Source organism: Rhinopithecus roxellana, chromosome 7 (genome assembly GCF_007565055.1).
Source record: "Rhinopithecus roxellana isolate Shanxi Qingling chromosome 7, ASM756505v1, whole genome shotgun sequence".
Lineage (NCBI taxonomy): Eukaryota > Metazoa > Chordata > Mammalia > Primates > Cercopithecidae > Rhinopithecus > Rhinopithecus roxellana.
The window spans coordinates 62,720,230-62,864,408 of NC_044555.1; the positions used below are offsets into that span (position 1 = coordinate 62,720,230).

The 144,179-nt window shown below is 39.4% G+C and overlaps 1 protein-coding gene and 1 pseudogene across 1 annotated transcript; both read left to right on the forward strand.

Annotated features, from left to right (window-relative positions):
• The first annotated feature begins 9,012 nt into the window (after nt 1–9,012).
• On the forward strand, nt 9,013–117,263 carry PRRG1 (proline rich and Gla domain 1). The gene is made up of 4 exons (XM_030933527.1): nt 9,013–9,133; nt 69,405–69,455; nt 90,366–90,526; nt 116,163–117,263. The coding sequence occupies exons 2-4, from the start codon at nt 69,446–69,448 to the stop codon at nt 116,646–116,648; spliced, it is 657 nt and encodes a 218-aa protein (XP_030789387.1). The 5' UTR covers nt 9,013–9,133; nt 69,405–69,445; the 3' UTR covers nt 116,649–117,263.
• Nucleotides 101,780–105,266, forward strand: LOC104662960 (annotated as a pseudogene).
• Nucleotides 117,264–144,179: the final 26,916 nt, after the last annotated feature.

Genomic DNA, 144,179 nt, shown 5'->3' on the forward strand with positions numbered 1-144,179 from the left:
TTGTGTGTGTATGGTGGTGTGGTGGTGGTTTGTTTGTTTGTTTGTTTTGACAAGGTCCCACTTCGTCACCCAGGCTGGAGTGCAGTGGTGCTATCTGGCTCATTGTAACCTCTGCCCCGCCCCCAGAGTCAAGTGATCCTCCCGCCTAGGCTTCCTGAGTAGCTGGGACTACAGGTGTGCACCACCATGCCTGGTTCATTTTTGTGTTGCTTGTAGAGACAGGGTTTCACCATGCTGCCCAGGCTGTTCTCAAACTCCTGGCCTCAAGCTATCTGCCCACTTCGTATTTGTGTGTGTGTGTTTCATTTGAGATAAAATTTTCACACAAAATAATGCATAATGCTTTGACTGTATCATTCAATGAATTTCTACAAATGAACAAACCTGTATAACCAAAATATAGAATATTGATAATACCCCAGAAAGTTATCTCAAGCCTTTGTACTACTTTCCAGCCAATCTCCCAACACTCCACAGGAAAATATCCCTCTTTTTTTCCCCCTATAGATGATTTTTGCTTGCTCTAGAAATTCCTAGTAATAGAACAACACATACTCTCTCATGTAAGGCTTTATTCACTCAATAGTTATTTTCAGATTCATCCACATTATTACTTATTTCAGCAGTTCATTCCTTTTTATTTCTGAGTAGTATCCCTTTGTGTAAAGATATTTGTTTTTTTAATCCATTGTTCTCCAGATTATGGCCCAATATAAATAAAGCTGCCATGAACCTTCTTGTACTAGTAATTTTTTGTATGCATTTTTCTTGAGTAAATACTGATAAGGGGAATTGATGGATTATAAAGTAAGTATATGTGTTGCTTTAGAAAAAAATTTCAGATCTTTCTTCAAAGTAATTGTATGTTTCACTTCCACCACCAACATATAAATGTTCCAGTGACTCCATATCTTCCCCAACATTTGGTCGTGTTAGTCTTTTCAAGTTTAGCCAAACTGGTGAGTGTGCTATGTTAGTTAATTGTGGTTTTATTTTGGATTTCCCTTATGACTGATGTTGTTGGACACATTTTCATATATTCATTGGCTGTATCTTTTCCCTTTTGAATTTTCTATCAATGTTTTTGTTTTTTTTGTTTTGTTTTTTTTGTTTTTTTTTTTTTTTGAGACGGAGTCTCGCTCTGTCTCCCGGGCTGGAATGCAGTGGCCGGATCTCAGCTCACTGCAAGCTCCGCCTCCCAGGTTCACGCCATTCTCCTGCCTCAGCCTCCCAAGTAGCTGGGACTACAGGCGCCCGCGACCTCGCCCGGCTAGTTTTTTGTATTTTTTTTTTAGTAGAGATGGGGTTTCACCGTGTTAGCCAGGATGGTCTCGATCTCCTGACCTCGTGATCCACCCGTCTCGGCCTCCCAAAGTGCTGGGATTACAGGCTTGAGCCACCGCGCCCGGCCTCTATCAATGTTTTTGTTAATTTTTAATTTATTTATGGTTGAGTTGCAAAAATTTTGTATGTATTTTGATACCAGTATTTTTTTTTTTTTTTGAGACGGAGTCTCACTCTGTCGCCCAGGCTGGAGTGCAGTGGCCAGATCTCAGCTCACTGCAAGCTCCGCCTCCCGGGTTTACGCCATTCTCCTGCCTCAGCCTCCCGAGTAGCTGGGACTACAAGTGCCCGCCACCTCGCCCGGCTAGTTTTTTATATTTTTTAGTAGAGACGGGGTTTCACCGTGTTAGCCAGGATGGTCTCGATCTCCTGACCTTGTGATCCGCCCATCTCGGCCTCCCAAAGTGCTGGGATTACAGGCTTGAGCCACCGCGCCCGGCCTGATACCAGTATTTTATCAAATATATGTTTTGCAAATTTTTCTCCCACCCCGAGGCTTGTTTATTAATTTTCTTAATGGTATTTTTTGATGAGTAAATATATTAAATTTTTAAGGTTTAATTTTTCATTATTTTTCGTTTACAATTATTGTTTTCTTTGTTCTAAAAGACCTTTGTCTATCTCCAAATCACAAAGATAGTCTATGTTTTCATATAAAAGATTCATAGTTTCACTTTTTACATTTAAGTCTATTGTTCTATCTCAAATTAATTTTTGTTTATTGCATGAGGCAGGAATTGAGTTTCATTTCCTTGCATATGGATACCCAGTTGTTTCAGCACTATTCATGGAAAAGGTTTTTCTGTCCCCAATGGATTGCCTTGGCTATTTTGTCAAAAAATCAAATGAACACATAAGTGGAGAGACATTTCTAGTTTCTCTATTCAACTCTATTGATATATTTGTTCATTTTTACACTACACTGTCTTGATTGCCATTATGTTATAGTAGATCTTAAAAGGTAATTATTGTAAATCCTCTAAGTTTGTTCTTTTTCGAAATTACTTTGCATGATCTAGGTTCTTCCTTTGTATGTCTATATGCCTTTATTTTCCTATATGCCTTATATCGTTGGTCTATTTCCTTAAAAGTCCACTTGGATTATAATTGGGAATGTGTTGACACTAAAACTAATGTTGGGATTAATGATATATTCATAATATTGAGGCTTTTCATCCATGAACATGATATATTTTTTTCATTTAGTTAGGTCTTGATAAATTTCTCTCAGTGTTTTGTATTTTATAATAAAGAAGTCTTGCATTTTTTTTTTTTTTTTTTTTTTTTTTTTTTTTTTTTTTTTTTGAGGCAGAGTCTCGCTCTGTCGCCCGGACTGGAGTGCAGTGGCCAGATCTCAGCTCACTGCAAGCTCCGCCTCCCGAGTTTACGCCATTCTCCTGCCTCAGGCTCCCGAGTAGCTGGGACTACAGGCGCCCGCCACTTCGCCCGGCTAGTTTTTTGTATTTTTAGTAGAGACGGGGTTTCACCGTGTTAGCCAGGATGGTCTCGATCTCCTGACCTCGTGATCCGCCCGTCTCGGCCTCCCAAAGTGCTGGGATTACAGGCTTGAGCCACCGCGCCCGGCCTTGCATATTTTTATTAAATTTCTTTGTAGCCATATTATAGTTTCTGATGTTATTATAAATCAAATTGTTCTGACATTGTTTTGAAATTATTTTCTAATTGTGTGCTAGTATATAAAACATAAGTTTTTTTTTACATTATTTAGTTTCCAAATATGGGAAACTTTTCTAGATATGATAGTGTTACACATTTCTAATTTAATTTCATTGTAGTTAGAGTACATGCTTTTTATTTCAATCTTTTTAAATTTATTACCCTGGTTTTATCATATAGTATGTCTTACTACATGAATGTTTACTAAGAATTTTTGAGAAGATACAAAAGAAATACAAAAATTAAACCCTGCTTTCCTGCAGGTAACCAACCACGTGGGAGTTAAAAATGTAAAAGTGCCAAACAATATGACATTCAGGAAGGGCTAAAATTACATCATTAGTATGAATTGAATACATAAGTGATTAAAAGTCTGAAAAGAAAAGGTTTATCAAAGTAGGGGATCATTCAGGGTATACACCCCTCTAATATTTTTAGATATGAGTCTTCAAATGGGTGTTTGGCATAAACTATTGAATTGGAAGTTGGTGAAATCATTAGTAACACAAGGGATTTTAAAAAGCATTGGCAATTCATGAGCACAAGACAGCATGGAGTCTTCTTCTTCCTTCCTTTTGTTCTTTTTTCATAAGATTTTTTTCCAACCCAGTATACGTCATACTTTGTGATTAACGCTAGAGCTACACTGTCTGTCTCTCCACGCAGAGATCTCTCAGTGAAGAGGAAGATGTAGGCATAAATATATTAAGGCATAAGCCTTAAGAAGGGGGATGCAAGTACAGAGATAGCGAGCAGAGTGTCAATAGCTGATTTACTTTGCCTTGAATGGCACCAGGAAGAATTTATATAGTGGTTGTCTTTGAGCTGGATCTGTAAGAACATGTCTGCCAGAGAGAGAAAACAGGAAAGTCCTCACAGCACGAAAGTATAAGGCAAATATAGCTAGCAGCTTAGGGTGCATATGATGGGTAGGGGAATGAGTTTGCAAAGGTGCCATGCAGCCAGATAACACGATTTGATTGTGCTGAAAAAGTTTGTATTTTATGGTAAAGTGGACAGGAGTCATGAAATGTCTTTAAGTAGTACAGTGGCTTGATCACATTTGTGTGTATAAAGCTATCTGGCAGAACTGGTAAGGATGGACTGGATCTGGGAGAAACTAAAGACAGGGAAACCAGCTGGGAGACCATGTGGTAGCTCAGGTGATTGGTGATATATCTGAAGTGAGGCAGGAAAGATGAATTAATATGTGAACATGTAGGAGGTAGAATGAATAGAAAACTGAGGATAGAGAAAAAGTGGTCATGAGTGATTTACCACTTCTTTCTTTCTTTTTTTTTTTGAGACGGAGTCTCGCTCTGTCACCCAGGCTGGAGTGCAGTGGCCAGATCTCAGCTCACTGCAAGCTCCGCCTCCCGGGTTCACGCCATTCTCCTGCCTCAGCCTCCCGAGTAGCTGGGACTACAGGCGCCGCCACGTCGCCTGGCTAGTTTTTTGTATTTTTAGTAGAGACGGGGTTTCACCGTGTTAGCCAGGATGGTCTCGATCTCCTGACCTCGTGATCCGCCCGTCTCGGCCTCCCAAAGTGCTGGGATTACAGGCTTGAGCCACCGCGCCCGGCCTGATTTACCACTTCTAATGTGTTTGATGGGGTGCATAGTATTTTCATTATGAAGAAAATAAAATGCAAGAAGGAAGGCAGATTTTGGAAGAGAAATTGAGTTTCATTTCTTATACCTTGAGGAGGAATAATCCATTAGCCAGGAAACCAGAGATCTGAAAATCAGGAGAAGGATTAGGGCTAGAGAATTGATTTGCAAGTCATTAATACTGACTTGACATAAGTCAAGAAGAGAACCGGATTTACACCTAACTGGTGTGTCTAAGGGAGACTTGGACTATTGGATGAAGATGAGGCTGAGATAATTTATGAGGCCTCTTCTGGGCTTTTGAGTAACTATAAAGTGAAAGGAGGAGTGGAATAATATGGGGTAACTGGGAGATGGATGCTGGTGAAGTAGACAGAAGATCTGGAATACCAACTCTAAAGTCTGGTTCTTAAGCCTGCCTTATTTATTTAACAAAAAACATATCAGAAACAGGTAATTGGAGGAAAGTTAAGCTCTCATCCTATATTAATTAGAATATTTTACGGTGTATACAAGAGAAGCTAACTTGAGCTAGCTTCAGCAAAATAAGATACCTTCTTATGAGGATTCAGTGGTTCCTCATAGAAGCCAATGATAAGAATGCCATTGTAACTATGAGGCAGACAACCATTGAGGATCCAGGCTCAGCTCCACTGTGTCTACCTCTTTCTGTCTCTCTCCTCTTCCATCCAATCCAGATTCGTTTTCCTAAGATTCTCCTTATGTTATAGTTCCTAAATTGACACATTATAGCTTCAGACACCCAGTGTTACCAATTCCCTGCCGCTATTCTAAATCCCCAGGGAAGTTCTCTGGCCCAGAATGGGTCAGAGATGCTCCACCCTGATCCAATTCATTCTGTGTGTGTTTAGAGGGGCCAAGGGACTCCAGGTCAATTAAATAATAATATCTGGGGGTAGGATCCAGATATCAGTATTTTTTTTTACAAGTGTTTCAGTTTGAAAACCAGTGGCTTAGGCTTTGTTACTTTTATGAAAAGAAAGACTGTAGTAGGGATATTAATGTGCCCCAAAAGATATCCCCGTGCCAATACCCAAAACCTGTGAAAATATGTTACATGGCAAAAGGGAATTAAAGTTACAGATATAATTAAGGCTGCTAATCATTTGACCTTCAGATAGGGAGACTGTTTCAGATTATCTTAATGTGCCCAATATAATCAGAAAGGTCCTTACATGTGGAAGAGGTAGGCAGAAGTGTCAGTGTGTCAGAGTAATATTATTGTTGGCTTTGAAAATGGAATAGAGCCGGGAATGAAGGAATGTGGGAAGTCTCTAGAATGTGGAAAAGGCAAGAAAAAAGATTCTCCCAAAAAGTTTTCATAAAGGAACTCAACTCTGCTAACACCTTGATTTTAGTCCAGTGTGACTCTTGTCAGACTTCCTCCAGGGCCATATGATAAATTTGTGTTGTTTTAAGCCATGAAGTTTGTGGTAATTTTTGTAGAGCAGCCACAGAAAACTAATACATAGACACCGTTAACCAGCTTTGTTAATACTTGAATATTTGGGGAGGCAGGGAGAGGGAGAGAAAGAGGGGTCAAAGATAATTCCAAGGCTGCATTCCTTAAATACAGATGTTCTATTGTGGACTTTTTTTTTTTTTTTTTTTTTTTTTGTCTGTCCAATGCCTGTCTCTTCTGAAAATGGCATCTCCCTCTTACTGTTTGTTTTCATTTAGGAATTTTTCTCTTTATTTTTTTTTTCTTTAACCATGTGGTTATACTTGGGTCCCATTCTTGTGTCACATATGCATTTTCTTTTCAGGAGTGGTTATGGTACTCAATCCTACCCAATCAGATGCTTTAACTGTTGCTTTAAAAACTGGAAGTGAGAGAAGAGAGACACTTTCTGTCTGGTAGCAACTTGGTAGGTGTGAGCAACTTGTAAGAGGCTACGGTGCCAAACCAGCAGAAAATGACTTTGAGATGTTCTGTTAGAATGACCCTGTCTGGATTGAGAGCCTGAGCTGGAATTTGAAGCATTCCTGTTGCTGGTTCCATTTAATCCTATGGCCAATCATAGAACTACCCTTTCACAACTTGGGTTACACAATAACTTCCTCTTTTTGCCCAATCTACTTCAATCTAGTTCTTGTCATTTCAACCAAAATATCCTGAAAAATTTAGACAAAAAAGAAAAAAATAATCAAGTGAAAAGTTAAAAAAAAAAAAAAAAACAACACATATACACATCTATTAAGGATGCAAATCTTACTTTTATTAACCCAGCATTTTTTTTTTTTTTTTTTTTTTTGAGACGGAGTCTCGCTCTGTCACCCAGGCTGGAGTGCAGTGGCCAGAACTCAGCTCACTGCAAGCTCCGCCTCCTGGGTTCACGCCATTCTCCTGTCTCAGCCTCCCGGGTAGCTGGGACTACAGGCGCCGCCACCTCGCCCGGCTAGTTTTTTGTATTTTGTATTTTTATTTTTTTTTTTGAGACGGAGTCTCGCTCTGTCACCCAGGCTGGAGTGCTGTGGCCGGATCTCAGCTCACTGCAAGCTCCGCCTCCCGGGTTCACGCCATTCTCCTGTCTCAGCCTCCCGGGTAGCTGGGACTACAGGCGCCGCCACGTCGCCCGGCTAGTTTTTTGTATTTTTTATTTTTATTTTTTTATTTTTTATTTTTTTTTTTGAGACGGAGTCTCGCTCTGTCACCCAGGCTGGAGTGCTGTGGCCGGATCTCAGCTCACTGCAAGCTCCGCCTCCCGGGTTCACGCCATTCTCCTGTCTCAGCCTCCCGGGTAGCTGGGACTACAGGCGCCGCCACGTCGCCCGGCTAGTTTTTTGTAGTTTTTAGTAGAGACGGGGTTTCACCGTGTTAGCCAGGATGGTCTCGATCTCCTGACCTCGTGATCCGCCCGTCTCGGCCTCCCAAAGTGCTGGGATTACAGGCTTGAGCCACCGCGCCCGGCCCATTTTTTGTTTTTTTAAGAACCTGTATGTGAAATATTTTACTAGTGAAATGAATAGGACAAAGTCCTGCTTCCAGGCACTTACAGATCTATTAATCGTGCAAAATTTGTGTCTACATTACCAATCTCCTTTTGGCAACAGATCTCTCTACATCCTCCCTAGGCTTATTTGACAAGTGCAAGATAGAAATGAGTTCTAGAAAATCTGATTTGTAAAATATATGAATGGAAGACAAGAAAGGTTAAATGGAAGAATTTCAGGATATTCAGATCTTTAAGGGCAATTACCAAAGTCTCCCATAAAATGTCCCCATCACAGTTAAAATACTTGCTGGGAGAGACTATTGGTGTGGTCCTGTGGCAATTCGTTTATTCTTAATAAGCCAAATGTTTCTTAATTCCATCACAATTAAAGTAAAAAGAAGGGGAAGTTAGTTTGGAATAAATCACTTCAGGCCCACAGCCCAGTTCACTTTGGATTCACTCAGGTGTGTGTTTATTTTAATAGCTGATCTGAAGGCATGTGAGATGCCACAGCTGAGCAGACTGTAAACAGAAAAGCATACAACTTAAAACCAAGCACGCATGCAGCATGGAATAATAATCAAGCTAGGCTCCTTATGATGCAAAATGCCAGAAAACCTCCAAGCATTAGGTCAAAGTTTACACAATAGCAAAAGCCTTTTATTCTGTTTCTTAGAGGGGCCTGTAGAATTCTAAGGTTCAAGTTCTAAGATAGCTCTAGTTCTACCTAAAAAACGAGGTGAAAGATGGGTTTTCTTCCCAAGATATTTGGGTAAGTTTGTACAAGACTTTTTTTTTTTTTTTTTTTTTTTTTTTTTTTTTTTTTTTAAGAAAAAGCAGATAGTTGTCACCAAGAGTTGTCCGGAAACAGTGGCAAGGGAATTATTCCTCAAGGAAAGGGCAATTCTCTGAGCTTTAACAGTGGGCAATGGTCGAATAGTCACCAACCACGATCTGGGCTCACACATAGCAAAGAGGTATATTAACTAGGATGCCCTACACAGGCGGTCTGTGGATGAGAAATCCTTATGCCCCTCACTTCACCAGGGCTGAAGAGTACGCGATGAGGAGAAACTACTAGGAAAAGGAATAATGTGTGGTGAGGTATGTATGCGAAAGAGAAAAAGGCTGGCGGGGACTCGCGGTAGCTAGAAGGAGAGACGTGGCGGCCCGAGGGCTGACTACTTGGGCCCGCGCCGAGCCAGGCTTTCTCCATAGTGCGTGTGGGAGTGCACAGACGGGTCTCGACGGCTTTTCTGTATGTGTTATAAATAAACCCCAAGAGTGGAAAGCTCCAGCAGGATGCCCTGAGCGCTGGTTCTTCCCAGCAGAAGCGGTGGAGGATCCGCCCCTCGTTTCCCACCCTCCGCCCCAGCTCGTTCCCACCCCTTCTCTCCTAACCCCGCCCCAGCCCAGCCCCCGCCTCTTTCCACCTCCCTTCCAGTCCGCTCGCGGTTCCTGGCTCCGGCTAGGCTCCGCAGAAATAGGAGCGCGCAGGCGCGACGTGCGGATCGCAGAACGCCGAGTAGCGGAGCCGGACCCGCTGTGAGTGTGGTGGCCGCGCTGGGTTCCTAGCTGGGGAAACGTGATCGGGGCGAAGCGCCCCAGGAAGGATCGGGGCGTGTGGGGGTGACTTCGGTTCTGCGAGGAGAAACCCGTCAGATGTACGGTAGCGTTGGTAGCGACGCTGCCTGTGGGCGTCCGGCCAGGGCCGCGTGGGGAGCGGAGTGCGTGGTAGCGGGAGTGGGTGAGGGTGGGTATGACGAGAAAAATATTGAAGGAATGGGATTCAGAGGCTGGAAGTCCGCACACAGGCTGGGCAGGACCGCGAGGCTTGCCAACGGTGCTGGAGGGTGTCCCAGCTTCAAGTTCAGTCCCCTGCTTGGTGCCCCTGAGGGACGTCCCAGGCTCATCCCCTCCTCCAGCGCTGCTTTCTCTGGTGCGGAGTTGCTAGAAACATTCCCCGTCGGAGGGGAAAGGATTTGGAGGCGGTGGGCTGTCGGCCCGGGCTAGTCCCAAGGAGGGCGTGGCATTCGTGTGACTTTCCTTTACCCACCCCCGGGAATGTGTCCCTCTTCTGGTCCATTGTGCCCGTGGACATTTTAACAAAGGCTATGACTGTTTTGTAGGCAGTGACGGGTGACAGTGGGAGGGGGTGCGTGCGAGGTCGGTCGCGGTGCGGCCCTGGGGGACGGGAGAGCGCGGGGAGGGGGAGGCGGCGTGGGGGGAAGTGGAAGGAAGAGAAGAGTCTTCCTGCTTCAGCTTTTTCCTTCTTCCTGGTCCGCTGAATTTGATCATTGGTAGGAACAGCCCCAAGAGGGATATGACTGGAAATTAGTGTTTGCGCGTTTGGACTCTGGCTCCAGCCACTGGTTTTTGTGATTGTGCTGTGCATGTATTTTCTACGAGTCCCTTTAGGAGAAAAGCGAAGCTAATGGAATTTGAGAGGAAATAATTGAATGAAAGGATGAAGAGGTGGAGTGACAAAACTTAGAGCTTAATTATTTGTCTGTTGATGGTCATACTATAAAGCCAGACTTTGAAGGATGCGAAGGTGTCCAAGTCAGGGTAAGTGAAAAGTTGGTTAGGCTACTGTTGATTGTTTCAATCAAGAGTGGATTATTGGGCATGTGTGTGGATGTGCTGTCAAGGTCTTGGGCCGACTCACTTTAGAACCTTTGAAAATAATATTAAGGATACAAAACACTAGGGCAAATGTTATAATATTGGATAAAGTTCCATATGCTTTCATTTTCAAACTTAGGGACTTTTATGAAAGATAGTATATGTGTTCCCAAGCATAGATGTTGATATTTTTCCTCATTTGTTTTAAGTTAATACAACAAAATAAACTGAACTTCCTCCTCCTCCACCCCTTTCCCTTGATTGTAAATCCTGTTTTATAAATGTTTACTTTCTGAAGTATACTTAAAAACACAATTACCCCCCTAACCCCTACCCCTGCACCAACCCCAGGCATGAGGTGAACAGGATTTCTTCTGGTTTTGTTAGGTTATTCTTTCTTTTTCTATTTTCCCAAATTTGGGGCAGGTGGGGGGCGGGGAGTGTTAGGGATGCCTTTTCTCTTTTCTAGTGCCTGATGAACTCCTATTCATCCTTCTAGACTTAGCCTAATTCACTTCTCGAAAAATTTTGCCATCTACTCCAGAGTGAATTAATCACACCTTTTTCTGTTAAATTTATATCACTTGCCTTTTTTCTCCATTGCTACTAGACCCTCAGTCTTCTATGTTACCCTTATACCTAGAGCTGCCTGGCATGTGGTAAGCACCTAATAAACTCATTTACAGATATATATTAATAAATGCTGTTAGAAAGGTAGTAATTCATAGGCTGGGCGCAGTGGCTCACTCCTGTAATCCCAGCACTTTGGGAGGCCGAGGCGGGCAGATCACGAGGCCAGGAGATCGAGACCATCCTGGCTAACACGGTGAAACCGCGTCTCTACTAAGAATACAAAAAAATTAGCCGGGCGTGGTGGTGGGCGTCTGTAGTCCCAGCTACTCGGGTGGCTGAGGCAGGAGAATGGTGTGAACCCGGGAGGTGGAGCTTGCAGTGAGCCGAGATCGCGCCACTACACTCCAGCCTGGGCAACAGAACGAGACTCCGTCTCAGAAAAACAAAGAAAAGAAAAGAAAAGAAAGATAGTAATTCATATTGCGTAAAGTTCATGGGATAATACAAGAAATTCAGAATTCTGAAATTGTATTTAATATTTGAGCAGCATTATTTGGAATATGGATAAGCACTGAGTGTGGAAATATGTTCTCATGTATTAGTCATAGTTTATCCTTCTAAAAAGAGGTGCAAAAACTCTACAGATAAAGGGAAAATACGGATCAGAAAAAGGTGAAGTTTTTCAAAAGGCCAATTTCTGATACTAAAACTAGTGAAGTTAACTATTTGTAGAAAGACACAAATAGGTTGCTGCTGGAATTTAGGAAGTACTGCAAATGAATCAAGTTGCCAGATGGTATTCTCTGAAGGGTGATATAACTAAGAAAAGCTGTAACCTAACCAGTTGTATTATACTCCTTTTAAATCTTTTTTTTTTTTTTTTTTTTTTTTTTTTTTTTTTTTTGAGACGGAGTCTCGCTCTGTCGCCCAGGCTGGAGTGCAGTGGCCGGATCTCAGCTCACTGCAAGCTCCGCCTCCCGGGTTCACGCCATTCTCCTGCCTCAGCCTCCCGAGTAGCTGGGACTACAGGCGCCCGCCAGGTCGCCCGGCAAGTTTTTTGTATTTTTAGTAGAGACGGGGTTTCACCATGTTAGCCAGGATGGTCTTGATCTCCTGACCTCGTGATCCGCCCGTCTCGGCCTCCCAAAGTGCTGGGATTACAGGCTTGAGCCACCGCGCCCGGCATCTTTTAAAATCTTAAAGTATTTTCAGCCTTTGGCTAATGGGTCTCTTCATGTTACAGTTCCCTGATAGGCTTGGTCTAACCATTTCTGCCAACCTGCCTTTGATATCTCTCTTAACTCCACCAGGATCACTGGCCTTCCAGTTACCTCTGGCTCCTAACAGGAATTATCTTCCCCCTGCTCCTCACCTCCAGCCTTCTTCTCCTGAGTGGATTTATGTATTTGAGAAAATACCGTGAGCAAATAATCACTTATAGTTTAAAAATAAGTCAGGATTGGCTACCTGCTTAGTCTAGCCTTCTGTGCATGTAAAGCAGACAGAGAACTATGACCATTAGTAACCCTTATTTTTCTTCATTTTTCCCTTATTCATCTAAATGCAAAAGCACTTTTTAAAAATTTCACTTTTAAAAATAACATTAGTCATTGTTCCCAACACACTTCAAGTTAGTCCCTGTTTTATTTTTTATTTTTTATTTTTTTTGAGGCGGAGTCTCGCTCTGTCGCCCAGGCTGGAGTGCAGTGGTGCAATCTCAGCTCACTGCAAGCTCCACCTCCCGGGTTCACGCCATTCTCCTGCCTCAGCCTCCTGAGTAGCTGGGACTACAGGCGCCCGCCACCACACCCGGCTAATTTTTTGTATTTTTAGTAGAGACGGGGTTTCACCGTGTTAGCTAGCCAGGATGGTCCCGATCTCCTGACCTTGGGATCTGCCCGCCTCGGCCTCCCAAAGTGCTGGGATTACAGGCGTCCCTGTTTTTTTGACCAAAACTCAAAACTCGGGGAGGAAGAGTAGCATCCATAAAACTTTTTTTAAAGTTCTGCATCATCTGTGGACCTACTGAATGAAAAAATATTTGAAACCAACCATTGTGATTATGCCTTCCTTCTTAAAACATTCCTCACTTAGACTTCCTCCTCATATTTCTGATTTTTTTCCTCTAATTCTTTGACCAGTTAACCTCAGTCACCTCCACAGTCTTCTTAGGGTTCTGTTCAAAACTCTTTTTCTCAGTGTATGCACAATAGTCAAGGGCATGGAAATTGGAGGAATCGAAAATTGGAGGCAAGACAAGAATTTAAACTCTTCTTTCTAAGCATTAGTTTCCTCACTTGTGAAAATGATAATTATAATACTTACCTGATAATTAAGATCAGGTATATAGTGATGTGATGCATAATTGCATTTTGGTCAACTATGGACAACATGCATGATGATGGTTCCCATAAGATTATAATGGAGCTGAAAAACCTGGTGACTTTGTAGCCTTTGTAATGTCACAGTGCAGTGCATTACAGTATATAACACTTGATAATAATATTAAATAACTATGCTAATGGTTTATTTACTATACTATACTTTTTAATTATTATTTTAGAGTATACTCCTTCTACTTATATAAAGTTAACTGTAAAACAGCCTCAGACCGGTCCTTCAGGAAGGCAAGAAGAAGGCATTGTTATCATAGGGGATGATGTCTCCACACATGTTATTGCCCCTGAAAACCTTCCAGTGGAACAAGATGTGAAAGTGGAAGAGTGATATTGATGATCCTAGACTGTGTAGGTCTAGGCTAATGTGTATGTTTGTGTCTTAGTTTTTAATAAAAATGTTTAAAAAGTTAAAAAAATTAAATAGATAAAAACTTACAGAATAAGGATATAAAGAAAGAAAATGTTTGTGTACAACTGTCCAGTGTATGTTTTAAGTTCAGTATTATTACAAAAGAGTCAAAAAGTTTAAAATATTAACAAATTTATGTAGTAAAAAAGTTATAATAAGCTAAAGTTAATTTATTATTGAAGAAAGAATTACATTTTTTATATGTTTGGTGTAGCCTATGTGGAGAGTGTTTATAAAGACTACAGTAGTGTACAGTAAATGTCCTAGGCCTTCACATCCACTTACCACTCACGCACTGACTTACCCAGAGCAGCTTTCAGTCCTGCAGGCTCTATTCATGGTAAGTGCCCTATACAGGTGTACCATTTTTTATCTTTTATACCTATTTTTACTGTACATTTTCTGTGTTTAGATACACAGACATCATTGTGTCACAGTTGTCTCTTCAGTACAGTAACATGCTGTACAGGATTGTAGCCTAGGAATAATAATAGGGTATACCATATTGTCTAGGTATATAGTAAGCTATACCATCCAGGTATGTGTAAGTACACTCTGTGATGTTGATACAACGACGAAGTCACCTAAAGAGGCATTTCTCAGACCATATCCCAGTTGTTAAGTGATGCATGACTGTTAACAGCTTATAATGTGTAGCACATAGAAGTGCTCTAAACATGTTAGCTGTTGTTATTTATGTCTGCTGTTTCTTGTGTGCTCCCATTATTTCAGTAGCAGTTAACTTCAGAATGTGGATGTATTGATGTTTCCCACCCTGTCTGAGCTCCAGTTCTGTATTTGTAGATAACTCCCATGTATTTCCAACAGGTTGCTTAGCACAGTGGTTCTCAAACTTCAGCATGTACAATAATCACAAGATGCATAGATTTCTGGACCCCGTACCCAAAGTTTGTGATGTCTAGGATAGAATCTAAGAATTTCCATTTCTAATAAGTTCATAAATGATGGCAATTCTACTGTCCCTGGGAAAACATTGAGTGGCATTTATCTATATGGCATTCAGACAAGTTGGTGGAGAGGAAGGGAGAGGAGACCAAAAGACCAAAAATTTATAAAAATTAAGAACAGAGTGCACTTGAAGCTGGTAGTGCTTTTTGTTTGTTTGTTTGTTTAAATTGAGACAGAGTCTCGCTCTGTTGCCCAGGCTAGAGTGCAGTGGTGTGATCTCGGCTCACTGCAAACTCCGCCTCCCGGGTTCACGCCATTCTCCTGCCTCAGCCTCCTGAGTAGCTGGGACTACAGGTGCCCACCACCATGCCCGGCTAATTTTTTTTGTATTTTCAGTAGAGATGGGGTTTCACCATATTAGTCAGGATGGTCTCGGTCTCCTGACCTCTGCCCGTCTCAGCCTCCCAAAGTGCTGGGATTACAGGCGTGAGTTACCACGCCCGGCCGGTAGTGCTTTTAAGACTGGAGTTTAGAGTGTCCTCTAAAATGTGGAGAGGAGACGACTGAGGAAGATGCTTGGATTTCATGACCACAAGGTTTTCTTTTGTTTTTGGTGTGTTTCAGGTGCAGATTGTTGGTTTAATTATACTTCTCAGTTAGTATTATATTATCATTATTATGACCAGGAGAACATATCACAGGTGTTTGAGGTAATGGCTTTTCTTTGTTTGTTTGTTCTTTGAGACAGGGCCTTTCTCATGCCCAGACCAGAGTGTAGTGGCACAAACACGGCTCACTGAAGCCTCAACCTCCTGGGCTCAAGCAATCCTCCCACCTCAGCTTCCTGAGTAGCTGAGACAACAAGTGTGTGCCACTATGCCCAGCTAATTTTTAAATTAAAAATGTTTTTTTGAGATGAGGTCTTACTATATTGCCCAGGCTGGTCTCAAACCTGGGCTCAAGTGATCTTACCACCTCAGCCTCCCAAAGTGGTGCGGTTACAGGCGTGAGCCACCATGCTCAGACATAGAGGTAATGGTTCTTAATCTGGTGTGTGCATCAGACTGTCATAGGGAGCTGTTTCAAACAATACACTTAAGTTTAGTGCCCCTCCCCACAGTATTGACTCATAAATCTGGATTTCAGGGTTTGGGATCTAGGCATGAAAAAATTCCCTGGTTAAGAGTCATCTCTTCAGCAATGGTGGGCAGAATATGGAAGCACTGAAAATAAAAGTTTTATTGGTAAATTGTTGGTGAAAGGAGAATAGAAGAAAAAGACTGGAGTTTGAAGATTTTTAGAGTTCAAGAAAATGGGAATATGTAAAAGAGAGGTGAAAAGCCTGCTGGAGTCAAGGAGTGATTGAATGTGTAATGTTATGAACATATAATTGATGGAATACAGTACTGGAGCAGGAGAGCAGGAGAGAATGGAATTAGTGGGTACCATAAAAAGAGAGGAGAAGGCCGGGCGTGGTGGCTCAAGCCTGTAATCCCAGCACTTTGGGAGGCCGAGACGGGCGGATCACAAGGTCAGGAGATCGAGACCATCCTGGCTAACACAGTGAAACCCCGTCTCTACTAAAAAATACAAAACACTAGCCGGGCGAGGTGGCGGTGCCTGTAGTCCCAGCTACTCGGGAGGCTGAGGCAGGAGAAGGGCGTGAACCCGGGAGGTGGAGCTTGCAGTGAGCTGAGATCTGGCCACTGCACTCCAGCCTGGGTGACAGAGCGAGACTCCGTCTCAAAAAAAAAAAAAAAAAAAAAAAAAAAAAAAAAAAAAAAAAAAAAAAAAAGAAAAAGAAAAAGAGAGAGAGAGGAGAAAAGAGTGAAAAAAAGCAGATTTGAAGCTGGAAGTGGGAGAAGCTGAAAGACCTCTCTTTAAGGAAGGTTTGTTTGCACACTACTGTTCTTCAGTGGAACTTAAGTAGTCTTGAACTCTTAAGTAAAATGGATTTTTCAAGTTTAATAATGCTAGCAAATAAATCAATAATTTCAACTGTTCCAGCTACCACTAATGGCTACAAGTGTATTTTTCTTCAACTTAGCTCGAATAATTATTTTTTGAAATTAAGTCTAGACATGCTGTGTTGTAATGTTATTGCCCTAGCCCTTGCCGTAAGACTGCCATATCATACGTTTCATGTGATTTTCATTCAGTTATTCAACAAGTATTTGTATGATTGTCAATGGCCATGCATTCTTCTAAACACTGAGGATACAGCAGTATATAAAACAGTTGTATTTTATTAGAAATATCTGCCTTTGAGGCGCTTGCATCGTATTTGAGGGAGGCAGATAATAAAGTAAATGAGTAAAATATAAGAAATGTGAGATATTAGGCCGGGCGCAGTGGCTCAAGTCTGTAATCCCAGCACTTTGGGAGGCCGAGACGGGCGGATCACAAGGTCAGGAGATCGAGACCATCCTGGCTAACACGGTGAAACCCCGTCTCTACTAAAAACCATACAAAAAATTAGCCGGGCGTGGTGGTGGGCGCCTGTAGTCCCAGCTCCTCGGGAGGCTGAGGCAGGAGAATGGCATAAACCCGGGAGGAGGAGCTTGCAGTGAGCTGGGATCCGGTCACTGCACTCCAGCCTGGGCTACAGAGCGAGACTCCGTCTCAAAAAAAAAAAAAAAAGAAATGTGAGATATATATAATTTTGTATACATATATATGCATAAATATACATATATGTTAAGTGACATGGCGCTGCATTCTTTGGAGAAATACAAAGCAGGGAAGGTGAATGGGGGGACCCATAGGTATTCATCTATAGGTGAATAGAGCATGTTGGTTGGAGGGAGGTAATCAGGGAAGACTTCACTGTCAGCAAGGACTTGTAGAAGATAAGAAAACCATTTATTTGGAGGAAGAGCTTCCTAAGCACAGGGAACAGCAATTGTAAAAGTCTGGAGGTGGGTTCTTTTTGAGACCTTTTAGCTAAAAACAGCAAAATAGTTTTTGCGGCTGGAGTAGCATGAATGAGAAGGGGAGAATAATAAGGCATAGAGTCAGATAAGCAAGAAGGATTATGGGAATGGTGGGAAGATTGCAAGAGGAGAAATTTCTGAGTGGGAAGATCAAGAACTACGTACTGGCCGTGTTGAGTTTGAGATGATTATTTGATACTCCAGGTAGAATTCATGGGATAGGTATGGGTAAACAGGAAACTCTAGGAATGAATCACAACATTTTAAGGGAAGAGAAGGGGTCATTCCTTTGCTTTGTTTTTAAATTTAAAAGCTTTAGGCCGGGCGCGGTGGCTCAAGCCTGTAATCCCAGCACTTTGGGAGGCCGAGACGGGCGGATCACGAGGTCAGGAGATCGAGACCATCCTGGCTAACATGGTGAAACCCCGTCTCTACTAAAAAAATACAAAAATCTAGCCGGGCGAGGTGGTGGGCGCCTGTAGTCCCAGCTACTCGGGAGGCTGAGGCAGGAGAATGGCGTAAACCCGGGAGGCGGAGCTTGCAGTGAGCTGAGATCCGGCCACTGCACTCCAGCCCGGGCGACAGAGCGAGACTCCGTCTCAAAAAAAAAAAAAAAAAAAAAAATAAAAGCTTTAGTTTTGGCCGGGCGCGGTGGCTCAAGCCTATAATCCCAGCACTTTGGGAGGCCCAGACGGGCGGATCACGAGGTCAGGAGATCGAAACCATCCTGGCTAACCCGGTGAAACCCCGTCTCTACTAAAAAATACAAAAAATTAGCCGGGCGAGGTGGCGGGCGCTTGTAGTCCCAGCTACTCGGGAGGCTGAGGCAGGAGAATGGCGTAAACCCGGGAGGCGGAGCTTGCAGTGAGCTGAGATCCGGCCACTGCACTCCAGCCTGGGCGACAGAGTGAGACTCCGTCTCAAAAAAAAAAAAACTTTAGTTTTTAGAGCAGTGTTAGGTTCACGGAAAAATTACAAGGAAAGTACAGACAGTTCTCACATACCCCCTCCTCACATACACAACGTCCTACACTATCAGGACATCCTGTACCACAGTGGTACATTTGTTGCAGTTCATGAACCTCCATTGACATATCATTATCACCTAAAGCTAATTGTTTATATTATGGCTCACTCCTGGTATTGTACATTTTATGGATTTGGACAAATGTATAACATATCCACTATTGTATTAATATTATGGTATGATATAGTTTCACTACCCCCCAAATTCTCTGTGTTCTGCCTTTTCAACTACCCTTCCTTCCAGCCCCTGGAAGCCACTGATCCTTCTACTGTCTCCATAGTTTTTCCTTTTTCAAAATGTCATATAGCTGGAATTATAAAATATGCAGCTTTTTCATATTGGTTTATTTCACCTAGTAATGTTCTTGTAAGCTTCCTCCATGTTTTTTCATGGTTTAATAGCTTATTTCTTTTTAGTGCTTAGTAATACTCCATTGGATGTACCACAGTTTATTCATTCACCTACTAAGAAATATCTTGGTTGCTTCCAAGTTGTAGTAATTATAAATAAAGCTATTATAAATATCTGTGTGCAGTATTTTATGTGAACATAGATTTTCAATTCATTTGAATACAAAGGAGCTCAATTGCTGGATCATATGGTGAGAATATAGTAGTCCCCCTTCCCATCCATGGTTTCACTTTCTACATTTCCAGTTACCAAAGGTCAGCTATGGTCTGAAAATGTTAAATGGAAAATTCCAGAAATAAATGTCATAAGTTTTAAATTTTGTGCCATTTTACATGATGAAATCTCGCACCAGCCTACCACATTCTGCCTAAGACATGAATCATCCCTTTATCCAGTGTATCCATGCCGTATATGCCTTTCGCCCATTAGTCACTAAGTAGCCATCTAGGTTGTCAGATCAAAAAACAGCATATATAGGAGTTGGTACTATCCAAGATTTCAGGCATCCTATGGGGTCTTGGAATGTATTCCCCATGGTTAAAGGAGGACTACTTTATGTTTAGTTTTGCAAGAAATTGACAAAGTGTCTTCCAAAGTAACTTACCACTTTTAATCCCATCAGCAATGGATGAGTTTCTATTGCTGCACATCCTTGCCAGCATTTGGTGTTGTCAGTGTTCTGTATTCTGGCCATTTTAATAGATGTGTAGTGCCAGCTCATTGTTGTTTTAACTTGCAATTCCCTAATGACATACGATGTTGGGCTTTCCATATGTTTATTTGCCATCTGTATCCATCTGTATATCTTCTTTGGTGAGGTGTCCACATATTTAGTCCATTTTCAAATCAGGTTTTTTTTTTCTCTCATTGCTGAGTTTTAAGACTTGTTTGTATATTTTGGATAATAGTACTTTATATGTTATGTCTTCTGCAAATATTTTCTTACAGTCTGTGGCTTGACTTCTCCTATTCTTGACAGTGTATTTTACTGAGTAGAAGTTTATAATATTAAATCAAGCGTACCCATCCTTTCATGAATCATACTTTTGGTGTTATAACTAAAAACTCATTACCATATCAGAGGTCATGTAGATTTTTTCCTATGTTCTAGGAGTTTTATAGTTTTGTATTTTACATTTAGGCCTATGATCCATTTTGAGATTTTTGTGAAGGGTGTAAGGCCATATCTAGATTCATTTTTTTTTGTATGTGGATGTCCAGTTGTTCCAGCATCATTTGTTGAAAAGTCTGTCTTCATTGTTTTGCCTTCGCTCCTTTGTCAAAGATCAGTTGACGATGTGGATATATCTGTCTATTCTGTTACATTTATCTGTTTGTCCATTCTTTGGCACTGTCTTTATTACTGTAGTTTAATAGTAATTATTGAAATTGGGTAGTGTCGGTCCACCAACTTTGTTGTTCTACAATATTGTCTTGGCTATTCTGTATCTGCTGCCTCTCCATATAAACTTTACAATCAGTTGTTTTTTAAAAAAATTCACAAAATCACTTGCTGGGATTTTGACTGGGGTTGCATTGAATTTGTAGATCAAGTTGGAAAGAGCTGATATCTTGAGACTAATGAGTCTTCCTATCCATGAACATGGGATATCTTTCCATTTATTTAGTCTTGATTTTTTTTCACCAGAGTTTTGTGGTTTTCCCAATGGAGATCTTGCTCATCACTGATATATAGGAAAATAATTGACTTTTATTTATTAACCTTGTATCCTGTAACCTTACTATTATCACTTATTAGTTCCAGGAGATTTTCTTTTATTTATTTATTTATTTATTTATTTATTATTATACTTTAAGTTCTAGGGTACATGTGCACAACGTGCAGGTTTGTTACATATGTATACATGTGCCATGTTGGTGTGCTGCACCCATTAACTCATCATTTACATTAGGTATATCTCCTAATGCTATCCTTCCCTCCTCCACCCACCCCACAACAGGCCACGGTGTGTGATGTTCCCCTTCCTGTGTCCAGGTGTTCTCATTGTTCAATTCCCACCTATGAGTGAGAACATGTGGTGTTTGGTTTTCTGTTCTTGCGATAGTTTGCTGAGAAGGATGGTTTCCAGCTGCATCCATGTCCCTACAAAGGACATGAAATCATCCTTTTTTATGCCTGCATAGTATTCCATGGTGTATATGTGCCATATTTTCTTACTCCAGTCTGTCATTGATGGACATTTGGGTTGGCTCTAAGTCTTTGCTATTGTGAATAGTGCCGCAATAAACATATGTGTGCACGTGTTTTTATAGCAGCATGATTTACACATGAGAGTATATGTGTTCAGTAGACTCTGTATGTGTATGTATGGAGAGTGTATGTATACCCAGTAATGGGATGGCTGGGTCAAATGGTATTTCTAGTTCTAGATCCTTGAGGAATCGCCATGCTGTCTTCCACAACAGTTGAACTAGTTTACAGTCCCACCAACAGTGTAAAAGTATTCCTATTTCTCCACATCCTCTCCAGCACCTGTTGTTTCCTGACTTTTTAATGATTGCTATTCTAACTGCTGTGAGATGATATCTCATTGTGGTTTTGATTTGCATTTCTCTGATGGCGAGTGATGATGAGCATTTTTTCATGTGTCTGTTGGCTGCATAAATGTCTTCTTTTGAGAAGTGTCTGTTCATATCCTTTGCCCACTTTTTGATGGGGTTGTTTGATTTTTTTTCTTGTAAATTTCTTTGAGTTCTTTGTAGGTTCTGGATATTAGCCCTTTGTAGATGAGTAGATGGCAAAATTTTTCTCCCATTCTGTAGGTTGCCTGTTCATTCTGATGGTAGTTTCTTTTGCTGTGCAGAAGCTCTTTAGTTTAATTAGATCCCATTTGTCAATTTTTACTTTTGTTGCCATTGCTTGTGGTGTTTTAGACATGAAGTCCTTGCCCATGCCTGTGTCCTGAATATTGCCTAGGTTTTCTTCTAGGGTTTTTATGGTTTTAGGTCTAACTTTTAAGTCTCTAATCCATCTTGAATTAATTTTTGTTTAAGATGTAAGGAAGGGATCCAGTTTCAGCTTTCTATATATGGCTAGCCACTTTTCCCAACACCATTTATTAAATAGGGAATCCTTTCCCCATTTCTTGTTTTTGTCAGGTTTGTCAAAGATCAGATGGTTGTAGATGTGTGATATTATTTCTGAGGGTTCTGTTCTGTTCCATTGGTCTATATCTCTGTTTTGGTACCAGTATCATGCTGTTTTGGTTACTGTAGCCTTGTAGTATAGTTTGAAGTGAGGTAGCGTGATGCCTCCAGCTTTGTTCTTTTTGCTTAGGATTGTCTTGGCAATGCAGGCTCTTTTTTGGTTTCATATGAACTTTAAAGTAGTTTTTTCCAATTCTGTGAAGAAAGTCATTGGTAGCTTAATGAGGATGGCGTTGAATCTACAAATTACCTTGGGCAGTATGGCCATTTTCATGATATTGATTCTTCCTATCCATGAGCATGGTATGTTCTTCCATTTGTTTGTGTTCTCTTTTATTTCGTTGAGCAGTGGTTTGCAGTTCTCCTTGAAGAGGTCCTTCACATCCCTTGTAAAGTTGGATTCCTAGGTATTTTATTCTATTTGAAGCAATTGTGAATGGGAGTTCCCTCATGATTTGGCTCTCTGTTTGTCTGTTACTGGTGTATAAGAATGCTTGTGATTTCTGCACATTGATTTTATATCCTAAGACTTTGCTGAAGTTGCTTATCAGCTTAAGGAGATTTTGGGCTGAGATGATGGGGTTTTCTAAATATACAATCATGTCATCTGCAAACAGGGACAATTTGACTTCCTCTTTTCCTAATTGAATACCCTTTATTTCTTTCTCCTGCCTGATTGCATTGGCCAGAACTTCCAACACTATGTTGAATAGGAGTGGTGAGAGAGGTCATCCCTGTCTTGTGCCAGTTTTCAAAGGGAATGCTTCCAGCTTTTGCCCATTCAGTATGATATTGGCTGTGGCTTTGTCATAAATAGGTCTTATTATTTTGAGATAAGTTCCATCAATACCGAATTTATTGAGAGTTTTTAGCATGAAGGGCTGTTGAATTTTTTCAGAGGCCTTTTCTGCATCTATTGAGATAATCATGTGGTTTTTGTCTTTGGTTCTGTTTATATGCTGAATTCTGTTTATTGGTTTGCATATGTTGAACCAGCCTTGCATCCCAGGGATGAAGCCCATTTGATCATGGTGGATAAGCTTTTTGATGTGCTGCTGGATTCAGTTTGCCAGTATTTTATTGAGGATTTTTGCATCGATGTTCATAAGGGTATTGGTCTAAAATTCTCTTTTTTTGTTGTGTCTCTGCCAGGCTTTGGTATCAGGATGATGTTGGCCTCATAAAATGAGTTAGGGAGGATTCCCTCTTTTTCTATTGATTGGAATAGTTTCAGAAGGAATGGTGCCAGCTCCTCCTTGTACCTCTGGTAGAATTCGGCTGTGAATCCATCTGGTCCTGGTCTTTTTTTGGTTGGTAGACTATTAATTATTGCCTCAATTTCACAGCCTGTTATTGGTCTATTCAGGGATTCAACTTCTTCCTGGTTTAATCTTGGGAGAGTGTATGTGTCCAGGAAATTATCCATTTCTTCTAGGTTTTCTAGTTGATTTGTGTAGAGGCGTTTATAGTATTCTCTGATGGTAGTTTGTATTTCTCTGTGGTCGGTGGTGATATCCCCTTTATCATTTTTTATTGCGTCGATTTGATTCTTCTCTCTTTTCTTATTAGTCTTGCTAGTGGTCTATCAGTTTTGTTGATCTTTTCTAAAAACCAGCTCCTGGATTCATTGATTTTTTTAAAGGGCTTTTTGTGTCTCTATCTCCTTTAGTTCTCCTCTGATCTTAGTTATTTCTTGCCTTCTGCTAGCTTTTGAATGTGTTTGCTCTTGTTTCTCTAGTTCTTTTAATTGTGATGTTAGGGTGTCAATTTTAGATCTTTCCTGCTTTCTCTTGTGGGCATTTAGTACTATAAATTTCCCTCTATGCACTGCTTTAAATGTGTCCCAGAGATTCTGGTATGTTGTATCTTTGTTCTCATTGGTTTCAAAGAACATCTTTATTTCTGCCTTCATTTCATTATGTACCCAGTAGTCATTCAGGAGCAGGTTGTTCAGTTTCCATGTAGTTGAGCGGTTTTGATTGAATTTCTTAATTCTGAATTCTAGTTTGATTGCACTGTGATCTGAGAGACAGTTTGTTACAATTTCTGTTCTTTTACATTTGCTGAGGATTGCTTTACTTCCAACTATGTGGTCAATTTTGGAATAAGTGCGATGTGGTGCTGAGAAGAATGTATATTCTGTTGATTTGGGGTGGAGAGTTCTGTAGATATCTATTAGGTCCTCTTGGGGCAGACCTGAGTTCAATTCCTGGATATCGTTGTTAACTTTCTGTCTCATTAATCTGTCTAATGTTGACAGTGGGGTGTTAAAGTCTCCCATTATTACTGTGTGGGAGTCTAAGTCTGTTTGTAAGTCTCTAAGTATGATTTTGAAAAGGAGTGGTGAGGAGGGACATCCTTGCCTTTTTTCTGAGCTTAGAGGGAATGTTTCAAGTCTTACACCATTAAGTATGATGTCAACTGTAGTGTTTTTATAGATGCCCTTTTCCATTTGAGTGTGTTCCCATCTATTCCTAGTTTGCTGAGATTTTTTTTTTTTAATTCATGTATCAGTTTTGGATTTTGTTAAGTGCTTTTTCTGCATATATGGATATTATTGTGTATATTTTCCCTTTAGGCCTGTTGATGTTCTGGAGTACATTAATTGATTTTTGAATATTGAACCACCCTTGCATACTTGTCATGTATCTCACTTGATCATAGTGTATAGTTTTTTTGTATGTGGTTGGTGGATACAATTGATAATATTTTGCTGAGGATTTTTCAATCTGTGTTTATGGTGGATATTGGTCTGTAGTTTTCTTTTCTAGTAAGTCTTTGTCTGGTTTTGGTTTTAGGGTAATTCTTTTTTTTTTTTTTTTGAGACGGAGTCTCACTCTGTCGCCCAGGCTGGAGTGCAGTGGCCGGATCTCAGCTCACTGCAAGCTCCGCCTCCAGGGTTTATGCCATTCTCCTGCCTCAGCCTCCCGAGTAGCTGGGACTACAGGTGCCCGCCACCTCGCCCGGCTAGTTTTTTTGTATTTTTTAGTAGAGAGGGGGTTTCACCGTGTTAGCCAGGATGGTCTCGATCTCCTGACCTCGTGATCCGCCCGTCTCGGCCTCCCAAAGTGCTGGGATTACAAGCTTGAGCCACCGCGCCCGGCGGTTTTAGGGTAATTCTGACCTCATAGTATTGCCTTGGCTTCTAAATTCTGGAGAGATTGTAGAGAACTGGTATAGTTTGTTCCTTAAATGTTTGGTAGAATTCAGTGGTAAACCCATCTGGGTGTGGTGCTTTCTGTTTTGCAGGTTATTATTGTTTCAATTTCTTTAATAAATATGGTCCTTTTCACATTGTCTATTTCTTTTGTGAGTTTTGTCACATTGTATCTTTCAAGGAATTGGTCCATTTCAAGGAATTGGTCCATTTCATCTAGCTTATCAAATTTGTGGGGATAAAATTGTTAATAATATTCCTTTATTATCCTTTTAATGTCCATGGGGTCTGTAGTGATGTCCTTTCTTTTATTTCTGATAATAATTTGTATCCCCGCTCTTTTTTTTCTTAATTACCCTGGCAAGAAGTTTTTTGAATTCATTCATCTTTTCAAAAAACCAGCCTTTGGTTTCATTCATTTTTCCCTATTGATTTTCTGTTTTCAGTTTCATTGATTTCTGCTTTAATTGTATTATTTCTTTTCTCCTATTTACTTCAGGTTTAATTTGCTCTTCTTTTTCTAATTTCCTAGGATGGAAACTTAGATGATTGATTTCAGATCTTTCTTTTTTTTCTAATGTGTGCATTCAAGCTATAAATTTCCCTCTAAGCACTACTTTTGCTGCATCCCACAAATTGTGACAAGTTGTATTTTAATTTTCACTTAGTTCAACATATGTTTTTAATTCCTCTTGGGATTTCTTCTTCAATAATCCATGTGTTATTTAAAGGTATGTAGTTTAATCTCTACATATGTGGAGGAATTCCAGCTATCCTTCTGTTATTGTTTTCTAGTTTAATTCCACTATAGTCTGAGAGCTGACATTGCATGATTTCTATTCTTTTAAATTTGTTAAGATATGTCTTATGTCCCAGAATGTGATCTGTCTTCGTGAATATTCCATGTGAGCTTGAGAAAAATGTGCAATGTCTGTTGTTGGATGAAGTAGTTTATATATGTCAGTAATATCCACTTAATTGATGGTACTATCGAAGCTGTTGAGTTCAGCCGTTTCCTTACTGATTGTCTTCAAATAACACTATACCCCTTCATGGGTACAACCTGTTTGTATTGCAACACCTTTCCTACAATGGCAAAGTGATTTGGTTATCCTGAAAACCTGAGGGACCATAGAAATAATGTTATCATTGCAAGTTGCCTTTTGAATCTCCTAAGAAAATAACTGTATGTCAAACCTTAGTTCAGCATTTACCGAACACCTTTGGCATGTAAGGGGTGTGTGTGCTAGCTTTACCTTTTGTAAATTAGCGACATAATTACTTCTCAAGATGTCATTGGGAATAATGAAATGAGAATCGAAGTGCCACAGGGTTGGGGTAATCATAGCTCTTAAAAATGGTCAAAGCCAGGCGCAGTGGCTCACGCCTGTAATCCCAACACTTTGGGAGGCCAAGGTAGGCAGATCACGAGGTCAGGAGATTGAGACCATCCTGGCTAACACAGTGAAACCCTGTCTCTACTAAAAATACAAAACATTAGCTGGGCGTGGTGGTGGGCGCCTGTAGTCTCAGCTACTCGGGAGGCTGAGGCAGGATAATGGTGTGAACCCGTGAGACAGAGCTTGCAGTCAGCCAAGATTGCGCCACTGCACTCCAGCCTGGGCGACAGAGCGAGACTCCGTCTCAAAACAAAACAAAACAAAACAAAAAACTCAATAATTGCTTTGCTTTCTCCATTATTGTGTAGTAATAATTGGTATAGTTATTTTCAACCTCATTCAAATACCGATGATGAATTTTTGATAGCAGTTGTTATCTTCTTGAAAGGCTTGGCAATTAAATGCACTAGAATTGAAATAACAATTTCACAATTTGAACTTTTAGGTACATTTTTTCAGTGCCTCAGAATTCGTAACGTATGATGTCTTTGGGAGAATGTGTTATATTTTAATCTTTGAATTTGAGTAAGTTGTCTGTGGTCTATTTCTTCCCCTCTTTCAAAATTGTGTCTGAGATGTGTGTTGTTTTCTGGAGTCCTAGTTAACCAAACACCTCCTTTTTCAGTGACAAAGCCTTGTTATTGAAAGCACTTTATGTTCAGTGACTCTCATCCAATCTGTCTCCAGTGTGCTTGTTCTTTGTGGTTTGGTTTCTAATATTATGCATTCCAATTTTGTAAAAAAAATCTATATGAGTAACTTTCCACAGTAATCCTCTCTGACATGTTTGCTTCAGGGAAAAAGCAGGAAAAGTCAGACACATAAGCCTAGTTTTAAAATTTGCTGTCACTGCAAAAAAGTGAATAGAATATATTCCAAATTTCTTTTTCTGTATTAGTATTACCTGTGGGACCAGAATAATTATTTTGGCAAGGATATATTTAATTTCCTATATAATTTTGTCCTGCTTCAGTATCTTAGTCATTTTTCCTTTGATTTGTCAAAAAAATTATAGAAATAAAAAAAGAAATTTATTTAGGTTTGTAAACTGTCTAAAAATACAAATATTTTTGTTGCATTAAATATGACTATAGTATAAAATAAATACATGTGTTCTTTGAATTTTAAACTTCCTTTAACTTATAATGCAAATAGTATATATTAACATGTACTTTTTAATATATTTCATTCTCTAAACTATGAATGTTAACACGGTTTATATACTTGACCTTTGCAAAGTTTTGAATAGTCCACTCCTACTGCTGTTGTCCTAGCATTATTTCCTTCCTAATATGGTAGTCATTTTTTTTAACTTTTCTCCCCAGTCATTTCTTGCCTGTCCTTAACGCAAGTCTGCCCATCCACAGATATTGAAAGCTTCCAACCTTCAGGAACCACCCTTCACATTACTCCTAGAAAGCCCCATCTAACCCTACAGATCAAACTGTTCACTTTCAAAGTTTGTTTGTACCTAACCTTTCTTCTATTTTTTTCTGTTTGCATTCCTCATTTCCATTTCAGTTCTTCACCTTTTAACTGAGGCTAGTTCTCTACCAGAATCTCAGCCCCATTTAACCAGGGGTCAGAGCATCCATATTGTCTTTGTCTACTTGGTTTCTGGTTGGTTCCCACTATCAGGAATCAGGATGCTGAATATCCCTAGAATCCTTGCCATTGGAGTGGGTAGACTCTAGTCTACTTCGACTGGGACTGTCAAGAGGGAAAGGATGTTTGAGTCCTCAGCAGACTGGGAGGGGGCCTGGAGCAAATCCTGTGTTAAAATGGGATTTTGTTTTTTCCTCTGGGACCCAAACCCACTCTTGACAGTTCTGTTCTTCACATGAGAGTATAGTGATTGTTCATTATTCAGAAGATTGCCCAAATTATTTTTTCCTCTCATCTGTTGAGCAATTCCTGGCCATATATATTATCTTCCTTAGTAATAATTTGAATGATAACAATAATAATAACCATTCTGTGGTGCACCAGATATTTTATTTTTATTATTTTTATTACCCTGTAAGATATATGGCTTTTATCTCCACTTTCTAGTAAGTACATTGCAGTTCAAAGAGTTTAAGTGCCCAAGCTCACTTTGGAGGTATATAGTAGAACTGAAATATCAAATCAGGTTTCTCTGACATTAAAGCATGGAGCTTTTTTTTAGGAGACCCATTTCATGAAGCATAGTTTTGGGCTGTCTCTTCTCATTCTCAGTTTCACACAGTAAGACTTTGTGTTTATGAAGATAAAATATATATTGAGAATTTACTGTGCATGCATTTCATGCATCCAGCATTACGATCTAACATGGATTAGAATATTAACTTAATGAATATTAACTAAAGGAATGAGTGGAGACTCTGTAAATTTGTTAGAAAGGGTAATCTCCCTGTGCTTAACACAGTGGCAGGCATATGGTAGGTGCTAAAAAATATTTGTTGAATTCATGAGATCAGCTACTCAAATATTGTTGAATTAACGATATTATCCACTATACCTTTCCATTAAAAGAGATGACAGTGAATTTAAGTAGTTGAGCCATTGATCCAGTTGTCTGGTAAAGGAAAAGATCAGTTTAAATGGATGCTTTTTCCTTTGGATGCCTGAAAGTGTACTTAGTATCATACTTGCAAAAGAAGGCTGTCACTTACTTGCTTCATCTTACTTGACCTTTCACTCATTCACCCCAAAACTTCTTCCTTGACTTTTGCCCCTTCCCTGGATAATGCCATTAATTCCCACAACTTCAACCTCATTCTTCACACTGAAAATTCTCACATCTGTACCCAGTCAAAATTTTTCCCTGAAGATCCAGAGGCATATACTTGACTGCCTACCTTAAAGTAAACTGTCCAAAAACAGAACTTCTCCCCCTGCCTAACACCCCACCTATATGTCTGCTTTTTCTCCTTTTTTTTTCTCATTTTGTTAAATAGGAAGGAGGCCCTATATTCAGGATAAAGACTTCTGGATCCTGGGTATAAACAGGAATGTGACCACATGGGGTTCCCTTTGCCACTCCTTTGGAGAAATCACAGTCCTGGTGCTAGAGTTAAGGCCCCTATATTAAGGAGCTAATGGTAGTCTATATCACCCCTCCAAAAAAGTTTCTGCTTTTTATTGCTTTTCTGTTAACTGTCTAATCCTCCTTGCTGATACAAGCAGGGATGGTAAGAAACTGAGCCCTCTTTCTCATTACCTTCTTTTCTCAAGCATGTGTGAGAGAATGCAATCTGATTATCATTTATAGGCTCTCATCCCAAACTTATTTTAAATGCAAATCTTGAGATTAAAACCATTTTGTCTTTTATCTAACATTGGATTGACTGCAATAATCATGTGATTTTGTAGATCACTTTGAGAGTTTATACTGCACTATAGGTTTAGATATCCCAGTGTCTATCTGTAGCCCATAATTAGTGAAGACAATAATATTCTCTTGAATTTTTATTGTGGCTTCATGTCCACAGAACTCTCTCAGGGCTTGCGTGGATTTTTCCCCATTATCCATTTCTTTCTTAGCTGGATAATAGGCCACAAATTGTTTTATGAATTCCTTTTCCTGTTACTTCCCATCTTCACAAAGGTAGAGTTAACTGTCACCTCCCTCTCTGGGCCTGTCTATGGTTTAATCCTTCTTGTGCTGTAGTTACTGGACTTCAACTGATGGTATTAATGTTTTTTCTTGTTACATTGCTACAATGGCATGTGGTTTTGCTTCTCTTTTTTTCCATCATCACACACTTGGCAGGACCAGTTTGTCTAAAACAGTATGTGAATTGTCTCCAAACAGCCTTATTTAAGTCAGATGTTGTCTCTGTAAAACATTGGCAAAGAAATCTTAAGCATTCCCTTCCTACATATAGTCATATTAAATAGAACTTTATGAGGCATTGCATTCTTTTTATTCCAAAAATGTTTAATATAGCCCCATATGTAGTATTGATAGAAACTATGAATTCTATTAAGATGGCCAAAAGTTAATGAACTTCTACCATGGACCCTGGTGGACTGAGCAAAGGAGGATGAATGCAGGAATAAAGACAAAGACAAAAGAGTATGTTTGGAAGAAGGGGTCGGGGGCTCCTTGCTTCTAGTGAGCAAGAGCCTTGAGCTTCTAGAGCCCTTCACATTTATTGAGTAAAAGAAATAGGGAGAAGGGGGTGGTTGTTGGTCAGCTGCTTGATTTAGTGCAGGCCTGCATGACTGCTTTCTCTAGATGTTCCACTAGATAACCTCAAGGAGCATGGCACCAGGAAGTGACTGCCCTCAGCATACCTTCTGGCGGCAGGTGCAGATGTGAGTTTGCCCACATCCTGCATTCATGATAAACAGTTTGCTGTTTGATCATATTGCCTCCAGTGGAATGCTGGGTTGGTCACAACCCTCAGGCTTTTGGCTCCCAACAAATTTCTCACCTTTTTTGGTATAGGTAAATCTTAGTTGCTAATAATAATCTGTTATCTGTCCATATCTGCATTTAAAGAAATGTGATTAAAACTCATTTTGTTGGAGGTTCTCCAGCCAGCCAGGGTTAAAGCAGAGTATCTCAGAGAGCTCTGACTTGATCTTATTTTACAGCTTAGGTTCTAGCACTTTCTTGGGTAGATGTTTCTCATTGTAGTGCCTCTGTTGTTTTAGAACCATTGCCTTTGATTTGACCAGAAACAACAGCATTATTTTCAGGGAGTATTACCAGACCTTAAGGGTATCCTTCTGTGGGACCAAGAATGTGTGGTTAGGTAGTACAAGTGCTTCCTTCACTGTGCGTAGCAATATCCTCCCACAAATAGGTACCCTGCTTCAGGGGTGCCTGTATTTTGAGTGATTAATTGCATTAGACTTTATGGTAGGTGACAGGATATTCGGTTCAAAACTTTATGCTTATCCTACTCCACTACCACTTTCTTTTAACTAATTCAAGTCTCAGCCGAGACTTCAAAAATTTTGAAATTAAATGTTATTCTAGTACTTCTGGTTCACAGAAAATCAAATAAGTTCAGCATATTACAGAACAGCCTTGCTGTGCAGCCCTCTGACAACTTTGCACAACTTAGTATAGGATATGGGGGCAATGCTTGACTGTAGTCTGACCCAAGTCTTGGTGAAGTGCCCTGCAATTCTGGCTAGAGCAAGGAAGATAAGAAGCCTGGTGAGGAGCTGCCGTGAGACAGTTTCTCATCCCTATCATGTAGGAAACTGCCAAAATACCATTTCTCACCCATTTTCTAGTTTCAGTTGAATGCAGAACTTTTCACCTTATACCCTGTGTGGGATAAGCCTATGAATTTTCTTGGGTTTAGTTTAGAGATGGCTCTTCAACAGCACCATGATCCATTGCTTGGACCATTTGTCATCTGTATCTTCTAGTTTGGTGTCATGATGTGAGACTAGGGACTTGGGAAACTGATACCATGCTGATTTAGCTTTTGATGTCTATGTAAGTAATGTCTATGTAAGTTGTCTGAATTCATCTGGGCCCAATTTCTTTTACCAGCCAAATCAATGGAAGTGTGGCAAGCCAACCTAACAGCTGTGTTAGTAATACTTGTGGCCCTGTTAGCCACCACATTGCTGCTTTGGTAATGTTTAACTGTGTAACAAAGTGGGACTCTTACTGACCAAACACCCAGCTAGTATATGTACTATGGGATATTCCTTGAGCCTTGTACTTGTCACTGGGCATAATGGAGCCCCCAGTTTGGCAAGTGGACAGAGGCCAGGGCTGTATATCAGAATTACTCTGAATTGCTTTTCTCACATTGTCAGCCCGAGGAAGATACCAAGACCCGCTAGTTGAAAAGCCATATTTACACAACTAGAAGGGCCATACCAATTCTGAAGCTGCCCTCACACACACATCTACCTGAGTGTGGTAAGAAAGGAAGCATGATAACAGTGTTTGGGCCTACTCAGAATGGTGCACTTTGAATATGTGGTTGCCTCCTGCTCATCAATCCTGTGGTCTCCTCAGTCTATGGTGTTTTGCGTTTCAAAGAAACCAAATGTTTGACCATATAAGCATCTGTAAAACATTTCTAGTTTGGCATAATATCTGGAAAAAATAGAAGGCAACATGGAGAATAATCTCTAAAGTATACATTTTTGTAAAAAAATATGCAATACTTGTTGATTTTGCATTATATTCTTTTTTAATGTAGGCATTTAAGGCATTTTTGCCTTCTAAGCACTATTTTAACTGTGTTTGTAGATTTTGATATGTATTTTTATTACTATTTAGTTCAACATTTTGTCTGTTTTCTCTTGTAATTTATTCTTTAATTCAGTGATTAATTTACAATTGTGTTTTTACTGTCCAAATATATAGAGTTTTCCTGGTTTTCATGTAGGTAAATTTGAGAGGAAAATATTAACATAGCAGATCTGTGTTAACATTCAGTAGATCTCCTTCATATCTCCAAGGGAACTTGGAATCATGATTGACTCTTGATCAGCCACTGGGAATGTGGCCCTTTGGATGTCTTTTACATAAATGTTGAATTTTTGTTTTTCTACACCTGGAGCAGTGGACCATGTAGGTACCTGCTTGTCAAAATTGCTTTGTACAAACATCAAGATTGATAAGGTATGGCTGGTTTCTAAGTCTTGGTTATTGTGGCTGGTCCTATAGCTGGATATGCCTATATGACCAGCCCTCTATAAAAGCTATGAATGCTGAGACTTAAATGCTCTTGTGCTCTTCTTCAAACAGAGATATTCTGTATATGTTCCTATATTGCACTACTAGAGAGAGAGCACATATAAAAAGCCTGTGTCTGACCTCTCTGGGTTCTACCCAATGCATATCTTTTTCCTGCTGCTTTTACTCTGCTCCTTTTGCTGTAATACATATTTTAGCCTTGATTGTAACCTAATATTGAGTCCTTCTGATGAACCTCGAACTTGAGGGTGGTCCTGGGTTCCCCAAAACTGTATTCTAATTTAATTCTTTTTTTTTTTTTTTTTTTTTTTTTTTTGGGAGACGGAGTCTCGCTTTGTCGCCCAAGCTGGAGTGCAGTGGCGCGATCTCGGCTCACTGCAAGCTCCGCCTCCCGGGTTCACGCCATTCTCCTGCCTCAGCCTCCAAGTAGCTGGGACTACAGGCGCGCACCACCACGCCCGGCTAATTTTTTGTATTTTTAGTAGAGACGGGGTTTCACCATGTTAGCCAGGATGGTCTCGATCTCCTGACCTCGTGATCCGCCCGCCTCGGCCTCCCAAAGTGCTGGGATTACAGGCGTGAGCCACTGCGCCCGGCCTCTAATTTAAATTCTATTGTGGTCAGAGAATATACTCCATATGATTCCTTTTTTTTAATGTTGAGACTTGTTTCATGGCCTAGAATATGATCTTTTCTGGTAAGTACATCACATGCCCTGAAAAGAATGTGTATTTTGGCATTACCGGATGTATTGTTCTATAAATACCAATTATATAAAAGTAGCTAATAGAGTTCAGATCTTCTGTGTCTTGCTGATTTTGTTTTTCTAGTTCAGTTAATTGCTGAGACAAGATTGTTAAAATCTCTAGTTATGATTGTGGAATTATGGATTTCTGCATTCAATTCTGACAGTTCTTGTTTCATGTATTTTAAAATGCTGTTGTGGGATTCATATGCATTTGGTATGATCTTTTCTATTGAATTGACCCTTTTATCATTATGAATTGTTCCTCTTGATCTCTTATAATACATTTGGTTTTTATATTTGTCTTCTGATGGCCATTCTAGCTTTTTGCTTAACTCTTTGCAAGGTGTATCTTTTCCATCCAAGTTCTGTTGACACATCTGCATACTTACATTTAAAATGAATGTCTTATAAATGGTATATAGTTGCTTTGGTTTTTTTATTTTTACCTTCTGACAATCTCTGCTGTTTTAATTGAAATCTAGTTCAGTAATTTATAACTGCCAAATAGTTAGGTTTAGACCTAAGATCTGTTCTTTTTTTTTTCTACATGCCTCTTCTGTTTTTTCTTCCTCTTTTCCAGCTATTTTTATTTTTTAATCTGAAAATGGTTTCAGAATTCTGTTTTATTTTTCCTGTTGATACTCTAGCTATTCTTTTTTTTTTTTTTTTTGCACTATATTTTTGATAGTGGCTGCCCTAGGGATTATAAGATACAGCCATAACTTTCATAGTCCACTTACTTAGTTAATAATGTGCTACTTCAAGTAAAATATGAAAATCTTACAAATTTCTTTTTTTTTTTTTTTTTTTTGAGACGGAGTCTCGCTCTGTCACCCAGGCTGGAGTGCTGTGGCCGGATCTCAGCTCACTGCAAGCTCCGCCTCCCGGGTTCACGCCATTCTCCTGTCTCAGCCTCCCGAGTAGCTGGGACTACAGGCGCCGCCACGTCGCCCGGCTAGTTTTTTGTAGTTTTTAGTAGAGACGGGGTTTCACCGTGTTAGCCAGGATGGTCTCGATCTCCTGACCTCGTGATCCGCCCGTCTCGGCCTCCCAAAGTGCTGGGATTACAGGCTTGAGCCACCGCGCCCGGCCTAAAAATCTTACAAATTTCCAGGCCCACACCCCTATTTCGATTGTAGTTATTACATGTAAAACAAACTCCCCTCTACTCACACAGCCCACAAGGCACTATTATCATTTTACTTTTAAACAGTTATTGGTTTATACAGAGGGAAAAAAGGATAAAATAGTATTTTACGTTTTCTCTACTATTTACCCTTTCTGATTCTCTTCATTCATTTTTGAGTATCCCAATTCCATTTGGTATAATTTCTCTTCTATCTAAATAACTTCTAGCATTTCTTATAGTGCAGGTTGGCCAATGACAAATGCTTTTAGTTTTTTTTTTTTTTTTTTGAGACGGAGTCTCGCTCTGTCGCCCAGGCTGGAGTGCAGTGGCCGGATCTCAGCTCACTGCAAGCTCCGCCTCCCGGGTTTACGCCATTCTCCTGCCTCAGCCTCCGAGTAGCTGGGACTACAGGCGCCCGCCACCTCGCCCGGCTAGTTTTTTGTATTTTTTAGTAGAGACGGGATTTCACTGTATTAGCCAGGATGGTCTCGATCTCCTGACCTCGTGATCCGCCTATCTCGGCCTCCCAAAGTGCTGGGATTACAGGCTTGAGCCACCGCGCCCGGCAAATGCTTTTAGTTTTTTATGAAAATATCTTTATTTCACTTTCACACTTCAGTGATATTTTTGCTGAATATAAAATTCTGGGTTAACATTTTGTTTTTTTCACGCTTTAAAGATGTTTTAACAATTTTTCGGTCCTCCTTTTTTTTAATTTAAAATTTAATTGATGAAAATTACATAGATTTGTTTAAGATGATGTTTTAAAATATGTATATATTGTAAGATGGCTAAATTGAGCTCATTAACATATGCATTACCATACATATCATTTTTGTGGCAACATCACTTAAAATCTACTTTCTCAGCAATTTTCAAGTATACAATACATTGTTATTAACTATAGTCACCATGTTGTACGGTACACCTTTTGAATTTATTCCTCTTGTCTAACTGAAATTTTGTATCATGTGACCAACATCTCTTTGATCTTCCCCCACCCAGTTCCTGATAGCCACCTGATATGGTTTGGCTGTGTCCCCACCTAAATCTCATCTTGAATTGTAGCTCCCATAATCCCCACATGTCATGGGAGGGACCTGGTGGGAGGCAATTGAATCATGAGGGTGGGTCTTTCCCATGCTGTTCTCCTGGTAGTGAATAAGTCTCATGAGATCTGATGGTTTCATAAAGGGCAGTTTCTCTGCACACCCTCTCTTGCCTGCCATCATGTAAGACGTCCCCTTTGCTCCTACTTTGCCTTCTGCCGTGATTGTGAGGCCTCCCAACCATGTGGAACTGTGAGTCCATTAAACCTCTTTTTTTTTTTTTCCCAATAAATTTGGTCTCAGGTATGTTTTTATTAGCAGCATAAGAACAAACTAATACACCACCACTTACTCTCTGCTTCTATTAGTTCAACTTTTTTAGGTTTCATGTAAGTGAGATTATGTGATATATAACTTTCCGTGCTTGGCTTATTTCACTTAATGCCCTTCAGGTTTATCCATGTCATTGCAAATGACAGGAAATCCTTTCATTTTAAAGGCTGAACAGTATTCCATTGTGAGCATATACCACATTTTCTTTATCCATGTATCTGTTGAAGGATACTTAGGTTGATTCCATATCTTGGCTATTGTGAACACTGCTGCAATGAACATGTAAGTTAGGATATCTCTTTGACATACTGATTTATCTTTTTTTACATATATACCCCATAGTGGAATTGATGGCAGCAGTGGCCCACCTAGAGCAGTCGCTGCCATGACACTGGGCTGCAGTGGGGGGGTAGGGCCAGGGCTGCTCACTCCATGGAGCCAGCAGGGGCTGGGACTAGGCAGGGGCCCTGCCCTCCTGGGCACAGCTGTAGCCACCCAAGTCATGGCTGTGGACCCTGGCCTTCCTTTGCCCTTGGGGGCTGGGAGCAGGCCGGAGCTCTACCCTAGCTGCAACTGTCTAAGTTGTGGCTGCAGACCCGGGCCTCCCTGTGCTCCTTGGGGCCAGGAGCAGACAGGAGCCCCATCCTCCCAGGTGCAGCTGTAGCTGCCCAGCCATGGCTGTGGACCCAGTAATCTCTGTACTCTTGGTGGTCTGGGAAGGCCCCCCATGCCCCTGCAGGCTCAGAAGTACCTGCTCCTGCTTCCTGGTCTTTCCCCACTCCTGGTGTCCGCTCTGATCTCGGAGCAAAGTTGAGGCTGAGCCCAGGCACTATTGCAACTGACCAGGTGGGTGCCAACGAGCCTGGGAGGGAGGTCAAGGTGGAGCTGAGGGCAGTTTGGTGCTGGCGTGCAGGCACCCCTCAGCACAAACAGCCTGGATGCCATGAACAACGGCAGGAGGCAGACAGGCTCCTGAGTAGAAAGGGATAGTTCACCAGTGAAGCCCCACCTTCAAGCCAGGGAAGTCCTGAAGCCTGGGAGTCAGGCTGCCAGTCACACAGACTGGAGTGGGAACTTATGGTGCTTTTCCCAGCCCACCCATAGCCACTCATGGACCAGTCAGCATGCACTTCCCCCCCTCTGAAGCACATAAAAATCCCAGATTCAGCCAGACTCAAGGAAAGGATGAGATGTCCAGCTGCGGAGAGGAGCTACCCACTCCAGGGTGTCCTCTCTGCTGAGAGCTGAACACTCATCAAGACACCCTGCCTGTGGAGAGGAGCTACCCAATGTCTCCTCTGAGCTGTTCTGTCGCTCGATAAAGCTCCTTTTTGCCTTGCTCACCCTCCACTTGTCCATGTACCTCATTCTTCCTGGATGAAGGACAAGAACTTGGAACCCATCAATGGCAGGGCAAAAAGAGCTGAAACACACCCCTTGCTCACCACGTTGTAGGTAACAAGAAGGAGAGAAGAGAGAAGGAGAGAAGAGCTGCTTCCCTTCGGAGAGCCGAGACCTAGAAGTTCCCTGAGCCAAGGCTGTGACAACCTGTTTGGGGTGCTGTGGTTCCTGGCATTTCCAAGCTTCTGGACACCACTGTGTTCCCTGGTGTCAGCCGTGGAAGCTGATTGCAGTACGCCTGGTCCAGCCACAGCCTTGCAGGGAGCCAGCGCCCATGCCAGCATCTGGAGCTTCCTGCCCCACTGCAGTCAGCATGTCTGGCTGTGCACAGAGGCTGGACCCTATACTTGCTCACACACCCCTCACCGCTCTACGCCTGGCTTGCCCTTGGCAGGCATGGGAGCCAGGCTGGTAGTGTGAGCCGAGTGTAGCCTGCCAGGCTGAGTGGGAGGAATGAGCTCAGCAGGCCCAAGCAAAACTCAGGCAAAGATGCCACTGGCCACAGAGGTTTCTGGCTGGTGAAGCAACACCACAAGAATCCTGTGACAGAACTGCTGGATCATGTGGTAGTACTTTTTAAATTTTTTGAGGAACCTCCGTTCTGTTTTCCAAAATGGCTATACTAATTTACATTTCCACCAATGGTGTTGAAGGTTTCCTTTTTCTTCATATCTTTACCAACACTTGTTGTCTGTTACCATTTTGATAAGTGCTGTTCTAATAAGTGTGGGGTATATGTAGTTGTGGTTTCAACTTGCATTTCCCTTAGTGATGCTGAGCATTTTTTTTTATATACTTGTAGACCGTTTGTATGTCTTTGAGAAATGTCTGTCAGGTACTTTGCCCCTTTTAAATTTAAGTTATTTATTTTTGAGATAGAGTCTTGTTCTGTTGCCCAGGCTGGAGTGTGGTGGCACAATCTCAGCTCTCTGCAACCTTTGCCTCCCAGGTTCAAGTGATTCTCCTACTTCAGCCTCCCAAGTAGTTGGGATTACAAGGTGCCCACCACCACGCCCAGCTAATTTTTTTGTATTTTTAGTAGAGACAGGGTTTCACCATGTTAACCAGGCTGGTCTTGAACTCCTGACCTCAAATGATCCACCTGCCTTGGCCTCCCAAAGTGCTGGGATTACAGGCATGAGCCACTGTGCCCAGCTAACTTCACTCATTTTTAAATTGGACTATTTGTTTTTTTGCTATTGAGTTCTTTGAGTTCCTTATATATTCTGGCTATTAACTCCTTATCAGATGTATAGTTTGCAAATATTTTCTCCCATCCCGTGGGTTATCTCTTCATTCTGTTTATTGTTCCCTTGGCTGTCCAGAAGCTTTTTAGTTTGATGAAATCTAATTTGTCTATTTTTGTGCCTTTGTTGCCTGTTCTTTTGGTATCATATTCAAAAAACTATTGCCCAGACCAATGTCTTGTACCTTTTCCCTTATGTTTTCTACTAGTAGATTTATAGTTTCAGGTCTTACCTTTAGGTCTTTAATCCATTTTGAGTTGATTATTGTATATAGTGTGAGATAATGGTCCAATTTTACTCTTTTGCATGTGGATATCCAGTTTTCCTACCACCATTTATTGAAGAGACCCTCCTTTTCCCATTATGTGTTCTTGGCCCCTTTTTGAAAAATCAGTTGACCGTTAAATGTCTGGGTCTGTGTCTAGGCTCTCTATCCTGTTCTATTTGTCTATGTGTCTGTTTTTATGCCAGTACACTGGAGTTTTGATTACTTTAGCATTGTAGGATATTTTGAAGTCGAATACTGTGATGTGTCAAGCTTTTTTTCCCCTCAAGGCTGCTTTGGCTATTGGGGGTCTTTTGTAGTTCAACATGAATTTTTGGATCGTTTTCTCTACTTCTGTGAAAAATGTAATTGAAATTTTGATAGGGATTCCATTGAATCTATAGATTGCTTTGGGTGGCAAGGACATTTTAACAATATTAATTCTTCCACTCCATGAAAATAGTGTGTCTTTCCATTTATTCATGACTTTTCCAAATTTTTTCAATGTTTTATAGTTTGCAGTATACACATCTTTTACATCCTTGGTTACATTTACTCCTAAATGGGGTTTCTTTTTTGGTAGCAACTATAAATGGGATTGTTTTCCTGATTTATTTTGTAGGTAGTTCATTATTAGTGTATAGCAACACTACTAACTTTTTATGCTGATTTTGTATCCTGTACCTACTTTAACCAAATCTGTTTATTACTTCCAACAGTTTTTTGGTAGAGTCCTTCAGGTTTTCTCTATATGAGACCATTTTATCTGAAAATAGTTTACTTTTTACTTTTTATTTTCTAATTTCACACCTTTTTTTTTTTTCTCTTGCCTAATTGCTCTGGCTAGGACTTCCAGTTCTTTTTTTTTTTTTTGAGACGGAGTCTCGCTCTGTCGCCCAGGCTGGAGTGCAGTGGTGTGATCTCGGCTCACTGCAAGCTCCACCTCCCGGGTTCAAGCGATTCTCCTGCCTCAGCCTCCCGAGTAACTGGGACTACAGGCGCCCGCCACCACACCCGGCTAATTTTTTTGTATTTTCAGTAGAGACGGGGTTTCACCATGTTAGCCAGGATGGTCTCGATCTCCTGACCTCGTGATCCGCCCGCCTCAGCCTCCCAAAGTGCTGGGATTACAGGCGTGAGCCACTGCGCCCAGCAGGACTTCCAGTTCTATTTTGATAGTTTTGAGAATGGGCATCTTTGTTCCTGATCTTAGAGGAAAAGCTTTCAACTTTTCATCACTAAGCATGCTATTAGCTGTGGGCTTGTCGTATATGGCCTTTATTGTGTTAAGATACGTTCTTCTGTACCTAATTTGTTGAGAGTTTATCAGGAAACAATGTTGAATTTTATCAAATGCTTTTCTGTATATATTGAGATGATCATATAGTTTTTGTCTATCATTCTGTTAATGTAGTGTGTCATATTTATAGCTTTCCATATGTTGAATTATCCTTGTGTTCCAGGAATATATTCCATTTGATCTGGTGAGTGATCTTTTAAATATGCTATTGAATTCAGTTTGCTAGTATTTTGTTGAGTATTTCTGCATTTGTGTTCATCAGGGATATTTGTCTGTAATTTTATTTTCTTTAGTGTCCACGATCCATAGTTTCTGATGAGAAGTTAAGCATTAACTGAATTGTTGTTTTGACTGTGATATATCATTTTTCTCTTGCTGCTTTCAAGGCTCTTTCTCTTTGACTTACAGTGGTTTATTATTTACCTCAGAATGGACTTCTCTATTCTGCTTTGAAATAATTTCGTATCTTGTATATATTAATTGCTGTCTTTCATCAAGTTTGGGAAATTTTCATTTATTATTTCTTCAAATTCAGAAATTATATTTTGTATTTTAAAATTTCCTTTTTTATTGCCTTTATTTCTCTGCTGAGGCTTCCTATTTCTTTACTGAGGTTTTCATGAATTGATAAATCCAAGGTCTCTGTCATAATTGAGGTTGGTTCTGATGTTCTGCCTCATCAAACTGTGTGTTTTACTTTTTAGTATGCTTTGTGTTTTTTTTGTCAAAAGCTGGAGTATTGGGTAAAGGGAACCGAGGTGAATAGACCTTTAGTGTAAGGTTTTATGTGTATTTGGTTAGGGATTAGGCTGTGTTTAGTGTTTTCTGTAGCTGTAAGTGTCAGGAAATAAAATTTCCTCTGCTGTCTTTGTTTTTTTCTATTTTTATTTTTATTTTATTATTATTATTTTTTATTTTTATTTTTTATTATTATTATACTTTAAGTTCTAGGGTACATGTGTGTAACGTGCAGGTTTGTTACATATGTATACTTGTGCCATGTTGGTGTGCTGTACCCATCAACTCGTCAGCACCCATCAACTCGTCATTTACATCAGGTATAACTCCCAATGCAATCCCTCCCCTCTCCCCCCGTCTTTGTTTTTTACTTCTCTGTTATATTTGAGTTCCTCTAGCAACTTTTTCTTAAGATTTGAGATATGCAATTCTTTCTGTTGTATCCCCCTGTTATTATACAGGATCCCTATTGATGTAGTAAGGTGTAGGGAGATAAGTGTTCTATGGTCCTATGATTGGGTCTCAATCTTTTAGTGAGCCTGTGCCCTAGGCTGTGACCTTCGCAAATGCTTCTCAGTTTTGCTTTGTTTTTCCCACCTTAGGTGAACTAGGAAGGCTAAACGGGAACAGGAATTGGGCATTTCCTTTTTCCAGGTCAGTTAGGGTCTGCTAAATCCCCAGTTGGTTATGTTCTAGTAATACAGATGGCCCTCTGTATCCATGAGTTTCACATGCATGGATTCAACCAACCATAGATGGAAAATATTTGGGAAAAAAAGCAATAAAGAGTAACAAAATAACAATACAATACAAAATAACACAAATAAGAATTGCAGTATAGCAACTATTTACCTAGCGTTTATATTGTGTGAGGTATTATAAGCAATATAGAGATGATTTAAAGTATATGGGAGGATGTGCATAGGTTATGTGTAAATACGACACCATTGTGTATAAGGGAGTTGAGTATCTCTGGATTTAGGTATCCTTGGATACTCAGGAACCACTATTGTTTCACTTGAGGGTAGGCCTTGGTAAGAAGGAGAATGTTCTTGAGTGCTTCATAAAATGGCTGTTTTTTCACTTTCCCTGCCTGAAGCCCAAGATAATTTTTCTTTGATCTTGACCGTAAGAACCTGATAGGGCTCCTGGAGCTAAAACTCACAGAAGTGGGTATAGGTCTACGATTGGGCCTCCCTGGGGTTTCTAACTCTCAAACTACAGTTTATGTTTTCTTAGCCTGATACTGGTTCTGGAGTTTTCGCCTAGGCTTCTGCTTCAGAAAGTTGGATTTTCTATATCTGCCTGTCGGTCTCTACAGTTTTGGGGGCAGTGGTTTGCCCTGCAGTTGCAACCTCTAATGGATCTAGGAAGAGTTGTTGATTTTCACTTTGTTTAGCATTTTTCTTGTGAGGATAAGAGTGATAACTTCCAAGCTCCTTACATTCTGAACCAGAAAATGAAAGTCAGTTTTTCATGAATTAGAAACATGTCTATTTGTATTTCATTGATGATAACCAGTTTAAAATCTTATGTTACTTCCAACATCTGGTTCATCATGGAGTTGGACTCAATTGATTTTTTTTTTCCTGTTTATAATGTGTTCTGTTTTCTTGATTCTTTCTATGCTGGGTTATTTTGAGTTATATCTTAGATATTATGAGTGTTAAATTGAGGAGAGTCTGGATTATGTTATTTTCACCCAAAAAGTATTGGTTCCTTTGTTTTAGCATCTAGTTTTGTTGACTGGGCTTGAACAGCTAACTCTGTTTCTTTTGCAGCAGCTCTTATCTTCATTCAGATCTTTTGTTTTTGGGGCTGCTGAAAGTCTGGACTGTATAAGCATGGTTCAATGTTTAGTCAGAAATGTGAGTAGACAGAGCTTAAGAATCCACTTTTCAGCTCTTTGTCATCAGTGCTCATGGTTTTCTGGGATTTTGTTTTTGTATTTTAGGCCTGAGTGACTTTTTTTTTTTTCCCCACTTCTGGTGTGCATACTTTGTATCGAGTCCTAGACTAACACCATCTCCTCTCCTGCAAGTGAGTGCACCAACTCCACCAGTGTGTATCTTTTTCTCTCCACTCACCAGTACCTTCAGGGTGGCAGCTTTAGTCTCAGTTTAGAATTGTTCTTTTGCTTTGTATCTGTTACACAGGAACATGGTTCAAGGTTCAGTGTGCGTGAACAGAGTTTAGGAATTCCCTCCCTGGCTCTCTTCCTTCTAGTATTCCCCATTCTCATCAGCATTTTCCAACTTTTCTGATTTCCTAAGACAAAAAACAAAATGAGAGGGTTTTTTCTTCTATGCGTACCCCCTTCTCCACTAGCTGTTGTTCACCACAAGGTCTGCACTTAGCCCAGATTTAAGTCTCCATTCCTCATAGCAATTTTGGGTTCCTCATCTGAATCTGTGTGTTTATGTTCACTGTCCAGTAGCTTAAGTTCATTTCTGTTTGTATTATATCCATGTTTTATAGTTATTTGCTCTCTCTGTATATCTATATAGATATATAGATATGTTTTCTATATAGATATATTCTATTATATATAGATGTGCTCTATTTTATATATATATATATATTCTATAGCAGACCACATTACTATCCTTTGTCTTATTCTGATATCTCATATCTCTTTACTATCCTTTGTCTTATTCTCATATCTCTGAGATATATATCACATACTGAGGGGGGAGAGGATCCTATACATTCTGAACTCATCATACCCAGAAATGGAAAGTTTTCCTTGAGGGCAAAAAATATCCTCTGCTTTACTGAATAATCTCTTAGAAACCAGGACCATGTGTTCCTTCAGTAACTTTTGGTAAGGTAGAAGTTTGTGATGTCCCAGTCTCTTGATTTCCATATAACAGGGTGTGGGGGAGGGAGACATTGTGGAGATAATCAGAAACCTTTGGAGGCTATGAGCAGCCTATGTAATCCCACCTCTCTCAGTTATACTGAAATTTGACTAGCTTTTCACAGAGTCTGGAAATTTTTTATTAACGTAGTTAGGACTTTTTTGAGCCAAATGCTCATTTCTACTGTTCTTAATACAATGCCTGTTACAAAGTTAGGTATTCAGTAAATACTAGTTGAATCTATTAATTAGGAATTCACCATAAATTAGTCACCACTAATAAATTACCTAAGTGTGAACATTTTGTTTATCTCAGAAATAAGATGATTAAATAAAAATATTTGCATATTTTTCATCTTGCATTAATGTTGATACACAGCCAATATATTTCAAGTCATTTTAAATAAAAGATTAATCTGTCCATGATATACTTTGTTAGATAACGCTATTTAAATGAATTGTTTTTGGATAAATCCTGTAATGGTGTTTTCTACTTCTTCTGTTTAACTCATTTGTTGAAAGACGGTAGGGAATAGTGGACCAGGAATTAAATAAAGTTCATTTTGTAGTTTCTGCCTCATATGATAGCCAAAGTAAATGAGATTATTAACACGAACACTTTAAAGATGTATATCAAAATTAGGAGGCTTGTAGAAATTCTCAAGTAATTTAGAGTGTAGCATAGCAAATAATGAGTTTCTCTAATATTGGGGTTAAGATGTTCAGCAGAGCATGCATTATACAATCCTCAAAATACAACTTGAAAGACTTTTGACTTTTGGCCCATTATTCTCTTGTTAATGCACGTGTAAGAGATTATGTGGGGTCTTTATGTCATTAGGGCAAATTATAGGCTGTACTATAGGTGCTCTTCAGTATTGAATACGAATGAGTTCCAAGTAGCTTTGTTGATCTTTCTCTAAAACTGGGTATTTGGCATTGACTTATCAGTGTGATTATTGTAAAAGAGATGTAGTGTGGAACTGTTTCCTGAGATTAATCCAAGTATTCAGTATCATAGTTTAGAAACTCCCTTCAGTTATCTGCCCTATGTTTCCATTTACTCAGTAATGTACGCAGACTGGGAAACCTTAAGAAGGCTTGAGACTTCTGGGTTCATTACAGAGCTGTGGGTAGCCATCTTGCTGTTGTTGACTCTAGTGACCTGTAACTACAGATCAAGCTGTATGCAGCCTTTTTCTCCTTCGGGTAAGTTGGATTGAAATCCAGTGCTCCAAGCTGCTCTGAGGCTTTAATTGCATGAGTGAGCACTGAAAATGTGAAAAACAATTTTAGACCAGAATAGCAAGGTGAGTAAGGCCAAAGAATGTATTCTATGGATATTCATGAATGTCACCCACAGAATTCAATATTTTTTCCAGACGATTCTGAAAGATTTTAATTTAATGGATGTTTGTTTTATTCTTCTGAGGACCCGGTAGAAATCCTGTTGATTCTGTAGCAGACCACATTACTATCCTTTGTCTTACTCTCATATCTCTGAGGTAGATGAATGCTTCAGAGGTAAGGTGTTATTTCAAAGGACTTTTCTTATGTTTTATTGTATCTGTGTGATCAGAAGGACAGGGAGAAAGTCTGTTTTAAAATTAACAGCATGAGGTATTGGAATCCTATAATGCTTATATAAAGTTTGGTGAAATGGTTAGCCAAAGATAATTTTCTCCTCAAACTAGTAACTGAATTGATATGTAGGAGCAGCCTTTCCTGAGTTACTTTCCTTGGTAGCTAAAACTGCAGCAAGACATTTCAGTAGCAGTTTCCAAGGAAGTGAATGGATAGTGAGGTAATTTTCTTAAGTACTTGGATTCTGATTGTCTCCAGAGGCTTTGAAGCTGTTAGTTACACAATAGACGGATTTGATCTCCTAGGATCTTTGCCAAGTTTGTAATTGCACTGAGATTTTTAATGATCACAAATGACAACATGATGTCCTTCTCTTTATTCTGGGAGTGAGATAATTTGTACATAAGAAACAAAATTAGGCTTTAGTTTGAAAGGCTTGGAGAATCAGACTTCTTTTAGGCCAGATACAGTGTATATCTGAGAGATAGTTATACAGCCATTGAGTTGTAATTGCTTGGTTCATTAAGGTATCCTTGAAAATCATTAGTCTGTCAGTAGCATGAGGGCAGGTTTTATGTCATTTTGGTAATCATTGAGTCCTAGCACAATAGTTGACTGTGGTAAGCCCTTATTAATTTTTGTTGGAAGAATGGGAAGTATATTGAGTTGCAATGTCTTTTTGCAAATTTTTTTTTTTTTTTTTTTTTTTTTTTTTTTTTTAAAGCATGGGATTAGAGGTAGCAGTTTTGGACAGGAGGCAAGGTAGAGTGTTCTTTCCCTTCTGCTCCTGGCAGGCAAGTCTTCTTTTTTTAAGACTCTCAAGTGTCACCATGTTTGTGAAGACTTCTTATCTTTTCTAGGTGCAATTGACCTGACTAGTCTTTCTAAAATGTGTCCTTTACTTACTGCTTTTATAGCATCTGTGATGTGTTTATTGCATTTTTATTTGCTTCTTTCTACCATAGTAGAAAGTTCAATTATTATTACTCAATTATTATTCATCTGTCTATTCCTGATATATATATTAGTAGAAAAGTGTTCCACTGCAAGTAACAGCAATAATTATCGGCCAAGGAAGTTAATCTCAGAAAATAGTAAGAAATGTGTATAAAATATAGGTAGGTATATTTTTAGTGCTGTTTATAATGAAGAAATAAAACCATCCTAAACTAAAACCAATAGAGGACTGATTAAATAAATGATAAATATTTATATAAGGAACTATGAAGTAACAATTAAAATTTATGCATTTTCCAAATTACCTGCCTTAAGTATACATCAGTTTGGTGAACAGAAAATATTCTTCACCCATATCATACAATAATCTGTATTCAACCCAATGTTGGTTTTGTGTTATAGATCAAGTAGAAAAGGAGCAGTAAGGAGGAAAATGGGAAATTAAAATACTGTTCAAATCTATAATGAAATAAAGGTAGTGAAGTAGGCAACTGGTTTGTTTAGACAGTCCAGGGGATTTGGTATCTTATTCATCAGTTATTGAGTGTATTCTCTGTGCCAGCTAAGTGTTGGATGCTATGACAGATGCAGATAGGCCAAGTCATGGCCTCATCCCTCAAAGAGCTTGCAATCTGGGGAGAATAATACACACATAGAAAATGGGTGAGCAAACAAAAATGAGTACTACAGATTTGAATGCCATAGAAATTCAGAGGACAGAGTGATTACATCTTCCTGGGCTGGTGAAGATACATTTCTAAGGAGGAGAAGAATTATATTGTCATTAACGATGGCTTTAGGATTTAAATAAAAATGGAAGGAATATCATATTTAAACGAAGGAGAATGGGTGAACAAAGGCATGGAAATGGGAAAGTAGACAGCATTTGCAGAGAACTAGCTCGACTCAAATTTTAAGATTCTTCATGCAGTGGAAAAGCAAGGGCCAGAACTGTAAGAGCCTTTCTTAGAACCTCTGATTCATATTTGCAAGTTGCAAAAATGGGCATTTAAATATTAGAAAATCTACTGTAGGACATATGAAATTAAGCTGAGAGCTGAAATTTTTCCATTCTTGGTTCAATACTTCAGTGAAGACAGCATTAGATTAAGAATCAGACCTGGAATGTGGTACTACAGGTTATAATAAGTAGTAGCTCTGTAACCAAACTAAGCCTTGGTTTCCTCATCTGTAAAACAGGTATGATTATTCACCTCTCTGGACTCATTGGGTTCTTAATGAGCAGATCAAGTAAAATGGTATAAATGTTCTTGATGCAGAGCTGGGGGAGCAAGAGAAAAAAATCTTCAGACAGAACTCCCTCCATACCTCTGTTCCTGTACCTCAACTCTGATGAAAAGATATGTAACTAGGGGAAAGAAGGGATTTACAGAGAGATTTGAATCTACCTGAAAATGGAGTATTAAAGTGGTAATAGTCCAGAAAATGTTTCCTCCACCCAGTACCAGATCCTTTAGTACATTGTTTCCAGACAGTTAGACTCCAGTATAAGGTTGTGGGGATACATTTTAGCTATAACCATATAATAACAAACATCCTGTTTTCTTGTGGCTGATTGATCCCAGGGCTGCACTGATTCTGTAAACCAACTTGGCAGGATTTCCACAAACTGCTTCTGGGGAGTAGTAATTCTTAGGGACCCAAGGCTACCCTCAAATGAACTATAATACCTTGCCCTTAATTCTTTAGAATGGAAAAATAATCAGAATTATCTTGGCCCATGGGGTTGCTTATCAGCAGTTCTCTCAGGACTGCTGTTCTTTTTTGGAGAAGGGCCAGTAGAGTGAGTCAGATCTTTTATGTTTTGTTTATAGAGTGGCCATCAGACATTGGTCTGAACCACCCAGGTGCAATGAGTTTCCTTTGGCATGGTCATTCCACTAGGTATGCTTTTGATTGTGTCTAAGTTGTTTTAAGAAGCCATTTGAGTGGGCCAGTTTCTAAATATGTTATACAAATATAGAGTACATTGCTTCTATGCTATCTTGCCCTTGGCCGACTTACAAGAAAGAAGTTATAAGAAATTATGACATTAAATGTGTTATTGTATATACTATATGGATGTTGAAGACATCGTTCATTACATTTCTTCTTTTGAGGACACTGGATAATTTTTCTGTCTAATCTCAAAATCATAAGTAATAAAATTTCTGGGCAACTGGTTTATTTTTATCTTAGGGATACCATAGCTCATGTAACAAATTACTTTTTGCTATTGGCTACTAGGAGGTTTACCCCTTCCTTTATCAAAATTAGAGAACCTTCTATAACTGTGTGTGTGTGTGTGTGTGTGTGTGTGTGTGTGTGCACAGACCTGAATCCTGTCTTTGTCTTATCTCTCTTATTATTGATCTTTCCCTTTGTCATGTTTTTCTCAAATGCTTATTTTTAAACTTTTATTTTATCTTCTTTTATTACATGATTTTATGTAAATCATGTTTAATTCTTTTCAGAACAGGACTACCTAGTGTGAATAAATAAAGTGAATTTGATACAGAAATATTAAGTTTAATTTGTTGAATTAGTGTACGTGTTTCCTTTTTTGTTTATCATGATTTGGTGATAATCTAGGACAACAATTAAGTGATATCCATAAATATATAACAACTGAAATTTTATATAAGATAATTTGTGAGGTCAAACAACAATTGATCATATGTATATAATAACCCCTGCAATGAACAAACAAAGTGTGCACAGATTGTATCTTGACCTTTTCTTTTCAAGCTTCCCTAAGTCTTCATACATTTCACCTGGAAGCCTTTTACAGGGGAGGAAACATACTCCTAAAAATATCTCACATTTGGTTAAGGAACAAAATGGACTTGTCTGTTGTATATTGCCTGGTCGGAATAAATTATTCCACACTCACCCTTTGTGATCTCTTTCACTGCCGTACCATCTCCACTTCACTATAGGAAAGCTTCAATTTTTGTAGTTTATTTCAGTTAAGTATTAAGAGGCAAGCTGGTTAAATTAATTGACACGTGTGAAGAACTGATAACCCCCCTGTTTAATTTTCCCAGTAGTATGCACATGCTTGCCCCAAATAATAAGATAGCTCTGTCTCCAGATGTCTTGATACAGGTTTTCACACTCTTCTTCCCCAAGGAAATAATGTAGCAGTGTACTAAGATATACACAGCTATGTTATTTGCAATTACAAAAATATAATCAAATCTTAAAGGCTGCATAATTTTCCAGTGTATGGATATAACAAAGTTTATTTCCAAATGGTAAAACATTTAGGGAATGGTTAAATTATGGTACATGAATATAATGCAACTATTAAGAATCATGTTTATAGGAAGATTCTTATAATGTATAAATAAAAACGTAGAATACAAACTGGAATAACATATGAGCTCAATTCATTAAAATATCTTTTTAATTCAATAAATTTTGATGCATATGAGGAAATAGCATCAAATAAGATATACATGATTTCTGAAAGCATTAATTAAAATAGGACATCATTACAAAATCAAATCTCCCTTTGGGGATTGGTAATTTTTAATCAAATGTGATTAAGCTCATTTTCTAGTTCGTGGACTTTCCAGGACCCTCGTTTCATTTCTCTTCTGCTTTCTGTCTGAGAATTCATAATGCTCCAGTTCAATTAGATTGAGTTGAAGAGTATAAAAGCAAAAGAAATGGATAATTCAAGCCTAGAATTCCACATTATTTTTAGATTTTCTTTACCTACATAGTTAGTGTAACCCAACAACATCACTTTCTCCCAGGAATCCATCCTTGTAATTTTGTCTGGGCTACTTCTGCAGGAAAAGATACTAGTTTGCAAAGGAAAAAGTGCTTCTGCAGGTGCCTTTTAATTTTATCTTACAAAGAAACCCACACTCATGCTTTTATGGGATGTAATTCTTATTGTTATGTAGCTTTATCAATTTAATTTTTTGTTGAGATAAATTTCCTTTGAATAATTTTTAATGATATTTATAGGACATGGATCTTTACTTAGAAAGTCTTTATTGAACATGTAAATCTTATTTAAGAATTCATCCTGCAAAATATATATTCTTGAGAATTGAAGCTAATATTTTAATTATCTGTGTCAAGTCATTTACATTTTGGTTCTGGTAGTTTTAATGTGATATTCTTGAACATTCACTACAGTGACATGATTTAGTAGCTAGTGATGCAACAGTATTACATGTCACAGAAATAACTGTGTCCTTCTAAGGCCTCAGAGGCATGTCAAATTTGTCCCATATGCTATTTGCAATGATTTCTCAATGTCATTTTTCTTGTGACGTGCTTGTACAGTATGACAATGTGAGAGTTAAAAATATGAGAACCTATTTCTCTCTGGTTGATTTGTTTATATTGACCTCTTGAAGTAATTTAGTATATCTGACCTTATTTATTTAAAAATTAAAATACCTGAACTTCTTATATGATCACTTTTAAAACACCAGATTTGTTACATTTGGAGCTAAAATTCTGTGCTCTGTTATGCCTAAGATAATACAACCAAAGCCACATTGTTTATTCTTCTACTTTTTACTTATATGTGGTGTCCATTATGCATTGATCTTGTCCAGCAAAATTAACTTTTTTAACTGATTGTTCGGCTATCTGAAGAATCTTATTAAAATTTAATCGGTAAACTAAAAATAAGCACCTAATGCCATAGTGCATTCTGGTAACTCATAAAAGAAAAAAAAAAAAAGAAGAAGAAAGTAAAGCCTAATGTAGGCTTGTAAGGTTAAAGGAAGGTTAGTATATACTTATTAGCCATTCAAGAGTATATATAAATGACCATTTTTCCTCTTTTGAGAAGTGTGATATAATGCAACCACACTTACAAGTGATATACTTTCCCGTTTGCAGAATATTTACTGTTTTGCCTACTATCACTGAACTGCCCTGAGTTATATACCACTATATAATAGGGTTAAAACTCATCCGTGTCCCTTCTATTCCATGGAAAAGACTTTCTGGACGGTGGCTAAGGCTAACATAAGATTCTTGAGCTATCTCCTATGTGTGGCTTACTTCCCACTCACCAAAAAGAAGCAAATCCTGTCCAGATGCATTGTCTTCATAATGGCTTCTCTCTTTTTTTTCTCATTTCTACCTTAAGGATTCCTTCTGCCTTACTGCTATTCTTATTTCTCTTATATTTCTAGAAGAGGCACCTAACTATATTCCTACTATTAGTTTTATCTTTCTTTTATTTTGATGACTGTTCTGTTGTTCCAAGACTCTTATTTTCATAATACCATACAAAACTCATAAGTTTAGAAAATTATGGCCTTTAGCTGATCTGAAAAGTGATGTATGTTTAAATGGACAAAAGACTTGAAACAGGCACTTCACAAAAGATATTCAAAGGGCCGGTGTACAGAAAGGTATTCATTTTCATCACTCATCAGGAAAATGCACAATGTGATACCATTACCCCCACAAGAGTAACAAAGGTGAAAAAGACAATACCAAGAGTTTGTAAGAATATAGAGATGTAGAATAATTGGAACTCTGCTGGGAGTGTAAATTGGTGCAACCACATTGGAAAACTGTTTAGTAGTAATGAGTAGAGCTGAATATAGGCAGCATGGGACCCAGTAATTCTACTTCTACACCCAACAGAAATAGAAATATAGGCATACACCCAAAAGAAATAGATATATAGTTTCATCAAAAGACATGCACAACAATGTTTACCGCACTACTTGTAATAAACCTAAACTTGAAATAACTTAAATTTCTATCAGTAGAATGAATAAATGGGGATATATACCTAACGTGGAATCAGTAGTGAGAATGAATGAGCTACAACTATATGCAACAATATGGATGAATCTTACAAACATGATGTTGAGCAAAAGAAGCTTGATCCAAATGAGTACATACTATGATTCCATTTATATGAAATTCAAAAACACACAAAACATGTAATAAGTCAGGGTAGTAGTTACCCTTATTAGGAAGTAGTAACTGGACAGGAAGCAGAAGTAGGGTTTCTGGGGTGCTAGTAATTCTGCTAAGTGTCTTGATTTGGGTGCTGGTTACGTGGGTGGCCTCACTTTGTGAAAATTCAACAAGGTATATACTAATGATTTGTGTACTTTTCTGTGTGTATGCCCTATATATGTGTGTGTGTGTATATATATATATAATTTCACAAAAGAGCAATACTATATGCTGTATTAATTATCTACCACTGCATAACAAATTACCCCAAAACGTAGCAGCTTCATGTAACAAACATTGGTTATCTCACACAGTTTCTGAGAGCAATCTAGGAGCAACTCAGCTGGGTGGTTTTGGCATAGGGTCTCTCATGAGATTGCTATCAAGATGTAGACTAGCGCTGCAGTCATCCAAAGGCTTGACTGGACCTGGAGCATCTGCTTCCAAGATGCCTTTTTTTTTTTTTTTTTTTTTTTTTTTTTTTTTTTTTTTGAGACAGAGTCTCGCTCTGTCGTCCAGGCTGGAGTGCAGTGGTGTGATCTAGACTCACTGCAACCTCTGCCTACTAGGCTCAAGTGATACTCCTGCCTCAGCCTCCCAAGAAGCTGGGATTACAGGTGCCTGCCACCATGCCTGGCTAAGTTTTGTATTTTTGGTAGAATTGGGGTTTTGCCATGTTCACCAAGCTTATCTTAAACTCCTGACCTCAGGTGATCTACCAGCCTTGGCCTCCCAAAGTGCTGGGATTACAGGCGTGAGCTACTGGCACCCAGCCCAAGTTGGCTTCTTCATGTACCTGTGGAGGGATGCCTCAGTGAAAGCTCTTTGTATTGCCAGAGGCTACAAAATAACCTCACAGATAACATTATATATATATATATATACTCTTGCATATTTGTTTATACATATATAACAAATGATATCATGAATACTGTTTTATAATGTTTACTCAATACATTGTGGACATCCTTTTTTATTTTTTGACTGGCTTATCTATAGATCTATTTCATCCTTTTTTCATAGAGCTCTATTGAGGTATGATTGTCATATAATTGGCATACATACACATATTTAAAGTGTACAATTGGAGATTTTTTTAAATGTATGTGTACAGTCATGAATTTATCATCACAATCTAGGTAATGGGCAAGCAGTCACCTGCAAAAGTTTCCTCCTGTCCCTTTGTAATCCTCTTCTCTTAGTTTTTAATGGCTGAAAAGCTTTATTTGCATATATAAAGTGTCTATAAAATCCATACTTACTTTGCTCACACATAGCTCAATCTAATATTTTGTTTAAATTGTAGAACTCTCACCCCATTTAGAGAAAGAAATACACTCCCCAACCCCAGTCAAGAACCTGCTATTGTATGTCATCATTGATTACCTAGGTTATCTAGGTAATTACCAGATTACCTAGGTAAGAATCTTAGCCTTGCCACTTTACAGACATTATGATCTTGGGCAAATTGCTTAACCACTCTGTATCAAATTCCTTACCTGTAAAGTGGGGATAATAATAGTTTTATATTTAACTCATAAAATTGCAAAGATTAAAGGAATTAACACAATGATCTGATAACAAAGCACTATGTTATTATCTGCTGCTGTTATTATTCCCATGGTTTGTTATGCTAAAAGCCTCTTTTCAGTTTCTCCTGATGATGTTAAAGCTATGAGTTGCTAGGACCTTGTATTCAAATAGCCTACCAGAACTTATCTCCTCTTTTTTACTCCTACTTCTCTATCACCTCCCTCTGAGCATCTTGATAAAGGTGAGGAGAAGTATGTAGCTAATCATAGGCTGTTTTAGTATTGGAGAGTTTGGCTTTAGGGACATTTCATAAGGTGAGAGATACCCAAAATAGAACACTTAAAACAATTCCAAGACCTTATCAACCAAGATGTCAAAATATGAATTACATTTCGACATTAAAAGCTGTTATTGATCACTTTGATGGTAATGATTACACATGTATAGTAACCTTTCCTTGAGCACATACTAAGTGTATATTCTAGGAAAGATCCTAAGAATTAAGGTATTTATTGCCTTTATGAAGCGTACTATATTAGTCCATTCTCACATTGCTGTAAAGAAATACCCAAGACTGGGTAATTGATAAAGAAAAGAAGTTTAATTGGCTCACGTTTCTACAGGCTGTACAGGAAGCATGATACTGACATCTGTTTAGCTTCTGGGGAGGCCTCAGGGAACTTAGAATCATGACAGAAGGCGAAGAGCCAGCACTTCACATGGCTGGGACAGGAGAAAGAGAGAGAGGGGGGAGGTGCTACACAGTTTTAAACAATCAGACCTCGGGAGAACTTACTATCACAAGAAAAGCACCAAAGGGATGATGGTGCTAAACCATTCATGAGAAACTGACTGCATGATCCAATCACTTCCCACCAGGACCCACCTCCTTGATTGTGAGATTTGGGTGGGGACACAGATCCAAACCATATCATTCTGGCCCTAGCCCCCCACAAATCACATGTCCCTCTCACATTGCAAAATACAATCATGCCTTCCCAATACTCCCCCAAAATCTTAAGTTATTTCAGCATTAACTCAAAAGTTCAAAGTCTTATCTGAAACAAGGCTAGCCCCTCCCACCAGTGAGCCTATAAAATAAAAAACAACTTATTTCCAAAATACAATGGGGGTATAGGCATTGGGTAATAAATCCCCTTCCAAAAGGGAGAAATCAGTCAAAAGAAAGGGGCTATAGTCTCCATGCGAGTCTGAAATCCAGGAAGGTAGTCATTAAGTCTTAAACCTCCAAAATAATCTCCTTTGGCTCCATATCCCAAATCTATGACCCACTGATACAAGGTGTGGGTTCCCAAGGCCTTGGGCAGTTCCACCCCTGTGGATTTGCAGGGTTCAGCACCCATGGCTGCTTTCAAGGGCTGATGTTGAGCACCTTCTGCTTTTCCAGGCTGAGGGTACAAGCTGCCAGTGAATCTACCATTCTGGGGTCTGGAGGATGGTGACCCTCTTCTCATATGTCTACTAGAAAATGCCCCAGTGGTAACTCTGTGTGGGGGCTCCAACCCCAAGTTTCTCCTCCTTACTGCCCTAGTAGAGGTTCCCCATGTGGGCTCTGCCCCTGGAGCAGGCTTCTGTCTGGGCATCCAAGCTTTTCCACACATCCTCAGAAATCTAGACAGAGGCTCTCAAGCCTCAACTCTTGCTCTCTGTGCACCCACAGGCATAACACCACGTGGAAGCTGCCATGGCTTATGGCTTACATCTTCTGAAGCAGTGGCCTGAACTGAATCTGGGCCCCTTTGGGCCATGGCTGAAGCTGGAGCAACTGCGATGTGGGGAGCAGTGTCCCCAGGCTGCACAGCAGGGCAACAGGGCCCTGGGCCTGGCCCATGAAACAATTCTTCCCTCCTAGGCCTCCAGGCCTTGATGGGAGGGGCTGCCATGAAGATCTCTGAAATGCCTTTGAGGAGTTTTCCCCTATCATCTTGGCTATTAGCATTTGGTTTCTTTTTACTTATGCAAATTTCTGCAGCTTTCTTGAATTCTTCTCCTGAAAATGGACTTTTTCCTATCACATGGCCAGGCTGCAAATTTTCCAAGCTTTTATGCTCTGCTTCCTTTTTAAATGTGTTCCAGTTTTATGTTATTTCTTTGCCTACACATATTAGAATAGGTGGTTAAAAGCAGCCAGGCCACATCTTAAATGCTTTGCTGCTGAGACATTTCTTCTGCCAGATATCCTAAATCATCATTGTCAAATTCAAAGTTCCACAGATCCCTAGGGTGGGGGTACAATTCAGTCAAATTCTTTGCAAGGGCATAACAATAGTGGCCTTTGCTCCAGTTCCCAGTTAGTTCCTCATGTCTATCTGAGACCTCTTCAACCTGGCCTTCACTGTCCATATCACTATAACCATTCAACCAGTCTCTAGGAAGTTCCAAACTTTCCTGCATTTTCCTATCTCTTTCTGATCCCTCCACACTCTTCCAACTCTGCCCGTTACCTAGTTCCAAAGTTGCTTCCACATTTTTAGGTATCTTTATAGCAATGCTGCAATCCTTGGTACCGATTTTCTTTATTCATTCTTGCAGAGCTATGAAGAAATACCTGAGACTGGGTAATTTATAAAGAAACAAGGTTTAATTGGGTCATGGTTCCACAGGCTGCATAGGAAGCATAATGCTGGCATCTGCTTGGCTTCTGTGAAGACCTCAGGAAACTTACAATCATGGTGGAAGGTGAAGGGCAGCCAGCACTTCACATGGCTGGAACAGGAGGAATAGGTAGAGGGGAGAGGTGCTACACACTTTTAAACAACCAGATCTTGCAATAACTCACTCATTCACTCTCACGAGAATAGTACCAAGGGGATAGTACTAAACCATTCGTGAGAAACTGCTCCCATGATCCAGTCACCTCCCACCAGACCCCACCTTCTACATTGGGAATTATAGTTGAACATGAGATTTGGGTAGGGACAGATCCAAACCATATCACATACTATCAGTGTAAAGAGATGTGGCTAGGATTTGTAGGGATGAGAATAGACTGGGATCTGGTGTTACAGCAAAGGAAGTGAGTAGGTCCTACTGATTGGTAATGTTAGATTGAGCCAGGGATATTGCCACTGTTTTTTTTTTTTTTTTTTTTTTTTTTTTTTTTTTTTTTTTTGAGACGGAGTCTCGCTCTGTTGCCCAGGCTGGAGTGCAGTGGCTGGACCTCAGCTCACTGCAAGTTCCGCCTCCTGGGTTTACACCATTCTCCTGCCTCAGCCTCCCGAGTAGCTGGGACTACAGACGCCTGCCACCTCGCCCGGCTAGTTTTTGGTGTTTTTTAGTAGAGACGGGGTTTCACCTTGTTAGCCAGGCTGGTCTCGATCTCCTGACCTCGTGATCCACCCGTCTCGGCCTCCCAAAGTGCTGGGATTACAGGCTTGAGCCACTGCGCCCGGCCATTGCCACTGTTTTAAACCTGTGTAATGGGAGTTTGTTTTACTACTTTCCCTAAACTGAAAACAACCTGTCTTAGTTGATTCAGGCTGCTATAACAAAATACTTTAGGTAATTTTTGAAAAACAAAAATTTATTGCTCAGTTCTGGAAGCTGGAAGTCACAAATTAAGACAACGGCAGATTTAGTATCTAGTGAGAGCTTACTCTCTGCTTCAAAGATGGTACCTTACTGCTGTGTCCTCACATGGCAAAAGGGGATGGGAAGCTCCCTCAAGCCTCTTTTATAGGGATATTAATCCCATTCATGAGAATGCAGCCTCATGACTTAATCCCTTCCCAAAGGCTCCACCCGTTAACACTGTCATAATTAGGTATTAACTTCCAACATATGAATTTTGGAGGACACCAACATTCAGACCATAGCACAATCCAAGTGTCTGTCACTGGTAGAATAAAAAATGAACAGGGGTGTGTGTGTATGTACGTGCCTGTGTGTGTGCGTATAATATACAGAGCCAGTGGTAAGAATGAATCTACTACAATTACCTGCAACAGTATGGATGAATCTCACAAACAAGATGCTAAGCAGACGCCAAAAAGATCTAAAAGCATATACTTATGATTTCGTTTATATGAAGATCAAAAATGTAAAACTCATTTATGGTATAAGAAATCAGGTTAGTGATTCCTAGTGCCTACCACTCCTTTCCTCACTCTGCTAATTCCAAATACAGAGCTTGTTCTCATCACTGTAACCACCACCACTACTCTTACTGTCACAGAGTGTCCAGGGTCGTCGTCTTCAGGGCTTATAAGGTCCAGGGAAGTTACAAGGATGGCTGTCTACAAGGAAACATTGAATGGGAACTGGCTAAAGCCTCAGGTATGGCTAAAAATTGGATGGGAACTGGCTAAAGGGTCACACATGGATAAAAATTGGATGGCAACTGGCTAAAGCCTCAGGCATGGATAGGCATCCTTACAGTAGGGAGGTCATCAGCAAGGGAGTGGCTACTGCCCAAGGGAAGCCCTCAGCATATAGCCCCAGGAAAGATTCTGACCATGTGCTTGCTCTTATGGTTTGTAGATGCTGAACCCACCCCCAAAGGGCTCCTGAGCATTCAAGAAATGGCCCTCACTAAAAATGCTTCTTCATTTTTAATCTGTTTGATTCCTTTCTGATCTGACTCTTCCAACCTAGGCCCCACTGATTTCTCTCTTTCCTTCAATCCAGAGGAGCCTTTCTAGCCTGGAAGGTGGGTTTGGGTGGGTAGGCTTGGAGGAGGAACTTCTGCTGTCATTATTTTATTTAATAATTTCATCTGCTAGAAGACTTCTTGGTTTTCCCAAGTACCTTAAAAGACAGAAAAACTTATTTTTTCTCTTTTTCTGACCCATAATTGTCTTTCATTTGAAGCAATGAACACAAAATGGCTTAGGTACTTGTAGGGCAGATGGTAAATACACAGTAAAGAAGGAAGCAAAAAACATAAACTATTGGGAGAAACAACTTTAGTAAACATCTTAAAATGTCATTCCATAAGACTTGGGTTGAATTAGGTAATAAAAGTATTATTAATATTATGAAATTTCGAGGAGAAACGAGTTTATGTGTGTGGTGGAGAAAATATTTGTTTTAGATTCATGGTATTTCAGGTGGTGGCAAGATATCCAGGTGTAGATTTCTCTGAGGCATTTAGACTTGTGAAACTGAAGGGATGGGTCAAGGCTGAATGTATAGATTTATTGGGATGGAAGGTAAAATTCAAACATCATTGTGGATGAAATAAACTATTTCTGTTAGAGAATACAGTTGACTTTATGAAGTGATTTATAGGGCATCTAGATGGTTTGATGTGTGCAATGACTTTTTTATTCACTGAGGTGTTTCTATAGTTTTAGCATAATTTATTTAAATGGTTGTACCATTATCTTTAATATTTTATTGTGCACTGGAAATATAAGTCCCACTGTCATATAAAATTAATATCTCTCACTTGAAAGTTAGAGAATTCTCTTCCTGTTGTTATTGATGGTGCTGGACCTCTGTGTTTCAATGATACTTACACTAGGCTTCCTTGTTATTTCTTTGACTTGTTGACGTATGAAAATTCAGTAAGCCATTTCATTGCATACACCAGGGATTGTTAAATAATGGCTGGCTGCCGGTTTTTGTGTGGCCATGCATTGAGAATGGTTTTACATTTTTAAATGCTTTAAAAAAATTAAAGAAGGGTATTTTATGATACATGAAAACTATATAAAATTCACATTTCAGTGTCCATAAATAAAGTTTTTATTAAAATATAGCCACACAGAAATTTGTTTCTGTGGCTGCTTTCATGCTGTAACAGTAGAGTTGGGTAGTTGCAACAGAGACCATATGACCCTCACAGCCTAAAATATTTATTCTCTAGCTTTTTACCGAAAAAGCCAATTGACCCGTGATATACACCAACTGTTGTATCATTAGAAAACTAGTGCCAGGTGTGGTGGCTCACACCTGTAATCCCAGCACTTTGGGAGGCTCAAGCTTGCCTGGGTTTGCTTAGGCGGGGGGATCACTTGTGCCCAGGAGTTTGAGGCCAGCCTGGGCAACATGGTGAAACCCTGTCTGTACAAAAAAAATACAAAAATTACCAGGAGGCTTAGGTGGGAGGATCACTTGAACCTGGGAGGCAGTATCCCCCAAAAATACATAAACCCACAGAAGTATTTCTCTTACACAGGCAATAGTTATTAAACATCTTTTCCTGCTTTATTTTTCTCCTTGATAGGTACCACTATTTATCACTGTTTTACATAGTATACTTTTGCTTGTTTAAATAAACAGACACAGGTTAACTATTTCTTCCCTCTAGATTGTAACTTTAGTGAGGGCAGGGGCTTGTGTCTGTATTGCTTACTGTTGGATTCTCTAGCACCTAGGCATGTAGTAGACACACAATGTATATTTTATTTGAGTATTTACATAATATATATCTGTTGAATTGAGAAACGAACGGCTGAATTTGCTACATATTACTGTATCCAACTCTGAGGATGACTGGGCGATAGAAACAAAGTATCCTTTGTTCATTTGCATAGCTTGCCTAGCTTTGCTCTAGAGATTGTAGGAGGTATCTCTGAATTTCAGCAATATCTAACAGCATTTTGATGCTCTTCCCTAGTGTATATAGCACTGAAGAACAGCATGTATATACATATTAGATACATTCATTTTTAAAAGTATTTAATAATATACTTTTATAATGTATTTTATATAATTATGTTAATAGGTCATATATTATTTTATATTAATATTTAATGTCAATTATACATATTAATATAAATTTACATATAGCTATACCTCAAGCTTTTATATCAATTATTGTTTTTATACATTTGAAACAGTAGGCTTTGTGAAGTGAATGGCACATAGTAAATACCTAAAGGTTAAAATAATTGAAGAATTAAGCAAGCTCTTAGGTAATAGGTTATTTTATGAAGACAGAGGTATTGCTTAGTGGTTTCCCACTGCTTTTACAATGAAATCCAAATGGTTTTCCAGCCAGTAAAGCCTTGTATGATTTGACCATTTGTCTTTGTCTCCCACCTTCTCCCTTGCTTGTTATGCTGAAATCAAACTGAACTTTTTTTTTTTTTTTTTTTTTTTTTTTGAGACAGTCTCGCTCTGTCTCCAAGGCTGGAGTGCAGTGCAGGGGTGTGATCTCGGCTCACTACAACCTTCACCTCCTAGGTTCAAGCAATTCTCCTGCCTCAGCCTCCTGAGTAGCTAGGATTACAGGCGCACACCACCACACCCGGCTAATTTTTGTATTTTCAGTAGAGACGGGGTTTCACCACATTGGCCAGGCTGGTCTTGAACTCCTGAACTGAGGTGATCCGCCTGCCTCGGCCTCCCAAAGTGCTGGGATTACAGGCATGAGCCACCACGCCCGGCCCAAACCGAACTTCTTTAAGTTACTCTATTACCTTAAGGTCCTTTATTTATAGTTAAACAAAATATAATGACTCCCCCATAGACTCTAAGCTCTATTAGGGCAGGGATCACGGATGCTTTATTCACCATTAGCAACCCAATGTTTAGCAAAATAACTAAAATGTAATAAGCAGTAAGTAAATATTTTTTGAATGACTACATATGTGATTAAAAGAACACTGGAGTTGATGTCAGAAACCCTAGGTTAAAATCTTGGGAATGCATTCTGAATCTTGACCTAGGTACCAATTACACAACTGTGTTTGTCAAAAGTCATCGAGTTTTAATGTTGGCCTTTTTTATGTAAATGTGTTGATAAGTTTTTAAAAACCCAATCCTAAGATCCTCCTATTTACTATGTGAACATGAGTAAGTCCATTTCTCTGAAATTTAGTTTTATCATTTATCAAGAAGTCTTTTTGCACCTATCTCAGAGTTGTTGCAAGCACTGATAAGATGACATAAGTGAAATTGCCTTATCATAATAGATATACAACAAATACCAGTTGAATTTCTATTCTGTGAAGGATGTAGAAGCAGAAAGATGCAGAGGTGAAACTCCCAGAGGCCAAATAGGATGAAACTTTCACTTACAGAAGAGCTCTTAGATAGCCAAAGAGAGTTGTGACTTTAAGAGACACCACAAGGAGGGAATGAACTCCAGGGAGCACCTGATCTCTAGAGTTTGCCACAGGGCCCTTAGATCCTTTTACCCTTAAAAATTAGAAGGGCCTTGCGGTCTGGGGAAGAGCAAGAGGCTGGGACTGGTAAAGCCTTAAGGAGAGTTACCAGAGATTATAGTCATGGTGTATCCAAGCACCGTGGTAGACAGTGGAGTGATTGACCTGCCTAATCAACCATGAGAGAGCCATGTGGCTAAAAAGTAAAGTCAACATAGAAGTCCTCTACAAATTAAAATGTAGCCTGCAGTGTTTCAAAACTAATAAAGAGCTAGATTTAATTGAATCTCAGAGGATTACTGGAAGAAGAATAACTACCAAGAATGGGAGTTTCCAGTCTATTGTCATGGGAAGGCTAAGAAAAGAGGGGCAAGTGCATTTAAGGAACATCAAAAATGGCAAAGGAACTCTGAGAGAACTGGAGGTTCTCTAAGAGTTCCAAATTTAAATCATTCCAAATTTAAAACATCAAAGCAGCTGAAGCCAAATCATATTTTAATTTAAAACATTCAGCTCACAAAATATACCTTATGTCACTCTCTGTCTGAAGTAGTAATAGTTACACTTAATGTATTGAACCATATTGATCAACTAGAAAATAAACCTCAAGAACCAGATTGTACCAAAACATTTTGAGGGGAAAAATACCAAATCTTTGTTAGTATCCTCATAGGTCTTGCTTACTGTTATTAATAACTATTAAAACTGTTATTTAATCCTCCGTCAAAGCCTGTGAAATTAGAGCTACTATTAATAACCCCATTATGGTTGAAGAAACTAAGTCTTAAAGAGGCTAAATAACTTTCCCAAGATCAGATAGACGGTAATTGGCAGACCAGGCCTCAAGCCCACATATGTATGATAGCAAAGCCCATGCTCTTACCTATTGTTGGAACTCTTTGTTGGGATGTATATAACATGTCATTATTTAAAAGGTCATGCTTGTACGTGTCTATTAAGACGGTGGCTCAAGCCTGTAATCCCAGCATTTTGGGAGGCCGAGACGGGCGGATCACGAGGTGAGGAGATCGAGACCATCCTGGCTAACACGGTGAAACCCCATCTCTACTAAAAATACAAAAAACTAGCCGGGCGAGGTGGCGGGCGCCTGTAGTCCCAGCTACTCGGAGGCTGAGGCAGGAGAATGGCGTAAACCTGGGAGGCGGAGCTTGCAGTGAGCTGAGATCCGGCCACTGCACTCCAGCCTGGGTGACAGAGCGAGACTCGTCTCAAAAAAAAAAAAAAAAAAAAAAAAAAAAGATAAGTATATCAAGGCTGGGCACAGTGGCTGACTCCTGTAATCCCAGCACTTTGGGAGGCTAAGGCGGGCGAATCACGAGGTCAGGAGGTCGAGACCAGCCTGTCCGACATGGTTGAAACCCCCGTCTCTACTAAAAATGCAAAAAAATAGCTGGGTGTAGAGACGGGTGCATATAATCCCATCTACTCAGGAGGCTGAGGCAAGAGAATCGCTTGAACCCGGGAGGCGGAGGTTGTAGTGAGTTGAGATTGCACCACTGCGCTCCAGCCCAGGCCACACAGTGAGACTCCATCTCAAAAAAAAAAAAAAAAGGTAAGGATATGAAAACATCAAGTTATGCACCTTAAATATATACAATTAAGGAAGACTATAGTAAAAAAAATTCAGATTGAAAAATCAACAGGAAACAAACCTGATATGGTTCTCAAAAAAGATATACTTTCCAAAAGGTAGATAAAATATGATACAGATTCTATTATTGTCCCAAATTAAGGAAATTTTAGCATATCTAATAAGATAAGTAATATATAAAAGAACCTAACATTTTCCCTAGTACATTATAACATAGTAATTATTCAATCAGCATTCAAACAACTGTATATTATACAGTGGTATTTTGTTTGGTGTTTTCTGAACTGAAATGATAGCAGCTCCCAGGACATTGATATAAAGTCAGTCTGGATCTCCATCTAAAACATAGTGTCCACTTTGCAATCTTCAGCCTGTATTTGGGGATGCATAGTTCTGTATGTAGTTCTTTGACAGTTTTAGTGATGCTGGGGTCCTAATAATGTGGATATTATCTTGCTCTACCTAAGTACTGTACTGAACACTGCATTTCTGCGTTGTTAAGTTGTCATTTCTAAACTGTAGGAACAGTATAAAGATCAATAAAGTCTTCACTTACAATTTTAAAAGCTGTGATACTGGAAATCTTTTCGGTGCCAATATGACTTCCATGTACAAGAAATGCACACAGAGAAGAAATCCTGAAAACTGTAGATTGTTGACTCTTACTTGAATATAATTGATATGATTTGGCTGTGTCCCCACCCAAATCTCATCTTGAATTCCCATGTGTCATGGGAGGGACGCAGTGGGAGGTAATTGAATCATGGAGGGCAGGTCTTTCTCGTGCTGTTCTTGTGATAGAGAGTAAGTCTCATGAGATCTGATGGTTTTATAAGGGGGAGTTTCCCTGCACAAGCTCTCTCTCTTTGGCTGCTGCCATCCATGTAAGACGTGACTTGCTCCTCCTTGCCTTCTGCCATGATTGTGAGGCTTCCCCAGCCACATGCAATCATAAGTCCGTTAAACCTCTTTTGTAAATTTCCCAGTCTCAGGTATGTCTTTATCAGCAACGAAGAGACTAATACAATACTGAGAGAGAGAGTATCATGTATAACATTGTTACTGAATTGTAAACTCAAAAAAAAAAAAAAAAAAGCAGAGAATTTGTCTCTCTTGTTTGCCAATTTTTTCTCTAAGGCAGGGTTTTTTTAACGTTGACACTATTGACATTTTAGACTGGCTAATTCTTTTTTTAGGGGGCTGTTCCGTGCATTGTAGGATGTTTAGCAGTTCCTGGCCCCAACCCACTAGATGTCAGCAGCACCCGTCTCCAGTTGTGACAAACAAAAACACCTCTAGACATTGATAAATGCCCCCTCGGGGGAAAATTGCTTCCATTTGAGAACCACTACTCTGAAGAATAAAATAGCATATGGCAAATAAAAGACACTCACCAAATATTTTTGTCTTGACTGAATACAGGAAAGAACAGTCTTCCACAAAATGTACCACTTGTGATATGCTTTAAATATCTAAGTATGACCTGGAAACATTTCTATAACTTTAATAGTTATATATTCTATATACGTTAGAAAATATAGAACATGACAAACCCATGTTTTTGCATAGTATTTTATAGGACAGCGCTGAAGTGGATACTGAAGTTAAAAAGTAACTTAATGGAAAGAAACATTAAGTAACTGTACACAACAGATACATTAAGCACAACTCATCAAATTGATTAAGGTGGTATGTGAATTACTGGAGTTTGAAGCACTCATTTATACTAAGGGAAACTTAAGCACAAATGAACTTCCCCTAAGTCTGGTTTGTGTGCACCACTGGAATCCTCTTTGGGAATGATCTAGTGCCTTGCACAGGCTAGATACAGGTGTTGATGACAAATTGCTTACTTACCCTTTGAGAATTAGTCTGATAGATACTATAAGATATTAACATCTGGATGAGGTAGCATTATGAGAGTTCACAGGAAAAAGAAATTACTTTCTACTCAGGTAATGAGGGAAAGTATCACTATTGATATTGAAGGATGAATGGAATTTTTGTAGTAGATAATACAGAGGAAAAGAGTAGAGGCAAAGAGTTGGACCAGTTCAAAACATATTTAAGGGATGAGTAGGGGCTGGTTTGGCTGGAGTGTAGTATAGCTATTAAGAAAGGTGGAATCTGGTTGTAGAGGGCGTGTAATGCCAGGGTGGGTTAATCCATGGAACAAAGATTATTTGATTTTCTAATGTCTGGCTAAAAACTGCTTTGTTGTTATTGTTGTTTTTAAGTGTATTGCCGTTATTTTAGAAGTAATGTTTAGTTTGGGATGGGGACCTGACTGAGAATCATAAATAAATACTGCTGCTTAGAGAAGTATAAAAACTAACACACACACACACACACACACACACACACACACACACACTAGCTGAAAGAAGAGACCGGAGACTAGAACAGCAGAGGATCAGAATGGAAAGATCATGACATCAGAAGAAGCAAGGAGGTAACCTGGGCCTGGGGGAGTTTGCGGTTTGAGGTGATATGGGTAGTAGGCCTCGAGCCTTTTATCTCTGTAAGAAAATTGTCTTATTTAAAATAAGATGCTGATCTTTGGAGGTTTATTACTGAAACGCTAGATGAGGTGGCTGACATGTAGTATTGATTTTTGCCTCCATGGTTTTGTCTTCCCCTGGAAGATAGCTGCCTCCAATGATGCTTGTTGTTTCCACCATGCTGACCTCTGGAGCGGCAATTCCTCTTTGAAAATCCTGGCCCATGCCTGACAGCTCTTTCCTTTGTGGTTTCTCCTAACACAACTGAAATAGGCTTGATTCTTTTCTAAAAGACTTTATTAAATATTAAAAAATAAACAAGAAATAAAATACGAGAAGTCCTGCCAGATTTACCTAGCATCTCTGATATCACTGTCCCTGGTCAAGCCACTCTCATACTTCAAATCTCCTTTCCCTACTGCTGCCAGAAGTGTCTTCTTAAAATCCCAATTTAGCTCTATCACTGCCCTGCTTAACTCTTTCATGGCTTCTCATTTGTACATGGATTACATTTTAGTATATTAACTTTCTTTTTGGTATTTCCTGGAGTAAGGATGGTTTTATAGTTATGTTGGCATAATGATTATTTCATTTATGTGATTTGAATGGGTTACAGTTAAAATTGAGATGATACTTGGGAAGGGTGAGAACCTTCCTGTAAAAAGGTATGAGTTCTAACACTTTCCTAAAGGTTTCCCAGAATAGCTTTATTTGAAGGGTCAGGAGTCACTGGATTTCAAATTGTGCTTCCTAGAGTGCTAGGTTTCTGATGAGGTATGTCCAGGTCACCTCCAGAAAAAAATCTCAATGGGTGAGACTACAACCCTCCACCCCAATTCTGCCTGAAGAGTTCCACCCTAACCCATTTTTTATATATTGGTGGTCCGCATAAAATTTTTTGAGCACTGTCTGCTGCTTTCAAAAAAGATGCGTTGATGAGAAGTCATTAGATGATTTCTAAAGTTCCTTTCAACTCCAGAATTATCTGAGAACCCAGCCCCCTTGACTTCTTTCTTGATTCACTTTATGCTAGTTTTGTTCCATATGATTAATGCGTTGTTAGAAAATAATAGAATTTCAGAGCTGCAAGAAACTTTAGCAGTTATCTTGTCCAGTTTTCCAAAATGAGCGCCAAAGAACAAGACTCCTGAGAAATGTCCGTTGCTTACAGAAAGGACTATATAGCTAAATACTTTGAGACTGTACTTCTGTCCCATTGCTCAGTAGCATTTTAAAGGCTCTGAAAAGTATTATAATAAAGAAACCTGATTAAATTAAGTCAGTATTTCCTACATTGGAAGCATGGGCTCTGTTTCAACTTACTGTGACTTTCTTTATCTGAGACTAGTTTCTGCCCTATTACCAGATCAAAGAGCCCTGTTTTTGAATAACATACTTTTTAACATGCTGTGTGTCATGCGCGTCCGTGTGAAGAGACCACCAAACGGGCTTTGTGTGAGTAATAAAGCTTTTTAATCACCTGGGTGCAGGCGGGCTGAGTCCGAAAAGAGAGTCAACGAAGGGAGATAAGGGTGGGGCCGTTTTATAGGATTTGGGTAGGTAAAGGAAAATTACAGTCAAAGGGGGGTTGTTCTCTGGCGGGCAGGAGTGGGGGTCGCAAGGTGCTCAGTGGGGGAGCTTTTTGAGCCAGGATGAGCCAGGAAAAGGACTTTCACAAGGTAATGTCATCACTTAAGGCAGGAACAGGCCATTTTCACTTCTTTTGTGGTGGAATGTCATCGGTTAAGGCGGGGCGGGGCCTTTTCACTTCTTTTGTGATTCTTCAGTTACTTCAGGCCATCTGGGTGTATACGTGCAAGTCACAGGGGATGCGATGGCTTGGCTTGGGCTCAGAGGCCTGACACTGTGGAGAATAATTTGGGAAAACTCATATAGTTAAGCCTCCTCCTTTTGCAAAGAATTTACGATAGAAACTGATTGATCAGGTGTCACACAGTTGGTTATCAGGTCTCAGTCTAATATTTATTCCTTAATGGTCTCTGCTTAACTTCAAGTAGGTTATAGAGTCCTTAATGGACTGACAGTTTATGTCTTATAGCTTTACCTTTCAGGTGCTTAGTTTCATATTGGGAACATGACAAGTGAATAATAAATGCATGATAGCTCTATGATTGAACCCTGTGAGAATATGAAGCATTATGATAGGAATTGGTTTCTGTGTATGTATGAGGTGTTTTTTTTTCCCATCTTTTGGAAACAATTTCTGCTCCCCTGTGTACACCCTTTCTCTGTAATTGCAGTGTATGTTTTTTGTTTCTCCAAAGTTTCTGTTGTCAGTAGTTTATGGTCATTGATTCATACTGTTTATTGGAAATAACTCTGTGGGCTGCTTTGCCTCAGGGCTAATTTGATTAGGGACGCTGTTGTTTTACACCATTTGGGAAAATGTTACACTATAAAGGCTATTGAATTTGTCACAGAATGATATTGAAGGGAAGCCAGAGACAGGAAAGCTAGTAACGTGCTGGCCTGGTTATTAGCATTGGGCCTTTTGGGATTTTTGTCTGCCATTTGTGTTGATATTGCTGTTTTCTGAAGAGATAAATGTGTGACCAATTTGAGGATTGTTATTTGGCATGGACAGAAACTAGTACCAGATAAAGAAGGTCATAGTTAGTTGATATAGAGCCCCTGCTTCCAGAATATTGTGCTTCTGTCCTCTGAGGTTAGATTATCTGTTTGTGAGGGAGAAAACATTTATGTAAGGGAGAAAGATTGGAATGTACTGAAATGAAATGCTCACATTGACCACATCAGCTGTACTGGAGCTTATCTGATGTAGCCACTCAGCCTCTATCAATCTGACTGTGTGTATGTGCTCTGTTTTGTACAGGGAATCGTCATCCAGGGACCTGCCAGAAACCACAAGAAAACATGGGGAGGGGTAAGTTTCTCTTCCCTTTTAAGTAATTTAGACTGTCTCCATAGCTATTATAGTCAGGAAATTAAATTTCTAACTCATAGTATATTTGTGGACACCTAAATTGTATTTCTTGTTAGTGTTAAAAAGTTTTTGTCTGAAGCAGGGCTTTGCAGAGAAAGATCATCAACCACATTTGTTCTCTGGATCTTTGATTTTCTTCTTTTGTAGAGACCTCCCAGTACAGGGAGAGATGGATCAATATATATATAGTATATATATATTAGTATATTTACTATATAATATATATAATACTATATGTATACTAATATATAGTGTGTATATATGTATTGGTGTATATATAGATATATATATTATAATATATAGTGTATATATAGATATACCTATATATATAGACCTTCCCCAAACCCAGCTTCTTTACAACTTTTTTCTGTTTTCTGTTTTCATGCTAGTAACATAAAATAAAGAGTCTACTATGCAGCCAGTGAAAGTAGTAAAAATAATCATCTGTGAGGCTGATCTGTAATTTTTTTTTTTTTATTTTAAAGCCCAGCATTAAGAACCATTAGATGAATTACTTTTGTTTATTTTTGCCTTCTCATAAGGCTGTTTATGGGCAGTGGACAACAGATAAATTTAAGTTCATTTCCTTGTTAATATTAAGCAGCCACCAGAGGGACTTCATAAATAATTCTAATTAATGTATATCATGGCAACCTAAAATAATCAAAAGGGTCAGAATCTAGTTTAAAGAGTTTATTCAAGTGCAAAGGTTGAGGACGGACTCATCTGGAAAGCACTGATTCCAAAGACTGGAAATCACTGTTTCCAATTGTAGAAGTTTAGGGATCACTTGAATAGACAAAGTTTAGGATATTTTAACAGAATTTTAACATCTTTCTATGTAAGGCTTACTGCATAGTTACAATGACCTGATTGATCCAGGTGTTCCTTTTCTTTCAGGAAAGGTATATTTAACATTCCACACTGAAGATGTGATTGTCATGGGGTCTCTGTTTGGGGCACCATCTGATCTGAGTTAGGTACAGGATAATAAAGGAAGAGTAGCAAAGATCAGTGACTGAAAGTGGGAGGTCTGGCCTCTGGTCTTTACTATTCATTTACAAAACAACAGCAATGAGGAAGAGTGTTAAACTATAACCTAAGAAGCAGAATTGCAAAATATGTTATGTGACTGAAACCACAGTCACATCTCTCCCAAGGCTTAAAGTGTTTTGGGGGGTTCCAACAGCTTTTAAATTTTATTAATTTTCACAATCATAAAATTAGAATGCTATGAAGGATCTCAGAGGAAGATTTGGTGTGTGGTGTGGTATAGTGAGAAGAATACTGGATACAAAAGGCCTGAATTCAAGTTCTACCTCTACTACCTTGATCAAATCCTAGAAACTCCCTAAACTTGTTTGTTCATCCCTGAGGTGGGATTAATACATTCTGCACTTCTAGCCTCAGAAAGTTGTGGTTGGCATAATGTGATAATACATGTAAAAGTGTTTTGAGAGTTCTAAAGTGTAATGGAATACAGCAGTGGGATCTGCCGATTACTGTCCTTACTGACTAACTATATCTTCATTGTTTTTTTAATGGGTAAAAATGAAGTTATTTGACCAGATGCTTCTGTAGGCAGCATGACTGGGACTTGAGTCATGCAAGCAACTGAGAGTTCCTTCTTCTGTTGCATTTTGCTTGCCCCACCCTTGTATGGGCCCTGGTAGGAAGCCCCAAGGATTATGAATCAATCACGGAAAGTATCTTCTTGAATCTTGCTGAATCAGCTTTTGTTCCTGTTTTCTCCAGAGCTTCCCTTGGAAATTGATTAGGCCTGGCTATTCTGGTTCTTTCTAAATCTTCACAAAAGATGGCAATCTCTGATGGTTTGGAATTTTTAAAACTAAATAAAATTTTTAAAAACTATTGGTAATTCTGGGACTAATCTGTGCCACAGCCTGCCCGCAAATCAGCTGTCAATGGAAGCTTCCAGAGTAGTGATACAGCTCCAATGGCTGGGGGAACTCCAGGGTCCTTAGTCTCACGCGGAGTTAGATAAAAGGACACAGACACACGTGGAGTGGTTTTAAGTAGTGGAGAGTTTAATAGGCAACAAAGAAGGAAGAAGCTCCCGCCTACAGAGACAGTGGGAGAGGGTCTCCCAGCTGAGAGAGGAAAGCTGGAGTGTGGTGGAAAAACAGCCAGTTATATGAGGAGGCTGGAGGAGGCAGTGTCTGATTTGCATAGGGCTCAGGGGATTGGTTTGACCAGGTATGTCATTCACATAGCCTGTGAGAAAACTGGCCCTCCCACTCTAGCTTTTTAATGTGCAAATGTAGGGCACCATGATGTTCTACACACGTGGGGATATGTGGGGACGGCCACGTTGCCAGGAACATGTTGGGGCAAAAGGAAGAAGATGGTGGAATGGCCATGTTTGTGTGGACCAGTTTCCCATGGCCAGCATTTGCATATCAAAGCTTGCCGGCCCAACTCTAAGAGCCTGGGCTTTCCTGCTAGACAAGAAACGTTTCTGGAGCTGCTTTAAAAGAAAGAAAAACTTCCCAAGGACCCCTTTTCCTATCTATCTGCCTAAAATAATTTCTTAGTAACTCCTATAACATTAGCACATTATGTTTGGTCCTCACCCAATCCCAAAAGCTTCAAGTGGATTTGGAGAATGCTGTGGTTGTTGGATACTGCCATAGCCATATAGAGGAGAGAGCTGCACTGAGACAAGGAAACCCATTCTTTCTCATTTCCTCTATTCATTTTTAGACTGCTCATCAGGTCACTAGCAAAGGGACTATTATTAGGTGCTTAGTTTAGAAGATGTCTCAGCAACTTTTTGTTCAAATGGTCAGGCAATTAGTATATTTGAACAATGTGGGGGCTAGGGATGCCGACTCTGTTGCGTAATCAAAAATTCATGTATAATTTTTGATGCCCCCAAAACTTAACTACTACTAGCCTACTGTTGACTGAAAGCCTTACCAATAACATAAACAATTGATTAACACATACTTTATATGCTATGTGTATTACATACAGTATTCTTATAATAAAATACACTGGAGAATAGAAAATATTATTAAGAAAATCATAAGGAAGAGAAAATGTATGTACTATTAAGTGGAAGTAGATCATCATAACGGTCTTCATTTTTGTCATCTTCACATGGAATCAGTGGAGGAAGAAGAAGAATTGGTCTTGCTGTCTTGGGAGTGGCAGAGACTGCAGAAAATTTGCATATAAATTAACCAGTGCAGTTCAAATATGTGTTGTTCAAGAGTCAACTGTAGTTCTTGCTAAAGAACAGGGCATGGTAATGTAATCTGCAAAGATAGGCATGTTTCCAAGCTGGTGTTGGGATAAGGGAAGTGCTTCAAAGAATGCTGCTTTTACAAATACAGAAGCTTGTGATAGCATTTTCACTGTGTTGACCACTTTGAAAGCATTTGTAATATCCTGAATCTCAAAGAGACTCTATCCTTTACTCTCTAAGCTTTGCTTAGTTTGCCTGATTACATTTGTTAATTGCTGACACTGTTATTGGGGAGAAAAAGATGCTAATGTATGCTCATTTTTCTCTTTTCTGGCACTGTACAATGAAATTTTCCCTGCATTTGGCAAAGATTCTCACAAACGTAGCCCAGTGTATCATACAGAGGGACACAGAGGAAAAATATTGCAAAGATATGGCACTAGTCTCATTACATAAATTAAGGATGCATGAAAACAAAAAACACAGTTGGATAACTGTACAGCTTAGGTGAGAAATTAAAACTGAGGTGAATTTCTTTTAGCATTCTTTGATACTAGATGAAGAAGTTATTTGTACATATGTGTTAGAAGAATCATTCGTTTATGTGACATGAAGGATTATAAACAAAATTTAAATCTTGAGGTGGGAAAGATGTGAACAGCTTTGTATATTTAATTTTTTATTAGCCTACTACTACCAGTGTCCACTGTGTGTGACACTGAAATCCCATTTACTATGTATGAATTCTTAAACAGGGCTTAGTCTTTGGGACTCTTAAGAATCTGTAATTATTCTGATATTAACACATTTCTGTAGAGCACTTTATAACTCACAGATATTCCCTCTGCATTATCTTGAGTTGCAAGACAACCCTATGATGTAAATAGGAATTATTATCCTCATTTTATGTGTTATAAAACTGAGGTTCATAAGAAAAAGTCTTATCTATAATCCACAGACTACTAATGGAGAGCCAAAATGCAAATCTAGGTCTTCTTATGTCACATCCAGTTTTTTTCTTCCAATAAACCATATTCTGAATATCTTAATCATCAGTAGTGTATAAGTCAATTAAAAACTTAAGAGCTGTCTGTTGCTGTGAGAGGTATAGAAGAAATTATTTTTTAATATCTGCAGTGTTCATATATCATGAGGGACTGAACAGAAAGGCAAAGGGAAATGGCTCATTGTTCATCAACATTTAGGGTAACAGCTAAAATATATGTGTATCAGATGGTGGAGTGCCTCAAAGATGAAAATCCTCTGAGCAGCAGTGGTCCATGTCTGCAGTAATTCAAAAGGCAGCCACACTGACTGGCAGTGACCATAGTAGGTAACAAAACAATTCAGTTCAAAAGCTTGTGCTACACAGTCCACAAGGGAAGGTGCCTAAAGTAAAGGGCCTTTTGCTGCTTACCTGGCCTATGTGAAACTCACCCGTTTGACTGATGAGTTTTTATCTTTGTGGTTTTTGTTGACACAAGGAATATAATGCATCATGGAGCACCAGAATAGCATGAGATGACAAGATGAGATACTGGTTCAAAAATGAACAGCATATATAAATAAAACTATATGTAAAATTCTAGTAGAGAACATTTTTACAAAGAGAACGTGAGGATTTTACAAATGTGTATATATAGGCTCACAAAATATTTTAATATAATCAGGCCTCCATATCTGTGGGTTCCACATTTATAGATTCAACCAACCGTGGATTGAAGTTATTTGAGAAAAAAACAAAAAAATAAGAATACAACAATAAAATGCAAATAAAACAATACAGTATAACAACTATTTTCATAGCATTTACCTTGTATTAGGTTTTATAAGTAATCTAGAGATGATTTACAGTGTACAGAAGGATATGCATAGGTTATATGCAACTACTATGCCATTTTATATAAGGAACTTGAGCATTTTGGTATCCGTGGAAGTCCTGCAACCAATCCCCAATGGATACCAGATGACTGTTCCAGGGTATTTATCTTTAATCATCTTCAGATGGTAATTGAAATTATATTTTACCTTTACATTTCTCCTCTGACCAACTGGTATATTCATGATAAAATGGTAAAAGGCCCAGTACTCCCAGTAAGTCTTATCTTTATCCACAATGAATATTTTTCAGTTTTCTTGCTTTAAAAATTTTGTAATTATTGTTTTTTTAACAGTGTTTCGGTAGAATTTGTGTTTTAAAGATATAGCTACTTTCCATCTGAGTTTTTTTCTATCTCAGAACACATTTCTATTACTGAATCTTCTAAGTGCTGTAGAAGCAAATTGTGGTATCTGCTAGCCTCATATGAAGTTATTAATGGCTATTTTCACTATCTACCTTAAAAACAGAGCTTCTGGGAGAAGTTCATGTTGTCTTGATAATAGCAAACCATGAGCTAGCTGCTTCTACACATCTTCCACAAAATAGGAATAATACTTAGCCGTGAATTTTCAAAAGGATTAATTTTGCTTTGTTATACAAAGCAATATCTGGAATAGCTTAATGATTGCAATCAGGCAGGTCTTATTAGTGGAGGATAATCCGAAATAAAATATGAAGATAACTTAGCATTTTTTTTTCTGTTTTTCCTCTTCCAGTATTTAGTCTTTGGAAATAGGTCTTACCTACCTAGCTTAGAAGAAAATCGTAGGTCTATAAAATCTTAATATGAAAAGTCAGTTTCCATTTTCATTTTCTGTACTTAATAGTAACATGACCTTAATGTCTTAGCATAAATGAATTTTTATGGTCGTGCTATAGCGAAACAGTGGTAGTGTTGCCAGTTAGTCTTTGTTTCTTATTACAACATAGCTGCATAATTCCTCTGGGTCATTGCATGTGCTGGGCTCCTTTATCCCAAGGAACTCAAACATATCCCCCTAGTTGTCAAGACTTAGTGGAAGGGAAAATGGTTTACAGCCACCACAGTAAATACGTAAGTTATTTGATTCACTGCTGAACTGTTGTTAAGTTGAAGCCAATTCTAAACTTTAACTGAGTGTACAGCTCTATGTTGTCGAATAGGGAATGAACCTTCAAACTGACAAGCCTTGTAAAGTAACTGTCTTATAATGAAGTGCCTAATTTTATTTGGCACCTCCCCTGGTTTATGGTTCAAGTGAAGGTGTCCACTTAAAGTCAATTAATTATTTCATTTTTCTGCCTGTATTAGATTTGAAAGTCCTTTATGGTGACATATTCAGGCCTCTTTAGTTTAGATGATGCCAATAATTTATTATAAATTCTTATCTTCAGAATTTTATAGCAGTAATATGGATCTGCTTGTGGCTGACAACTGCCATAATTTTTTCTTGGCAAGTTTTTCTCACTAGAAAAGAAAAGAACTGAGAGTCAGGCTACTTTTTAAAAACTCATTATAGTCTTGATGCTTTTTGTGTTTGATGCAATCCTCTCTGCCATTTACTTATTAAAGAAGAAAATAACCTTTGGCATATAAGTTTAGAAAGGTTTCTCAACTTTAGCACTATTGATTTTTTTTTTTTATGGAGGCAAAATTTATATAACATAGACTTGACTATTTTAAAGTGTATAATTCAGTGGCATTTAGTACATTTTGTAACCAGAAGGTTGCTGTGCTATAAGGAAAATAGTTACAAAATGTACTAAAGGTTGCTGTGCAACCTTCTAGTTACAAAACATTTTCCTCACTTCCAAAAGAGATCCTATTCCCATTAAGCAGTCACTTAATCCCTTCCCATTATCAACTTCCCTTACCAGAGAGGTACATTTGTTACAATCAATGAAACTACATTGACATGTCATTATCACCCAAAGTCCATAATTTACATTAGGGTTCACCCTTGGTGTTGTATATTCTATGAGTTTGGGTAAATGCGTAAAGATTGACATGTACCCACCATTATAGTATTATACAGAGTAGTTTCACTGCCCTAAAAAAAGATACTCTGTGTGCCACGTATTCATGCCTCCTGCCCTCTCCCCCTCCACTCCTGGCCATCACTGATCTTTTTATTATCTCTGTAATTTTGCCTTCTCAGATTGAAGAGAAAGAAGCCTTCTCAGATTGGCTTATTTCACTTGGTATTATGCATTTAGGATTCCTTCATGTCTTTCCATGATTTGATGCTTGTAAATTCTCAACTGTTTGGGGGTAATATCAAGGAGTACAATTGCTGTATCATGGTAAGAGTATGTTTAGTTTTGTAAGAAACCATGAAACCGTCTTCTAAAGTGACTGTACTATTTTACATTCCCACCAGCAATGAAAGAGAGTTCCTATTGCTCCATGTCCTTGACAACATTTGATGTTGTCAGTGTTCTAGATTTTGGCCAGTTAAATAGGTGTGTAGTGGTGTCTTCTTGTTTTAACTTGCAATTCCCTGATGATATATAGCCATGAGCTACATAATGATGTTTTCTTCAATGACAGACCACATATATGAAGGTGGTCCCATAAGATTATATACCATATTTTTACTGTACCTTTCCTATGTTTAGATATGTTTAGATACACAAATACTTACATTATGTTACTTACAGTATTCACAGTATTCAGTAAGTTGCTTATAGTATTCAGTACAGTCACATGCCATACAGTTTTGTAGCCTAGGAGCAATGAGACTATACCATATAGCCTAGGTATTTAGATGTATAGTAGGTTATGCCATCTAGGCTTGTGTAAGTACACTCCATTATGTTTGCACAACAACAAGATCACCTAACGATGCATTTCTCATAATGTTTCCTGCCGTTAAGCAACACATGACCATATGCTGTGGAGCATATTTTCATATGTTTGTTTGCCATTCACGTATCGTCTTTGGTGAGGTGTTTGTTAAGATCTTTGGCCCATTTTTATATGCTTGTTTTCTTACTGTTTTAAGAGTTCTTTATACATTTTGGATAGCAATCTTTTATCAGATGTACCTTTTTCAAATTTTTTCTCCCACTGGGTGGTTTGTCTTTTCATTCTCTCGATATAATGGTGTTTTTTATAGAAGTAAGTTGAGTCTAAAGGAGAGCAGAGTATGATTCTGGAGACCAAGGTATAGTTCTAGTACTATCATCAAGTAGCTGTGGCTTTGGGTAAGTCACTTAACCTATAGATTTCAGTGTAGTGTTCTGGTCAGTAAAATGAAGGGATTAAGATGGATCAGTGGTTTCCAATGTGTTTGGTGAAGCCACAGGTCTTCTAAAGGGGCCCCTGAGGGGCCATCATGAGTGAAGGGAGGAAAAGGAAGTGCCCCTGGTATATAACACCTCTCCTTCAGACAGAACAACTCCACTACGTTGTATTTTATCTGTTTTTATTTCATGATAGGTTGATTTGCAGAGGATCCTATGACTAATAAAATTTAGAAAGCTACCAGATCTCTTTCAGTTCTGAAAATCTGCGACTCATGAACATTAATTACCATCCACATTTTGAGGCTGTATTAATGTGTGAACAGATAGGAAAGAAAGTGATAGAAGAACTAGTGGAATAGCTACTATTATGTGCTTCTCTGATGGTGACAAATCATTCACTCTCTATTTCATGGTTTTGAAGTATATAATTCTTCCAGTGTTTCCAATGTGGCCTATGTTTTAGGTTGAACCATATGAACCTACACTCCACGTATTAGGTTGAACCATGTGAAATGGCTGGAAGTCATGATTTTGGCCTTCAAAAACTGTCATTTCATGTACTTCAACCAACAGAAATGCAGTATGCATTGAGTTCAGAGGCTTCTTAAAGCATCTAGCTCGTATATATATATATAAATGAATTAATTAAAAATGTGTCACAGCCAGATGCAGTGGCTCACACCTGTAATCCCAGCACTTTGGGAGGCCGAGGCAAGTGGATCACCTGAGGCCAGGAGTTCGAGACCACCAGCCTGGCCAACATGGCGAAGCCCTGTCTCTACTGAAAATACAAAAATTACCCGGGCACGGTGGTGCACCCTGTAGTAGTCACAGCTGCTCGGGAGGCTGAAGCAGGAGAATGGCTTGAACCCAGGAGGCAGAGGTTGCAGTGAGCCGAGATCACACCCCTGCACTCCAGCCTAGGTGACGGAGTGAGACTCTGTCTCAAAAAAATAAACTAAATAAAAATGTGCTGATTTTGCCGGGCGCGGTGGCTCAAGCCTGTAATCCCAGCACTTTGGGAGGCCGAGACGGGCGGATCACGAGGTCAGGAGTTCGAGACCATCCTGGCTAACACGGTGAAACCCCGTCTCTACTAAAAAATACAAAAAGCTAGCCGGGCGAGGTGGCGGGCACCTGTAGTCCCAGCTACTCAGGAGGCTGAGGCAGGAGAATGGCGTAAACCCGGGAGGCGGAGCTTGCAGTGAGCTGAGATCCGGCCACTGCACTCCAGCCTGGGCGACAGAGCGAGACTCCGTCTCAAAAAAAAAAAAAAAATGTGCTGATTTTATGGGTGGTTAACAGTCCAGTTTGGAAACAAATGAGATTCCAGAATTCTACGCATCAGCCCACCACCTCTTTTGGGATTGATGTACATGTAGAATCAATAGCAAGAGTTTATTGAATATAATAAAAATCAATTTGGCTTTTACAATTACTACATTCTTTTTGGCAAATGTCAGTAGCTGCCAATGGTTAAAGGCATGTGAGGTCTAGGCTTCCCACAATTTGACTACCAGGTTACATCTAAGTCTTAGGCCGAATTTTGCTATACACAGACTTTTATCAACGAGATGGCACAGTTCTGCCATATAACTTATTATATAAACTCTATGAAATCCTATTTTTTTCCTCATTTAGGATCTCCCACAATATCTTAGACAAAAAGTTCATCTAAGGCATATGTGACAGCATTCTAGCAATGGTATTCAGCTAACCCATCTAGTTAGATTAAAGCAATCAAGAATCCTTCACATCATCAGCTAAACATGAGGCCTTTTAGGAATCAAGTCTTGGCCACCATTCCTAAGAGTACAAACTGCAGAGGCTTTAGATTTTTATACTGTGTTCAGGCAAACCCTTGACTGCTGCTGTCATTTCTGGAGCAAATTCACATAAAAACAACATTTCTTTCACCAGTGAAAAGTCATTTGTGAAATTCATGTTAGTGCTTACTAACAGTAGCACTAAACTCATCAATGAAACTCTATTTTACTTAAATCCATTATGCTCTATTGTGAGCTGGAGAGAAATATAGCCAAATGCTTTTGTAGTAGCTACCTTTGAAATGTGGCTTTTTGGTTAAATGTAGTATGTGTCCTATTAGGACAGTTATCCACTCCTAGAGTCTAGATTACAACTACCACATAGAATACCTATCCTACAGTCTATACTGATGAGTTGTAAAGCAATCATTACAACATAAAATTATGCACTACAAGCTATAGTTCATCTTATGAGTTTTATCTACCTGTCTTTATTTTCTATTAAATGGTGATTATTAGTCACAGCTATTGCCATAGTCTTCTATATGAGATAGAATGTAATCAGTATAGATAGGGTCCATAAACTAGAAAGGAAATCTTATGGTTGTAACAACCGCAAACATCAAGACTACTGATATTGCTGCTGGTACAATTGAGGCACCAGTAAGAGTAGAACTAGCTGTCTTTGGAATTCTCCTGTTTTGGTGATTCCACCTGATTGTGTGCTTAATCATGCCAAATTAGACTAATAATTCCATATTTGTTTGTTTCTTGTGGGCAAGGCATTGCTCTTGGTTCAGAAATATGTATTAGAATACCATACCTTTAAATCAATTTGCATAATTGCTATTAATTTGATTGCTGTAATCTGCCATTTCATGAAGAATTCTTTTTGATAAGAAGTAGTTATAAATTTTAAAACCCCTTCAAAGAAAACTTTGCCTTTTGCCTTCCTCTGTGGGAGAATATATTGTGCCATTTCTCTCTATGTCCTTTTTCCTTACAAAGCATGAAATCATTAGATGAGAGACATCTGAATGTATGCCCTGAAATTTGGCTTTTACGAATACCATACTGAGATAGTTAGTGTCACTCTGGTGTGAACCATGTTTGTTTTATTTTTAAAGAATACTGACTTTATAGACACACATTACCTCTTTTGTCATCTCTCATATAGAAATCCATTTCTGGCATATTATCCACACTTTTCCCAGGAAACCTACCTGTTATCTGGTATTTCATTGTATGCCTCTGGTACTACAGATTTGTTTAAGTTTTAGGTAATGATCATAACTACTATATGGTCCTTAGGGGGTAGATTTTAGGTATTAAATATATTAATAATCATTTTTTTTCTCTCAGTCTCTTAGACTTACCACTCCCACTAGCTCAATCCTGCAACTTCCAATTATTTTTTAAATATATGAGCTTTTGAATGGGTTTCAGTTCCCTCATTCCTGTGTAAACATATACTATATGCTATACTAAACTATAAGTTTGCAAAACTGGTTGGGCACATGGGCATCACCATACAATAAATTCTGAATTATTATAAACATATCAGCTATGAAAAGTTAACTTTTCATTTCCAGAAATAGTTTAACAATGGTGAAATAAATTGGGACATTGTACGTATTTCCACCTTCCTAAGTAAAAATAGGAGGATGATTTAAATAGTGTCTTTTTAGTTTGCCTAATTTTGTTTTTTAGTAAGTGAAATGTCACTTCAGAGTGTGAGACTTTGATTTCCTAGGAAAAGTTGTTTCCATCAGTCTGTGATAAGAAGTACCTATTTGGCCGGGAGCGGTGGCTCAAGCCTGTAATCCCAGCACTTTGGGAGGCCGAGATGGGCGGATCACGAGGTCAGGAGATCGAGACCATCCTGGCTACCCCGGTGAAACCCCGTCTCTACTAAAAAATACAAAAAACTAGCCGGGCGAGGTGGCGGGCGCCTGTAGTCCCAGCTACTCAGGAGGCTGAGGCAGGAGAATGGCGTAAACCCGGGAGGCGGAGCTTGCAGCGAGCTGAGATCCGGCCACTGCACTCCAGCCTGGGCGACAGAGAGAGACTCCGTCTCAAAAAAAAAAAAAAAAAAAAAGTACCTATTTAACACTTATTTTAGCAGGAAAAAAAAAAGCTTGAAGGCATTATATGCAGGCACAACTGAATAATAGTATCAAAATGACTTATAAGCAAGAAAACAAAGAATTATGAGTTTGACACTTCATAAGATTTTTTAAAAATAAAGCTAAGCACAGGATTGGGTGGGGTGGGTGCTTTTTTGATTTTCTCTGTTTGTTTGTCTATTGTTGGTTTGGGGTATGGTGATTGCTTGGCTGGAAAATTGTGTATTAATATCCCAAAGGGATTTGGATCCAATACACTACTCCCACTTTCTGAAATTCTTTCCGATTATAGAACTCTTTTTTTTTTTTTTTTTTTTTGAGACGGAGTCTCGCTCTGTCGCCCAGGCTGGTGTGCAGTGGCCGGATCTCAGCTCACTGCAAGCTCTGCCTCCCGGGTTTACTCCATTCTCCTGCCTCAGCCTCCCGAGTAGCTGGGACTACAGGCGCCCACCACCTCGCCCGGCTAGTTTTGTTTTTTTTTTTGTTTTTTTTTTTTTTTTGTATTTTTTAGTAGAGACGGAGTTTCACCGTGTTAGCCAGAATGGTCTTGATCTCCTGACCTCGTGATCTGCCCGACTCGGCCTCCCAAAGTTCTGGGATTACAGGCTTGAGCCACCGCGCCCGCCCTAGAACTCTTTATAGTTACAACTGAAAGTACTTAAGAAATCATATCCAACACCTTTGCTTCATCAATTAGGAAACACGTTCAGATAAATTAAGCAACAAATGTAGTATCAGGGAGCCAGTTCACTGCCAGAACTGCAACAGGAATCCGTATATCCTGACTACAAATTCAGGGCCTTTTTACCTCCACACTTTTTCCTTATCCTATATTTTTACTTGCCTCAATACAGGGTTGGTGAAAATGGTTAATAGATACTGGCTCTCTTAGACTTCAGCAACATATCTCAAAAGGCAGCTTTCATGTGACAAACAGAAGGCTTGAATAAGCAGAGAGCTTTGCATGTTCTACAGTCTTGTAGGAGAAATTTACAGTTAAACCAGATTACTAGAGATTTATTCAGAAAAGGAATCAGCTTCCTGGTTAGTTTGTGGACTCTGTAGATTTAGTCTCTGGTACGCCAACATTTATACAACACTGGGAAGAAATTTTCCATTTGAGCAAATATATTTTGCAGATTGTGGATGCTTACCTTTTTTAAACATGATTTAAAAGATTTTTAAAAACCATATTTTTATAGAAATAGTTCTAAATTAGATTATATAATTTACTGCCTCCTTGAACATTATCCTGAACATCATATAGTCCTTTATTGGTGACTCACATTCACCATGATAAACATAATCATTGATGTCTATAGCCTTGAGAGCTGTCAGTGTGCTGGGGTTTAGATCCTACTCTAACCCCCAAAGAACCTTCTGACTCTCTTCTCCCTTGCCTTCAGATTAATTAGCTTTCACTTCTGTTTGCTTTCAGTATGTTGATCTAGTTCAGCCCACCCTGTCCCTTCTGCTTTCCAGTTTTCATGTGCAATGAGGCTTTGAAGTCTCAGGAGCCAGGCTCCTGCACATGCATAGAGGAAACTGACCTTTGGTTAGTGTAAGAAGTTGAGGTTCCCCTGTAGATAAAGCATCAGGTGAGTTGTAATGCATGACCTTGGTTGTCTCTTGTGTCTAAGTTCATTAGAATGGGTTTATTTGAGCAACTTTTGCATTTCTGCATAAATGAGGTATTACTGTCATTCATATCTGTAGTGATTATGTAAAACATTGAATAGCCACCCAAACTGTCAACCTAAAATTCAATAAAGCATATTTTGTTATAGTTACTTATGATTATCTAAACATATATACCTGTCATGTATGTAATTTTTCTTTCATAATCTAGCCTTTCTAAGAGCTTCTTTGTGGTCTGTTGTTAAAATTTCAATGATGATAAGCTATCAACATATATTTGACCAAAGTTGAAGTTAATAAAAGCAAGCATATACATTATGGCAAAGGCTGTTTCCTCACAAATTTGTTACAAGTATCAAGTTCTTATAATAAGGACCATTTCTGGACCATTTCTTGAGAAGAAGTTCTGAAATTTTAAACTCTCATGATATGCCCAAAATATTTATGAATCATAAAAGTATATTGTAGCAACTATACAGCATTGGTTAACTGAAAGGACTTTTTAAGGCTTTAATAATAACTCAAGGTATGGTACAGCAGGAGAGAGATCACTCACAAGGCCATTTTTAGTTGCACAGGACACATTTGTCTTCTAATTGTGAACCACCAAGATATGTGCAAGATAACCTTGGTATTGGGAGCTAAGGCACACATTTACAGAAGATGTTTGATATCCCACTGGTCATGTAGCTGAAACTAGACTATGTAATCAATTAGTCAGGTGCAATCAGCCTATATGTTTTCCAAAAATAGTTCAGACAAGCTACTACAGTGTGCCTCCAAGTGAATTTGAGACATTAAATAGCACTTTGTAAAGCTACTACATTTCATACCAGACTTGACCAAGGAGACCAAACTCCCAGGCATTCCTGAAGTTAAGGAGACAGACTCACGGCAAGTTAATCCTATTTATTCTATATTTTCTAAGTGTATTTTTATTATCAACTTGATAAATATCAATTTTTTTCTTTCACGGAATAACTGCCACAATGGTAGTGACAGTGAGTCACACTACTACTTATTGTAAATTTGTTCTTTTTCAAGCCCTGAGCAAAGCACTCATTTATAACTTACAACTTGAGATTGGTGCTATTTTTTCAGTTTTACAGATGAATAAGTGACACTTAGGTTTTTGTTTTCTTCACATAACTATTTGTTCTGACACCCCTTTTTCTAACTAGTGCATACTACTTAACAAGCTTAGGATATCAATAAGATTAAATTCATTACTCAAAACAACCACAAGGCTCCCCCCATCAATGCCATAATGTCTTTATTCCTTTTCTGACTAACCTTGTTCCCATGAGAAATCCAATAACTCCAGGGTTGCACAATAGGTCTAGAGGAGAGGCCCTGACTCTTGCATTGAAGAAGAGATATGGAATGCTAGGTTCATTTGTAGAAAGTCCTCATTCTCTGTTCTTGATGTTCTTGCTACTGTTGCTGGTGTATAGTGTTATATCAAAAATAGGGCACCTATGGCCAGGTGCTGTGGCTCATGCCTGTAATCCCAGCACTTTGGGAGGCCAAGGTGGGAAGATGGCTTGAGCCCAGAGTTTGAGACCAGCGTGGGCAACATGGAAGAACCCCGTCTATGCCAAAAAAAGAAAAGAAAAGAAAAGTCGAGTGTGGTGGCACACACCTGTAGTCCCAGCTACTCAGGAGACTGAGGTGGAAGGGTCGCTTGAGACCAGGAGGCAGAGGTTGCAGTGAGCCAAGATCGCATCACTGCACTCTAGCCTGGGCTACAGAGCAAAACTCTATTCCAAAAATAAATAAATAAATAAATAAATAAATAAATTAGGGCATCCAAACCACAAACTCACACACCCACCAGAAATATGCCTGCCTTCTGACCTTGAATATCCATCATGTTCAGTCTTACAATAGAACTCTTTGTGTATCTCTTTTATTGTATCTCTGTTACCTCTTGCACTGAAGAACCTTGAGGGCAGAGGTTATCTGCTACTCATCTTTGTGACTTGTTGCATTCACTTACTTCATTTATTTTTATTACTTTCTTTTGAAGAGAAAGCATGGATGAGAGCTTATTTATTTTGAAATTATGAAAAAGTGGTTACATTTTTTGAATAAATATACTTATTTTGTGTGTATGTATGTGTAAATATGCCTTAGATTTGCAATATTTAATAAGAGTGTTTCCTAACTGAATCTGAAGAAAAAAAGTTCAGTTTTTTCTTTATTTCCTTTAATGGGAAAACTTCATGTTTTAAATAACACCCTAGTATTGTGTTCTCAAGGCACATTTACATTCTGTACACTTGTCACATCATGTAATCCTTCATTAAGGCATGCACATGATTCCTGATAGCTGTAATTTAACTCACACAATTTAAGGAGAAAGAGGCAATTAAAGAAGTGATCACTCAATTTAAGGAAGTGATCAACTTTAGTTTCAAACATCATGGCTTTAGTTAAATGTCCTAGCGCAAGACCTTGCAGCCTGGAAATTGCCCCATGTTTTTAGAGGAGATAGTCTGATTTCATCCTAGAGATCAAAGCTGCCACCTTCTCCTTTATTTTGTTTTCACATTTAAAAAAATTCTAATTTTAGGGGCACGTGTTCTCAGGATCCCCTGAGGGCTGTGTCATGGGCAAAAAAGAAAATAATCTAGTTCTGGTATCATCATTTAGGGTCCATTAGGCTTCCAAATACTTTGATGAGCACTGGCAAATTCTCTGCCACTACTTCCTGTTACCTAATATGTGGCAGACATAACTAATCTATAATAGTATCTTTCCTACAGGTCAGATTCTTACTTTAAGTGATATCTTCTAATGCACTGGATTTGGCAAGTGAGATAAAATCTACTTGCCAGCTGAATCCATGTAGAGTTCTCAGTATTATATTACCTTGCCGCCCAGTACAAGAAATACATAGAAGATGATTATGGAATGCTTGGTAATTTGATTAGACTTGGATTAGAAGCTTTGTGTCCTGCTATATTACCTTCCAACTGCTTATTCTTCTAAATTAGACTGCTTTCCGGTTACTGGAGTTAGTGGCTTGCTTTGACTCACCTTTTTGAGTTGGATAGCATATAAGAAAATAATTGTCTCTTAGAAGCATTTAGCTTTTTTCTCTTAAAAGTTCAAAATACATTAATGTTGATTGTTTGATTTATCCTCAGAAAAACTGATTCAAAACCCAGGGATGTCTTAGACCACATTAACATATGTATTGTCTTTAAAACAAGGAAGCCGATAATCCTGATCAGTTTTGCACTTGTCAGACCAAACACAAAGTATTGCACTCAGCATAGGTCACTGTATTTTCAGAGGAAGGTGATGCAGACTCAAATCCATTTTCTTTTTTCTTTTTTTTTTTTTTTTGAGACGGAGTCTCGCTCTGTCGCCCAGGCTGGAGTGCAGTGGTGCGATCTCGGCTCACTGCAAGCTCCGCCTCCCGGGTTTACGCCATTCTCCTGCCTCAGCCTCCCGAGTAGCTGGGACTACAGGCGCCCGCCATCTCGCCCGGCTAGTTTTTTGTATTTTTTAGTAGAGACGGGGTTTCACCGTGTAGACCAGGATGGTCTCGATCTCCTGACCTCGTGATCCACCCGTCTTGACCTCCCAAAGTGCTGGGATTACAGGCTTGAGCCACCGCGCCCGGCCTCAAATCCATTTTCTATGGCAAACAGATGAAGAAACAAGACATGTTTATTCTGGAAAAGAGAAGTCCCACGGGAAACCATTTACTGTCTTTCTTCATGTATTAGTTGGCCTGTTATATGGAGGAGACTTACGTGTTGATTCAGAGGGTATAAATAAGACCAATGACTAGGAAGTTGTTAAGTCAGTAAAATATCTCTTGAAAAAGGGTACTGTAGTCAAATATCACAAATGCATGTATCATGTTCCGTTTCAGGAGACTTACAAATACATGCATGCATAATGAAGTTTCAGTCAACAATAGACCGCGTATACAATGATGGTCCCATAAGATTAGGAGCTGAAAAGTTTCTATTGCCTAGTGACATCATAGCATCACAGTATAACACATTACTCACATGTTTGTGGCAATACTGGAGTAAACAAACCTGCACTGCTAGTCATATAAAAGTATAGTACATACAATTATATATTGTACATAATACTTGAAAATGGTAACAAATGACTATGATGCTGGCTAATAATGTATTTACTATTTATAGTCATTCTGGAGTAAACTCCTCTACTTATGAAAAAAATTAACTATAAAATAGCTTCAAGCGAGTTCTTCTGGAGGTAGTACAGAAGAAAGCATTGTTATAATAACAGATGACAGCTCCATGCATGTTATTGTCCCCGAAGACCTTCAAGTGGGATAAGATGTGGATGTGGAAGACAGTGATACTGATGATCCTGACCCTGTGGAGGCCTAGACTAATGTGTGTGCTTGTGTCTTAATTTTTAACAAAAAAGTTTAAAAAGTAAAAAAATACAATAAAATTTTTAAATAGGAAAAAGGCTTATAGAATAAGGATATAAAGAAATAAAATATTTTTGTACAGCTGTACAATGTGTGTTTTAAGTTGTGTTATTACTAAAGAGTTAAAAAGTTAAAAATTTAAAAAGAGTATAAAGTAAAAACGTTATAGGAAGCTAAGGTTAATTTATTACTGAAAAAGGAAAAACATTTTCCTTCTTTTTATTTTCATTTCATTTTATTTTTTATTTTTTAATTTAATTTAATTTTAATTTTTTTGAGATGAGGTCTCACTGTGTTGCCCAGGCTGGTCTCGAACTCCTGGGCTCAAGCAATCCTCCCACCTCAGCCTCCCAAAGTGCTGGGATTACAGGCATGAGCTACCGCTCCCAACCAAAATATTTTTTTTTAAGAAATGTATTTTTATATATGTAATGTAGCCTAAGTGGACAGTGTTGATAAAGTCTACAGTAGTGTACAGTAATGTCCTAGGCCTTCACATTCACTCACCACTCACTCAGGCCAACTTTCAATCCTGTTAGCTCCATTTATGATAAGTGCCCTGCAAACTCCTTTTATGGTAAGTTCCCTGTACAGTACTATTTTTTATCTTTTGTATCATATTTTTCCTGTACCTTTTCAATGTTTAGATATACAAATACTTACCATTGTTATAATTGCCTATAGTATTCAGTATAGTAACAAGCTGAATAGATTTATAGCCTAGGACCAACAGGCTATATCATATAGCCTAGGTGACTAGTAAGCTATGCCATCTAGGTTTGCGACAATACACTCCGTCCTGTTTGCACAATGATGAAACAGCCTAACGTATTTCTCAGAATGGATCCACATTAAGTGATGCATGACTGTTTATACTAAATATATATTAAGGACCCTAAAAAGTCATTCAGTGAAAGATCTCTTTAAATTTGTTAACCCTAGCATTCCATAAATACTTCCTCAGAATGGTTCCAAGGAACTCTCATTAGGGTAGTGATTCTCAAACTGTGGTAATGGGAGCAGCAGCAGCAGCATTTCCTGGGAACTGAGTAGAAATGTAATTTTATAGCCCTACCTCAGATCTATGGCATCAGAAAGTCTGGAGTGGGACCCAGCAGTCTGTGTGATAGTCCTTCAGGGATTCTGATGCGGCTAAAAGGCAAGAAGCATTGTTAGAAAATTTTACTATTATTCTGCAACTTAACAGTAACCTTTTGCTTTCCTTCATTACACTTACCACAATTTGTATTTTCTAAAGTTTGTTCTAATGATATTCTATGAATCTGTGAATTCATATTCCATAATCATAATCTATTCTCTGAATTTCCTTCCTTCTGTACCTCATAAAGGGTCATAAAGGCAGCCTTTTATGAGGTACAGAAGGAAATACTCACTGAAGGCCTATCATGGTTTTCACCCTGGTATAAGTGCCATCTAGCTGGTATCAATTTGGATACTTTAAAGAATCCTAAATAATAAGTCCATATATCCTATAAAGTAAAATACTCATTTCTATAACAAAGCAAAACTTTACTCCATTGCTGGCTGTCATTGTCATTTTTAAAAGAGCACATAACTCTTTTAAAGTTTTTCATTTCCTTCAAAATGTTTTTCAGAAAATGTAGACTTTTTTAGCATCTTGAAAGATCTGTAATATGCCTTTTCTCATGTCAGAATTCTATAAATTAGGAAATGTTCTAATCTCTTGCATTAACAGAGATGAAATTCTGGTGACATTATATATGTCTCTCCAAACAAGCAACATTCTTTTAGAAAAATGTAATTGAAATTGAACTTAAAATGTATTTGTATTTAAAAATAAAAAAATCTTATTTTTTATTTTTATATTTTATTAAAATAAAATAATCTTATTATTTTACGTGGTTTCATAAATGTATTTTGAGTGTTTATATTGAAATGCCTCTGTAAATCATGCAGAAAAATTTTCTTTTTCTAAAGGACAGTGAAATGAGGTTGAATGTGTTAAAGCATCACACTATATTTAACTCAAGTACATTTAGAACAAAATTATTATTAGGATTTCCATAGAATTAAGCATGGCCAAATTTAACTTCTCAAATTTTTTTTTTAAACCTATTCTTTTCATAAAAGTAAGAGCTCTCTGGGTTTATATTACTAGGTCAACTGAAGTGTTATTTATTTTTAGGTAGAGGGACAAAGACTGATAATCTAGAGACTGGATTTGATTTGGCTGCTGCTGTCCGTCAGCAGAATGCCTTGGGGTATCTACTTACAGTAATGAGTATAAGTAGTGCTATCAGTATTACTATATTTAAACACCCATGGTTTGCAGGAATGTGCTAAAGTCTGAATATAACATAGTTCGTTATGTCACTGTCCCTGCCCAGGGCAACTGCTATTGAAAGGACATACTCACATGATGAGGAAGATAGCAGATACAGTGGTTTGGAGCTAAGTGTTACTTCATTGCTGACTCACAGAAAGAGGCTTAGGATGTTGGCTATGTTTAGTTTTCATCTGGTATATCAACTTCCCACATAGGTTTTTTATTACATTTTTATACTTCTTATTATATTTCTTTTTAGTTTTCCTCACGGGAGAAAAAGCCAATTCCGTATTAAAACGCTACCCAAGAGCTAATGGGTTTTTTGAAGAAATAAGACAGGGCAACATTGAGCGTGAGTGCAAAGAAGAATTCTGTACATTTGAAGAAGCAAGAGAAGCTTTCGAAAATAATGAAAAAACTGTAAGTATGTTGGCAATTTAAAAAATTTGCCCAAATTTGCCTACCTTTTTGATGTATATTTGAAATCTGCATCCCTGAATTATGTACATTGCTAGCAATTAAAAATTCCTTTGTTAGGAACTCGGAAAGTGGCATCTAATTAGTAATATTCTGTGGGTTGGAGAGCTAGGTTCACTTCCCCTTGTGCTGGACTGTCTTTGAAAGCCCCGTTTCTATAGGATTCTGCTGATCTAGGATTTATCGTCTTGACAAGTAGGAAGGATTTGATTTGTACAAAGCTTTGTTCTAGAAGGTTATAGATAACATCACTTTGCCTAATTACAGAGAAAGTGTGGAGGAAGCTAATGGATGGTGATAGTGTTTTAAAAGGTTTTACAAAAGAAAAGACATCCAGATATACCTTCCCACTCCACGAGAATACTCCTCTTTACTTCTCTTTACTCTAGACTATATGCTATTCAAGGAGAGCAGGAATGGGACAGCACAAGGCAGGGGTGAAAATTCTGTGGAACTGCTCCACAGCTGGAAATTGTTACCAGAGGTAGCCATTGTGTAAAGATTCAGTCCTGGGCAGCAGGAAAATAACCCTAGATGCTAAACAAGTGGTGTCACTTAATGCTAAAAAGATACTAAATATACCTTAAGAGCAGCAGATGCAAAAGTTTTAAAGAAAGGGGTAAGAGGAAGAAGTCACATCTTAGTCAAATCACAGGGTTAGAAATAGGGAAAGAAATATATCATCCATGATACCATCATGCAATCACAAAGCACTGCTGGCCTTTATTTCCCTTCCAACTTTTTTCCTTTGCATCCGCTTAGTCATTGTTGGTTTTATTTTATTCATTTTACTTTTTAAAAATAGTATATGTTCATTGTAGAGAAATTTTAAAATGTAGTAACATAAAATCACTTGAAACCATGGGCCAAGCTGTACCTTAGCCCATTTTAGCAATGGCTGGAGTGACTGGGATTCAGGGCACCACGTCCCTAGGCTGCACACAGCATGGGGACCCTGGGCCCAGCCCACGAAACCATTTTTTCCTTCTGGGCTTCCAGGTCTGTGATAGGGGTGGGTAGGGGCTGCCAATGAAAACCCATGACATGCCCAGGAGACATTTTCCTCATTGTCTTGGGGATTAACGTTTGGCTCCTTGTTACTTATGCAAATTTCTGAAGCCGGCTTGAATTTTTCCTCAGAAAATGGGTTTTTCTTTTTTACTACATCATTAGGCTGTAAAATTTCCAAACTTTTATGCTCTGTTTTCCTTTTAAAATGGAATACTTTTAACAGAACCCAAGTCACCTCCTGGATGCTTTGCTGCCTAGAAATTTCTTCCGCCAGATACCCTAAATCATCTTTCTCAAGTTCTAAGTTCCACAAATCTCTAGGGCAGGGGCAAAATGCTGCCAGTTTCTTTGCTAAGACATAGCAAGAGTCACCTTTGCTCCAGTTCCCAACAAGTTCCTCCTCTCCATCTGAGACCACCTCAGTCTGGACCTTATTGTTCATATCACTATGTGCATTTTTTGTCAAAGCCATTCAACAAATCTCTATGAAGTTCCAAACTTTCCCACATTTTTCTGTCTTCTTCTGAGCCCTCCAAACTGTCCCAACCTCTGCCTGGTACCCAGTTCCAAAGTCACTTCCACATTTTCGGGTATCTTTTCAGCAGTGCCGCACTCTACTGGTACCAATTTACTGTATTAGTCGTTTTCACGCTGCTGATAGAGACATACCTGAGACTGGGAAGAAAAAGAGGTTTAATTGGACTTACAGTTCCACATGGCTGGCAAGGCCTTAGAATCAGGCGGGAGGTGAAAGGCACTTCTTACATGGTGGCAGCAAGAGAAAATGAGGAAGAAGCAAAACGGAAACCCCTGATAAACCCATCAGGTCTCATGAGATTTATTCACTATCGTAAGAATAGCACAGGAAAGACTGGCCCCCATGATTCAATTACCTGCCCGGGCCCCTCCCACAACACATGGGAATTCTGGGAGATACAATTCAAGATTTGGGTGGGGAAACAGCTAAACTATATTATGCGTATATACCACATTTTCTTTATACAGTGATCTGTCAGTGGGCATTTGGTTACTTTTAGTTAGGAGTAATATTTAGAAACCGAGATCTGGGAGCTAGAATATGCTCATTGCTACCAGAATGTCATTACTTCTGGATCTTTCAGCAATAGAGCTAGGAAAAAAAAAATCACATATATGTATACATGCATACAAATTCTATATATGTCTATATGTAGACATGTAAACATATGTATACATGTAGACATATATGTGAAATAACTAATTCATTATGCTGATTTCCAATTCCAATCCAACCCCTCAGCACTCCTCCAGCCATTCTATATTTGTAGATATGCAAAAATTCCTTATAGATGTTTTTCCACAATGAAGATTCCAGCACCCAATAACATCAATGTATTAATAACTCATTTGCTTAGTTGTTTAATACACACACAATGGGTTTGGAATTGTAATATCTATAATGTAATGGGGAGAGGGAAAACTTTTATATTCATGCATGCATGCATGCATTTTTTTAGCGTCTTATTTGGAAATAATTATAGATTCACAAAAAATTACAAAGATAATACAGTGAGGTCCCATGTAGCCTTTACTCAGTTTCCCCCAATGGTTACATCTTAAATAACTGAGATCAAAACTAGGAAACTGACCTTGGTACAGTCTGTATGTATAGTTCTATGTCATTTTATCACTTGTACAGATTTGTGTAACCATCACTGCAATCAAGTAGCAGACATATTACATTACCACAAAGTTTTCCCTCATACTACCCTTTAATAGTCACACCTACCATCTTCCTCAACTATCCCTAACCCTTAGCAATCACTAATCTGTTTCCATCTCTATAATTCTGCCATTGCAAGAATGTTATATAAATGGAATAATATAATATGGAACCTTTTGATACTGGCTTTTTAGAGTCATCGTAATGCTCTTGAGATTAATCCAAGTTATGTATATCAATAGTTCATTCATTTTTGTTTCTGAGTAGTATTCCATGGTATGGATATACCATGGTTTGCTAAGCCATTTGCTTATTGAGAGACGTGTGTGTTGTTTCTAGTTCTTGGCTTTTACAAATAAAGCTGTTATGAACATTTAATAGGTTTTTGTATTGACATACATTTTCATTTCTGTGGGGTAAGTCACTGGGAGTACAATTCTTGGCTTGTATGGTATATGTGTAGTTTTTTAACACACTGACAAACTAATTTGTCATTGTATAAATTACCATCTTACATTCTCACCAACAGTGTTTGAGAGATCCAGTTTCTTTACATTCTCATGAGCACTTGGTGTTTTTACTATTTTTTTTTTTTTTTTTTTTGAGACAGAGTCTCGCTCTGTTGCCCAGGCTGGAGTGCAGTGGCCGGATCTCAGCTCACTGCAAGCTCTGCCTCCCGGGTTTACGCCATTCTCCTGCCTCAGCCTCCAGAGTAGCGGGGACTACAGGCGCCCGCCACCTCACCCGGCTAGTTTTTTGTATTTTTTTTAGTAGAGACGGGGTTTCACCGTGTTAGCCAGGATGGTCTCGATCTCCTGACCTCGTGATCTGCCCATCTCGGCCTCCCAAAGTGCTGGGATTACAGGCTTGAGCTACCGCGCCTGACCTTTACTATGTTTTATTTTAGCCATTCTGCTAGGTGTTTAGTGATAACTTCTTGTGATTTTAATTTGCATTTCCTTAATGGCTCATGATATTGAACATCTTTTTATGTGCCTATTTTCTATTTATGTATGTTCTTTGGTGAAATCTCTCTTCATGTCATTGGCTTACTTTCTGATGGGATGTTTTATTTTATTTTATTATTGAGCTTTGAGAGTTCTTTATTATCCTAGGTTTGGATCTGTTTTCAGATATATAGTTTCTAGGCTATTTGAGTTTTATATATTCATTGTATATTCTACTACTCTCATATTGCTTAAGTTTTATCATTGAGTCTCAGGGTGAACAATGTTTTTTTTGTTGTTGTTGTTTTTGGAGACAGATTCTTGCTCTGTCGCCCAGGCTGGAGTGAAGTGGCGCAATCTCGGCTCATGGCAACCTTTGCCTCCCAGGTTCAAGTGATTCTTGTACCTCAGCCTCCTAAGTAACTGGAACTACAGGTGCTTGCCGCCATGTCCGGCATAGATGTATATATATATGCACACACACACACACACACATATATATATATTTAGTAGAGATGGAATCTCACCATGTTGCCCAGGCTGGTCTCGGAATCCTGAGCTCAGGCAGTCCACCCACCTCAGCCTCCCAAAGTGCTAGGATTATAGACATGAGCCACCATACCTGGCCATCATGGTGAACAATGTTTTTAATGCCTACCTCTCTGGCCTTTTATCCATCTCAGTGCTTCTATATATCATATCCCACCCACAGAAACAGGATGCTGCATGTCAGCAATCTCTGAAGCAAGTAGAAGAAATTCCTTCAACTGTGAGAGAATTGTTTGAGAAATTTTCTGTACTTCCAGCATCACCTTTTCCTTCCTATGGAATCATTCTCATCTCATTAGCCTACATGCCTTTAGAAAGGAAAAAAAAAAAACCTCTCTTAAGACATCCCCATCCAACAACCACTGTTCATTTCTTGAAACCCTGCTCTGCCTAAAATTGCTCCCCTAGTGAGCTTTCCTCTTCTCATACTTCAGATGCTAATAACTTCCAAATTTATATTTGTAGTTCCTGGAGGGCTACACTGAACTACAGACTTGTATGGCTAACTGCCTACTCAACATGTTATCTTAGAATCAAATATGGTTCTCAAACTAAACAGACAAATTTGCACCCCTTCCCCCAAATATCTACACTTACTACAACCTCTCTGATCTCAATAAGTAGTAAGTCCATCCACCATGTTTGCTGATCTCCAAAGCTTTTTACCATCTCTGACTCCTCTTTTTTTCATATCCCACACCCCATCTGCAATAGTTGGTTCTAATATGAAAATATACTCAGAATCTAGCCACCTTTCTACTTGTTACCACTTTACATCCAAGCCACCACCGCCCTCTCATCTGTATGATTTTTGGGCCCCTGCCCCATAGTTGATTCTCAAAACAGCAGGTTAGAGTGATCCTTTAAAGTCTCTTACTTGCAAGGGCTTCCCATCACCCTCAGTAAAGGCCAAAGTGCTCAGAATCACCTACCAGGTACTGCACGAACAGTCCTCATCTATCTTCATCCCACACCTTCACTCCATATATAGTTATTTCTTTACCACATCTCCTATGACACTCCACCCCTTTGCTGTGGCTTTCTTGTGCCTCCTCACATACACAGACAGCACATGTCCTGCCTCATGACTTTGGCACTTGCTCTCTCCTCTTCTAGATGGGTATGTCTGAGTTCCTTCACCACTCTCAAGTCTTCACTCAAGTTCACTTTCTCAGTGAGAAAGTATCCTACCTTAAATTGCAACCTCTTGTCCCTTCTGTGACTTTTTTCTTTCAAGCACTGACATCATTTGACATCTATTTTTTTTTTTTTTTAATTGTTACTCCCCGCTCCCCGCCAGGACCGTTAGCTCCATGAGAGCAACATTTCTCATCTGTTTTGTTCATAGCTATGATCCCTAGCATATAAAGCAGTGCTGGCACATAATAGAGGCCAAATAAATATTTGATGGATGAATGAAGGAATGGATTGGCAAATTACAAAGTAAATTTAATTTATGGGAAGAACCGATTTAAAACTTGTTCCCAAGTTGGCTGATAGATAATAGACTTTAAAATGGTTTTTATTATGTTGTTGTTATATTTCCTTCTTTGTGCTTTAAAGTTTGTCATCTGAGTTTGTTCATGCCATTAAAACAATCCCATTTAGGATAAGGTGTGCTAGCCTTTGATCTAGCAAATGTAATTGAAGTGGCATCCTCATTTTTGGATCTGTTTCAGAGCAACTATTTCAGAATAATGTTTGTTATCTGCTAATCAGGATCTAACATTGCCAGCACAGTTTCATCTTAATCTTGGCAGTGAAGAAAATGATTGGATTTAAGATTTGCTTTCTACTTTTAGACTTATCTTTACTATCTTTTTGTTTACTAAAATTTATCGCTCAGAACACTTTTACTCATACATGTTTTCATCATTTCCAAGCATGAAGTATGTGAATTTAGAAGTCTGCTTTCAATAGAATGTTTATTATTGGAATTATTTACCTAATTTGGTACACAAGTCTAATTATACAATGGGAGAAAACATATTGTATTTCATGGTCCTCATTTTCATCATGTAGAAAGTGGGTCAGATTTATTCAGACATTATCTGCTGAATGCCTGCTATGTAACAGACACAGTATATACTACAATGTATAGGCTGTTCCTCCCTCATGGCATTTGCGCTCTGGTAGAAACAGCAGACATACGCACAAAGGCTTATATGAGCATGCTGTAAACCTTAAATATACACAATTTTTATTTGTCAGTTATACCTCAATAAAGCTGAGTTGTCATGCCAAAATCCTCTGCTTTGAGAATCAGATGGACCTTGATTTGGTGTCTGAGCTCTGTCACCTACTGACTGTATTGCTTTTTGCAAACATTTCATCTTTTAGGCCTTAATTTTTGTATCTTTTAAAAGGAGGATATTATACCTACAGCATTAGGTTTGAGACTGTGCACTTAGCATAGTGCTTGGAACAGAGAAAACTTTCAATACATATAATTTATTCTAGTTTTTAGGTGCTGAATTCTTGCCACTTTATTTAGGAATCATTATTTCACCACGGTCACTTTTTCTCTCTTCTCTCTATGAGACTGTGAGGGTTCTCTACATTTTGGAGCTGTTAATCTCGCACTAACATTGAGAAAATAGTAGTAATTCTTTAAAACAATGATTATAGAACTTTTTTTTTTTTGGTCTTTTTTTTTTTTTTTCCTTTTTGTGGAGAACGGGGTCTCGCTGTATTACCCAGGCAGGTCTCGAACTCCTGGGCTCAAGCTATCCTCCCGCCTCTGCCTCCCTGAGAGCTGGGATTACAGGCGTGAGCCACCGCGCCCGGCCAGATTATAGAACTTTTAATCATATATAATTTCTAGTTTATTTTGCTTGACTTTCCACAGTGGTTGTCTTCAAACTTTAGCGGCATAGGAACAGTCTGGGTGCTTAGCAAACCTGCATAGTCCCACCTAGTGCCCAGATCTGGGTTTGTAATTCCATTCTACAGTGAAATAAAACAGGACATTTTAGGGACATGGCTAATTATTGGGCTGGAGCGTGGAGAATACAAGATGAACTGGAGAACATTGTGGTACGAGAAAGTAAGGAAGTGCTATAATCCAAAGAATGGGAGCATGTTAAAGGGACACAGGAGGTAACCTAAAGAAGCTCTCAGTGGCCAAAGCTGAACAATTTTAGCCACAAAATAAATAATGTAGTATTGGATTATAGCCCAAAACACAAAATAAATACACACAATTATATAATGATATAAATGCATGAATGAATGAAAAGGTGAAAAGAGAAAAATCCACACTATAGAATTCCAAATTATGTATGTAAATACTCCACCCAGAAGGTAGAGCTTAATTTCCTTCTTCCGTTGAGTGTGGCTTGAACTTAAAGACTAGCTTTCAAAGAACAGAGTATGGGAAGGGTCAGCGGGTAGGGGGAGGTGGGGTAACTTTACAATGGAGAAACCTGTCAAACTACTTTGACCTGGTGATCAAAGTTACTAAGTCACACATATGATATACTGAGAAGACACTTCATTTATTTCCATCCCCGCAAACTCATAATCCCAGTCTAATCATGAGAAACTTACAGAGAAATCCAAACCGAAAGACATTCTCCAAAATGTCTGACTACTATCAAAAGAGTCAGGGTCATGAAAAAAAAATTAGAACTAGGAAACTGTCACAGACCAGAGGAAACTAAAGTGACATGATTAAATGAAATGTCAATTAGATTCTGGAAAAAAAGGACATTAATGGGAAAACTAATACAATCTAAATAAAGTGTTATGTTTAGTTAATAGTAATGGACTAGGATTAATTAGCCAATTAATTATAACAAATTTACCATCCTAATGTAAGAAGCTCACATTAAGGGAAACTGGGTGAGGAGTACAGGAGAATGTTATATATTATCATTGCAATTTTTCTGTAAATTTAAAATTATTTCAAAATAAGAAAGTTCATTTTTAAAATGCACAGTCCAGGGGTCACAAGTCTCCTTGGGGCCAGGGAACTTACCTTATTTTGTAACACTTTGTTAGATTCTAAAGAAAGCAGTTTAGCTAAAACCACTTAGAATACTCAGAGCTCTGTAGTGGGTGATATTTCTAGGGATATGGATGACTGTTGTGTCTGGGTGCATCATCCCAAGTCTTTATCCCATTCTTGTGCACTCCATGTGCCATTCTACCCCAAGTTGCAGCTATATTTTAGGAACTTAGTTATTAATATCCAAGGATCTGAGATCTGAGTTCAGCAATTCCTTTTTAGATGATATCCCTCATTCCAAAGTGTCACCATTTAAATTTGTTTATGTATAAATTACTGGGGAAGAAAGAGATATGCAGTCCCCTTTCATACTAGGATATGTTACAAAAACTACATTGGAGATTGTTGAATTCAGAGCCCATGGCAGGAGGTGGCATGTAGACACTTGTGAGTTGGGATTAGTGATTACAAGAAATACTGTGTCTGAGGTATCTAAAAATTGATCACTAGGTCCTGGAGATTACTCATGGCACTTGCAGGCAGAAAGTCCGATTCTTTGGCACTGTTAGGGAAACTCTCATTTCACTTAGCGTCTCATGATCTGCTGATGGCACTAGAGCCAGATTCAGAATATTGTCCCCACTCCTAGTGTCTAAAGAGTTGTGAGGGATGAGGGAATTCAGGAAAGAAGGGAGGTGGAATTCCAGTCTGGGCACAGAAATACAGGAGGCAAACATGGGGCATTGCTGTGGCCTTCTTCTAGCCATACCTTACTCATTTCCATTGAGACCTTCTCCTGCCTTCCCTAGATGCATCCCAGACCCTCCTTGGGGAACCAAATATGAAGTTTCCCTTTAGGCACATGGGGTGGTTTCCTGGGGCTCTCAAAGGCTTCCTCACTACTTCCTTTGGAACCACTTGAAAATAAGTTAAATAGGGCCAACATATGTCATTTTGTGCAACTGGTATTCTGAGCTACCTTCTGTAAAGATGAAGGTCTGACTGTTGCAGGTCGATAACATGTTGTCCCTTATATGATTCATTTAAAGTAAGTTTTTATTGGTTATATTGCTGATATTGTTTTTAAGTTAGTGGTGAACTTTAGTCTCTAGCAGTTGGGCCCATTTGTAGATTATAAATTATGTGTAGTGTCAGTTACTCATGTCAGGTTATGGTAGTAACTGAATTAGGAGAGTTTCAGCCTGTATGATATTAATAAAGTAGTAGACTTCTTCAATTGGGGCGGGGGATACTCTCCTCCCCATGCCAGCAGTATGTTAACCTTGACCTAAAGTTACCTCAGCAAGTTTCCTTTCCCAGTACCAGTGCCAACCTTTTTTAGAACTATCCTCAGAGACTGGGTACCAGTGAGGCTGACACATCTATTTGTTGTCGTTTGTAGAATCATTTGCACCATGGATTTAATTTAACTTGTGGCCCTGTCACCTATCATGCTGCTGCTTTAGGATCCTTCACTGCTTAATAAGCAGTACTGTCATGATTAGGAAATGGCTCATGTATCCGTTACAGAGCTGCAACCAGTCAATGGAATTGATGACAGTAAAACACTCACATTCAAATCAGGATTTGAGTAGAACCCTAGGGCAGCAACTTTGCCTGATAAATGTCTAGGGAATCCATTTTTCCATCTGAAAGATGATGTCACATGTCTCCCATAGCATGCTGGGAAGAAGTTAGCTATGAATTCAGAGAATAAGGGGCTAGCTGTTACCTAAGGAATTATATTCTTTAGCCTAATACAGTAAACCTCTCCCTCCAAAAAAGGGCAAGAAGAAGCAAAAACCACTCAATCAATGATGAGACAGAGGTGTTGTGAAATGATATGATAGCCAGCAGAAAATACCTTTTTTTTTTCTTTTTTGTTGGTTTCTATGGAAGGCCGAGGTGGGCAGATCACATGAGGTCAGGAGTTTGAGACCAGCCTGGCCATCATGGTAAAACCCCATCTCTACTAAAAATGCAAAAACAAATTAGCCAGGCATGGTGGCGTGTGCATGTAGTCCCAGCTACTCAAGAGGGGGAAGCAGGAGAATCACTTGAACCCAGGAAGCGGAGGCTGCAGTGAGCTGAGATCGATCATACCACTGTACTCTAGCCTGGGTGACAGAGCAAGACTCCATCTCAAAAAAAAAAAAAATAAATTACTAAAAAGTATAAATAATTATGGATAGTGAAAAAACATAGCTACTTTGATAAATGTATCCAGGCAAGTAGATGACCAAACCAATTAAACATTATATTTCATTGATTCTCCAATCATTTATTCACATTTTAACTTCTCTGAAATTGAGGTACAGTTTACATACTACGACATGGTATGGATTCATTGAAAGCAGTATTTTTTCCTTTTTTTTTTTTTTTCTTTTTTTCTTTTTGAGATGGGGTTTCGCTCTTATTGCCCAGGCTGGAGTGCAATGGCATGATCTCGGCTCACTGCAACCTCTGCCTCCCAGGTTCAAGTGATTGTCCTGCCTCAGCCTCCTGAGTAGCTGGGATTGAAAGTGCCCGCCACTATGACCAGCTAATTTTTGTATTTTTAGTAGAGACGAGGTTTCACCATGTTGGCCAGGCTGGTCTTGAACTCCTGACCTCAGGTGATCCACCCACCTCGGCCTCCCAAAGCGCTGGGATTACAGGCGTGAGCCACCATGCCCAGCCAGCCCTTTTCTCTTTTTTAATACATAAAAATGGTGTACTCTTCAATTCGTACTATGTTATATTTGATAAAGTACAGCAACCAGTCACCACTGCTACTCACTTCTCAGAGGTTTTGATCTGGATGGGGTGACTACTGTAATTCAATTATTGTTATAGTGGGTATCTGCTCATTTCCTTAATAACGGGGTTTCACTAGTTCTTTCTTCCAATGTTAGGGTACAGTCCCCCCAGGGCAGAATATTTGATCATGAACTCTCATGGTTGGTATATCAGTAACTATAGAAATAAGATTCAGTTTAGCCATTTCCAGAGTACAATAAAAGGAATTGCAAAATAATTTGTAACTTTGTCATAGCCCTATGTTGTTAGCCCAAGTCTTGGGTACTGTCAAGCTGAAACAGGAAATCTATCTCCTAGTGAACTACAACAACCAGTAGTTCCAAAGAAGGCTCTGGTTTTCCTTGAACTGTATATTTTAGAGGGTCACACTAATGCTATAACTTAAAATGGCATTATTTAAATATTAAGATAGTATACAATTCCAAAAGCTAATATTTGATACCAATCACTGATCATCACGAATAGGCTAAAAGCTGCCTTTTCATTCCATCCCATTGTTGAAGAATGACTTATGGAATTGGTTCTAATTATCTTTTCATGGGGTCCACAAAAACTCAATAGGTCGAACTCTTCATTTCACAAATGAGGAAATAGCCCCAGAAATGTTGATTTGCCCATTTTCTCATTACAAGATACTGATGAAGCCCAAGATAGGAGCCAGGTCCCAGGTCTTCTGTTTCCATCTTCCTCATTCCCTCCCCGCCCCCCCCCCCCCCACCCCCCGCCTGCAATTGAACACAGTGCCCTCCTAATTTAATTAATGATAGTTATGACAGGGCCTTTACAGTGAAACAATTTACCTTCAGGCTTCTTGTGCCAGTCCTTATTGGGCCAGTAGTAAAGACACATGACATGGTACTTATTCAAGCTTAGATATGATAGAAACAGAAAAAGTGGTATCTGGTACCTATTCTTAGCCTTAGCCTTTGTTTTAATTTCTACTGCTTTAAAAATTCTTTTTTTTTTTTTTCTTTTTTCTTTTTTTTTTTTTTTTGAGAGGGAGTCTCACTCACTCTGTCGCCCAGGCTGGAGTGCAATGTTGGCTCATTGCAGCCTTCGCCTCCTGGATTTACATGATTCTCCTGCCTCAGCCTCCTGAGTAGCTGGGACTACAGGTGCCTGCCACCATGCCCAGCTAATTTTTGTATTCTTGGTAGAATCGGGGTTTCACCATGTTGGCCAGGCTGAACTTGAACTCCTGACCTCAAGTGATCTGCCTGCCTCCACCTCCCAAAGTGCTGGGGTTACAGGCAGGAGCCACCATGCCTGACCTCTACTAATTAAAAATTCTTTAGAACAATGTCATTTGGGATGGACAAAGCAGGTGATATTCTTTCCATCTTTAGACCAATATTTTAAGTGTCCAAAAGACCAGTGATACTTCCAGCTTCTGAATGGAATTGGAACTTGGGCTTTTGATTCTTAAGCCAATATTCATCAGCATCATACCATGTAGCTGATACACTTGCAGCCTAAGACAGAATGTCTTGAAGAGAAGAAAACCTAATGGAACCTACAATATAATTAGGCCAATTTGGGAGGAATATAAGAGGAGGCTGATTTCTTGTTATCTGGGAAGTGGCAATCTGAACTTTTAAACAGACAATTTTGAACTTTTTTGGTTTGATACTGAGATTAAGTTCAAGGCAGCTACCTTTACATTAAAGAAACTGATGAGGTTTCATTATAAGTCTAGAGTAATGTTTGACAAGGTAGAGGAGATGATAAAGAAGTAGTTCTATCTAAAGTTATTGAAAATTTTCAATGCTACAGAGATTCATTTTTATTACTTTGAAAGACAGATTATAAAGATACAGAAGGGTATTAAGTAAAATGGGATAAATTAATAAAAATTATAATTCCCTATTAACCTAGGTTTTATATTGGTTTTTCTTTAAAACTGTTGCATTCCACTTGCTGTTTTCATTTTATTTTATTTTATTATTGTTTCAAAATTGAGACAGGGTCTTGTTCTGTTGCCAAGGCTGGAGTGCAGCTGTGAGCATGGCTCATTGCAGCCTCAACTTTCTGTGCTCAAGTGATCCTCCCATTTCAGCCTCCCAAGTAGCTGGGGACCACAGGTGCATGCCACCATGCCTGGCTAGTTAAAAAAAAAAAAAAAAAAAAAATCTGTATGCAGACAAGGTCCCATCATGTTGCCTAGGCTGATCTCAAACTCCTGGACTCAAGTGATCCTCCTACCTTGGCCTCCCAAAGTGCTGGAATTTATAGGTGTGAGATACCATGCCTAGCCATCTATTTTAAAATATTTAAACCCAAGGCAAACTCTAGACAAAACAGAACTAAATCTGGAAGGAGCTATAATACGGGAAACAGAAGAGAATGTTACCAAAAATATCAAATTGATATTCTCAGAATTTAAAAAAACAATAGGTTTATAAAACGAGAAGAAGCTATTACAGAGGGGACCAATTAAGGGATAATAGAAAGTCCTTGGGGCCGGGCGCGGTGGCTCAAGCCTGTAATCCCAGCACTTTGGGAGGCCGAGACGGGCGGATCACGAGGTCAGGAGATCGAGACCATCCTGGCTAACACGGTGAAACCCCGTCTCTACTAAAAAATACATAAAACTAGCCGGGTGAGGTGGCGGGCGCCTGTAGTCCCAGGTACTCGGGAGGCTGAGGCAGGAGAATGGCGTGAACCCGGGAGGCGGAGCTTGCAGTGAGCTGAGATCCGGCCACTGCACTCCAGCCTGGGCGACAGCCAGACTCCCTCTCAAAAAAAAAAAAAGTCCTTGGACATTAGAAATGTTACTGCAAAGCTAAAAATTGGACACAGGTTAGACAGTGCAGAGTTCACTGGGTTGCACACGGAACGTAGTGCTCATTCTCCTTCCTGCCCACTTCCACTGAAAAGGAATGCACCCCTCCCCCGATAATGGACCCAAATACCCACTTCCGGCCCTTTCCGCCATTAACCATCCGCCTTCAGCCAACCAGTACCACCACAGCTCCCGCCTGCCTGCTCACCGCGCCCCAAGGTGCCCGCCATGGCCACCACCCCAATGTTGCAGGTGCATCAGAACTACCACCCCAACTGCAAGGCCGCTGTCAACAACCACATCAACCTGGGATTCCATGCCTCCAACGTGTACCTGTCCGTGGCCTTCTACTTCGACCAGGATGACGTGGCCCTGGAGCACTTTGGCCGCTACTTCCTGCGCCAGTTGCACAAGAAGAGGGAGCACGCCCAGGAGCTGATGAGGCTGCAGAACCAGCACGGTGGCTGCATCTGCTTTCACTACATCAGGAAGTCAGAGCGTCAAGACGGAGAGCAGGCTTGAGGCCATGGAGTGCGCCTTCCACCTGGAGAAGAGTGTCAACCAGAGCCTCCTGGAGCTGCACCAGCTGACCATGGAGAAAGGTGACCCCCAGCTGTGCGACTTCCTGGAGAGCCACTTCCTGACCCAGCAGGTCAAGGCCATCAAAGAGCTGGATGATTACCTGAGCAACCTGTGCAAGACGTTGGCCCCAGAAGCAGGCCTGGCAGAGTACCTGTTTGACAAGCTCACTCTGGGCGGCAGCGAGGAAGACCCCTGAGCCAAGATGGGCCCCACAGCCACAGTGTGCTTTCTCTGGGTCAGGCCACCAGGCGGGGTGTGCGTGTTGCCCTTTCAGAACGTTCTCTTCAGTTTTTCTCCTTTCAGTGTTACCATTATTGGCAATAAAATTATCTGTTCTCAAAGCAATAAAGGTATCCAGTTGATGCGTGCCTGCACCACTCTCACCTTTTAGGAATCGGCACATCCCCATGCAGGTTTAAAGTAGGTATCCAGCAATCTTTCCCCCCAGCCCTGTCCCATCTGCATGCAGCTCAGGATCTGCGGGGTGGAAGGGAAAGGTATTCTATGGGCCTCTGGAAAACACATTAGTCTTCCCCTTATAAACTCTGAGGGCATGTGGGATGGGGTGGGGTGAGGTGAGATGGATGAGGTGGGTGGGGTCAGGTGGGTTGGGCAGTCTTGGGCCATGGTATCTGTGAGTGCATGTGCATGGTACAGTGTAAAACATGGTATGGAATTCATCCTAGTGGCTGCCTCTGGGGAAGAAGTGAAGGGAGTGGGATTGGGCAGGGATTAAAATAAAGGGGGTCTTCAACTTTTCATGAATATCATGAGCACTTTTTTGAAAAATAAGCACATGATAAATTTTCTTGTTTCTAGACAGCGAGATGGGGGCTCTGGGTGACAGCAAGGCAGAGTACCTCTTTGGCAAGCTCACCCAGAGTGACAGTGATAATGGGACTGAGCCTTAAGTTGACTTCCCCGCAGATATGGGAGTGATTTCCTGCATATTGCCCTTACAAATCCTCTACTCCTGTTTTTATTCTTTCAATTGTGTCATTTCTTCCAATAAACTAATACGGAAAAAATATACCTCAGTAGAAGGACTGAAAAATATAAGGTCAAAGTTGGAGGTCAAATTTGTGATATGAATAGAAAGTAGATTAAATACCCCCAACTGTTAAGCCAGTGACTGGCTGCTTTGAAGAATGTAGAGGGATTGGGGAGAGTTGAAGGTGCAGAACAGGTAGAGCCATTGTAGCTGATCCAGGTGAGAGCCTAGTGTGGCTTGAACTGTGATAGAGGCTGAGGAAATGAAGAGAGATTCACTAGTTCCAGATGGATTTTGGACAAGGTGACAAGTTTTGCTCATGGACAGAAGGTGAGGACTGGGAGATGAAAACAATAAGTTCTGGTGTTTGATCTTGAGCACCTGGGTTAATGGTGCTATTATTAACCTCAGGACATTTGCAGTGGGGACACCTAGGGTAGAGGGTTGGGGAATACATGTCATGTGAAATCTTAGCTCCTTATTATATATCCAAATGGAAACGTCAATCAAGTAGATGGTAAAATGAATGTCAGCTTTGGAAATATACATAAGGGAGACATTATAGATGGTATTGAAGTCATGTGATTGGATGAGCTCACCAGAAAAAGAGTGTAAGAGAGAGTGTGACAAATCCATCCCCAAGCTCAGGGCAGCTAACATTTAGGGGATAGTTGAGATGTTTGAACACCCAGAGAATTTCTGGTCCCACCTGACCATTACCTTATTCCAGACTATGACCCCCAGTCTCCACTCCCAGTGTATTTTCAAATCAGCTTATCCTGATGTCAGTGTGACCTCTGGTTTCTCCTTTCTAGATGTGGAGAAGAGTTCTGTTATCTTGTCTTATGGCTATGGATAGAATGAAGTTATCTCCCAGTAAGAAAAAGATTCCTTAGAGAAATGGTAGTGATGTAAGCGTACGTTTTTTTTTCCTCTCTCCTTTCACAACTCTGCCATATCTTTTGGCCTATTCTCTACCTAAACAGATGAAATTAGTATGTAAACCTTAGATTATGCATGTTTCTGAAAAACTACTCAACATTTTGTTCCTTCAGTGCTACATGTAGATTATTATATAAAAGATAAAAATTACAGGTTTTGTATGTAGTATTCAAAGTTACATGTGTAGCTCGAGTCTTTTTAAAGCTAACTGGTTTGAAGAGTAGTAAAATATGAACAAGTTTAGCGATGCAATAATTACCTTATTTCATAACTGTACTTTAACACTTTCTTAAAAAGGAGGATTATGGTCATTTAAGTTTTCAGAAGGTATTTTTGCCCCTTTACTATTCTAAGTCTAACTTGGTCCTCTCACTGTATTTCTTTGTCTGCCTGATTTGAGAATCTCTCCCCTCCCTGACTTTGTCTCAGATCATATATATATTTTCTCTCCTAGATATGAGGAAGAACAAAGTGAGCATCTCTTTATGACTGTTTACATTTTTAAAAGGATTCTTCTTACTTTCGTACTTTGGAGAGACAGTTTGCTATAGTGGTTTCTTAACTTCAGATTGCCTGGGTTCAAATCCCAGCTTAGCCATTCATCTTGACTTGCTCAAATCATTAAATTTTTTTGTGCCTCAGTTTCTTCATATATAAAATAGAGATAAAAGCATCAACCTCATTGGGTTGCTGAGATTAAATAAGTTAATGTATGTAAATCACTTACAGCAGTGCCTGGCATAGTATAAATACATTATGTGGTAGCTGTGAGTTACCATCATAATCACCATCGTCACCCTTCACTCACTTCTAAGATCCTTTGTATTATTTATGCTTTGGGGGAAAGACTTCACTTGTATACAATAGCACTGCATTTCTACCCATCATGTCACCCTGCATACAGAGGTGGGAAAACCCTTAGAACCTGGTTTGGTTGTCAGGTGCCACCAGAACTCAGAAGGGTACATGGCTGATTTTGCTGTCCTACACACAGGCTGAAGACTGGAGACAGCTTTTGTTGTGATAGCTTTCTGTGGTAATCCCCACCAATTCTATCTCAACCAGCTTTCCCTTGAATTCACCCCTAGAATACTGTGCTTGTTCTTCCCAAACCCAGGTTGCCTGAGCCTCCTATTTCCACCCTTAACTTCCTCCCACTCCTCAGAGATGGACAAGAGCAACAGGATGAAGTTCTAACCCAGATCCCCACCTTCATCTGGATGTTTGGAGCTGAAAAGGAGAGGAATGGCTAGGCGGCACTTGGCAGGAGAATGAGAAAAAGGGAACACATTAGAGCCACTGATAACATAACTAAAATCGATACATCATCATGAGCTTTGGCATAGAGGCTCTCAAGCTTTGCTGCACATTCAAATCACCTGCAGAGGTTTTAAAAAATTTCAATGCCTAGATCAAATACTTAAGCTTCTGAGGCAGGACCTAGGCATCCCAGACATTGAAAACCAGTGTTAGCATCTTGCTGCTCAAAGTTGGTCTGGACCAACAGCATCAATCTAAACTGAGAGCTCGTTAGCAATGCAAAATCTCAAGCTCCACCCCAGAGCTACTGTATTAGAATCTGCATTTTAACAGGCTCCCAGGTGATGAGTATGCACACTGAAGTTTGTGAAGCACTGCTTTAACGTCCTGGTTCTCTACCCTAGCTGTACCTTGGGATAACCTGGGATGCTGAAAAATGATACTGATGCTTGAACTTAAACAGCGTACTCATGCACATACTGCACCAAACACCAAAAACTTACTGTAATTTCAACAACAATTATTGAATTGACAAGTATCCAGAAAGACTTGGAAACTTTCTCATTTGTGTTTATGTTCCACACACATATAACATGTGCACACTTTTAATCATTCTGTTTTATAAATGATTTGGCAACCCATTTGTTTTTTCACAAGCATGGGTTGGAAACAATATGCCCTAAAAGCATATGACCTAGAAGCCAAATATAGCCCACCATCTGTTCTTATAAATAAAGTTTAATTAGAACAGATGCATGACCATTGATTTACATATTGCCTGTTGCTGGGTTCATGCTGCAAAGGTAGAGTTAGTATGTAAGACTAAGACCATATGTCCTACAAAGTCTAAAATGTTTACTATCTAGTTCTTAACAAAAAAATGTTTACCAATCCCATTGTATAGTAACTTATCACAGGCCCTGAATTTACCTAAAGCCACCAAATATTTTTAAATGTGCAATTGTCTTTATACCTCCAATATGGTCATTGCAGTTTGGTGCGTAATTTCCCTATTATCGCACACAATGTGTAGCAGAAATGAAAGCAATGTACTGTATTAATTTAACCTAAGATGATAATGGTTTAATATAGCACGTCCATGTAAGAGGAGTATAGAAGATACTTTTGGTTACTTAGCCAACAGCCATTTTACTCCTTCATCCTTATTAAGGCAATACTGAATTTGTGGGGGGAGGTGGTGAGTAACAATGTGTCCTATTCCTAGTAATAAATCGAAATTAGTCTACACAGGTCCCTAAACTTTGTCTGCATCTTTATTACAGGCTGCTATCTCAACCTGTAATTCATAGCCAGGTTTCTAGAATGGGTTACCTGTACCTGTTGACTTCCCAGAAATAATGCATTTCTTTAAGTGTTAGAAGAAGTAATACATCCATAATGTTCAGAAGTAAAATATGTAAAATGATATGTGATGAAGGCTTCCTCATGTCCCTGCCTGCAGGCTCTCAAGTATCTTTCATACCAGCCCCACTGAAAAGTTACCTTCCTTAGGAGTTTTCCGTATATCCTTTCTGTCTTCACCTCTTTTGTGTGTTACTATGACAGAATCCCTGAGACTAATTTATAGAGAGGAGATTTATTTAGCTGACAGTTCTGCAGGCTGGTCAATTCAAGGGGCATGGGGCTGGTATCTACTCAGATTTTGTTGGGGGCTTTTGTGCTCTGCCGTGACATAGCAGAGAAGGTCAAAGCAGAAGCAGGCATGTGTGAAGAGGGACCAAACCTGAGGAGGAACCTTCCTTTATAACAACCCACTCTCTTGGAAACTAATCCATACCTGTGAGAACTAATCCAGTCTCTCCAAAGCAAGAATTCACTGACTACAGTGAGAAGGGCACCAAGACATTCATGTGCCACCCCAGACTCAAACACCTCCCACTACAGCCCACCTCCCAACACTGCCACACTGGTAATTTAACTTCCAACATGAGTTTTTTTTTTTTTTTTCCCAATGAACATAAAATAATTTTATTAAATATAACAAAAATTAAAACATAACAAAGGTATCACACACAATGTTATAGTACCATTTAAATATAACACAGAAAAATACTACAAAATAAATACAAAAACAAAAACTAGGTAAGATTTTATTTACAATGATGAGTGTGCTTGCCTGTTCATAAATTCATTCCAATCTGGAACACAGGAAGATAATGCTACCCGCATAGCTGGTACACCATTCAGCTCATTTCTTTCCTTTGTTTTTAACAGGATTAAGATAGAAAACCCTAGTTCACACAAACCAGTTGTGGTGAATGGTAGTAATAGCAGGACACTCTTTCTACTTAACAATGGAAAGTCTTTCTTTACCTTAATCAAAATGCTGATAAACTTAAGGTCTCATAATCATTCTTCAATGTATATGAAGAACTAAGCTGCAATAATTCATTCTCTTCTTCAGGTACCAAGTTTAGCTCAATTATTGATTCAGGATTTCAAAAAGCAAATGCATCTTTTACCCAACTGTTTTCCCTTAATGTTTCAAATTTTTCTTCTGGAAAGAAATGGCTACAAGTTTGAGATAGAGAAGTGAGATGCAACAATATCTCTAATTTTATTTCTTTCAAAATGTTTTCATTAATAATATTCTCTTCAATATGTTGCAAAAATCTTGGAAACATGTAGTAGCTAGGACGATTACTTTTAAGTCTGGCTTGCCATAACAATAATGTCTTTCGAAATCCCTGGACACGTTCAACACCAACATGAGTTTTAGCAAGAAGAAACCACATCCAAACCGTAGCACTTACAAACTTTTGTTTTATGGAGAAGTACACATGCATGTATATATACCAAATAGTAACATAATTCACAGGATCCTGCTCCTTATGTTTCTCTCCTTAACGATATAAAAGAGTGAGTTTTCAGCAGTCAATTTACATACTGGTCACTAGTGATATTCTGGGACTTGGGATTCCTCCTTTTGCTTATTACACTAGGACAGGTACCAATCCCCCCATTTCTTTGGTTCTGTTACCAGTGTAGGGTCTTGATGAGTCATCCAGGTTCTTGATGTGTTGAGCAAAGAATTGGACAAAACGCACAAACAAAGCAACAAAAGAATGAAGCAACAAAAGCATAGATTTATTGAAGCAAAAGTACGCTCCACAGAGGAGGAGCTGAAGAAACACGTGGCTAAAGAGCACCGGTTGCAAAATCTTCTGGGGTTTAAGTACCCTTTAGAGGTTTCCTATTGGTTACACCCTGTGTAAATGAACACCTGACCTGTGACCAGTCAGAGGCTAAAGTGAAGTTATACCCTATGCAAATGAAGACTTGTCCTGCAACCAGTTGAAGGCTGAAGTGGAGTTACACCCTATGCAAATGAAGACTCGGCCTGTGACCAGTCACAGGCTCAAGTGAAAGCTCCTTGTCTCTAGACCCTATTCTCCTGCTTCAGTTCCATTCAAGTGTCCTGAATCCAAACCATAACCATTTCCAAATAATTCCATCTAAATTATGAGAATTTTCTTTATGTAACCTGTGTGCCACCTTGCAAAGTATAGTGCCCATAATTAATTGAAACAGCATGCCACCAACCTTTGGTCTTCTCCATCCCCCAGCCATATCATCTTCAACTGGTAGTAAATTGAATTGATGCTTATCATGCCCAGCATAATATTGTTTCCCAGTAACTTGTCCATCTTCTACTGACAGTTTTCAAGATAATACCTTACTTTTTGACAAAATAATACAAAACGTATCTTTTAAGATACTTTAAAACGTATCTTTTAAGATACTTTTTAAAGAGCTGGAATCTCCCTATGTTTCCCAGATTTGTCTCTAACTCCTGGGTTCAAGGGACCCTCACACCTCAGCCTCTGAAGTAGCTGAGGGTACAGGTTTGTGCTACCACACCTCCGCATTATGTATCAATTTAAAAATGATCTTTTCTGCTTTTTCGTAGCTTAGATATACATGTTACTACCTTAGAGACAAAGAAATTGACCCAAAGATGTTAAGTGACTTGTAAGTCCGGCCATTTTCCCTAGAGTATCACTTTTGATAAGGAATCTTAAAATGTTGGACTACACTTGCTTGGATTTTCCAACTTGGGGGTATTTCTGCCTTCTACTCTCAACAAGGCAACTTTTGGAGTTAGGATTGGTTTTTAGTCGCTCGTCTCCTAAGGTCCTTCCTCCCCTTTAATGGCATTCTCTTTCAAGGATAGGGAGAAGCTGTAGGAGAGCTGTATATAAATGCTGCTAGGCCCTCCTCATCAATACAGACTCACTGGGAAAATCATCCACTTCCCAACTTTTTTATGTAGGTTCTGAGCTGATTGATCAGATTGCAAAACATGCCCCACTCTACTATCTTTCCAATTATGAAAGCCTTGAGGTCAGGCCTTGAGTCACTCAAATTCTGTTCGTAAATGGCAGTGAGAACATTCAGAACAAAAAAGCACACATTTTATAAAAGGGAAACAAATATTCTTTGTAAGAATCTTGCACCTACTGCATTTTGTTCTAGCACTCAGCTTACAGGATGAAACGTCTATCTCTTGGGACTCTTCCCTCTGAAATGGTTGTCAGACCTCTCTGGCAGCTCCAGATTGTGTTTATCACTTGTTTAATTTTATCCTGAGCTAAAACATAGAGTTCCTATAATGACTCTTTTCTTCATTCACTCTTTTACATCATGCTTAAGATTGCTATAAAAGTATGATTCAATTTATGATAGTAATTCTTGTTTAGGCACACATGTTTGTGCCACATTATTGCCTGCCACTAATGTTAAATCCTTCTAAAGCACTGCTCTACCAAGTCTTGAAATCATTTGCTTATTCTAAATACCTTATTGTTGATTTGAAAAGAAAAAACTGTTTAAATAGCTTACAGAAACATACTTTGAAATTATTTGTTTGAATGATAATTATTAGAGCTGATTTCACATGAATTTTCTTCTGACCCTCTGGCCTCAAGGACCTATCAGTCTCTTTTCCAAATAAATCTGTCATTGTGTTTATTGTGTTTTTATTTAGATCATTGTGAACTTAGTTGAAAGTATTTAATCTGTAAAATGAGGCAGCTTGCTTTTGACTACACATTGAAAATGGTGGAAGACTGAATTTTAGGAAAGTAGCCAGACTGATTGCAAATTACTTATACATCAAGGCAGATTGCTTATTGGTTTGCTCTGGTGGCAGACCTCTTGGGTTGAAATCCCAGCTCCAATGTTTAGATGTTAAATGACCTTGACTTTATCGTTATGTAACCTCTCTGAGCCTCCATTTCCTCGTCTGCAAAGTGAGGATGATAACAGAGCCTACAGTATTTTATTGTTAAGGATTAAGTTGCTACCTGTAAAATTAAAATCTGGTTTACTCATTCAGTTTTTGCCTAAGCTTTGTTTTTATCCATTAAAAATAAATGCCCGATTATTTTTCTGTAATTTTTTTCCAAAGCGGAAAGAATTAGACTAAAATTTTTTTATTTCCCAGAATGCCAAAAAACAGAGAAATTGAATTATGCAAGCAAGCATGCAAAAAAGATTCATGTAGATCCTTGGGTATTCCAAAGTAATGTGGACAATATAAAAGAGCCACATTTTATTATATTTTTCTAAGATTAGCATCATATAATTATTTAAATCACATATATTTATTGGTATTTTTGGATAAATTGAAATAGAGTAAAAGGAAGTGGTGACCTGAGAGACTGGGAAGAGAGAGGTTAAAGTCTCACCTGCAGATAAAGGAAAATTTACTATGGATCAGATACTTGATAAGTTTATTTTATTTTATTTGGTGCAGTTTGATTCCAAATTTGTAAAAGAGTCTGTTGTTTTTTAGGAGTGCAACTGTGATTGGCAAGTGTACAGGAGAAAGAGATGTAAAGCAATTTTTTAAATGATGTAAACCTAAATGTTAATACTGCTTACATCTTTATGATGGAACTACAAGTGATTTGTTTTCATTTTTGCTGTTTTTGTTTTGTTGAGACAGAGTTTCGCTCTTGTTGCCCAGGCTGGAATGCAATGACGCAATCTCAGCTCACCTGCAACCTCTGCCTCCCAGTTTCAAGCAGTTCTCCTGCCTCAGCCTCCCGAGTAGCTGCAACTACAGGCATGCGCCACCGTGCCCGGCTAATTTTGTATTTTTAGTAGAGACCGGGTTTCTCCATGTTGGTCAGGCTGGTCTTGAACTCTTCACCTCAGGTGATCCACCTGCCTCAGCCTCCCAAAGTGCTGAGATTACAAGCGTGAGCCACCGCACCCAGCCCCATTTTTGCTGTTTTTACATGAGTGAAGTTTTATATAATTAACTTTTCTCAATCCTAAAAGTGACAGTTACATAAAAAGTTAATGATGTGCAATTTTAGGAGCAAATTTATTGTGTAAAAAGTCTTCATATATCTATATTTAATAGTTTTTACCTGTGAATATATTTCCATATTAGTGAAACAAATGAGTCCTTTGACAATTTCAGATATTAGATATTATCCTGAGATGATTGCTGTATCTAGACTCTACTTTTTCTTCTTTGGGCTTTTTAAAATATTGAATCTTGCATATTTTCATCTGGATTTTTAGGTGAAATTCATTGCGAACCTGTACAGCCTTTAGTAAATCATACAATATTTCTTACAACATGTCCAGTTCCTCTTAGAATTATAGAATGTTGGAGTAATAATGTACCTTAGAGATCTCATTCGGGAGTCATTATTATGACCACAGGGTTCTTTAAAAGGTTATATGACTAAGTGAAGTAAAATATATGACTATAAAACAAGCAGCTTTACTGCCCATAGTATTAGTTTGGACCAGATTTGGTGTTTTATCTAAATTCCATGCCCCCATGGGACATCTGAGTTCAGAATTCCAGGTGTAATCCAACTCCATTTGTCCATTCGTGTAGTGAGCTAACTCCTCTCCTCAGCTCTTCTTTTTCCAATTTGCATTCCAAGGGCTCCCTCCCTTGATGCCAGATAATTAAATAATATGAAATGGAAGACATTTCAAATATTATTAGTGACCCGTAATACCTGCGAATAAATATGACTGTGAGAAAAGCACTTTGATAAATGGAGTCAATAGCATTGCAATTGTGGGTGGTCTTTGTATCAAAGTAAGGGATAGGTAATCAGTCATTTTGAAGCAGAGATTCGATTATAATATATAAAATTAATTATAATCACTAATATGTATTGTGTATTTATATGCCAGGGACTTAATTAGATGTGTTATAAATGTTATCTCACTTAATGCACAGGCAACCTATAAGGTAGGTTTGTATTATACCATTTTACAAGTGAGGAAACCGAGGCTTAAAGGAGTAACTTGCCCAGGTTTCATAACTAGTAATTGGGTCAAGTTTCTTTTTTATCTTTTAAATACTTCCCCCTACATTCGGTAAAGTCTTGAACTACTGGATTACTTTTCATTTGGGATTAAGGTACAGGTTTAGAAGTAACCTAATGCAGTTTCTTCACTAGCTTGAGGTCTCTCCTAGGAACAATATGTAATTTTGACCTTCAGTCACCATCTGTGTACTACTAAACTCTGGGGGTGGAGAGGGAGCTGAGGAGGAATGTCTGGTGGCAAGAAACCCCAAACAGAACCATTAGAAAACAAGGTGTTTCTGGAGTGTTTGAGCACTGAAAGACTACAACAGCCTCAACTTGTACATACTGTTAATGATTATAGGGATCATGAGATGAGAATCTTGTAGTTGGATATGGAGAGCGATGATATTTAACATATTTTAACAGTAAATTATTTGGTATAATTAGTAAAGGGGAAAACCCTTATTACTTATTTTTCCCTTTTAAGTGTCATAGCTGAAAATATAAATAACTCCAAGTCTTAAAAAACACTCTTGGATTCTGATTGACCATTTTAGGGAGGATCCAGAATGAGTACAATAATGTATTTGTAATTTCTTGTCACATGGAAAATATAGACTGTAGGTCCTTTGGTTCAGCAAATTTGGTTTTGGGTTTTTGTTCATTATGTTCATTGAACCCAGACATTTATTCATCTGGTATTTTCCATCTTTTATTCATACTGATTTTCTATTTATTTTCTATTGTATTTTCAGAAGGAGTTTTGGAGCACCTACACAAAAGCGCAACAAGGGGAGAGTAACCGAGGAAGTGACTGGTTTCAATTTTACCTTACCTTTCCATTAATCTTTGGCCTCTTCATTATCCTCCTTGTCATTTTCCTAATCTGGAGATGCTTCCTAAGAAACAAAACTCGTAGACAGACAGTGACTGAAGGCCACATTCCTTTCCCTCAGCACCTTAATATTATCACCCCACCCCCCCCACCAGATGAAGTGTTTGACAGCAGTGGATTGTCTCCAGGCTTTCTGGGATACGTAGTTGGGCGCTCAGATTCCGTCTCTACTCGCCTGTCCAATTGTGATCCCCCACCAACCTATGAGGAAGCCACTGGCCAGGTGAACCTGCAGAGAAGTGAAACAGAACCTCATTTAGACCCACCCCCGGAGTATGAGGACATAGTCAACTCCAACTCAGCCAGTGCCATTCCTATGGTGCCTGTGGTCACCACCATCAAATGAAGCTGCAAACTTCTTTTTACTCTAATCATTTTTAAAATACTAATGAAAGAACTTTCTAGCACTTTACCACTACATAAATGTTCATTGACTTATTTTATTGGACTCTTACAGCATACCACTTCATACTTTCTGGTTTTATTTTCTTTAGTTTTGTTTCTTGTTATAGAATCATTATCCATGCTCATTTTTGCTAGGGGAAATATATGAAGAGGGAAAACATACTAATGGGGTCTTTCAGTGATGTGATGAGACATACATGTAAGTGTATATATGTGTGTATAGGCATATATACATGTGTATGTATCAACACAGTATATGTAAAACTGTCTTAAAAATCCATTAACTTCTACCTAAATCACCTGGAAAGAGAGCATTACTCACCAAAATTGCAAAACAAGGGTACCAAGAATTTGTGTAATAGCCAGTGACATGCTGTAGATTTTTGCAAACTGGATGTACTTAGCATGTTTTCTAATTCTGACTGGCTTTTATTAACTTGATAATTCTTCATCTACCTTAAAAAGAAAAAAATTACGGCCGGGCGCGGTGGCTCAAGCCTGTAATCCCAGCACTTTGGGAGGCCGAGACGGGCGGATCACGAGGTCAGGAGATCGAGACCATCCTGGCTAACATGGTGAAACCCCGTCTCTACTAAAAAATACAAAAAACTAGCCGGGCGAGGTGGCGGGCGCCTGTAGTCCCAGCTACTTGGGAGGCTGAGGCAGGAGAATGGCGTAACCCGGGAGGTGGAGCTTGCAGTGAGCTGAGATCCGGCCACTGCACTCCAGCCCGGGCGACAGAGCGAGACTCCGTCTCAAAAAAAAAAAAAAAAAAAAAAAAAAAAAAAAAAAAAAAAAAAAGAAAAAAATTACACATACTCATTCTTGATGTTATAAATAGAAAGAGAAAGAGTGTGTGTGAGCAATAATGTGTAAGCTACTGATAACTTGCTTACAGCAGATAGCAGCAATAAGGTCTTTGGTAGCATTCGGCTTGTTTCGTAATAGGGATTTTTTTTTTTTGGTTGACCACTCCCCGCCGACCTCCAAAATTAAACAGTGTTTTCTTAGCATCTTGAATATCTCCTGTGGTGTATATTAACATCTTGATGAGACAGATTTCCAGGCAATGAAGTAATTTCTAAAATAGATATATGTGTGGATTAATGACGGGCAGTAGATACCCATTACTCCTTTACTCATGGATGGTAAAATTATTCTCACTGTTTTATTGCCTTTTACTATACGTTCTACACTCTCTCCTACTGCCACAGAATTTTCAAGCCCTTAAAAGTTTAGTTAAAATAAAATTTTTGAAATTATTTTCTTAATATTTTTATATAGGCTGATGTCTTTGCCTCAAGATTGTTAGGAGGTAATTTTCCATTAAATTATGAACTGTGATTTTTATATTGCTCTCCAATTGGTATAAGAAGATTGCAAAGTCCGTGTTATGCTAGGTTCACAACAAATCTAGTAATAGCCCCACACAGATCTCATCATTGTTGCTACTTCCTTTTGTATTTTCATCAGGTATTTTTTTAACTGTAGGGTTTTTACTTTTTTCTTGGAGCAGAGAGAACAGGCTGTCAATGGGTTGCCAACATAAGCTGGCTGAGAAATAAAAGAAAACAAGACAGTTGTCTCATAAAGTTTCATTTTGTATGCACTGATGGCAAATTCATTAGGTCAGTTAAGGGAAATGTTTGTACCACTTCGAAACCTTTTCAGCGTTGGATAAAATGGTTGATGAGGCAGGCAGAAGGAATGTAGGTTTCAGGTATGTCATTTCCTGCTGCTTCCAGCTCCATCCCTATGGACTCCCCCAGTCCTGCCCTGGAACCAAAGGAAGGAGTAACACTGAGGGGAATCCTGAAGTAGGAGTCAGATGACCTGAAGTCAGATCTCCCTCCATCACATACTTGTCACCACTGTACCTTGAGCAAGAACCATATCTGACCCTCAACCTCCTCAACTCTAAAATGGGGATAATATCATCTTTACAAGGATCAAATGAGATGGTGTGTATGTAAGAAATTTGTAAAATGTGAAGAGCTATCTACACTAAGTTGTAATGTTATTATTATTGTGCTTCAAGGATAATTTTCCCGTTTTCCTAAATTGTATGAGATCTTTCACACAGTGAGAAATAGAGCAGGCTGCCCCATAAATGGGTAACATATTCCTAATCTGAGTGTGTGGGCTGTTAGAGAACCCCTGTCATGCTCTGGTCTATTCTGAAAATATGCCAACTGAAAGATGATAGCCCACACAGCACAAACACGTTTAAGCAAATGTTGGAAAGGGAACTAAGGCATGTGTGCTTAGTTAATAGGTTTAGCAGCTTTCATGGACTAAAAATGATTGATTGTATCTTGACCCTGGTCTCAGAAATGGCATTTTTAGTTTCGCCATGAGCACACATCAATCTTTGGCTTCTATTTAAAGCTAAAGGTAGAAGTGTTTGACCCAGTGAACTGTGTATGTATGTGTGGGGTATTTTTTTGTTTATTTTTAAATGAAAATTAAGACACCTTTTGTGTGGACATTTTTTTGTCTTTAATGTCAGGCTTTAGATTAGCTCAGCAGTTTTCAAAGCATCGCCCGTGGACCCCTGGGTTCCTTGAGAGCCTTTCAGGGGGGACTATGAGATCAAAATATTTTTATTATAATGTGAAGACATTAGCTTTTCACTCTATCTCAAAAAAAGTGTTGCAAATGTAAAACATTGCCATCTTCTCACAAATCTTTTTCTGTTTTTGAAAATATGGCTATTTTTCATAAAATGTTATTTGTGTTAGCATGTAATGGGTTTATTATGTTTAAATAAATTAATTCTTTAAAAATTTTCAGGTTTTTTTAGTATGGTAAATATTGATAGATATAAAACCTCATGAACAAAAGCACTTTGGCATCCAGATCCTCAATAAATGTTAAGGGAATAAAGGGGTCCAGAGACCAAAAGTTTTAGAGCTACAGGATTAGACATAGGAGCAGGATATTCTGTTAGTAAGTGTGATTTCTTGCAACTTTATTTTACATTTTAAACTCCTGATATTGGATATAATGCTGCCTTTTAGAGACACCTGAATTGCAGTATCAGAATGAATGTTGATATTTGAAGCCAAAAAGCCAAATGCTTAAACTGATCAATGACTATAGCTGTTTAGACTGTTGGTCAAATAACATACTACTTCACAGTAACAGCTTTATCAGCCATAGATCTCATGGTGGCTGCTGCATGATAATGATAGGATAAACAAAATACCACTGTCTTCAAGAAACATTATCTTAGGTTTGTTTGTTTGGTTTGAGTTTGATTTGGCTTTTATATTTTTTAAAATCCCTTTTGCTACCCCATCTGGTTTTATAAACTGAGTTTCTTAGCGTTTGTTAAAATTTAGGGGTTTGTTTGGAATAATATATATTTTTTATGCTTTTGCCTTTCTTACCTGATTGATATTACATTCACCTTTGATTGTTTTTTAAAAGTTTATTTTTACAGAATATATTTAGTACGTTTCTTAAGGAGTAACTGAATTGAATCAACCAGTTTGCATTTAAATAAAAGAACGGGCTCAATGGTCTTCCTGTGGAATGGTTTACACATCTGCGTGTGCAGTAGTTGTGTCTGGAATCCTAGAATTGGCACTTTCTGCCTCCCTGCTCTAAATGTCACAATAAATTATACTTCCTTAAAGTAAATATAATGATTTCTTCTTTTCCTATTGACCAGTACAGATAGAGATGTTGTGTTTGTTTCATTTTTAATGATGACTTCAAGATTGATTATCTGATCCAGTAACTGTGGAGGTAGCTTTAACTTGGTTCTGTGTAAATAATATGTATTTTATTATAATATTTCACATTTTAAGATGCTTGGTTTACATTAAATTATGGTATTTAACTATTTTTATGTTTATACTAGGTAGGGTCTTTCTTATATTTCTGTGTTTTTGGTATGCTAAATAAAGCTATTTTTAAACCCAAGAGATTTTTTTCTGCCATGTGTTAATCATATTATGGTTAGGTGGTAAATATGCTGCATATGTTCTTATTAATTATGTTCTTTTTAATAAGGTAAAATGGTTATGTTTCTTTTTTCTTATGCATTTAGGGAATATAGCTCAGTAAAAACAACAGAAATCATCTGATCAAAACCTCGGAGTGTTCTCAGCATGAGAAAGAACTTTCTATAATACTTTTGAATGATTTTGGCATGATACAAAATGGAAACAATTGCTCTAAAGGAATAGACTGAGCTCCCTGCATAGTGTAGTTTGTCAAGTCCTGGGAATAGTGTTGTCTATAGATGCCAAGGAGCCAGTTGTTTCCTGCTTAGCAGAACAGCTTGTGTTTGAAAAGAAAGCACAAGATGAAAACATTGTGACCAAAGGGCATCTTCCTATGTGTAGAGCTACCTCAAAGATTAAAAGTTGGTTTGTCACGTCACTAACCAAACATATGTGAATATGAGTTGATATGATAAAAAGAATTAAAATTATTTACTCCATATTCAAGGATGAATTTTAAATATAAATTATAAACCTAAGTATCCATTTAATAAGCAGAAGTCCTCAAAGAGTTGTCCAAATAGTCTTTAAAAGGCACTTTTAAGAATCTATAGCAATTTCTAAAAGTTATATAACTTACACATTGATGACTACAATCATAAAACCCAAAAACCTAGATCAAGAAATTTCTAGCACTCCAGAAGGCTTCCTCATTCCCCTTTCTTAAAGATACCATGATTCTAGCATCTGTCATAATAGATCACTTTTTAAAAGTTCATACTTGGCTGTGGCCATATGGACTTGCCTTTTTTTTTTTTTTTTTTTTTTTTAATGCTTTTAACATATTTCAGAAAAGTTCAAGCAAAGATCCAGAGCTGCTCTTCCACCTCTCGGCCCTCCTTAAATTCAACTACTTGTTTTCTCTGAGACTTTTCAACATTCCTAAAGCTCTTTGAGGGCAAGAATTGTGTTTAATCCTTTTAACTCCCCTAAATACATCAAAAAGTGAGGGCTGTTTTGTGTTTTGGTTTTTTTTGCCTACAAATTGACCAAAACACCATTCGCTTTCTGGCTGGCCTCAATGCCTGTATTTCTGCTGTGACTCTTATCCCCTGCCACTTCCCTCAAACTTTGTGTCATCACATTCTGTTCTCAGTAATTTTATTTACTTTGTCTACCTCTGTGTTAACTTGTAACTGTCACATGCGTCCCTGTGAAGAGACCACCAAACAGGCTTTGTGTGAGCAATAAAGCTTTCTAGTCACCTAGGTGCAGGTAGGCTGAGTCCGAAAAGAGAGTCAGCAAAGGAAGATAGGGGTGGGGCTGTTTTATAGGATTGGGTGGGTAGTGGAAAATTACAGTCAAAGGGGGTTGTTCTCTGGCGGGCAGGGGCGGGGGTCCCAAGGTGCTCAGTGGGAGAGCTTCTGAGCCAGGAGAAGGAATTTCACAAGGTTAATTGCTCAGTCGAGGTGGGGCAGGAACAAATCACAATGGTGGAATGTCATCAGTTAAGGCAGGAGCAGGCCGTTTTTACTTCTTTTGTGATTCTTCACTTGCTTCAGGCCATCTGGATGTGTACGTGCAGGTCACAGGGGATATGATGTCTTAGATTGGGCTCAGAGGCCTGACAGTAACTTTCAAAACCCTTTGTAATCTTGTCCCATGAGTTTATCTAACCTTGTTTCTTTCTACAGTCCAGATGATAGATATTTATAAAATTCCTATTTTGTGTGAAACACTGAGATTAGAAAGTAATAGTGTCTATAGCCTTTGTCCCTGGGAAGTTTTCAATCAGACTGAAAATTGTATCCTTCTAATCTTCTAACTAGGTGTCTTACCTTAAGCTCCCAGAGATTCTTCTTGCCTAAAGTCCCATGGTACTTAACATCTTTATTAGTCTATGCTACGAGTTTTATAAATTTTTAGCAATGAGACCTAACTTTGAAACAATTTTCATGGAACTCTAATGTATTACACAGATGGGAATGTTGTTGACTACAGAAGTGTGAAGCTTGAATCCCACCATCTGTGACCTTTCTCATCAACCCTCCTTATTTCAGGTCAGTCCAAGTCACATCTCCAGATTGTAAAATTGGATGAACATAATTGAAAAGCCACTGTAATATAACATCTCCTATTGGATCCAATTTCATAGCTCCTCATGTTAACACTTCAAAAAAGTCTTAAGAATCTCCTCTACTGATATACTGCTTGGGGTTCAAAACGTTCTTTTTAATCCAGTTGTTCCTGACTCATGAACATAGCACACTGGCTACCAACATACACTGTAATAATTATGTTAATATAAGAAAGAACCATGAATGTTAATGATTCTGATTCTTTGTTTATATCATTTCTATCATCACTGAGTTTACCTCTTGTCAGCTTGTCACCCATAAACATCTCCTTAAACCATATTTAATCTCTAAATAAAGACAATAACAAGGTCATAATTCCATCTAACATCCAACTATACTGGGTACAGCCAAAAATACCATAACCCCTTCCCCAAAAGAGGAGGCAAAGTCCTTGATTGATATTTATTCTTCTCCCTGATATCCTATAACTAAAATACTAAAATATAAAATTAGCAATACTTAAATGCTATGATACAAAGATAATACATCTTACATGATAAGGAAATGAGAGGAAAGAAAACAAAGATATTTGCTTAACACAAACACACACACACAAATGTATTTGTAACAAACTAAGGAGAAAATACTCATGACAATTAGAATCCTCATTGCTATAACTGGTCACATGGTTATGCATGATATTTATATCCACCTTCTTCCACTACTCATTCTGTTTTCCTTTTGCCTTCAACAAGCACCTCTGCTGGTTGCCATACTTTACCTGATAAGGTAAACCAAATCTTCATTCTTGAAGTGTCTGGGCCATTAGGAGTCCTGCTTGAATTGGGCTGTTGTAATTTTCATCTCCTGCATTCCAGACATACTCTTCCTTACTTCCATTGTGGGGTAGTACTCCAATTTGCCCTTGGTAGTCAGGATCAATCACCTCAGCCAGCACAGAAACTCCCTTCTTTGCCTGTAGATTCAGAGAAATGAGGAGCACAAAGTGGCCAGGAAGCACTCTTAACTCCCAGTTCAGTGGTATCATTGTTGTGTCTCCAGATGAAAGCATTTCTCCCTCTGGAACTAAGACCTCTAGGCTAGCAGGGGTTAAGGTGGTGGAAACAGGAAACAAAAATGTTGCTAGCAGGTCGCTATTGGTAATAGTGAGTCATGCTACTCCCATTTCCTTGACTTGATTCTTGGAGACATGAATCTTGGCTATGGGAGAAACCTAGCTGGCAATGTAAGGAAGTCTTCAAAAGGCCATTCTACCATTGTATCAGCTGTTTCAGGATGGTAGAGAACATGGTAACAGGAGTGAATTTCATGAGCACAGGCCCATTGCCACACTTCTTTGGTTACAAAGTGAAGTTCTAAATCAGAAGCAATGCTGTGTGGAAACCATGGCAGTGTGTAAAGCATTCTGTAAATCCATGGATGGAAGCAAATCTGTATCTAATGTAAGTGCTATTCCAGTAAGAACAAAAGGCTGTTCCTTCCTTGGTGGAAGTGGTCCAATGTAATCAACCTGGCACCAAGGAGCTGGCTGATCACCTTGGGAAGTGGCTTCAAACCAGAGGCTCAGTGTTTGCTGCTGGGAGATTGGGCTCTCGGTCATGGCTATAGCCAGGTCAGCCTTGATGAGTGGAAGTCCACATGGCTGAACCCATGTATAACCTGCATCTCTATCACTATGGCCACTTTGTTCATGAGCCCACTGGGCAATGACAGGGGCAGCTGGGGAAAGAGGCTGAGTGGTATCCATAGAAAAGGTCATCCTATCCACTTGATTATTTGCGTCCTACTCTGCTGAGGTCACCCTTTGGTGAACATTCACATGGGACAAAAATATCTTGACATTTCTTGCACATTGAGAGAGGCTTATTCATATAACCTCTTTTCCAAATTTTCTTGTCACTAATTTTCCAATCATGTTCCTTTCAGTCTCTGATCATCCAACTAGACCATTGGCCACAGGGAATAAATCAGTATATAATCACATCTGGACATTTCTCTTTCTAAGCAAAGTGAACAAATAGGTGTGTTGCTTGGAGTTCTGCAGACTAAGAGGATTTCTTTTCATGAGTGTCCTTTAGGAATATCCCAGAAAAGGGCTATAGTCCTGTAGCTGTTCAGTTTGGGGTGGTACCTGTATATTGTGCAGAATCGTCTATAAACCTAGCCTAGTCTTCTTTTCCTCTGTCAACTAATTGTGAGGAATTCACCATGAGGCCATGGGTGCAGGCTGAGAGTGAGAAGGCAGTGTAGCAGGAGTGAGGAACATGGGCATTTGGTCCACTTCTTCATGTAACTTACTTATGCTTTCAGAGTCCGTTCAGCTTAATCACATATATACCCCTTCCAAGTGATGATGCAGGCAGTGCTGCTGTGCACACCCAACTTCATGGCTTGGTGAGTCAGATAACACCCAGTTTGTGATAGGCAATTCAGGTTGCATGGTCACTTGGTGACCCATAGTCAAATATTCAGTTTCCAATAAGGCCCACTAGCAGGCCAAGGGCTATTTTTCAAAAGGAGAGCAGATACCTACTCTCCTTTTAAAGGAGTAGTGGGTGAAAGAGCAGAGTTTTGCCCCAAAATCCCAAGGGTCTTCTCTGTGTTTCACTCATAGAGGCCTGCCAAAGGATCCAAACAGCATTTTTATCTGACACTGATACCAAGCACCATTGGATCTACTGGATCATATGGCCCAAGAGCAGAGTAGTTTGCAGATCAGCCTGAACCTATGGCAGAGCCTTCTCCTTTTCTGGGCCTCACTCAAAACTAGCAGCTTTTTAGGTCACTCAGTAATTGAGTTGAAGTAACATACCCAAATGAGGAATATCATTTGGGTGTGTTGGGGCCAGATGCAACAACTTATCCCTTACCTTAGAAGGAATATCTTCATGTCCCACGCCACTGGACCCCAATTTTACTGAGGTAAAAGGACACTGAATTTTAGTTGGATTTATTTCCCATCCACTGGCACACAAAATTCTTACCAATAACCCTAGAGTAGTTGCTACTTGGTGCTCACTAGGTCCTCAATATAATGGACAAGTGTGATATCTTGTGGAAGGAAAAGGCAATCAACAGCCCTGAGAATGAAATTATAACATAGGGTTAGAGAGTTGATAGTGATTTAGGACAGTGAAGGTATATTGCTGGCCCTGCCAGCTGAAAGCAAACTGCTTCTGGTGGGCGTATGGACAGTGAAGAAAGAAAAGGAATTTTATCTGAGGAATGTGAGCCCTTTTAAATTATCAGGTCCAGAGAGGCATTAAATTGAGACAGCAGTCATATCCTACTTCCCCCATTGAGCTATGTATTCATCTCTTGAAATGTAACCAAGCTCTTATTATAAAGATCATAAGATACTTGTTTTATTTATTGTCCTTTTTCTTTGTCCTCTCCCTCATCCGTGCATACTTGCTTGTATCTAGTAATTTCTATAGAGGGTAGACGCTGGTTATTGATAAACTTCAAATCCTGACCCCAGGAGCTACCCTCAGAATCAATGAACTTGTTTTTCTTTTAAAGAACAGTGATCCATAGGTCATACAGACCTCCTTGATGACATCCAGAAGTTTGATTGAAACTGATGAGATCTAGATTCCAGGGAGTGCAAAGAGATTTGATCATCGGGGGATACCACCTCCTACATTCTTACCTTACTCATAAAAGTCCCCAGTTATTTCAAAGGCAGGTCAGATTTGAGACTGTCTCACCTGCTGTCTCACTGTGGCCAAATTGAATAAACCTTTCTCTGCTCCTAAGCACTGATATGTCAGTGTTTGGCTTAATGTGCATCAGGTATGTGAGCCCAAATTTCAGGAATCGATAACAGATTTTGGTGGCTACAGCGGGACACGTGCTCATGGCCTGTAGGTCCCAGTCAGGTTGGGCGAATGGGCATCCACACAGCTGCCTGGGTATGTTGCTTGGGGTAAGCCCTGGGGTCACCCTTCTCAGTGGGTATCAGCTGCCCTTGGCACCCTAGAAGCTTGGAGCAGAGAAACGCTGGACTGCTTCCTCAATTTTCAGTTTTGATTTGAAGGGCAAGTTGTTACACAGGCGCAACCAAATCTCTCATTCTCTCCAATTGTATTTTGAAGAGAGCCCATTTGGGAGAGTAAGTAGAATGATAGCCTATACTGATTTCCTTGTTTGTGCACCTGCAGTAGTTTGGTTTTGTGTGTGTGTGGAAGGATTGAATGTGGGAAATTCAGGATCAATCTTAGAGTGCAGCCCTCTTTGACTGTATTTTCCAGAATTGGGCCACTTTCAGCTAGGAGTCCATGAAGAAAAAGAAAATGTTTTCATTATTATTAGTAGTAGTAGTACACTGCTTGGCCTCAATATGCCTTAGATTCTGGGGTAAAGTGGCTTGTGAATGGGTCTTTAAATTATGTTACTATAATGCAACTAGAACTGTTTTGTAAGAGGGAGAGAAAATGGGATGAGATCCCATATGTTCAGGTTTTTATGCTTTTGTGTCAGAATAAACGTGCTCAAAAGAGGTGTAGTATAACTTGATGCTGCAAAAGGAAGAACAGCCCAAACCTAAGGTTTTAGACTTTTCACCATTAAATGTAGAGGACAAGGTGCTGATCAGCACCTTGAAACCCCCAAATAATCATCCTGCTCCTCTGCCCCTTCCTCTGCCACCTGTGGCTCCAGCACATCCCCCTCCTTATGGAACATATGGAGCAGGAGGAGGACACCCCCAATCCCTCATGGGGGAAAAATCAGGATTTGTTATGGATTCTTCTTCTTGTACCTGACAGGTAATACAATTTGGCCAGGGAGCCATAGGCCCCTAGGTAGGGCAATTTCCTCTCTGCTAATCCTCTGTTAGGATAATGTGAATGAACATTTGGCTGATATGATGTGGGTGCATTCCACTTTTCCCACTTCAGATCTGTTCAATTGGAAAAGCAATAATCCCTCCAATCAAGATGACCCCAAGTTAATGGCTGAGCAATTCTTATCCATACTTCTGACCTATTATCCCACATGGGCAGATATCCAGGCTTTGTTAAATGTACTGCTCACAGCAAATAAAAGGTACATTGTCATGGAAAAAACTAAAGAGGAAGCAACCTGGCTCCATCTTGAGGATGGAAATAATCTCCCTGAGCCAATGGAGTCAGTCCGCACCATGGAACCCAGTTAGGATGTAAATAATGGAGGTCTTCCCCACTTAGAGCACTATTAAAATTGTATCCTTAAAGGTTTAAAGAAAGGGGTCCCTCCAAGAGCCTTAGTAAAGCACAGGAGGTACAGCAGCAACCAAATGAGGCCTTCACAATTCTTGGAAAGACTACCAGACATATCAAAACTTTGCAGGTGGAACTGGAAAATCAGAGAATGATTAATATGAGCTTCATCTGTCACAGTGTCCCTGATATTCAAAGAAAATTGCCAAAGATAGATGAAGCCATTGTGTTGCCAAACTCACATTAATCTAGTTAGCTTTTAGGGTGTACTATGCTTGGGATAAGGATCAGGAAAAGCACAAGTTAAAGCAACAAGTATCCATGTTGGTGCTGGTGCTTGACTTTCAACCTAAAATAAATGAAAAAAATCAAAGCAAAAGGAGGGTCCACCCCACCTTAGGGAAGAACCAGTCCACTTATTGTAAGGAAGAAGGACGTCGGAAAAAGGGCCATCCCAAACCGACCAAAGTGGCTGTCAAGCACAACCCTTCCTCAGAATCAGATGATGGGAAGGGGAAAAGACTGAGATGAACGTTGATATGGCCCAAGGTGTCCCTGAGCCTTTGCATGACCAGTACGTGTATCCCCACAGGAACCCAAGATACAATTGATATTGGGGAATAGAATGATTGACTTCTTAAATGATAAGTTGCCACATGATCAGTAATTAACACTTGTCTCTTCCCAATTATGGGAGAAACCAAGATTGTTATGGGGATATTGGAAGATGCCATTACTTGCCCCTTTCTACAACCCTTAGATTGCCATTTAGGAGAGACCAGCCTGAAACACAGTTTTTTATATGTGCTTGGATTCCCAGTGCCCCTCCTGGGCCTGGATTGGCTTGCCAAATTGTGTGCTCAATTTGTCTTTTCCCCCAGAGACCTGGGGGCTCCTCCTGAACAAGCTTGCAGGTTTCAAAAGCTCCAGCTCCAACCAGAAAATACAGAAGTTTAGGACATTCCAGAGAAAATTCCCATAAGGGTAAGGGAAGATATTTGGGCTTCAGGGAAGCTGGGGAGAATGGTCACAGCCAAACCTGTAAAAAATAAATGAGGGACACAGAATATACCTAATCTAAAACAATACCCATTAAAGGAGGCAGCGTGAAAGGGCATTCAGGTGCTCTTGGAAGCCTTTTTGGGACAAGGACTCATTCAGCCCTGTCACTTCCCCTACAACACTCCTGTCTTGCTGGTTCACAAGCCCTGTTCAGATGACTACTGGCTTGCGCAAGACTTCAGGGTTATTCATGAACTAGTCCAGGACATACACCCTGTGATACCTAATCCCTATACCTTGCTGACAAGCTTATCAGGAGATAAGACAAGGTAAACCATGATGTGGTTGATAATTTTGGATCTGAAAGATGCCTTCTTTTGCTTACTGCTAGAGAGGGAGTCACAAGAGATCTTTGCATTTGAATGGCCAGGACCAGGAATGCAAGTGAATTAGCAGTACTGTTGGAGAGTGTTAGCTCAGGGATTTTTAAAATTTACCCACAACCTTTGGGAGGATTTTGGCATGGGACTTAAGGGACTTCCTACCGAGAGAAGAATGCTTTTACATGATGATATCTTTGTTTCTAGTAAGACTCTTAGAGATTCCCTTGAAAATACCATCCAAACACTGAATTTTCTAACAGAAAGAGGCTATGAGATTTCCAAAAGAAAAAGTCCAAATCTCGCAAGCCCTGATCTCCAAATACTTGGAGTTTGAACCAACTAAGGGACAAAGAAATCTTCTCCCAGACTGCTGAGAGGCAATAGCCTGGGCAGCCGTCCCTACCGCCTGCAAACAACTGTGAGGGTTTGTAAGTATAGTAGAATTTTGTTGAATTTGGATTCCAAATTTTGAACTTACAGTAAAACCTCTTTATGAGGCCCTAAAGGGAAAGGAATCTGAACCCTTGGTCAGGACCTCAGAATGCCAAAATTCTTTTAATAAATCCAAAGAAAGGTTAATGACTCCTCCTGCACTGGGTCTTCCAAATGTAAGAAAATTTGTTGATGTATTTGTGCATGAAAAACAAGGCATGAGCTTGGCAGTCCTAACTCAAAGCTTGGGACCTGACTGGAGATCAATTGCTTATTTCACTAAATAACTTGATCAGGTGGTGAAGGGTTGGTCTCCCTGCCTCCAAGCAGTGGTTGCAACTTGTTACCTCCTCTAGGAGGCTGAAAAATTAACTCTCAGACAGCCATCACCATTCACACACTGCATCATATCCTCCCTCTCTTACAGCAAAAAGGAGGGGTATTAGCTGACTCCAGGGAGGTTAGAGAAATCCAGGCTACGTTCCTTTACAAACCAGAGTTAAAAATAAAGGTGGTCTCAGTTCTTAACACTACCACCTTAAAACCTACAGAAACGGAGCCAGGGCTACACATAATTTTCTTCAGAATACTGAGCAGATCTTTTCCAGCTGACCAAACCTGGTGTATCAGCCCTTGGCACATCCTGACCTGAAACTGTTCACAGATGAAAGCAGCTTCACGGACCATGGAAGTCGTCATGCGGGGTATGTGTGGTCAGTACCTTACGAGGCACTGTGAAAGCCAAAGCCTTATTGCCAGACACCTCAGTACCTCAACTCAACAGCCTGAGCTCATTGCCTTACTCTTGTCATCCAACTGGATGAGAACAAAATTGGGAATATTTATATAGACTCTAAATATGCTTTTTCTGTGGCACATGCCCATGGGGCTATTTAGAATGAGAGAGGGCCTTTGACTAGTGATAACAAGGAAATCAAATATGCCTCTGATATTTTGGCCTTAAAAGAATCGGTAAATGCCCCCAGAGTGGTGGCTATCATCCACTATCCTAGCCATGAAAAAAGGGAAATCATTGTGCCAACCTGGCAGCAAAACAGGCTGCAAAAGCACTGGACTTTGAGGCCTTCTTAGCCCTGTTTGTACCGCAGTTTGATCTGACTAAGTAAGTCTCAACCTTGCTATACTGAAGGAGATTTAAAGTGGCCCAAGGATTGGGGATTTACGTCCCCAGCCCTAGGCCATCCAGGCTAGATATGCAATTTGGGAGGCATTATATTGGTTCCCGGAGCCCTCCTTAAAGATACAGTGAGTTGGCCGGTGCAGTGGCACACGCCTGTGATACCAGCACTTTGGGAGGCCGACGCAGGTGGATCACTTAAGGCCAGGAGTTCGAGACCAGCCTGGCCAACGTGGCGAAACGCTGTCTCTTCAAAAAACACAAAAACACTAGCCAGGCATGAGATCACTTGAACCTGGGAGACAGAGGTTGCAGTGAGCCGAGATTGCGCCACTGCACTCCATCCTGGGTGACAGAACGGGACTCTACCTTAAAAAAAAAAAAAAAAGATAATAGTGAGCAAGTTTCATGAAAGCACCCATTACAGAAAAGATGCAACCCTTTAATGGCTACATTAGTACTTGATTAGTCCCAATATGCAATGGGTAATCCAAAATATGATCCATCAGTGCACTCTTTGTGCTCAAAACCATCCTAAAACTGGACCCCTACCCCCTGTTCAGGTGACTCTTGAGGAGATTCTCCATATGAGGATTGGCAAGTTGATTTCACAACAATGCTGCGAGTGCCCAAAGGCTATAGATACCTTTTTTTTTTTTTGTATACACATTTACAGGATGGATGGAGGGATACCCTACCCAAAATGGCCCACAGCTTACTTAAAGAGATAATCCCCTGGTATGGACTCCCTTTGATATTCAGGGTGACAACAACACAACATTTGTCTCTCAGGTAGCACAGGAAATGTCTCAGATCCTAGACAGTGAATAGAAACTTTACACAGCATGGTGTCCACAATCCACAAGAAAGACTGAAAAAAATGAATCATACTATAAAACGAACAATTGCTAAGATGTGTCAAGAAACCAGTCTAACTTGGGACAAGGTACTGCCCTCCGCCCTGCTGAGAATTCAGGTTGCTCCCTAAAGTAGGCTCCAATTGAGTGCTTTTGAAATTAAATTGCCATATTAAAAAGTAACCTCTGTTCAAGAGTTTGCTTCTGACAGGTTGGCCTTCCCCATGGATGTGCCCTTCACCCTTTCCAGGCCAGAGACCAAGTCCTACTCAAGACCTGGAGGGAAACTGGAGTGGATCATCAACTGGTCCCTCAATGGGTAGGACCCTATGAGGTCCTCCTGACCACTCATTTATCTATCAAATTGGCTGTGGTTAAACTTTGGGTACATTATACCCACAGGTAAAGACTGTCCCTCCTCAGCTCGATTTATGAGGTAATCAACCTAAATGGACCTGTGAACCAGCTGAAAACTTGAAGCTGCTCTTTAAGAAAATCTTTGCAAATAAGTAAGGCCTTCTATCATTTAATTATGAGATTCTAGGCCGGGCGCGGTGGCTCAAGCCTGTAATCCCAGCACTTTGGGAGGCCGAGACGGGCGGATCACGAGGTCAGGAGATCGAGACCATCCTGGCTAACACGGTGAAACCCCGTCTCTACTAAAAATACAAAAAACTAGCCGGGCGAGGTGGCGGGCGCCTGTGGTCCCAGCTACTCCGGAGGCTGAGGCAGGAGAATGGTGTAAACCCGGGAGGCGGAGCTTGCAGTGAGCTGAGATCCAGCCACTGCACTCCAGCCTGGGAGACAGAGCCAGACTCCGTCTCAAAAAAAAATAAAAAATAAAAAAAAATAAAAAAAAAAAAATTATGAGATTCTTGCTAATCCCCATAATAATATATGGGCGTATGGTGTCTCCTGAAACCAATCTTTTCCCACAGTGGGCACAGCATTATACAGATAGCCTACAACAGGAAGCTTGTGGGGTTTGTGGGCTGCTACCTATATCTAGCATTTCTGGATTATGTTGGTGGGTCTCACCTCTACAAGAAAATGACTGAGTACATTTACAAATCTTAATGAAAAACTATTTACAAGAAAATCAGGTCCCTGGTGTTCTAACACAAGAAAAGAAAAGGTTATGGCCTGTCATTAATGTAACCCTCCAAAACCCAGGTCACAGAAAACCTTTTACTATAAATCAGACTATTTGACAAACTTCTGAATATGCTGCTCCTCCCCTGAATGAGTTTCCCTTGGCAACCCCCGAAGTTTTCACTATTAACAGGCTAACTATTAACCTTCCTCACTATACTGAGGAAGGTTTCTATTTAGTTTGGGATGATTTCCTTTGGATGACACCCACCACCAGCTACTTAAATCAAATTGACACCTTATATTAGGAACAAAAAAAAAAAACAACTCTTATGATCATTGCCCAAATATTAATAATATGGGCTGGATGCCCCCACAACAATGTCAGCATACTCTAGTGCTGTAACAAACTGACTGATTTTCTACTGATTGGACACAGAGGCTAGGAATTTGATGACTAGCCCCAAATGGAACTAAATGGCTATGTGACACTGATCTTTAGCCCTGACTACCTTATTGAACGGATAGAATGGTGCACCCTGGGTTTCCCCTGGGTCCAGTTTCATTTGGAAAACACAGATGGACAGCCTGCAGATTTCCAATATGTGTTGTACCAGTGGACCAGTTGGTTTCCACTGTTATGACCATCTCCTATCCATTTCTGTTCCCTAAGTGAGTTTAGAAAATGTTATCTGAGTTTAGAAAATGTTATCTGGCATACCAGGACCCTCACAAACTATATGCAGCATATGCTGAAGGATGCATTCAGAGGCATCTCTTTAGTGACCTCTGAGATGACCATGATGAGAAAGGCAATCTTGCAGAACTACATGACCCTCAATGTCCTCACAGCTACACAAAGGGGAACCTATGCCATAATCAAAAACAAATGTCTTGTATATATCCCAGACAATACAGGAAAGTTTAAAGATATAACAAACAAATTAATACCATGTCCGACCTCATGATGTTGCTACACCAATGGTTATCTTCTTGGTGCAACTCAATACTCTCTTGATGGAAAAAAAATTAATAATTCTAGCTTTGATTATAGGAATAGGCATACTCCTTTGTTGTGGATTATATTGCTGCTGCACTATATGTATAAGATTTCAAAATCACCTCTCTCAGAGGATCCTAACACTTTGATCAATGATATTGCAAAGAATTGCTTCTGTAAGTCCCAGAACACATGAATATTTTCAATTGCAGGTAAATAAGTGCCATTCCCTGGACCCCTAGCAATGGCCCTTACCAGCAGGAAATAGTTATAATGAATCAACATACCAACTCCTCAAGATTGAGAAATGGAGCAATGACATTGAGGATGTTGTAATCAAGCCCTTATTTTAAGTATCAAGTTGTTGTACTTATTCTTTGTCTTTGTCCTTTTCCTCATCCATGCATGCTTGCTAGTACCTAATCATTTCTGTAGAGAGTAATCACTAGTAATTGATTAACTTCATATCCTGAACCCTGGACCTGCTCTCAAGATTGATGAACCTGTTCCTATTTTAAAGAACAATGATCCTTAAGTCATGCAGACCTCCCTGATGGCATCCAAAAGTTTGATCGGGACTGATGACATCTAGAGTCCGAGGGGCACAAACAACTTCGATGATCCCAATTTCCGCATTCCTACCTTATTCATAAAATCCTCCAATTATTATGTTCAAAGGCAGATCAGATTTGAGAGACTGTCTGTCCTGATCTCTTGCTTTGGCTAAGTCGAATAAACCTTCCTCTGCTCCTAAGCACGGATGTGTCAGAGTTTGGCTTACTGTGCATTGAATACATGAACCTAAATTTTGGGATTTGATGACAGAAACTGCTTGCTATTGCCACAAGTAGCTATAAATTAACCTAACAACACTGCACGAGACAAGATAACCCAAGCCTTATAGATTAACAATATATAGCCAATCACTATCCAATATTATTTCTATAAACCAAAGAGAATTCCTGACAAACAACTTTGTATCAGCCCACTCTCTGTCCCCCTTTTTTGCCTTTAAAAAACTGCTTGTACACAGGCAACCAAAGCAAAAATGTACAAATGGGATCATGTCAAGTTAAAAAGTTTTCGCACAGCAAAGGAAACAATCCACAAAGTGAAAAGACAACCTACAGAATGGGAGAAAACAATTGCAAACTACCCATCTGACAAGGGATTAATAACCAGAAGATATAAGGAGCTCAACCCACATTATAGGGAAAAAAATCTAATAAATCAAAAAATCGCAAATGATTTGAATAGTCGTCTCTCAAAAGAAGACATACAAATGGCAAACAGGCATATGAAAAGATGCTCAGCATCACTGATCATCAGAGAAATGCATATCAAAACAACGAGATATCATCTCACCCCAATTAAAATGGCTTATATCCAAAGACAGGCAATAACAAATGCTGGTGAGGATGTGGAGAAAAGGGAACTCTCCTACACTGTTGGTGGGAATGTAAATTAGTACAACCACTATGGAGAACAGTTTGGCAGTTTCTCAAAAAACTAAAAATAGAGCTACCCTGTAATCCAGCAATTCTAGTGCTGGGTATATACTCAAAAGGGAAAAAAACCAGGATATCAAAGAGATATCTGCACTTGCATGTTTGTTTGGTGCAGCACTGTTCACAATAGCTAAGATTTGGAAGCAACATAAGTGTCCATCAACAGATGAACAGATAAAGTAAATGTGATCCATATGATGCAGGAGGTAAAAAGAAACTATTTAGGCAGATAATGAGGGCAAACAGTCCTCAGCAGAACTTCCCTTCTAACAAAAAGCAGCCCAAGAAATCACTTCTTTTCTAACAAAGAGCAGCCTGGAAGATTGGGCTGCAAACAAGGATAAGGAGGCTGGAAGCTTGCACTGAGGGGTATGCCAGCAGCTGCACAGATAGAAGGGGCTACCTGGGACCAGTCATGTTCACCATGGGAGTTCCACCTCCCCTTTTTTAGCACATGCACTGTAAGAAACAAGCAACATGGAGTAGCTAGCTCAGGCTGAGGACTCACCTGCGTAATAAATGGTTGGGGTGGGGGCTGCCAGAGATTCCCACACTATGCAGATGGCACACTTGGTCCTAATCGGTTTTTCGTGCCCTATGTAGATCAGATACCGCCTCCCCACTAGCTCATCTGTAAAAAGCCCTGCATTTCACTGTGGGATGGCAACCCTTTTTCCGGGGCCCTTCTCTGTACCAGACAACTGTTCTCTTTCTCCTATTAAATTTCTGCTCTAAACCTCATCTTTGGTATGTCCACATCCTTGATTTCCTTGGCTGTGAGACCAAGAACTCTGGGTGTCACCCTAGACAATGGAGATCATTATGTTAAGTGAAATAAGCCAGGCACAGAAGGAGAAACATCGCATATTCTCCCTTATTTGTGGGATCCAAAAATCAAAACAATTGAATTCATGGACGTGGAGAGTAGAAGGATAGTTACCAGTCTGGGAAGGGTATTGGGGTCTGGAGGGGAGGTGGGGATGGTTAATGGGTAAAAAATAGTTAGAAAGAATGTATAAGATACTATTTGATTTCACAACAATGTGACTATAGTCAATAATAATTGTATATTATAAAATAACTAAAAGAGTATAATTGGATTGCTTGTAACTCAAAATATAATAATGCTTCAGAGGATAGATACCCTATTCTCCATGATGTGATTATTACACATTGCATGGATGTATCAAAACATCGCATATACTACACAAATATATACACATACTATGTACTCACAAAAATAAATAAAATAAAATAAAAATTTGCTTATAACAAAGGCCAGACAGAGCTCATATCCAAGTGTACTTGTGTCTCAGTCTTCTTGGCAGCTGTCTTCATTTTAGCTCAAGTGAACACTTTAAATTATTTATTGTGCCTCAGCCTCTTATTTTAGTTCAACACCAAGGATGGAGATAAAAGACATCTGCCAGATGCGTACCAAGCCAGATGCATACCTGGGACCAGATGATGTTTTAGTTTGCTGATGCAATGAAACCACATCTGGCTAAGCAGCTGCAATTGGATTTTAAAGCCATCACCTGGTTAATCTTTTGGTAATCTTGTCATTCTCCAAGATTCCTCTGTGTTCTATATAGGTCAAATAGAAAAGTTGAATGGGGATGTGGTGGGAATTACCACCACCTTTGCCTCTTTCAAGTCCTTGATGGTGGCACTAATCTCTGCAATCCCTTCAGGAATGCAGTATTGCTTTGGATTTACTGTTTTCCTTGGTAGAGGATTTCTAGGGGCTTCTGCCTGACCTTTTCAACCCTAAGATTTTCTCACTTCACAGGTCAGAGAGCCAATGTTGTGATTACGCAGACTGCCAAGTATGTCAATTCCAATTATGCATTCTGGAAATGGGAAAACAACCACAGGACTGTTTTGGAGACCCACTAGCCCCATTGTGGGATGGACCTGAGCTAAAACTCCATTGATGACCTGGGCTCCATAAGCTGCCACTTTGACTGGTCAGCCACAGTGATGTTTTGGGTCTCCTGGAACTAGTGCCAGTTCAGAGCCAGTGTACAATAGTCCCTGAAAGATCTGATTATTTCCTTTTCCCCAGTGCACAGTTAGCCTGGTAAAAGGTCATAGATTTATTTGGGGAAGGCTGGGAGAAAAACTAAAAGTATAAATTTTTGGTAGTGAACTGGGGTCCTTTCTCAAGGAAACCTGGCCTCTTTGTTCAAGGGACTATGGGTCTGTAAACTGGCTTCAGTATGGAAATTGATTGAGGAATCTGAGTCTCTGTTTTTATGATTCATGTTAAGCTTTTGTTTATTTAAGCTAGAACTTTTCTATTTATACAGATCAAATAAGAATTTAGTAGGCTTCCTACCTATTTCACTTCAAGGAGCACCATGATCAATTAGCCAACACTACAGTTCTGTGCAAATCAGACTATTGTGATTGTGACTTTGACTCTGTTGTCCATTATGGTAACAATGTACACCTTGCCTTTGGTAATGGAGTACTGCCACTTGGCCCCTGCCACCCTGTGATCCAATTATTCCTATTGCATTTAAGTTTCCAACTCAGTGATTGCAGTTCCCTCTGTAATGTATGGCCTAAAGAGAAGAGAAATCATGGAGCTCTTGAAGTATGCTGGGGTTCTCCTCATAAAAATTTATCACAGAATTGGTGTAAAGGAAACAAAAAAAATTTCACCCCCAGAGTATAGTGTGACATATTTCAAGATGGTTATTCAGAAGGCATGCAGACAGGGATACTTCTGAAAAGCTACCTTTTGTGGAGGAGATTTGCATCTGTAGAGAAAAATCTACATTAAGAAGTAAACAGTCAGCCTTTCTCTGAGGCCCTTCCCCTTGTACAGATAGGGAAGATTAATTCAACCACAGATTGCCATCTATTGTTTCTGAGGGGTGCTACCTGTGAGGATTCATCTGCATAACAAAACTGACTTTACCTCTTGCCTTTCTTTTTGTCTTCCTCCCATAACCCGTCTTGCCAAGTTCCAAGTCCCTATTCTTTCTGTAAACTCAGGATAATATAAAACCTTCAACCAACTGATCTCTCCTTTGAGCTTAATACTTTCTATGTGACTCCCATGCCCATATGCATGTGAATAAATTTGTATGCCCTTTTTACCTGTTATTAATCTATTATCAGTTAGTTTTATAGACCCATTTTTGTCAAACCTACAGGGGAAAAATTTACTCTTCCCCACAGGTGAAAAGTATGTCTTCTGGACCTTCCCAGTGTGGGTGAATGACAAATCCACTATAATATTCCAATTTCTCTAAGACTTTAAATCTGGTCCTTTACATTAAACAAAGGCAAGACAGGCATTTCAGCTTTGCTCTGGGCCAAATTTTGATTCATATTTCAGTTAACCAACTAGCCAAACTACTAGAGTCCTTTCTGATTCCATGAGCTGCAACATTAAATGCAGAATCTCTGCTTTGTGAGCCCACGGCAATAAATTTAATCTCATCAAACTTTATGGTCCTTCCACTATTATCTTACACCCTTAGTATCTATTCCCACAGCTGCTCCCCAGATTCTGTCTCTGTGAGTTAGAAAACAGAAGTAGTGATTTGGACTGTATCACACCTCCTCACGGGTAACTGTCCTTTGCGGGGTTCTGAGACTTGTGTCTGGTTATAGGTCTAGAAGCAAAGATAAATGATGAAGGTGGAGCCTAAGGAGAGTCAGCATTGTCTACATGACAACTGCCTCTAGGGAGGCCATTATAGTTTCCTCAGGCAATACAGGATTAATCTCAGATTGAGATAGGAGGTCCAGTACTACTGAAGGTGGACAAGCTAATGCTACTGTCAGTGAGGATGGCATTGACACTGGGGTGGGTATGCCACTTCTGCTGAAGCTGGGAAGACTGCTTTCACTAGGTGTGGGGAGATGTCTTCCACTGGCAAATATGACTCATCAGAATCTAGGGGCTTGAACCCTGGAGGTGGAGGTTGCAGTGAGCCAAGATGGCTCCACTGCACTCCAGCCTGGCGACAGAGTGAGACTCTGTCTCAAAAAAAAAAAAAAAAAAAAAAAAATCATTCCTTTATATGGGATTTGTTTTCTTTGGTCAGCAATATGAAACTCTTAAGAATCAGTATTCCTAGGATATATTTATGACTGGATCAGTTTCACAAGACACCTTCATATTTACAAAGGGAACCTACAAGTTCTTTTTGTCTTTCCTTAACACATCAAACATAAAAGCAACTTGAAAAAGTACTTTATGTTAGGTATGAGTTCTAAATTTCTTTTCAAGGAATAAATATGTCAGTATGTTCAACTCTTTACCTTCTACTTTTAAACTTAACTTCCTCATAAAGCAATTTTTTCAATTACCTGCTCCACCCTAACTCATTTCAATCACCTGTTCCACCCTGACTCATTCCGATTACCTACTCCACCCTCATTCCGATTACCTACTCCACCCTGACTCATTTCAATTACTTGCTCTGTCATAACCATTTTCCCCCCAAACCACTCACCCCCTCACTCTCCTTAAATTAGCCAATCGGAGTTAGTTTAGCCTGTGTGGTCTAATCCTAGCCAATGGGGGAATGACACAGCAGCAGGGGCCACGTGAGTCAGGGATAAGAGCCCCTTCCTCTCCCTTGTCCAAGTGTGTGTTAACCATTGCTCCATCTGTAAGGGTGCACCCTTCTATAGAAGTAACTTGCCTTGCTGAGAATTAAAAGAAAATTTTATATTCGAGTGCTATTTCTTTTGCGGCACCAAAACTTTATACATATAACAATTTGGGGGCTTGCCTGTGATTACATTCCCCTCTGGGGACAGTCTCTGGTTCTCTCTCGGGAGGAGGCAAGCCCTGCCCCCTTGTGGTGGCCTCAGGGGTGAGAAATCAAGACCTACCCAGTGCGAGGAATAACCCTAGCTCTCAGCAACGTGGAAAAAAAACAAAAACAAAAAAACTGACCAGCAACCTAGCTTAAAGGATCCTCACATACTGCCGCAATGACTCTGTGCACAGACCAAGGAAGGAGAAGCCGCGGGAGCCGGTAAAGTATTCCGTTGGTGGTCGGGACCAAGGTAAGAAAGCCACTGGGTGGGGGGGGGGGGCGGGAGGTGAAGTACTCCTTGGCCGGGGTGGCTTAGAGGTTAAAAAGAAGCGAGACATCCCCATTGGTGGGGATTGAACCTCACACGAACCTCCAGGATTAGAAAAGGCAAGAAATTTCCAGTGGGGGAAATTGAGCCTCACCCCAAAAGGTGAGAAATTATCAGTAAGGGAAATTGAACCTTGAACCTTACCCCAAAACCATCAAGATGGGAAATGCCCCAAGCAAGAGAGGGAGCAAGGGGTGATAAAGATGATAACAAAGATATCCCCCCAGAAAGTCCCCTAGGTCTCATGCTAAAACACTGGAAGGATAATGAAAGGACTAAACATAGGAAAAAGCAACAAAAGATAAAATATTGCTGTTTTATTTGGACTCAGGACCCTTTCTTAAACGCTCAATCTTCTGGCCAAAGTCTGGATCGAATAAGGATGTAATGTGTCAGCTTCTAATCTGATATGTTAATGATAAAAGTCTAGTGTCTCAAGAAGAACTAGGAATGCCCTTTGTTGGAGGCAAGGACCTGTCCTCCTTTTTCCCTTAAAAACAAATAGAGAAGAACCCAATCTGGCATCTCAAAATGAAAAGTCAGAGGAGCCAGCTCTCATGCCTAAAGACTCCAGCACATGGGATTCCCCTAGACTATCTTCCCCCACTCAGTGTCCCCAATCTTTCCCCTCAGACAGCCACTGCCGCCTCAGACCCCATTCCAAATTCCCTCTCTACTCACGTTATCCCTCCTCCTTATAACCGTGACTCTTGGGAATTACCGTCCCACCAGCCCGTTCCCTCCCAACCTAAAGACCCTTCTCTAAAAGGACTCCAGCGTGAGGTAGCACAATGTAAAAAAGATATTCAGAATTTCCCATTTCCCTCTGTACCTAAGAGGTCAGTCCCGACCTCTTCCCTTTGAAAGAGGTACCACGAGGAGGGGGGGCCACTGGCTTTGTAAATGCTCCCTTAACCAGTTCAGAAGTCCGGAATTTTAAAAAGGAACTTAAACCACTACTAGATGACACTTATGGAGTGGCAGACCAAATTGGCCAATTCTTAGGACCTCAGTTATACACTTGGGTCGAGTTAATGTCCATCTTGGGCATCCTCTTTTCAGGGGAAGAAAGGAGTATGATTTGTAGCACTGCTATGGTAGTTTGGGAACATGAGCACCTTCCCAGTGAAAATGTTCCCATTGCGGACTAGAAATTCCCTGCCTGAGACCCCCGGTGGGACAATAACAGTGCAGATCACCAGGAAAATATGCAGGACCTAAGGGAGATAATAATAAAAGTAATTTGGAATCAGTACCCTGAACCAGAAATCTTTCCAAAGCATTTGATACACAACAGGAAAAGGATGAAGGACCTATGAGTTTCCTAGACAGACTAAGGGAGCAAATGAGGCAATATGCAGGCCTCAATTTGGATGATCCCCTTGGGCAAGGAATGTTGAAACTCCAATTTGTCACTACAAGTTGGCCAGACATTTCAAAAAAGTTACAAAAGATAGACAATTGGGAAGACTGTCCCCTAAGTGAGCTTCTCAGGGAAGCTCAGAAAGTATATGTGAGTATACATGAAAAGGGACGAAGAAAAACAGAAACAAAAGACAAAACTTATGTTTTCCACCTTCCAACAGATGGCTCCAAACCCAGGTACTTCTAGACAGTTTCCAGGGAGACAGAAACTATAAAGGGTCCGAACCCTCTTTTAAAGGACCCCAGCCTCCACCTGGAGGACCAAGGTCCTCGTCTACCAGGCCCCCTAAAGAGTATAGGGGAGCAGGGTTAAAGAATCCCAGAACTAAGAGGGAGGAAGGACAAGATAGGTGCTATAGATGTGGAAGAACAGGCCACTTCAAGAGAGGATGTCCTGAACTAAGAAAGGAGAAAGAAGCCCTTCCACCCATAACTTTCGAGGAAGAATAGAGGGGTCAGGGGCTCTGTCTCTTTTATCTTGAGTCCCACCGGGAGCCCTTGATAAATTTGGAGGTGGGATCTAAACGTGAGGTTATTACCTTTTTAGTAGATTCAGAAGCTGCTCGCTACTGTGTTTGTTGACGCCCGCCCCCGCCCCCGTCTAATGGTCTAATGTTGTCTCCTCCTCAGAGGAACTTTTAGTCTCCGGGGTAAAAGGGAAGGGAGAGGGGAGAACAGCAGCATAAGTGGTTGGCAGAGGCAGGGAAAGACCAGCAGAGAAGAGAGAGAGAGAGGGGAAACAGAGAGAGAGGAAAAAGAAAGAGAGAGAGAGAGGCAGAGAGAGAGAGAGGAGGAGATAGGCAGACAAAGAGGGAGTCAGAGAGAGAGAAATAGAAAGTCAGAGAGAAAGAAAGAAAGAGAGAGAGAAGTAGTAAAGAGAAAACAATGTACCCTATTCCTTTAAAAGCCAGGGTAAATTTAAAACCTACAATTGATAATTGAAGGTCTTCTCTGTGACACTATAACACTCCAATACCACCTTGTTGTCAGTGTAAACAAGGGCATAGCCCGAAAGCACTGAGGCCACTGACAACCTGTAGCCTTCCTATCAAAAATCCTTAACCCAGTAACCAACAGATGGCCCAAATGAATTCAATCTATAGCAGCAACTGCTTTGGTAGCAGAAGAAAGTAGAAAGTAGAAAAATAACTTTTAGAGGAAACCTCATTGTGAGCACACCTCACCAGTTCAGAACTATCCTAAGGGAAAGAAAAAAAAAACAAAGCAAAAAAGTATCCTACTAACTCAAAAATCTTAAAGTGTGGGGCTATTCTGTTAGAAAAAGATGATTTAAAATTAACCACTGATAATTCCCTTAACTCAGTAGGTTTCTTAACAGGGGATCTAAATCTTAATTAATTACCATACAAAGGTCCAACCAGACCTATGAGGAACTCCCTTCAGGACAGGAAGATAGATGGTTCCTCCTGAGTGATCGAAGGATCGTGGGAAAAAGACACAATAGGTATTCAGTAATTAATAGGGAAACTCTTGTAAAAGCAGAATTAGGAAAATTGCCTAATAATTGGTCTAGGCCGGGCGCGGTGGCTCACGCCTGTAATCCCAGCACTTTGGGAGGCCAAGAAGGGCGGATCACGAGCTCAGGAGATCGAGACCATCCTGGCTAACACGGTGAAACCCCATCTCTACTGAAAAAAAAAAATACAAAAAACTAGCCGGGCGAGGTGGCGGGCGCCTGTAGTCCCAGCTACTGGGGAGGCTGAGGCAGGAGAATGGCGTAAACCCAGGAGGTGGAGCTTGCAGTGAGCTGAGATCCAGCCACTGCACTCCAGCCTGGGCGACAGAGTGAGACTCCGTCTCAAAAAAAAAAAAAAAAAAAAAAAAAAATTGGTCTACTTAAATGTGGGAGCTGTTTGCATTCAGCCAAGCCTTAAAGTACTTACAGAACCAGGAAGGAACCATCTATACCAATTATAACTTAAGTTGGACTAAGCAAGATCTTATTAATAGCAAAGGATAATTGAAATCCTAAACTTAACAAAGTTTTCAACAAAAAGTAAAGTTTGCTAAAAGTTAACAGTGTAGCATGTATTATCCTAACTTCTAATCTTGTGGCCTTAGGCAGTCTAGTCAATAGACATGAAGGAAGTTCACTTTGGAAAAGAATGGTTACCATCTTTGGGAAAAAAAAAAGGAGGAGAATTTATGTAAAAAGAATGTTATATGGTAAATTCTTGTCCTAAAATACGTTAACTGGTTGCTTAAAGAAAGGGATGTTTGCAACAAGTCAGAAAGTTGAGACA

Coding starts and splice junctions, on each gene's coding strand:
- PRRG1 (XM_030933527.1), top strand. Junction 90,527..116,162: donor TCGAAAATAATGAAAAAACT/GTAAGTATGTTG, acceptor TTGTATTTTCAG/AAGGAGTTTTGGAGCACCTA.